Here is a 144,179-nt window from a genome sequence, read left to right as displayed (position 1 = left end):
TGTCCCTTTCCGAGAGGTCCCCACCAGGAGGTGCCTTACACTTATGGCCAGCTTTTGGGGCTCACCGGTTGTGCTTTGGCACAACCCTGTTTGGCTGGGCATTTCCCTGTGAGGGGGTGGGTAACTTTGGGTGCTTGATTTGAAAATGATTTTTTTAAAAGATTTATTTTATTTATCTCTGTATATAAGAGCTGGGGTGCAGGCCAAAGGTGCGGGGGGTGAGAGGATTCACCAGAGACAGTGGGGAGCAAAACAGGCAGATCTACTGAAATACACTGCTGAGGGGAGCAATGGGCGAGACAGGAGAGGTCTGCTGTGCCATGTGGGCAGCTCCCTGGCTGGGGATTGAACTCGTGCTGCAGTGGCTGCAGATAGCTTCATAGTGCCAAGACTTTAACCCCTATGCCACCAGGGAGGCCCAGATTTGGAAACTATTTTATCTGTTCTTTCCATTCTCTTGTCTTTATTGCATACCAATTTATTAAAGCTCCTTTCCATTAAAGGTTTCACGCAGTAGAGCATGTTTTGTCTTCATGCAGCAGATGGTAACCCATTTAGAGTGGGCAGGTTTGGGGGTCCTGGGTTATCCCTCATCCTGCCCGATAACAGCATCAACACCAAGAGCTGTGGCTTACTGAGCACTGTGACCTGTTAGGGCATCACTGACTCAGTCCACCACTACTGTCAATCAAACACTAAGCTTGTTCATGGAGCAGGTGCTCCATACTATACACAGGTGGTTGTTAAAGCATCTGTGTTCTGATGAAGCATTTCTCCATCACCTGGGAAAAGGTACAAACACTCAGATATATGGGTCTCACCTCAAAGTTACGGAATCAAAATGCCCATGGTTTATTTTTTTTTTTATTTTTTATTTTTTTTTAATAAATTTTATTGTTATATTCCCCATACAATTGCAGCCCCCCCATTCTGACCCCAATCCCTCCCCTCCCACCCCCGCCCCCCTAAAAGTGTCTCTGGTTCATAGTTTTTTGTTGATTTTGATTTTCACTTTCTTATAGTTATTCATTTTCCTGGTCCCTTATTTAAGTTTTCTAGATTCCTGCTATGAGTGAGACCATCCGGTATTTTTCTTTTTCTTTTTGGCTTATTTCGCTGAGCATGATCCCTTCCAGCGCCATCCATGTTGCTGCAAATTGCATGTGTTTATCTTTTTTGAATGCTGAGTAATATTCCATGGTATATATGTACCACATCTTCTTGATCCAGTCATCTATTTTTGGGCATTTGGGTTGTTTCCAAAGCTTAGCTATTGTAAACAGTGCTGCTATAAACATAGGGGTGCAGGTGTTCTTTGGAATTGATGTTTCTGTGTCCTTTGGGTAAATACCTAGGAGTGGAATTGCTGGATCATATGGAAGCTCTATGTTTAGTAGGTCCAGAAATCTCCATACAGCTTTCCACAGTGGTTGGACCAGTTTGCACTCCCACCAACAGTGCAGAAGAGTTCCTTTTTCTCCACACCCTCGCCAACATTTGTTGTTGCTAGTTTTTTTAATATGTGCCATTCTCACTGGTGTAAGATGGTATCTCATGGTAGTTTTGATTTGCATTTCCCTGATGACAAGTGATGTTGAACATTTTTCATATGCCTGTTGGCCATTTGCATTTCCTCTTCAGAGAAGTTTCTTTTAAGCTCTTCTGCCCATTTTTTGACTGGATTATTTTCTTTGTTGTTGTTGAGTCTCATCAGCTCTTTGCAGATTTTTGTGATCAGTCCTTTATCATTAGTGTTGGGTGCAAAAATGTTCTCCCAGTTGGTGGGGTTTCTCTTTGTTTTTGTTATTGTCTCTTTTGCTGTGCAAAAGCTCTTTAATTTGATGTAGTCCCAGCTGTTTATCTTTGCCTTCACTATCACTGCTTTGGGTGATGTGTCTGTAAAGATGTCTTTGATGTGCAAATCACGTAGTGTTTCGCCTATATTTCCTTCTATATATTTTATGGTTTCAGGTCTTATGTCTAGTTCTTTAATCCATTTTGAGTTGATTTTTGTGTATGGTGTGAGGTGGTGGTCAAGCTTCATTCTTTTGCATGTAGCGACCCAGTTTTCCCAGCACCATTTATTGAACAAACTTTCTTTGCTCCAATGCATATTCTTTGCTCCTTTGTCAAAGATTAGTTGACCATAAATCTGTGGGTTTATTTCTGGATTTTCTATTCGATTCCATTGGTCTGTATGTCTGTTCTTGTTCCAATACCATGCAGTTTTGATGATTATGGCTTTGTAGTATAGTTTGAAGTCTGGGAGTCTGATGCCTCCATTCCCTTCTTTTTTTTTTCAGGAGAGCTTTGGCTATTCGGGTTTTTTGGTGATTCCATATGAATTTCATCAATAATTGTTCTATTTCTTTGAAGAATGACATTGAAATTTTGATTGGAATAGCATTGAATCTGTATATTGCTTTTGGTAGGATGGCCATTTTAATAATGTTTATTCTTCCAATCCATGAGCAGGGGATGTCTCTCCATTTCTTTGTGTCTTCTTCTATTTCTTTTAACAGTGTTTTATAGTTTTCTTTGTATAGGTCCTTTACCTCTTTTGTTAGATTTATTCCCAAATATTTGATTTTTTTTGTTTCAATAACAAAAGGGATGGTCTTTTTGATTTCTTCTTCTTCAGATTTATTGTTTGTGTATAGGAAGGCTACTGACTTTTGCGTGTTGATTTTGTATCCTGCCACTTTACTGAACTGATTGATGAGTTGAATTAGCTTTTCTGTGGAGTTTTTGGGGTTCTCTATGTACAATATCATATCGTCTGCAAATAGTGATAGTTTGACTTCTTCTTTTCCTATTTGGATTCCTTGGATGTCTTTCTCTTGTCTTATTGCCCTGGCTAGGACTTCCAGCATTATATTGAAAAGCAATGGTGAGAGTGGACATCCTTGTCTTGTTCCAGATCTTAATGGAATTGCTTTCAGCTTTTCACCATTGAGAATGATACTGGCTGTTGGCTTGTCATAGATGGCCTTTATGATGTTGAGGTATGTTCCTTGTATCCCCAGAATTTCAAGGGCTTTTATCATGAATGGGTGTTGTACTTTGTCGAAAGCTTTCTCAGCATCTATTGATATTATCATATGGTTTTTATATTTCTTTTTGTTGATGTGTTGGATAACGTTGATTGATTTTCGGATGTTAAACCATCCTTGTGCCCCTGGAATGAATCCAACTTGGTCGTGGTGAATTATCTTATGGATACATTGTTGGATTCTGATAGCTAAAATTTTATTGAGGATTTTTGCATCAGTGTTCATTAGGGAGATTGGCCTGTAGTTTTCCTTTTTTGTGTTGTCCTTGTTCGGTTTTGGTATTAGTGTAATGTTGGCTTCATAAAACGTGTTTGGTATTGTCCCTTCCTTCTCAATTTTTTGGAAGAGTTTGTGAAGGATAGGCACTAATTCGTCTCTGAATGTTTGGTAGAATTCATTTGTAAATCCATCAGGTCCTGGGCTTTTGTTTTGGGGAGGTTTTTTATTACCATTTCAATTTCGCTAATTGTAATTGGTCTGTTTAGGTGTTCTATTTCTTCTTTATCTAGCTTTGGGTGATTGTAGAGTTGTAGGAATTTGTCCATCTCCTCTAGATTGTTAAACTTGTTTCCATATAACTGTTCATAGTAGTTACTGATTATTCTTTTGATTTCTGCTGTGTCCGTTGTGATTTCTCCTCTTTCATTGATGATCCTGTTTATTTGTGCTTTCTCCCTTTTTTCCTTTGTGAGCCTGGCTAGGGGTTTGTCTATTTTATTGATTTTTTCAAAAAACCAGCTCTTGGTTTCATTGATCTTTTGGATTGTTTTTTTAGTTTCAATTTCATTTATTTCTGCTTTGGTTTTTATTATTTCTTTTCTTCTACTGGTTTTGGGGTTTTTTTGTTGTTCTTTTTCTAGATCTTTGAGCTTCGAGATGAGGTTGTTTCTTTGCGTTCTTTCTTGTTTCTTGATGTGAGCTTCTATTGCTATATATTTTCCTCTTATTACTGCTTTTGCTGCATCCCATACATTTAGGATATTAGTGTCCTCCTTGTCGTTCAATTCAAAAAATTTTTTAATTTCTTCTTTGATCTCCTCATTAGTCCAATGGTCTTCCAGTAGTGTGGTTTTTAATCTCCATGAGGTAGGAAAGTTCCTTGCCTTCTTTTTATGGTTTATTTCTAGTTTGATGCCTTCATGGTCAGAAAAGATGGTTGATATGATTTCAATCTTGGTGTATCTGTTGATGTTTGTCTTGTGCCCCAGTATGTGATCGATCCTGGAGAATGATCCGTGTGTGCTTGAGAAAAATGTGTACTCCGTTTTTTTGGGGTTTAGTGTTCTATAGATGTCTGTTAAGCCTAATTGCTCTAGGTCCTTATTTAGAGCTTTGGTTTCTTTACTTATTTTTTGTCTTGTTGATCTATCCATTGTTGATAGTGGTGTGTTGAAGTCTGCCACTACGTATGTGTTTTCTCTGATGTCTGTTTTCAGAGAGGATAACAGTTGTCTGATATATTTTGGTGCTCCTTCGTTTGGTGAGTATATGTTAATGAGTGTTATTTCTTCTTGAAGTATTGTCCCCTTGATCATAATGTAGTGACCATTGGGGTCTCTTTTTATCTTTTTGAGTTTGAAATCTGTTTTATCTGATATAAGTATAGCTGTTCCTGCTTTCTTTTTTGGTCCATTTGCTTGTAGGATTGTTTTCCATCCTTTAACTTTGAGCCTATTTTTATCTTTTGTAGCTAAATGTGTTTCCTGGAGACAGCAAAAGGTTGGGTTTTGTTTCTTAATCCAGGCTGCCACTCTGTGTCTTTTTATTGAAGAGTTTAGTCCATTTACATTTAGAGTTAATATTGATATGTTAACATCTGTATTTAAAATGCCCATGGTTTAAACCTGGAAATCTTTACTCTCTAATTTAATTTCCCAGGTGACTCATCTATATGCTGCACTATTATGATGGATTCCAGAGGTGCGCTACAATTCTGTTACTACTAACAATTTCTTAGTGGCAGGGTAAAAAGGAAATCATATCTTACCCCTCTGGGTTCTCCTAGACTGGGAAATAAACAAGTATCAGACAGATTGAAAGAAAAAAAGTCAAAAAGAAACTTAATAATAACACGTATACCTCTGGTATACATGGGAAATATCTGGCATGTCTAAATAACTTCAGAATTCATCTGAAATAGCTTAGCTAAGCCAAGGAAGGTTGGGGAGATGACAGGGGAAGATTTGTTAGGGAGTTTACCAAAGAAGACACAGTGAACAAAGGTATGCAGATTTAAGTTCTGCCTTCTCTACTGAAAAGAGGTAAGGAGATTAAATCTTCCCAGTACAATGAGGGAGATGCCCTCAGAGAAGTTTACATAGAAATGTCTTTTTCTTTTAAAGATTTATTTTTATTTATTTATGCATACAAGATCTGGGGTATAGGGCGGAGGCGCCAGAGGTAAGAGGATTCACCAGAGACAGAGTGGTGAACAGAACAGGTGGATCTACTGAAATACACTGCTGAGGGGAGCAGCAGGCGAGACAGGAGGGGTCTGCTGCACCACGCGGGTCCCTCCCTGGCCGGAAATTGAATTCCTGCTAAAATGGCTGTGGACAGCTTCATAGCACTGAGACTTAAATCCCTGTGCCACCAGGGAGGCCCAAAAACGTCTTTTTCAAAAGCAACTCTACCCAGACCTCAGAGGCCCTCTTATGAAACCAACCTTTTGCCAAAAAGACACATTTTAGGGTGACAGATTTTGCTCCCCATACATTAGGAATGCTACTAATATATTCATCAATTATAAGCCTAGAAAGTTCTCCCTTCAAACCTAATTCATTTCATTTACAAACAGCATATTTTAACCCATCTGTTTCTTAAAGTTCTCTCTTTATTTTCCTGGCTCCTCTGATAACAACACTGAAGAATGTCTACAAAGCATATGTTCAAAGTCATACTAGTCTCTCATCTAAAACCACACAGAAAATAAAAAGGGTAAGCAAAATGATTTATTTTGATTTCTGATAAAACAACTTCCCCCAATTTTGAAATTTTTAATAGAAAATTAATTTTATCCACTTCTTATTCTAAAAGGAAAAACTTGGGGCTCGCTGGTGGCCTAGGAATTAAGTCTCAGCACTGCCTCGAGACAGACCACCTAGGCAGCCTGAGTTTGATTCCCGGCCAGGGAGCTGACCCACATGGCGCAGCAGACTTCTCCTGTCTTGCCCGCTGCTCCCCCACACCTCTGGCCTATACCCCAGTTCTTCTACGCAAAAATAAATGAATGAAATCTTTTTTTTTTTTTAAAAGGAAAAGTTTAGCTCATTCAAATAGGGCACTGAGGATTACCACCCGCCCGCTGTTTAGCCTAAACGAAGAATCAAGTCCCAAGTTAAACATACAGGCAAAAAATTAATAAAGAGATTTAGGAAGCACAGACTGTGTGATGGAACTTAACTACACCACGACACCGACCTAGAGGGCAGCATTATTGTAACTGTTTTTAAGAATTACAACACACAGCTCCTTATGTGTCAGTCACATTCCAATTTACAAAACAGCTAACAATGGATTTAGCATTAACTTTATAATAAATGTAATCATCATCCCTACAGATAAGGATCTAATTTGACTGCATATGAAAAGGAAAATATATGTTGCTCTTCTCCTAAAGACCTAATGAATGATGAGACTTAAATTTAAATTATTTTTTGCAAATCATCTCTCATTGCTCAGCCGAAGAGAATAGCTAATTATTACCCTGAGAGACAGACATAGACACATAGTCGCTTCTGCCTCCTTCTCCTCTGCCAGCCCTCTCATCTCTGGTGTTTTCTATCAGGATCAAAGCATCAGCATTGTGGCAATGCCATCAACCCTTCAAGGTTCACCTCCAAGGCTACCTTGTCCACACCTCTCAAAGTGAGTTCTTTGAAATGGTTAAATTGATGGTTAAATTGTTGGCATTCTTCATTCTATGCTGTGTGTTGAGCTGTCTTTTATTTCACCTCAGGTCCTGCCCCACCTTCTCTACCACCTCCAGTGCCTTGTCAAAAAGAGACAATTATGATTATTTAATATTTTATTTCTGCCATTAGTGATCCTTTAAGGAAATGCATCGATTCATCAAATCTTCTTGGTTTTCCTACACAAATATAATTTTTACTTCTTCAGTAGATGCTTCCTTGTTAAAAGGGTAAAGAGTCAGTTAAGAGAATACATTTGATTTTTTAAAATCTAAAAGTATGCACAATAATCATCTAAACTGTTAGAGAAATGAATGCACAGCCCAAATCTGTGCTGCTCCAATTACATGCACATCGAATCTCAGGGTCATCTTCCTGTACCTGCCAGTGGCCCTGAGCAGCCCCTTAGGTGTGAAGAAGGAAAGACACACAGACACACCAGGCTTTCTGGGGGGCAGGGGGAGCCAATATCTGAGCATTTACATGACAGAGAAACAAAGAACAATTAAAAATCAAGACTGCAGCATTTAACAAGTGACCACAACTTAGGTCAAGAGAACATCAAACAAAAACCAAGATATTTGAAAAGAAAGCAGAAATAAGGAATAATGAAACAGGCGAGAGTAAAACACTAAGAGCAAAATAAATTTATACATAAGACAACTATTTTTCAAAATTCTTGCTCGGCTTGGATGTTCTGTTTGCCTCCCAGCTACAAACACATTCTTCACACATGCTGGGGAATGCTGTGGAGAACTAGTCAGCATTCAGAGGCTTAATCCACAGTCCCCGCACTGCGCCCCCAGGCATAATAGTCAGACAGCCATTTGTCCTCAGGAGAGGCTAGGGGTTGAAATGCAAATATGCAAACAACCAGGTTCTTTCCCTAAAATCGCTGGAAAAAGCACCGTTCCTATTGCTATTTTTTTAAAAAGGAAAAAGGATGGGAAGATTTCAATCTTTGGGGTTTACATACCTCACTACAATACAATTTTGAGGGAGAAAACAATGGAAAGGAACAAACACACTTGTCATGGGTAAAATCTATACTCTGGAGAACATGTTGACATATGTGTGACAGTTGATTTACCAGACTCACTAAAGATTTATTGATTTATCAATCAGTGCCTTGGGCACTTGATTCTCCCTGGGGAGGGAAAATTAACAATTCCAACTAAACTAACATATTCTATTATGAGCTAAAATGAATGCAGGAATCAATCCTGTCACTTTGTACAACATCCAATTACCAAAAAAGTATGCCTATTCTTTTGGGGATACCTAAAATTAAAAGTTATTTAACAAAAGAAATAAAATATTAAATAATCATAATTAAAGCCAATAGATATTTTTCAAGAGATGGTTTTAACAGACTCTGGAGAAGATAAAGGCATCTGAGACATGTAATTGCATAACTGGGTTAAGAACCTGATCTTCTGGCCTCCCTGGTGGCGCCAGGGGTTAAGCACAGCTCTGTGAAGCTATCCGCAGCCTCTGTAACGCGAGTTTGATCCCCGGCCAGGGAGATATCCACATGGCACAGCAGACTTCTCCTGTCTCGCCTGCTGCTCCTCTTGGCATTGTATTTCATTAGCTCCACCTGTTCTGCTCCCCACTCTGTCTCTGGTGAATCCTTTCACCCCTGCACCTCTTGCATATACCCCAGCTTTTGTATGCATAAATAAATAAATCTTTAAAAAAAAAAAAGAAAATTGAAGATGGATGTTTCAAAAGACCAGAAACCAGAGGTGGGGACAGAAGTGATTATGGAATCACTAAACAGCTACAGAATATCCACAAGGATGTTAATTGAAGGTGGAAGTGTGGAGACTTGTTGGTCATCACAAAGAAATGCACATCCTTGCAGATGAACCCTACCAGAACTTAGAAGGGACCTATTCCATAGAAAACATTCCACAAAGGAATGAAACCCCCCTCCCCAAAGAGCACTGTATACAGACTTACAGATCTTGCCTTTAAGATTGCCGGCCCGTGTCTATGCAAGCATCTCTTTCTCTTAATAAATCTGCTCCTTTTAAAGTGCAGCTCTTTGCCTGCATGTATCTATACATTTGTCTCTTTTTCCTAATAAGCCTGCCCTTTTAAAAATGCAGCCTTTGCCGATGTAAAGGTATTTCACCTGTCTTTTTCCTTAATACACTTGCCATGTGCCGCTGAATGGAGATTCTGCTGAAATTCTCAGAATCCCAACAACATCTGAGTTGAAATCATTTAGAGGACAACAAAGTACCTTTAAAGCTTTTGCAAAGAACCTTCAGGGTCAAGTGACATCTTGGAGATTCAACAGTTAACTAATATATATTAAACTTTCTTGTTGCCTACTAATCAGAAAAATCACCATCTATGAGGATGTTCTAAAGGAGAAGTCAGCAAAATATAGCTCATGCCCCAAATCTAGCCCATGGCCCATTTTTCCTACATATGGGAGAAAATATCTGTTATAGCATGTCACATGCAAAATGAATTACAGGTTGTTTTTTTTAAGGGAGAACCAAAATATGTGAATATTTATAGATATCTTAGGTCAATGCCAAGATCAGGAACTTAAATTATAGCAAACATATATGCTTCAAACATCATAAATAAGAAAAATTAAATGCAAATTATAAACTAGGAAGGTCACTTCATATATATATATGTATATGTTTCTGATATATTACCTAAGAACTCTTAAACATCAATATCAAATGTGTATATATTCTCTAGCAATGTCCCCTGAAAGCAAGACACCCCATAACAATGAGTACCCACAGTGTCCGTATCTCCATTGCTAATACCATTCTACATTAAAAAGAATCATGAATTCTTGGCAAAATGAATGAATTCTAGGGCCTGGGCAGCAAAGGTGTATGATGAGCCCGGAAGATTTTGTCAGACCAGAAAGTAAGAAATGCTTTCCAAAAGTGATGAGTCCCACAGACACAGGAACCAGATAGAAGGGGCGACCATGGTCCAAATCTGGGACAATTTGAATATCAAAACAATAAACAGGAATGAATTATAAGTGACTGAGTAACAGAAATCCATGAGAATACATGGCAGATGGCTCAAGAGAAAAGGATGGATGGATGGATGGGTGAGGGTGTTAGGAACCCGTTCAATATCGGGGCTGCTCTATAACAAGGGGATGAGGGAGAGACAGAAAGAGAAGGGAAGACATTTGCCTACAGAAGGTGCCAAGCAGTACTAACTATTGTAGAAAAGATGGCAGAGATTGCTACAGTTGGAAAATCACCATTTTCCAAATAGTAAAGATTGGCTAGGCAAGGATCATCAATCTATGCTAAATCTGGGGGAAATTTTGGTGAAAATCAAGTTATTTGCATAGTTCTAAAATGTCCTGTCAAAGATACCTTATTAGTTTTAAGGGAGAGGGGATAATTACTCTCCAGTGCAGAAAGAGGACAACTTGATTGGATGATCAAAATTGACTTCACCATTGTTGGGCAGGTAAGTATCAAGTGCCTCCAGAAGGGTCTGCTCAGGACAGAAAGTAGCATGTAAGGGGTATTTCAGCCACGAATATATGTCCACTTAGTTATGAAGAAACATCAGATGCCCGAAATGAGGAGTAAGTATTCTATTTTTTTTTAATGAGGGCTCATATTTGCTATCTGAATGTTTGTGTCTCCCCCAAACTCCTGGCTTGGAAACTTCAGAGGTGGGGGCCTTTGAAAGGTGATTAGGTCATGAGGACAGAGACCTCACAGATGAATTAGTGCCCTTATAAAAGAGGATGAACTACTTATAATAGGTAAAACCTGGAACCAACCCAAATGCCAAAAAATAGATGACTGGATCAAGAAGATGTGGTATATAACACAATGGAATATTACTCAGCAACCAAAAAAGATAAACACATGTAGTTTGCAGCAACATGGATGGAGCTGGAAGGGATCATGCTCAATGAAATAAGCCAGAAAGAAAAAGAAAAATACCGGATGGTCTCACTCATAGCAGGAATTTAGAAAACCTAAATAAGGGTCCAGGAAAAAGATTAATTAATATAAAGTAAAAATGAAAATCAACAAGCAACTATAAACCAGAGACACACCACAGGGGTGGGGGGAGAGTAGGGGAGAGAAAGGACTAGGGTCAAAATAAGGGGGGGTGCAATTGTATGGGGAATATAACCAAAATGAAAATGCATACATTGTGCAAAAATGAAAAATGATGTAAGAATTATATAAAATAAAATATTAATTAAAAAAAGAAGATGTGGTATATATACACAATGGAATACTATTCAGCAATCAAAAGGATAAACTAATGCCATTCACAGCAACATGGATGGAGCTAGAAGGATTATGCTCAGTGAAATAAGTAAGAAGGAAAAAGAAAAATATCGGATGGTTTCACTTATAGGAGGAATAAAGGGAAACCAAATAAAACATCAGGGGAAAAATAATAATAATAAAAAACAAAACAAAAGCAAATAGACAATTATAAATCAGAGACATCCTGCAGGGGAGGAGGAGGGAGAGGGATCAGAGGGAGGGAGGGAGGAGCACAGGGGACTGAGGTGATGGTGCACGGGTGCATTGGTGAAGGAAATTCTATGGGGACTACACCTGAGAGGGTGGGGGAAGCAAACATTGTTTATAAATGAACTATGATATAAAATTATATAAATTAAAAAAAATAAAAGAGGGCTGACAGAGCTCCCTTAGCCCTTCCACTGTGCAGCCAGCAGCAAAGCAGCCAGCAGTCTGCAACCCCAGAAGAGGGCCTTTCCCAGAACCCACCATGCTGACACCCTGGTCTTGGCTTTCTAGCCTTCAGAACAGTGAGAAATAAATCTGTTGTTTATAAGCCACCAGTCTACAGTATTTTGTTAGAACAGCCCAACTGAAATAAGGCAATATTGTTTTAAAATGTCAATGTCATAAAAGACAAAAGCTGTGGAAATGCTCCAGATTTAAGAAGCCATGACAACTAAATGCAATATCTGATTCTAGATTGACTCTTGATTTGGGGGAGAAACAATATTACCAAGGATATTATTGGATCAATTGACAAAACTGAAATGCTCATAGTAGATTGGATGAAAGTATTATTCAAAGTAAGGAACACTGCTCATTGGACTTTGGTGATCTATAAGAACATTCATATTCTCAATTAATATGCAAGAAAATACTTAGGGCCTCCCCTGGTGGTACGGTGGTTGAGCATTGGGCTGCGAAGCTGCCTGCAGCCTCTGCAGCGCCGGTTCGATCCCTGGCCACCGGTGAGGGTCCCACATGGTGCAACAGACCTCTCCTGCCGCGCCTGCTGCTCCCCTCAGCAGTGTATTTCGTCAGTCTGCCTGTTCTGTTCCCGGCTCTGTCTCTGGTGAATTCTCTCACCCTCCCATGCTTCTGACTGTACCCAGTGCTTGTATGAATAAATAAATAAATAAATAAATAAATAAATAAATAAACAAGAAAATACTTAGACATAAAGAGCCATAATGTATGCAACTTTACTCTCAAATGGTTCAGGGGGAAAAATCACATATGCAGATAATTGATAAGGAAAAATAGGCAAAATGTTAATATGTGAATCTGGGTAAAGTGTATACATGTGTTCTTTCTACTGGGTCTAGATTTCAACTCTTCTATAAGTATGATATTATTTCCAATAAGAATTAAAAAAATAAAAATAACATTTCAATTAGAAAAATGGACAAAAGACATGAACATAAAAATAAACATGTGCTGGGAAAATTGGACAGCTACATGGAAAGAATGAAACTAGACCACTATCTCACACCATACATGAAAATCAACTTGGAATGGATAAAAGACTTGGATGTAACAATTGAAACCATAAAATACATAGAAGAAAACATAGGCAAAACACTCCATGACATAAGCTCTTCAGAGATACCTTTGTGGATTCATCCCCAGCAGCAAAGAACACACAAAAGCATATAAACAATTGGGACTACATCAAACTAAAAAGCTTCTGTGCAGTGTAAGAGACTAAATAAAATGAAGAGACACCCTACGGAATGTTCCATACATCTGACAAGGGGCTGATAACAAAGACTACAAAGAGTTTATACAATTCAACAAAATGAAAACAAGTAACCCAATTAAAAAATGGGCAGAAGAGCTAAATAGACAGTTCTCAAAAGAAGACACACAGATGGCCAACAGGTATGTGAATAAATGTTCATCATCATTTATCATGAGGGAAATTAGGGAAATGCAAATCAAAACCACATGAGATGCCACCTCATACCAGTGAGAATGGCTCATATTAAAAAGACCAGAAACAACAGTGCTGACGAGGGTCTAGAGAAAAAGGAACCCTCTCATACTGTTGTTCAGAACATAGACTGGTCCAGGACTTATGGAAAACAGTGTGGAGGTTCCTGAAAAGACTAAAAAAGGATCTGCCATACAACTCAGCAATTCCACTCCTAGGTATCTACCCAAAGGACGCGAAAACAGTAATCTGAAAGGAAACCTGCACTCTTGTGTTTACTGCAGCACTATTTACAATAGCCAAGATAAGGGAACAACCTAAATGCTATAAAAGAGGTAGACTGGATCAAGAAGATGTGGTCTAGATACACAATGGAATACTACTCAGCAATCAAAAAGGATAAACTCATTCGATCAAAAAGATTAACTCATGCCATCTGAGGCAACATGGGTGGAGGTGGAAGGGATTATGCTAAATGAAAAAAGCCAGAAGGAAAAAGAGAAATAATGGACGGTGTCACTTAGATGTGGAATACAGAGAAATCAAACAAAGGGTCACAAAGAGAAACATTAAAATCAACCTTCGAAAGCTGACCATAGATTTCAGGCATCCAGAAAAGGAGGAAGAAAAAGGAGAAGGAGAACACAATGGATTGTGGTGGATGATGATGGGTGCTTCCAATGGGTGCTTTGGTGGAGGGAGAGAAATGGTGACCACAGCTGAGGGGAGAAATCCTGTACTGTCAGATATTAACAAGGATGTAAAACAGTGGTACTTCACTTAAAAAATTATTTAAAAATAAATGTATATATGAGGGGGTGAGTGGAAGTAAATATTGTTTAAAAATGAACAATATTGAGCGCTGGGTTGCGAAGCTGCCCGCAGCCTCTGCAGCGCCGGTTCGATCCCTGGCCACTGGCGAGGGTCCCACATGGCGCGCAGACCTCTCCTGCCGCCCGCTGCTCCCCTCAGCAGTGTATTTTGTCAGTCTGCCTGTTCTGTTCCCCACTCTGGCTCTGGTGAATTCTCTCACCCTCCCGTGCTTCTGACTGTACCCAGTGCTTGTATAAATAAATAATAAATTTTTTAAAAAAAATTAAAATGAACAATGATGTAAAAAATAAAAAATTAATTATTAAAAAAGAAAATACATGCAATTTGGATTTTAAACATAAAAATATATAAATGTATATAATTTGAACCTACTGGAAAAAAATTTTAATTTATAAAAATAGCTCATTTAACAGATAAGTAATCTCATAGTCTTTTTTTTAAGATAATCAAATCATTTTTGTAAAGGTTAAGAGAAAAAAATGAAAACTTCCAAAATATACAAAAAATGAACAAACACATAAAAGAATGCTTAGCTTTAGTAAGAATAAAAATGCACACTGAAATAGCTGTCACTTAAATCAAGCCTTGCAATGCCATTTTCTCAATTAGACTGACCTTGATTTCTCCAATTAAAACTGTATCCTCTTCACTCCTTATCGTGCTGTTTTTTTTCCATAAAATTTAAATTACTTAAATAGTAAATGACTTACTTGATTGTTGTACTTACAAGTATGTAACTATAATGAGATCAGCGATTTTTCTTTTATACTAATGTATCTTAAGCACTTCATAATTTCTGGGAGGTGGTTAACAATCAGTATATACCTGTTGAGGGGCCTCCCCTGGTGGCGCAGCAGTTGAGCGCTGGGCTGCAAAGCTGCCCACAGCTTCTGCAGCACCGGTTTGATCCCTGGCCACCAGGAGAGGGTCCCACATGGCCGAAGACCTCTTCTGCCGCTCGCTGCTCCCCTCAACAGTGTACTTCGTCTGTCTGCCTGCTCTGTTCCCCGGTCTGGCTCTGGTGAAATCTCTCACCCTCCCGTGCTTCTGACTGTACCCAATGCTTGTATAAATAAATAAATTTTTTAAAATATATATATACATATACCTGTTGAATGAATGCAGCAATTCACAACCTAAATGCCCATCTACAGGGCCTCCCTGGTGGCACAGGGGTTAAAGACAGTGCTATCAAGCTATTGCCAGCCACTGTAGCACCGGCTTAATCCCCTGCAGGCCAGGAGCAACCCACATGACACAGCAGATCTCTCCTGTCTTGCCCACTGCTCCCTTCAGCAGAACATTTCAATCAATCTGCCGGTTCTGCTCCCCAATCTATCTTAGGTGAATCCTCTCACACCCCACACCTCTAGTCTGCACCCCAATTTTTGTATGCATAAACAAATAAATCTTTAAAAAAATAAAGTCATCTTCTAAAAAAAAAAATTAAGAAAAATAAATAAATGCCCATCCACAAGACAATGGCTTCAGAAGACATGGCATGTGCACACATGGGGAATACCACTCAGCTATCAAAAAAAAGATGAACTCTTGCATTTGTGATAACATGGATGAACTGGAGGGAGTCATGCAAAGTGAAATAAGTCAGAAAGAGAATGATAAACACCAGGTGACATTACTCATATGTGGAATATAGAGAAAAAAATCAAGGAATTGGTTAAACTACACCAAAACAAACTCTAGAAACATGACTTCAGAATTGAGGCTGCTAGAGGAGGAAGGAATGTGGGAATGGGGTTCATGAGGAGAGGAGGTCCAACGGCTTATGGTAAAGGTCTTTGGGTGCTTTGATGGTGGGGGTGGGGTGGTAATAGACACCCCAGGATGTGTGAACCTATTCGCCTAAATAACATGTGGTGTGAGTCAATGTTACCTCAATAAAGAAAAAATGAAAAAACAATGCCCACAGTGGACAAGAGTGTGATAGCACATGATTAAGTGGACTGATAGTGAACCTTGTACCTTCATACTATAAAACACTAAACCATCGTTAAAAGTGATGATGTAGGGTCTTCCCCTGGTGGCGCAGTGGTTGAGCACTGGGCTGCAAAGCTGCCTGCAGCTTCTGCAGCGCTGGTTCCATCCCCAGCCACTGGCGAGGGTCCCACATGGCGTGCAGACCTCTCCTGCTGCGCCCGCTGCTCCCTTCAGTAGTGTAATTTCGTCAGTCTGCCTGTTCTTGTTCCCTGCTGTGGCTCTGGTGAATTCTCTCACCCTCCCACGCTTCTGACTCTACCCAGTGCTTGTATAAATAAATAAATAAATGAATAAATAAATAAATAAATAAATAAATAAATAAACAAACCTTTTTTAAAAAAACAAGTGATGATGCAGGGGCCTCCCTGGTGGTGCAAGGGGTAAAGCTGTCCACAGCCTCTGCTGCACAAGTTGGATGGCCAGCCAGCGAGGGAGCTACCCACAAGGTGCAGCAGACCTCGCCTGTCTCGCCTGCTGCTCCCCTCAGCAGTGTATTTCAGTCAGTCTGCCTGTTCTGCTTCCCACTCTCTCTGGTGAATCTTTTCAGCTCCCACACCTCTGGCCTGTACCCCAGTTCTTGTGTGCATAAATAAATAAATATTAAAAAAAAAAAGTGATGTGGCAAGATGCTTATTACATCACATGGAAAATACAAACTACAAAATAGCCTGTACAGTATGATCTCAATGTATTTTTAAACATGAAAAAAGCAGAGTATGTATAACAAAATATTATTTATGGGGTGAGATGACAGGTGGTTTTTTGCTTTCTTTTGCTATATTTATTTTCTGCAATGAATATGTATTAAATGTGTAGCAAGCAGGATAAACCTTTTTCAAAGGGAGAAAAAGGGTTATTAGCAGCCGATATAAATACAATTTCCTGTTCTAATTGGGATACTACAAGAGTAAGAAAATAATACAAATGGTTCAATAAACAATTATACTGAATTGAAACTAGCAAAGAGCTGGGGAGCATTCTCACTGCTGTCTGTTTTTAAACTGCAAAAAGTATAGTGTGCATTAAACACATTTTACAGAAGTTTCTAGATAAAAGCCCATACTCTTCTCAGTAAAACTGGAAACAAATTCCGATCATCCCAGAAACCTGACTGTTACCCTCAAATAGGGCAGGGCTTCTTTGAGGCAGGGTCTGGGGTAGTGCTGTGTGGAACCCCTTGTTCTGCTAACCAGGCTAACCTCTGAATCCACATGGCTTAGTGTGAAATTCATTCAAGTGGCTAACTCCACAAAACAGATTATGAGGCCCAGACAGATGCATATCAAGGTAACACTAAACATACATAAAAACATCTTTTTAATTGATCAGATAATTTACAGACAGAAGACATTTTGGCAACTACTATAATATACCGCCCTCTGGTGTTGAGGTCATTCCATGTTTATTAACAGGGCGCGCGCGCGCGCACACACACACACACACACACACACACACACACACACACGCGCCTTTCTGGAGTATAAGAACCACTCCTTGGAGGGACTTGGGTTTCTGGCTTGGAAAAGTCTTAACACCAAATCCCACAGGAGTTCACTGGAATATATGGAATATATATACTTCCCTGCTGTGCCTGAAAAATACAAAGGAATGTTATTGCATGTTGTCTTGGTCAATTTATTAATATATCAGGAATCCTCTCTCCAGGAATTATCAATTGTCTCCTTCATTTTTTAAAAAAGTATTTTTAAGAATTTCTGCTGGGAAGAAATTTCTGGGAAAAAAAACAGAAAATTTCTAATATTTTTGTGAAGAAAAACAGGCAATACTAGATATCAGTGTTACAGAAATCTTAAAATATGAGGCAATTTTTATGAATAACAAATAGTAACATTAACAAGGAAGCTGACAATAACTGTCCATATATGATCATCTTGTCCCTACTAAAAAAAATAATTTGGGAAGGAGATTTTGATGCTTACACATGGAGGAATCATGCTTGTAAACTCAGCACAAAAATTTGCAGGAGTAATTAAATCTAAGAAACATTAATACTATTGAGGGGGAAAAAACTCTGAAAGAGGTTATTATAAAGGCAGGGAAATAATTTTTAAGTTTTCTCTCATAAATAGAGGTCAGAATTTCTAATTCTCTGTCTGGAGATGTATACACATCTATACTTAACAAGCTCAAATAGCTATGATGTTAAAATTTGTCAGATCTGAGATTTGGAATTTGTAGGTACCATACTAGTAGGAAAAAATATGTACCTATTTTTTTTTTTTTTTAAGATTATTTATTTATTTAATTTTTTTTAATTTATACAATAGCTGGGGTACAGGCCAGAGGTGTGGGAGGGTGAGAGCATTCACCAGAGACAGAGCGGGGAGCAGAACAAGCAGACGGACCGAAGACACTGCTGAGGGGAGCAGTGGGCGAGACAGGAGAGGTCTGCCACGCCATGTGGGTTTCCCCCTTGCCAGCTGGGGATTGAACCCGCACTGCAGAGGCTGCAGACTGCTTCACAGCGCTGCGCTCAACCCGCTGAGCCACTGGGGAGGCCCCCTATTTTTTTTTTTTTTTTTTAATATTAAATTTTATTTTTATATTCCCCCATACAATTGCAAACGCCCCATTCTGACCCCAATCCTTCCCCTCCCGCCCCCCACCCCCCAAAAAGTGTCTCTGGTTCATAGTTTTTTGTTGATTTTGATTTTCACTTTCTTATATTCATTTTCCTGGTCCCTTATTTAAGTTTTCTAGATTCCTGCTATGAGTGAGACCATCCGGTATTTTTCTTTTTCTTTTTGGCTTATTTCGCTGAGCATGATCCCTTCCAGCGCCATCCATGTTGCTGCAAATGGCATGTGTTTATCTTTTTTGAATGCTGAGTAATATTCCATGGTATATATGTACCACATCTTCTTGATCCAGTCATCTATTTTTGGGCATTTGGGTTGTTTCCAAAGCTTAGCTATTGTAAACAGTGCTGCTATAAACATAGGGGTGCAGGTGCTCTTTGGAATGGATGTTTCTGTGTCCTTTGGGTAAATACCTAGGAGTGGAATTGCTGGATCATATGGAAGCTCTATGTTTAGTAGGTCCAGAAATCTCCACACAGCTCTCCATAGTGGTTGGACCAGTTTGCACTCCCACCAACAGTGCAGAAGAGTTCCTTTTTCTCCACACCCTCGCCAACATTTGTTGTTGCTAGTTTTTTTAATATGTGCCATTCTCACTGGTGTGAGATGGTAGTTTTGATTTGCATTTCCCTGATTACAAGTGATGTTGAACATTTTTTCATATGCCTGTTGGCCATTTGCATTTCCTCTTCAGAGAAGTTTCTTTTTAGCTCTTCTGCCCATTTTTTGACTGGATTATTTTCTTTGTTGTTGCTGAGTCTCATCAGCTCTTTGCAGATTTTTGTGATCAGTCCTTTATCATTAGTGTTGGGTGCAAAAATGTTCTCCCAGTTGGTGGGGTTTCTCTTTGTTTTTGTTATTGTCTCTTTTGCTGTGCAGAAGCTCTTTAATTTGATGTAGTCCCAGCTGTTTATCTTTGTCTTCACTATCACTGCTTTGGGTGATGTGTCTGTAAAGATGTCTTTGATGTGCAAATCCCGTAGTGTTTCGCCTATATTTCCTTCTATGTATTTTATGGTTTCAGGTCTTATGTCTAGTTCTTTAATCCATTTTGAGTTGATTTTTGTGTATGGTGTGAGGTAGTGGTGTACCTATTTTTGAAGGAACTATTGTTTAAGTGAATTGTTCCTGTGTTGTACTCGCTTTATATGTGGAAAATCTTAATACATGTTGACTGAACAAAACGCTTACTGACATTAATAAAAACAATATCTACTAAAGGAATTTTTGACATAAATTTGTGAATATTAGTAAATTATAATCAGTAAATTTTAGTAAATTTACTATAATTAGTAAATTATAATTATAAATTTAATTAGTAAATTATAGGCAATCATTATTTAATACCTAATATGTATCAGACACCAACAAGTACTTTACGAGATTTATTCCTTTCAATCATCCCTATTTTATAGAAGGAAAAAATGCACACAGAGAGGTTAATAGTTTTCACAGGATCATAGAGCTAGTATGATGTAAAATTCATAGAATCCCACTCTAGAAGTTACAATCTTAATGCTTTGCTACACTGATCACTATGGAAGAGTATATTGTACAAACTGGTTACCCAAGTTTGGACACAATGTAAAATGAGCTAAGTATGTACCCTTACTTACAAGAGAAGATTAATATCCAGAATTTATAAACAAATAAGAAACACAATCTAGTAGAAAAAGGCCTGGCGGGGGGTGGGGTGGGGGTGGAGACATGAGTTATCAAAGGTATATCACTCACCCTGACCATTTCCCTGAATTCCAAGGTTATCTATCTCATAGCCAACTTAACTCCATTTGAATGTCTTTGGCTCAGTCACCAAGAACTTTCATAAAGTGACTCTGTTAATTTCTGAGGGCTGCTGTATCAAAGTATCACAAACTGGGTAGATTAAGTCTACAGAAGTTTATTCTCTCATGGTTCTGAGAGCTAGAATTTCAAAGTCAAGGTGTCAATAGGGTCATACTCCTGCCTGAGACTATAAGAGAAGAATCCTCCTCTGCCTTTTCTAGTTTCTGCTAGTTATAGGCAGTCCCTGGGGGTCTATGCCTGACAGAAGAGTAACCCCACTCTCTGCTCCCATCCTCATAAGGCCATCTTCCCTGTTTCTGAAGTCCTAGTGAGTTAGATGACTCGATTTAAAAATGGACAAATAATTTGAATAGTGATTTATCAAAAAAAAATACATATATTGTAACAGCGTGGTCCCCAGGAAAGGGGGAGGTTCCAGGTTTCCTGCCCCACCCAAATGGAGGGTGGAGCTGAGCAGGGAGAGGAGAAGCTGCAGAGGAGACTGAGGAAGGAAGCAGGATGGAGCCAGAAGGAGACCTGGAGGAGGCGCATGGAGTCTACAGACATGTGAAGAAACTGCACTTGTCTTTTGGTCGTGGACGGGGAGACACAGATGTGGGTGAGACCCGTGGGGATGTGCCAATGGCAGCTTTTATCTTGATTTTGATTTTGCTCTTTTCCTTCCAGGCTTGTCTGGTTGTTTCTGACCCTTTTCTGTGGGTCCCCACTGGAAGATGCTTTAGACTTGTGGCAGGCTTTGGGGCCTTGCTCTGGGCCAATCCCTTTTGGATGGAGTTTTACCCACGAGGGGACGGGTAACTTTGGGTGCTTGATTTAGAAACTAGATTCTTTGCCTTTCCTGTATTGTTTCCTAGTTGTATTAAAGTTCCTTTCCATTAAAGTCTCATGTTTTGTGTTGATGTGGCGGATGGCAGACCATTTAGAATAGGCAGGTTTGCCCGGTTTGGGCTGCCCCTCCCCCTGCCCTGTAACAATATGACCAATAAACACATGGAAAGATGTTCAACATCATTATCAATCAGAGAAATGTAAATGAAAACCACAATGAGATACACTTAACACCCACCAGAATGACTAGAATTACAAAGACAGGTAATAACATGCATTTGTGAAGATGTAGAGACATTAGTACCCTTACACATGACAGCTGAGAAAAAAGTTTGATAGCTTCTTAAAATATGTAGAGTTACTACCTGACCTAGCAAGTCCTAGGTATACTCAAGAGCAATGAAAATATATCTCACAAAAAAGCTTGTCCATGAAAGCTTATGGCAACATTATTTATAGGAATTCATAGAAATCCAAACGGAAGAGACAAGCCAAATTCCCATCAGTTGATAAATGGGTAAGCATAATGTGGTATATCCACACAATGGAATATTATTCAAGCATGAAAAGGAATGAAGTACTGATATGTGCTACAGCATGGATGAACCCTACAAACATTATGCTGAGTGAACAGAGCCAGTCACAAAGACCACATATGATATGATTCCATTCATGTGAAATGTCCAGAACAGGAAAATTTATAGGCAGGAAGTAGATTAGGGGTAGTTTAGGACTAGAGGTGGAGGCAGGGGGTGTACAGGATTTCTTTTCGAGATGATGAAATGTTTTAAAACTGATGGTGGTGATGGTTTCACATAACCATGAATAAACTGAAGACAACAAATTATGCACTTTAAATAACTGCATTGTGTGGTATGTAAATTATATGTCAATGAAGCTAAAAAAAAACCCCATAAAATTAAAAGGTTAAATAAAAAATACTATCCTGTTTGAGCACATATCTGAGTAATAACTAGAACAAAGATATCAACCTTCTTAAATATCTAAATATAAATGAATCAAATATTAAGTAGAGAAAGCTATGTAGCAGATATAACACATAGAGTAGTAAAACAAAATTATATAACAGAGTTGGGGGCCATTAACTAAAGCCAACCGGCTTATGTCCATTTACTGTTAACTAGTTTAATAAAGTGGGGCTCAGTAAAGGGGGGTTTCTGGGGTAAAGATGGAGGTCTTCAAAGAAGGGAGGGCTTGGCATTCAAGCCAGAAGATCTGCACCCTTTCAGTCTTTTTTCATGTCGATTTCTGGTTTACAAATATACACACAGAGTCAGTTACATAAATACTGACAAATACTTGGACAAGGTACCATGTATTTGCATTTTCTATTTCCTCTTTTTTTTAAAAAATGCAAGTCATCAACTTTTTCACTGATTTTATGATCCACCAAAAGGTGACAGGCTGAAATTTGAAAAACCCTGCATTCAATGATAATTGTTTGCTTTTTCTCTTTCTTGATTATTTCCTCGAATTTAGGGTGAAAATGGGAACACTATGATTTTTCACATATTCATCCTCTATTTTTCCATATTGCTCCTCAGCTCCAGTTTTTCTAGGAAGCTGGCAGTTTGACTTGCTGGGGCTTCTGAATGCTCAATTAAAGGAGTGACCAGAATTTCCTAAACCAGAGGGAGAGAGAGAGCTGGTGTTCCCTCTGGCATTCCAGAGCTCAGCAGGGATCCCACACCTTGGAAAGGGCACAGCAAGGAAGCTGCCTCAGGGAACCCTCAGCCACTTATTCCTCTCTCCTGTGGTTCCTCTCAAATTATAGCCACACTTTTTGGGGAGTCTATTATAAGTTGAATTTAGGAATAAGAAAAACTGCTTTTAAAAAAGAAAGCGGTCTGAGATACATTTATTCTTTTGTGTGGATATAAGAGAACACTAAAGGCATACATGTAAGAAATATGTAAACCTTCTCTAGTTAATAAGAATCTCAATACTGAATGAATTAGTGTTACTGAGGACAGAATAAACAAGGACCCAGGTGCTCAAAACTCTCCCTATACTTGTTCTTTGAATTCAAATACCACATAGAAAAAGAATAGTCTGTAAATAAAGAACATCTGAACCATCTTTTGACTCCTCTGCAGTTTACAGGATCTGTCCACAGAGCCACTTTCTGAACACAATGTATTTTATGAATAAACTTCTGCACTTTTAAAATTGAGTTTTCTCTTTTTGAAGTACAGCTTCAAGCAACTACAAGTCTCCATCCTGCTAACCCCAGGCAGCAGTTGCTTTTAACTTCTATCTTTTATTTAAAAAACTTAATTGGAAGTTTTTGTAGCCAGAAGGAGCACTTCAAAGAAAGGGGAAAAAATGCCAAAAATTAATACTTTATGTCAGAGGTTAGGAAGGAAAGAAACAAAGATGATAGGAACAAGGGGTTAATCGTATATCAGAAAGCCGTGGAAGAAAAGGAAGAAGGCGGGGAATGAACTGAAGAAAGCAGCGAAAGGAGAAGCCCCTAGCGATACAAACAAGATTTGGAGCAACTGTCCTTATGGGTGAGACACAGGTCTCGCAGCAGTGTTTATAATTTCCCAGAGCCCAGCAGCCGGTGCCAGGCCGGTGCCAGGCCGGTGCCAGACCTGCCCCCTCTCCAGTCCACAGTTACACATGAAGCCACCACGGCTCTTCCAACATGCTCCTTTCGAGACATTCCTGTCACTGCAGATTCTAAATCAACTTGGACAAAACAATTTGCAACTTCAAACATGATTGAGTGCTCTGCCTTTGCGGGGGCTGTGATAAGAGGAAGACAGTCCTGGACTGGGAGGGTCCTTGTCCCATCTCTGCCACCAGCTGATGGGAGACTTGGGGCTGGCCCCTTCCCTCTCCGCAGCTCAGGTGTGTCATGGTGAAGTCTGAGGGTGGGGGGGGGACTCCTGAAATGCCTTCCACTCTAGGATTTTTTTTTTTTAAGATCTATTTATTTATTTATACAAGCACTGGGTAAAGTCAGAAGCGCGGGAGGGTGAGAGAATTCACCAGAGCCAGAGCGGGGAGCAGAACAGGCAGACTGATGAAATATACTGCTGAGGGAAGCAGTGGGTGTGGCAGGAGAGGTCTGAGCGCCATGTGGGACCCTTGCTGGTGGCCGGGGATCAAACTGGCGCTGCAGAGGCTGAAGGCAGATTCACAGCCCAGTGCTCAACCACTGCACCACCAGAAGGGGCCCCCACTCTGGGATTTAAGGTTAGTGAATCTCCCAATTCATCCCCCAAGGGTGCCGTGAACAGGTAAATGAAATAAACAGTCATGACTTGATCACAGAGGTTCTTAGAGTCGATGTAAATAATAGATTCTATTATTTCAAATGGGGGCGGACATTACTCCTCTTGGACAGGTCCTCAAGGATCAGGATAGTATTGAAAGATCTCACTGGTCCCAGCCAGGCAAGATTTCTCTTACATAAAAAATCATGAGCCTGTTTTCCTTGCTCTGCTTTATAAGACTGCTCAGCTGCCAATTTCAGAGCCATTTTCCAACATGAGCCAGTAGGCTCCATCTATGATAAAAGGATCCTTGGGACAGGTGTGTGAGTGACGGGCGAGGTCTGACTGTGGGCACTGAGCTGGCTGAGCAGGCAAGGACACTGATCAGCACCCCTGAGAGGTGATCTCAGCCATCCCAGAGCCTAGCGAAAGGCCCTGGCTCCCAGACGCAGACAGTGCAGATGCAACGAGGTGCCCTGCTACACTGCAATGCAGTGCCAGTGTCTGGACAGGACATGCCTTACTGAGGCTGACAATCAAGCAAGGACCAGTTCACAGAGGAAGAGCCGGATTTTCCAGTTTGCCATCCCACAGCCCTCCCTATGTGAAATTGCTCAGCACACAGGCAGAGCCAGTTGGATTAGGGATGGGCATGGGTCCCATGGGCAACTGGCTGGTAGAGAGGCCAGGTCTCTTGTGGTGGGATCACACTCCTGGGGGAATGTGAATGAGGATGTAAAAACTAAGCAGTTAGTGATGGGCAAGGAAGGTTCCAGGTCATGAAGAGAGAGGCTCTGATAGGCTGTGGGGCCAGAGGAAACAGACCCCATGCAGCAAGGCCTCAGCAACCACCCCCACCCCACTACCCCACACTGACATTCTAGACAAAATGGGAGCTGGGAACTCTAAGTATAATAGAGTTCAACAGAAAAGGAAATTCCTACATATCAGAAAGAAAACCTGAGTGAGTAATGTCAGGGCTCAAAGTCAGGCCTCCCCACCTGCCAAATTATGCCAAAGAGGCACACCGATTATGTTAAATTAAAGATGCTTCAGAAAATTGTGGAAACTGGAGTTCTCCTCTGGCCCCTTCTGTCTCATTAAACGCAGCAAATAGATTTCCCTGTGACAGGCACTCGCCAGTGCCAGGCAGGAAAGAGACACCTTATCTCTACTGACAAAGTTTTCAAGGCCTGTTTCTTCAAAATTAATGCCTGAACCTGAAAATTTCTTTGTTCTGTCAATTCTCCCTAGATTTATTGCCTCTTTGTCTAAAAGATATAAAAGTAGTGTCAACTATGGTCAGTATTTTGGAACATCCTGGTTAGGAGATTCGAATGTACGAATTAAATTGTACAAATTAAATTGGCCTTTTTTCCCCTCCTGTTAGTCTGTCCTTTATTTACAGTATTATCTCAGCAAATAAGTCAGATGGAACAGAATTTTTTTTTTTTTTTCTAACAGGAGCATATGCTAAAGCTGAACAATCTTGGAGGCAAAAGTAGAGATAAGAAGAGTCACCACATAATAAGTGCAACTTTAAAGCTATACAAACCTAATTATGTGGCTTATGGTATATAATCAAATATTAAAGAATTACAAGAAGGAATAGATGAATCTGCAATTATGGTGGGAAATTTTAACGTGACTCAGCAATTCACAATAAAGCAATTGCAATTAATAAAGCTATAGAAAGAAGATTTAAACAACAAGCTTGACCTAATGAACCAACAACTGAAGAATAAAACCTCTTGACTCCATTTATGACATCTGATCATTCAAAGATAGATGGCAAATAATAACAAATACTAAACACTCCAAAGCATACAAGCCTTGATCTCATCAAAGAATAATTGTTTAGGAATCAATACAATTTTTAAATCTGTACATTTGAAATCTTAAAAATAAAAATACATAGAAGCCAGAGGAAAAAATCAACATATAATATTTCTGCCGCCATAGAGCAGGATTTCTCTGTTGTCTTGAAACAAACATGCGCCATGCGCTTGAAAAAATGTCGTGCACTTTTCTGACTTCATAAGCAAATCCTGCTGACATCTTCACAAACTGGTTCAAGACCACCAAACAGGACTGCTACCTGCCTTTAACCTTCCAGACTGTTCTTTCTTTCACAGGTAAACGTTGCTTGAATTCAAACAGAATCCTCAAACTAACTTTTCCTGTTACACAAGTCACTTTGTTACAAGGTCTTACCTATCACTGAGACTCCCCTTAAAATAATTTCTAAAGAAAACTTGTCATTTAAGTTGAAAACTCTTGAATTGTTTTTAGTACCAAGTCAAAATGTTCGAGTAGGTTGTTATAAACAGGCCTAGAAATGTCATTTTTCACTGAGTATGGGATCAATGTCGATGTTGTTATTCATTGAATAATAAAGGCATCACGCTGTCTTTCGAAAATTCCAACACAGAGTAATGATACCAATTATGGGTAAGCTCAGCTCGGAGGAGAACAGGGCAGGTATTCTCGGCTGCTGTCCAAGTCCGAGTGTGCAGATACACTGAAACTGCTGATGAAGCAAACCTCAGCCAGGAGGCTCAACGTGTGAGGGGTCTCTTGGAAGGAGGATAAGGTGTTCAACTTAAAAATAAATAAATAAAAGAAAGGAAGTGGGGGAGGCATAGATTTAAAGTATTTTCCAAATACAAAGCAATTTCAAACCCTTCAATAACTCCGCAAGGCTTTAACTTGCAATAAATATTTATTGGGCATTATTTCCGCTCTGGAGATACAGTGGGGTAGAGCTCGCATCTTAGTGAGAAAGAAAGACACTAAACTAATAGTCACGGTAATAATTACAAGGTCATGACAAATACTTTAGCGGCAAAGTTCAGGGCTCAACAAGGATGTTGGTCTGGAGGATCAGGGACAAAGGATGTGAAAACTTTGGGTTTTTAAATTATTGGGTTGTCGGGAAAGTCATGATGTACAGAAAAAATGTCTCGTGACTTTTCTGACAACCCAATAAATGCTTTATTTTGAGGTACAGAGTTGCATGTAGTTATAAAAAAATAATAGAGGGCCTCCCCGATGGTGCAGCGGTTGAGCGCTGGGTTGTGAAGCTGCCCGTAGCCTCTGCAGCGCCAGTTTGATCCCCGGTTGCTGGCGAGGGTCCCACATGGCACGACAGACCTCTTCTGCCGCCCGCTGCTCCCCTCAGCATTGTACTTGGTCAGTCTGCCTATTCTGCTCTCCGCTCTGGCTCTGGTAAATCCTTTTACCATCCTGCGCTTCTGACTGTACCCAGTGCTTGTATGAATAAATAAATCTTTAAAAAAAAAAAATAGAGATCCTGCACACTCACTATCCTCTTTTCCTCAGTGGTAACATCTTGCAAAACTATAGCAATGTCACAATCCAGACTGACACAATAAATGGATAAAACAGTTCTTTCACCACTGGGGTACCTCATGTCCATCACTCCTCACCCCACTTCTGACCCCCAAACACTAACATGCCCTCCATTTTTTTACAACTGTGAATTATATCATTTCAGGAATGTTACACAAATGGGATCATAAGAGCAGAAGGGAAAATGTTCTGGCAAAAGAATCACCATGTATGCAAAACAAGGGAAGAGGATTAGCATCTCTCAGGAGCTAAAAGAACAGTGTGGAAAAGAAAGTCACAGGAAGTGAGGCAGAGGGGAAGAAAACCACCACTGGAGCTTTCTGGTCACACCGGAGATTTGGGATGTCAGATAAAAGCTACCCCCTTCTCAAAATTTAATCCACTCCCAAAACTGTGCTTTCTACCATCCGCCCACAAATAATAAACATTTGAAAACTGAGAAGGTCCACTTGTCTGTACCTCTCCATGGTCAAAGCAGTGCACTGCACAGACAACTGTACCGTTCAGACCAATACAGTAGGTTCCTATCTTCAAATAGCCCTTCCTGTGTTCTGGAACAGCTTTAGGTTACATTAAAGACTAAGCGTCAACTAATTAAAATAATGTGAAATCAACAATGTTTAACCAACAAGCCACAAAGGAAAACTTCCCTTCATCCTATATGCTGACCTCTGTTTAGTGTTCCAGAAAGTTTCTCCAGAAAATTCATTGCAAATACCAACAAAGACAATAGTCAAATATATAAATCTAGAAGGCAGCATTTGTTGCCTTATCAGACACAAACAGAAGTCTCATGACTGCTATCTTTCAAGTGTCAAAGAGAATCAGGAATCAAAAGAAAATTCTGTGCATTGATCAAGTTTAATTTTTTAAAATTCTAAAGAGTGAAAACACGTTTTTTTCAAACTCAGTTTGCCTAAAATGATGTATGAGTTCTCAACCATAGCAATTCATATTTAGAAGCACAAGTTGATTGTGACTACTCAGCTCCCACCTTGAACAACCACCAAGGCTGGCCCCTGCCTCCAGGCAGCCAGCCAGGCAACCTCCTTTGCAGGAACAGAGTCCCAGTGCTTTCCTGAGAAAGCCTGGGGTCCAGAAGCCCATGTGACCCAGGTCTCTGCTTCGAGCTCCTGCAAAAGGAGCTGAGCTGATTCATGATCATCATCACAGGAAATCCAAGCAGTCATTCACAAGACACAGGAACCGCACTCTACACTTCTTTTCAGTTACCAAACATTCCTTTTCATATGCATCATCTCATTTAATGTTCACAATGAGGCAAGTATCAGTTGTCCCATCTCACAAAGGAAATGTTCAGAAACACTGAGTGTCTATAAGAGGTCACCGTGGCATAGCTGGAGAGAGTCCAGGTTTTCTTGGCTCTAAATTCAAGGGATTCTTCAGCTCACAATATTTGACAAAAGTAGTCCATCATGCAATCTGTAGCTACCCAGCCACCACCCCCACTCCACCCACCCAGCTGCTATCTCATCACCCTTTTATTTCCTTCCAAAAAGATTTTATATATTGTGTGTCTCCTTTCTCCTCCCTCAATAGCTAACAAAATGAACATGTGTTCATTTTGAACTTACTTTCTAGAACAGACGATCCACTAGGGTAGGGGCTTTGTCTTGCTCACCACTAAATTCCCAACATCTATAGCAGTGCACCCAAGAAACATGAAGTGAAATGAATCAATCAATCAAATTTTTCTGGGGCACAATGTTCAAAGATCTCTAACCCTACAGCATCCCTTGCATTCATTGCCATATTAGGCATTAAAAAGTAATATACTTTCGAGAGTACCAGTTGAAGGCAGAAATCAGTTCAATATTACTCTCTCCCAATAAGACAGTTCTTTCAGAAAACATGGCACCCCTGATTTTGTGCATAATCTCATTACTTCTGGCTCCAGAAAAATTTAGTTCTATTATTCTCATGAAAATCTTCTGGTATATAGTTTTAGTTATCTTCATTTTTACTGCCAAATTAAAATATACATATTCACACATACACACACACACACACACACACACACACACACATACCCTTATTAAAGTCCTATTTCTTGTATGTAAGTTATTAGCCTGATATAGAGAGACATAAAACGTAACTTGATTTTTTGTTTTAAGTAACATTTTTTCTTTTTTTAAATATATTTTTTACATCATTCTTCATTTTTGTACAATGTATGCATTTTCACCTTGGTTATAGTCCCCATAAAATTCCCACCACCCTTGTTTTGATCCTACTTCCTTCTCCACCCTCCCCCCCAGTGTGTCTCTGGTTTATAGTTGCCTGTTGATTTTGATTTTTACCTTATTATTGTTGTAAGTAACTTTTTAAAAACTAACTTGACAACAAGGACTATGGCTTAATGAGTTCACAGATTGGAGAAAAGAAAAATGAAGAGTTAAACAGAGACAAAAAGATACAAGTAATATCAAATATCAAAAAATATCACAAGATGGCACTAGATTAGTTGCTCATTAAGTATGAGCAAACATTTGCTATAGAAATTCACGGGCAGGAAAACACTTGCAGCTGGACCGGAAAAGACAAACTTCAGGTGAAACAGAAAATGAATTTGAATCAGCCCTTGAAGAGTGAGTAGGGTCTACTGAGGCACAAAGAATGAAAACTCAGATCAAGTAGTTTTGCCAAATAAGAGAGTGTGGTTTAGAGACTCATCAGAAAGAGGCTGGCGGAGGAGGAGGCCAGCTCGGAGAGGACCATTAACGGAAGTCTAGAATTGATTTTCCAGGCAATGGAGCCACTTAAGGGTTTAATGTAGCACTTTCCCATGATCGATGTGGTGTTTTAGGAAGATTGGTGTGAGACTGAAGGATGAAAAGAAGCTGTTGCTAATCTACTCAGCCTCCCTGTGGGTGCTGCTATCTTTCTCACTTAAGCTTGGGGAAGAGTTACCCGCAATACCAGCTTCTGTATGAACATCTCCAGGATGTTCTCTCCGGAACATCGACTTTAATGGAGGGGGTCACAGATAACGCCCTCTGCTCTGCTCCCTCCTCCCTGATTCCAGACCAAACACTAGCCTCTCCAGCCCACCTCCTTTTGTTCCATTCAGGCCCAGTTGCTATTTTTTTTTTAAAGATTTATTTATTTACGCATACAAGAGCTGGGGTGCAGGCCAGAGGTTGGGGATGTGAGAGGATTCACCAGAGACATAGTGGGGAGCAGAACAGGCAGACTGACTGAAATACACTGGTGAGGGGAGCAGCGGGCGAGTCAGGAGAGGTCTGCTGTGCCATGTGGGTAGCTCCCTAACTGGGGATCGAACTCATGCTGCAGTGGCTGTGGACAGCTTCATAGTGCAGCGACTTAATGCCCTGCACCACCAGGGAGGTCCCTATTTTTTTTTTCAATGAGATCTGTGAGCAAAATGTAAAGATCCCTATGCGCCCCCTACTTCCCTTTGCACCTGACATCAGTATTCATTCTCTCTATAGGGTCCAAGGACTCGTGGGCTACCCATCCCTTTGCCTCACCTGTCTTTGGTGGTGACAGCAATATCTTTACAGGGAAACAAACACCAGTTATTTCCATCTGGTCTTTACATGTTAGGGCTTCATCCTCTAGGGCAGATGCCACAGAACAAAGTGCTGAGACACTGTCACTACGTGGGGGTGAGAAGTTGATTCCACCCTTCAAAACACTGTGAACACTGGGTCTCCCTGGTGGCCCAGAGGTTAAGTCTCAGCATCATCACTGCTATGGCCTGAGTTCGATCCCTGGCCAGGGAGCTGACCCACATATGGCATTGCAGACCTCTCCTGTCTTGCCAGCTGCTCCCCTCAGCAGTATAGGTCAGTGGATCTGCCTGTTCTGCTTCCCACTCTGTCTCTGGTGAGTCCTCTTACCCCCTGTACCTCTGGCTTATACCCCAGTTGTTCTTTAAGAAAAAAGAATACAAAACAAAACAAAACACTGTCAACATGGTGGGGAGTCTGTGCAGGCTTATGCGCCCCACCAAAACATCCTGCAAAATAGCACCTAGGGGAAGAACCCTAAAACATACTCTCTCCATTCTGTGTTGGGCACAAAATAAACCCACCAGCTGAAAACTAGGAGGCTGCAACTCTAAGACCCCCTCTCAGACATAGCTTTGTTTTATAATCACATTAAAAGACAGAACAGCCAGCGATATGATCTGATCACATTCCTAATATCTCCAGATAAAATTCTTTGGGAGGAAAAAAACCAAAAATTTTTGGAGATGACTTATGTACCAGGCCCTCTTGTAAGCAGTATTCACAGACTAATCATTTACTCTTCAAAATAACACTTTTAGCTGGGTACCATCCCTATTTTACAATGAGGTTGCAAAAGGATTAGTCACTTGGCCCAGGTACCATACAATGTAAGCAGTGGATCTACGATTCAATGTGTCCCAGCTCCCTTGCAATGCCTTCATGTGCCATGCAGGCTGTGTGATCACAGAGGCCACAAACTGCCTCTCTGATCAAGTGCACATTTTCCTTACCTTCCATTTTGTTAAATATAATCCAAGTCATTTCTCTAATCTAATTTCATTATTTCAAAAAAAGCAACATCATAGAAAACCAACTGGCAGGAGTTGCAAACACACCTTACAATCTAGAAATTCTAGCGATTTCACCCCTAGCTAAATACCCAGCAGAATTATGTACGGTGTTCGTGTCCACCAAGGGACAAGCATGGTGCCCCCAGCAGCACCATGCTCAGACCCGCCCCAAACAAAAATGGGTGTGACCCAAGTGTCCATCTACAACAGCGGGAGTAGACCTTTATACAAGAAAACTGTAAACCACGAGAAATAGCAAACTGCAGCCACACACATGTGAATCTCACAATTACCATGCGGAGTGAGAGAAGCTGAGTACTTTATGCTTTCATTTCTATGAAGTTCAAAAATAGGCAAAACGTTATCTATCCTATTAGAAGTTAGGACAGTGAAGTTAGTACCCAGTGGAGGGGTACAGATATGACTAGAAGGGAGTGGATGTTTTAGCACAAATCAGGACAGGTACACCAACTGTCACTGTGGTCTTCACAGTGACCTCACATTGAGGGGGAAAAAAAAAAAAAACCTTTGGAAAAAAAGGCAGTTTCACTGAAGAACACTCCTTTTTTTTTTTTAAAGATTTATTTATTTATTTGTAGAAGAACTGCGGTGTAGGTCAGTGGTGCGTGTGTGTGCGTGCATGCGAGTGAGCAAGCGAGCGAGAGAGAGAGAAAGACAGAGGATTCACCAGAGACAGAATGGAGGGGGGTGCGGGGGTGCGGGGAGAAGAACAGGTGGATCTACTGAAATACACTGCTGACAGGAACAGCAGGCGAGACAGGCGAGCTCTGCTGCGCCATATGGATCAGCTCCCTGGCCAGGGACTGAACTCACGCCTTAGAGGTGATAGCATGACAGCGCTGAGACTTAACCCCTGTGCCACCAGCGAGGGCCCCTGGAGCACATTCTTGATGAAGCAGTAAATACTACCAATTTTGTTAGATCTTGCCCTTGAAGACACATCCTTTTAGTATTTTAATTTGTCATGTAATCTATGAAAACATGGGGTACATGCAGGGTACCCTCCTTTCTGGGAAAACAATAATTCTCTCCAGGAAGCACGTCTGCAACTCGACTGGAGTGTCAGCCATGGCAGCACCTTTGTGGATGGAGTGTCATTTTTATTTCAAAGAAAGACTGACGCACTGAAGGCTTGGGCATCTGATACACATTTTCTTGAAGATGAATTAAGTGAGCCTATTACTTAAGGAAAACAACTGACAGTATTTTCTGGCAATGATAAAATTCAAGCTTTCAGCAAAGACAGCTTGACAGCTTCCCCACTACTTAAGACCCTCTTGAGAGGCCAGTGGTATATTAGTCATTGTTGAGGGCTGGACTTTGCTTTGTTTGGGATTTTTATAATGAAATGTGCCCATGGGGGGAGAATCTGGAGGATTCCATGAGCAGCCCTTGGGTGAACCTTTATGGAGGAGTGGTTGTATGCCCATTTCCCCCCACCCCCACTCCATCCCTGCCCAAGTGGTAGAGGAATGAGGTCTGACTGCTAATGTGCTTAGGGTACCATTTTGGGGTACTGAAAATGTTCTAAAATTAAGTTGTGCCTATTGGTTGTACTATTTTGTCAATATACTAAAATACCACTGCACGGGATGCTTTAAATGGGTGAATTCTACCATATGGGAAACAGATCTCCAAAAAGTTGTAAAAGAAAAACTCTACCTCTAAAATAAAATCATAACAAAAGCAAAGTCCAGGCCCCCACAATGACTAATACTACAACTGGCCTCTCAGGAGGGTGTTAAGTAGTGGGAAGCTGTCAAGCTGTCTTTGCTGAAAGCTTGAATTTTATCATTGCCAGCAAATACTGTCAGTTGTTTTCCTTAAGTAATAGGCTCACTTATTTAAAACAAAAAACAGGTGGTCAACCCACAGGCCCTGATTTGCTGAACTCTATTATTCATGTATGTACATGATTCTCATTCTAGAACTTCTTTGGAGTCCAATATTTCAAGTCTACTTTTTTTTTTTTTTAATCATTCTTTCAATGTTTCCTCCTTTTAGTTTCACATCAAAAAAAATTTTGCTTAAAGTTAGAATTGCTGGGCCTCCCTGCTGGCGCAAGGGGTTAAGACACAACCTATGAAGCTATCCCCAGCCACTGCAGCACGAGTTCGAGCCCCGGCCAGGGAGTTACCCACAAGGCAAGGCAGACCTCACTGCTGCGGCCTGAGTTTGATCCCTGGCCAGGGCCACATATGGTGCAGCAGACCTCTCCTGTCTCGACCGCTACTCCTGTCAGCAGTGTATTTCAGTAGATCCACCTGTTCTGCTCCCCACTCTGTCTCTGGTGAATCCTCTCTCACACACACGCCCCCCCCACCTCTGGCTTGTTCCTCAGTTCTTATATGCATAAATAAATAAATCTTAAAAAAAGTAAAGTTAGAATTGCCTGTGTGAGTAAAATGACCTTACTTCTAAACTCTCTCTCTCTCTCCCCGACCCCCAAAAAAACATGCTTTCATTGGGCCAATGTAATGGAACTGCCGCTGAGAACACTTATTTCCAGAAGGGCCTAGGGAATTTGTTTTCATTTTAAAGGAGGTTATCTGTCACAAACCCGGGAAAAAACAACTGTACTTAAACCGAAAACTCCTCACCCGGCATCTGCATTTGCAGCTGCATCTGTATTTGCATTTGGGGGGCTGCATCTGCATTTGCAGCTGAAGTTGCTGCAGGCATCGCCAGGGCATTTGCCCGGCTGGCGGGACTCCTGGGCTCGGCCCCAAGCGAGCGGCCGGGGGAGCTCGCCAGCGGCCATCCCCAGCCCTTCTTCCAGAAAGCCAGCCGGGGCGCAGGACCCGGAGCAAGTAACTCGCGGACTCACCGGCCGACGCACCTCAGCTGAGAACCCAGAAGCTGCGCGGTCCCTCCGAAGCTACCGGCAGGAGGCGGGGCGTGGAGGCGTGGTCGGGGCGGGGCTAGATCAGGAAGCCACGCCCATCGAGCGTCGGGGCCCCGCCCTGTCCCTGCCCGCCCGCGCCTGCGCCTGCGCCAGCGCCCGAAGGCGCGGAGCAGGCTGGGAGGTGGCCGTGGGGAGGCTGGAGGTAGGTGGCCTCCTAGACTCACCTGTTGCGCAGCGTCCGCGTTTTTCGAGGCTTCTGCGCGCCGCCCTGGCCACTGCTGAGACTCCCCGTCTCGCCCGCTCCCACCCTGGGCACCCCTGCCCTGCCCCTCCGCCGGACCTCCCCAACCGGATGGGATCCCCGCCCCGGGGCGGTCAGCCTACCTGTCCTGCTGGTTCTTCTGGAGTTTTCCGAAAACGGCACAGAGGACTCCGCTCCTCCCCCGCGCTCTATCTGCTTACTTGTGTTGTGCAGTAAAACCACTGTGCAGGGCCTCCCTGGTGGCGCAGACCGTTGAGCGCAGCGCTGTGAAGCTGTCCGCAGCCTCTGCAGCGCGGGTTCGATCCCCACTGGCCGTGGAGCAACCCATGTGGTGCGGCAGACCTCTCCTGTCTTGCCCACTGCTCCCCTCAGCAGTGTATTCCAGTCAGTCTGCCTGTTCTGTTCCCCACTCTGTCTCTGGTGAATCCTCTCACCCCCCCCCCGCACATCTGGCCTGTACCCTGGCTCTTGTATAAATAAAATAAATCTTAAAAAAATAAATAAATAAATAAAACCACTGTGCAACTGAGACAGTGAAACAAAGTTAAAGAACTTGCTTAAAATCATCCACCATACGCTAGAGCTTGAAGTTGATTGCAGGCAACCTGGCACCCTCCCTCCTCACGCGTCACACCAAAATGGAATGCTTAGCCAGGTGCCTGGTGGAGTTTTCACTATTTCATAGGCCCTCCTGACCATCTACAACCAAGGCTCCTAAGTGACATGCCCAAGGATATCAGCCCAACTTTGATTGGAAAACTAGGACTTTCAGGCCACCACATGTGACTTCCGTCTCGCCTTCCTTTTTTAAAAGCTTTATTGAGGTGACATTTTTGAAAACTGCACATGTTGAAAGTATTCGCTTTGATTATTACACCTGAAACCGCCAAAATCAAGAAAATGAACATATCCATCACCCCCACAAGTTTCCTTCTGAACATTTGTAGTTCCTCCTCCCAGTCTCAATCACCCCAGCTACTCCTCAGTTAACCATAGACTTGCTTTGAGTCACTGTAGAGTAATTTTCATTTTCTATAAATAGAACCAGAGGCTCTACGCTTTGAATCTGGGGAGCCACGCTTAATTATGTTGAAATTCGTCATTGTTTCTTTTTTTTTATTATTATTGGATAGTGGTCCATTATGTGGCTATACCACAGCTGGTTTATCCACTCAACACATTGCTGGGCTGTAGGGTTTCAGTTGCTTGCTATTAAAAAGCCACCAAGGTCAAGGTACAAGTCCTTTGTGGGTATATGTTTTTATTTGCATTAATACCTGGGAGTGAAATGGTTGTATCATATGGCAAGAGTATGTTTAACTCTTCAAGAAACTGCCAGACTACTTTTCCAAAGCTGCTGTTTATTTTACATTCACACCAGCAATCAATGAGTGTTCTAGATCGTCCATGTTCTTAAATACTTGTTAGATAGTCTAAAAGATGTGTAATAGTATCTCATTATAGGCTTGATTTGCCTTTCTCTAACGACTAATGGTGTTGAGCAAACATTCATGAGCTTATTTGGCATTCATCTCTTTTCTGATGAAGTGGCAATTCAAATTTTTTTGCCCATCTTTTTCAATTAGGTTCTTCATTCCTTTACTATTTAGTTTTGAAAGTTCTTTACATAATCAGGATATGTGTTTTCAGATTTGTGATTCATGATATTTTCTCCCAATATGGGGCTTGTCCTTTTGTTCTCTTAAAAGCTTTTTCATAGGGCCTCCCTGGTGGCGCAGCAGTTGAGCGCTGGGTTGCGAAGCTGCCCGCAGCCTCTGCAGCACAGGTTCGATCCCCATCTGTTCCCCGGCCACAAGAGGAGGGTCCCACATGGCGCGCAGACCTCTCCTGCCGCCCGCTGCTCCCCTTAGCAGTGTGCTTCGGTCCTTCTGCCTGCTCTGCTCCCCGCTCTGGCTCTGGTGAGTTCTCTCACCCTCCCGCGGCTCTGACTGTACCCAGTGCTTGTATAAATAAATAAATAAATAAATAAATCTTTAAAAAAAAAAAAAGATTCATGTACTGGGCAGTATTTCTTTATTTAAAAAAAAGTTTTTTCATAAGCAGATATTTCACATTTTGATAAAGTTTAATAATATCAAATTTTACTTGTAGATTATGCTTTTGGTGTCATGTCTTGCCTAATTCAAGTTCCCTAAGATTTTGTATATTTATTCTCTAGCAATTTTTGCCGCGGACCAGCCCAGCGGCGGTGGGAGATCGAGACAATCTCAGGGACTGAGAGAGAGCGAGCACGAGGTGGTCAAAGGATTCTGGCGAAAAGAAATGACACTCAGACACAGGTGGCGCCCCACGTTGGGCGCCACCTGCCCCCGACCGGGGCGCAGCGGTAGATTAGCAAGGGTGACCCAGGGATGAGAGACTGAGCAGGGTGGTCAAGGATTCGGTGCAGAAATGACATTCAGATCTTCACTCTTTTTTTTTTTTATTTATTTGTTTGTTTGTTTTGTTTATACAAGCACTGGATACAGTCAGAAGCGCGGGAGGGTGACAGAATTCACCAGAGCCAGAGCGGGGAGCAGAGCAGGCAGAAGGACCGAAGTACACTGCTGAGGGGAGCAGCGGGCGGCAGGAGAGGTCTGCGCGCCCAGATCTTCACTCTTGAAGTGAGTCTTTCTGTCATTTCTGCACCGAATCCTTGATCACCCTGCTCAGTCTCTCATCCCTGGGTCACCCTTGCTAATCTACCGCTGCGCCGGTCGGCAGCAAATTTTATAGTGCTGGATTTTAAAATTACATCCATGATTTTTGTTACATTAATGAGATATATATTGAGATTTGAGATATGGATTGAAGTTTTTTTTTTTTTGCACATAGGTATCTAATTGTTGCAACCATTTGTTGAAAAGATTATCCTTCCCCGCCCTCCCAACTCTTTTCGTTATCTTGTTGAAAATGAACCAGCCATATAAATGTGGACTTATTTATGGAATCTCTATTCTCGGTCAGTCTTCCCATTTCTTTTAACAATCTATGGATTTTGTTCCTATGTAAGTCCAGCAAGCCTTATCTCTCCTGTATCACACCCAATGTGCTGTAGAACCCTACCATCATTTAGAATATCACATCTTTTCCCCACAGATTAACATTATTCACTGCTGTTTTCTCTTTTCCTTAGACCAGTATTGCAGCACATTCTAGTCAAGGACCTTTTTTCCAGACTGTGCTTCTAGCCTTTGGATAGTCTACGCAACTTCCTAACTCTGCTACCTCTCCAGGGTTCCTGTTCTTATCTCAGGTAGGAAGCATGACACTAAGGTCAATTTCCAGGGCTCAGAGGTACAAGTACAAGGGCTCATTTTTTGATAGTCCTGGCAGGAATTCAGGACATCCTAGGAACAAAGGATATTAGGTGTTTCCTGGCAAAGTTCCCATCCAGGTCAAAGAACTGTCCTCCCCACCCAGCCATATCCTTGGTTTAATATTCCTCAAATATCCCAAGAAATAGAAGCTAATGGAGATTGCTGGCAGACATAATCATCAAAAACCATCAGGAAAAGCATACCAAATGTTATTGTTGAACAACTTTCACCCAGACAGTTCTAGATGGAAAATTTCCGTAAGCCCAGGTGCCATAAATTTACATTTAATTCTGAAACACCATTAATTTTAGTATGTGTTGAGCTTACAATAATGACAGAAAGCGCTGGCGAGTCTTTTGACATCTTGATCCCAGATACACTGAAATATGATGGAAACGTATCTTAAAGTTGGGGAATTATATTCATATCTAACAGGAGCCGAAGAATCAGATCACAAAAGTAGGTTTAGTTGGAGGTCAGTGGTATGTAAAAATAGAAGTGACTGGTGGTTATAAATAGTAATCCCTTAGCATCTCTTGGCTACTCCATTGCCATTTGGTATAAATTGTCCCTCCCATACCACACTAGCATCGGTCTGTGTGAACAACATGTGGGGGAAGTGGTGGTGTGTCACTTCCAAGATTACGTCATAAAGGACACAGTTGGTTCCACCCCAGGGGCTTTCTCCCTTGCTTACTCTAAGGAAGCCACAGGCCACTTTGAGAACTGTCCTAAGAAGCACGCTCTGCAGAGCGGAACTGAAGCTCCCAGCAGCAGCCAGTGAGGAGCGGAGCCCCAACAGGCGTGTAAGCGAGCGTGGAAGTGGATCTCAGCCCAGCCGAGCCTTGTGATGGCAGAAACCCTTAACCATAGCCTCATGAGAGACCTTGAACTGGAACCACCCAGCAAAGCTGCCCCCAGCTTCCTAATCCTCAGAACCACTGTTTGTTGTTTTTATTTTTTTTTACTATATGTTTATTTATGCATGCAAGAGCTGGGGTACAGGCTAGAGATGTGGGGAGGGGGGTGAGAGGGCTCACCAGAGACAGAGTGGGGAACAGAACAGGGGAAGTGACTGAAATACACTGCCTAGGGGAGCAGCGGGGAGAGAGGCGAGGTCTGCTGTGCCTGTGGGTAGCTCCCTGGCTGGCCGGCTGGGGATCCAACTCATGCTGTAGATGAGGCAGATAGCTTCATAGTGATGTGCTTAACCCCTTGCGCTATCAGGGAGGCCCTGTTCATTGTTTTTAAACTTCTAAGTTTTGACATAATTTGTTAGGCAGCAAAAGAGAATTAGAGCATTTAGCTTCTAGCATTTATTTCACGTATGTGTCAATTTTGATGATGTGCCAAGCAGGATGGGTGTCCCTGTCATTAAGATCGGCTATGTAGATAAGGAACTATGATGGACATGCTCTTCGTGAACTTTCCTTACAACACCGTGAGGCCAATAAGCTGATTTCGATTTTATGAATGAGAGATTAAACATCATACGCCAAGATGTCAGTTATCAGTTATGCTAAAATAACTGATAAAAATTAATTTGGTTGCCGGCATCTTGTTGCAAAGTCTCTTTGATGGTTAGCTATGCAAGAGAGAAGCCAAGACTTACACACATTCCATCGGGAACACAGATGTAGTAAAGTTTTATTGCTACAGGCTCTGGAGTGAGGGTGTGGCATGCAGCCCTTGCCAGGACCAGGGTGCCAGGACAGGGTTCGCATGTGTCCTAGGATGGCCTCTGGGGAATCGTGGTCTTACCCTTGCTTCATGAGTTCATGTATCTAAAAGCCTCAGGTCCATGCCATACTGGCTGGATGTGGGCAGCCACTTGTGATGTAGGATGTGTTGTGTTTTGGGGCACTCCCATTTAAAGATAGACGTGGCAACTGGCAGGGGTTGAATTGCCACATGTCTGGAGTAGATCAAGTGGATATGAAGTAAAATGGATACAAGGAAAAGTGGATAGCTGTGACTCAGCATAGTTCAGACCCATCACATCATCTTACTAGTGCTTATCTCTTGGCTACTGAGCTTGCTTTGTTTGTTCTTGGTTTTTAGTGAATATCAATATAGAAACCATACACTTATTTATTTTCAGAGAAAAGGATTTTATGTAAAAACAGAGTTAAATGGTGGTTATCAGGGACTTCGAGGTGGGGAAATACTGGGGATTGTGTTTAAGGGTACAAACTCGCAAGTAGTAGACAAATATTAGTGATCTAATGCACAGCATGGTGGATATAGACAATATCGTCTTATAACTAAGAGACAGGATCCTCATTATTCCCATCACCAAAAAATAAGTCATTATGTGATATGATAAACGGTCTCTCACTACAATGATGACCATACTACAATATATAAAAATATTAAATCAACATGGTGTACATCTCAAAATTACAGTGTCATATGTCTAATATATACAAACCACACATTTAAATATAGAAAATTTTAAATGCCATCAAGTGTATGGGACTTTTGGGGGCCATGACAGAGGTATCATATCCATGTATTAGCATAATAATTGAATGATATATCTATTCTTCATTAATTTTGACCTTTCTTGGATGGCACAAAGTCTACAGTCCACCCCAATACCCTAAATTAGAAATTTTATCTTCACCAAAATTTCAGAAAATACTGTACATTAAGAGATTCTTTTCTATCCACTGAATTATAAATGCATTTAAGAATGTTCGAAAGTTGAAGAAATTTAAATCTTTCCACTGATGGTTACATCAGGTTTGATCATCCATATTTTTGCTATGAATACATTTACTTATGAATAAATAGGTTGTATCAATTAACAGTATAACAGCTGGAACAATAAAAGTGAAAATTAATGTCTTTGCATATGATTTCTGGGCCCAGTTGGAATTTTCATGTTTCTTGGATTTTTATTTCAAATTGGGCTTGTTTTGGTTATCATGGAGAATGAAATGAAGTTGGCAGACAATTCTGTGTTGTAGGAGAGGAAGGAAGGACAATTCTCTATAGCCAGTATGAGGGATGATTAATGCTACTGCCTAGATTAGATTCAGGTCAACTCTAGCACAAATCAATCATGTTTATAAAAAGGGCAGAATCTCCTCTTACTTCCCCAATTCTACCCTATCCCCCACAACAATTCTTTCTTCATTTTGCTCTGTTCAGTGAGACCAGACCTGCCGTGTGTTGTTTTTCTATGCAAGTCAGAAATGGCCATCCTGGGCTGCTCAAAATTTTTATATGAAAGATGCAAACCTGTGAAAACAAGCTTTCTTCAGTTTTTTTTTTATTGTTTTAAGATTTATTTTTTTAAATTTATGCATAAAAGAACTGGGGTGTAAACCAGAGGTATGGGGGTGGTGAGAGGATTCACCAGAGACAGAGTGGGGAGCAGAACAGGCAGATCTACCAAAATACACTGCTGAAGGGAGAAGCGGGTGAGACAGGAGAGGTCTGCTGCGCCATATGGGTAGCTCCCTGGATGGGGATCGAACTCAGGCTGCAATGGCTGCCAATAGCTTGATAGCACTGAGTTTAACTGCTGAGGTTTTTCTGCAGAAAATGTTTGGAACATCTGACTTGTGAGAAATTTTTAGACTGAACATTTTGGAAAATTATATTGGATAAAGGTTATTGGAATCTTTTAAAATATTATGAAGTATTCTAGCTCAATCTCCTAACCTTTATGAAATCTTACTCCATTTTAACACTCAGTAATCTTTGAACCATGGTGATGCCAGCTTGTTCATTTATTTATTTAAGAAATACTCTTTTTTTTTTTTATAGATATTAAGTTTTTTTTTTTTTTTAAGATTTATTTATTTATTTATCATTTATACAAGCACTGGGTACAGTCAGAAGCGCAGGAGGGTGAGAGAATTCACCAGAGCCAGAGCGGGGAGCAGAGCAGGCAGAAGGACCGAAGTACACTGCTGAGGGGAGCAGCGGGCGGCAGGAGAGGTCTGCGCGCCATGTGGGACCCTCCTCCGGTGGCCGGGGAGCAGCCGGGGATCGAGCCGGCGCTGCAGAGGCTGCAGGCAGCTTTGCAACCCAGTGCTCAACTGCTGCGCCACCAGGGAGGCCCTAAGAAATACTCTTTTAAGGGCCTCCTTGGTGGCACAGGTGGTTGAGCGCAGCACTGTGAAGCTATCCGCAGCCTCTGCAGTATGGGTTCGATCCCAGCAGGCCTGGGAGATTCCCACATGGCACGGTAGACCTCTCCTGTCTCGCCCTCTGCTCCCCTCAGCAGTGTATTTCAGTCAATCTGCCTGTTCTGTTCCCCACTCTGTGTCTGGTGAATCCTCTCACCCTCCTGCACATCTGGCCTGTACCCAGTTCTTGTATGCACAAATGAATCTAAAAAAAGAAAAGAATTATTCATTTAAGACCAATTACAGACTGCAGCCTGTGCTAGAAGAATCTCTTCTGGGTTTCTGCAGGACTGACCTAGCTGCATGTGATCTACAGTACAGGAAGGTGAGCACTGGAGTGGTTGTGAACAGCCCAAGAGAGCATAAGCTCAGATGGAGCTGTGGGTGACTTTTTGGAAAGGGATGACTAAGTTGGGCTAGAGAAGAAATTATCCACAAAAGGCAGAGAGGTGAAGATGCTGTGCAAGCAGCGAGCCTACATCAAAAGTCCCTGACATCTATCAAAGAAGTTTCTATGTGGTTGTGAAAGCAGTGGAGAGCCACCGAAGATGTTCAAGGGGTAAAATGGAACCATGTGGGTGGTTGGCTGGATGAAGGAATGATTACTCAAAGTTCAAGTAGGTTTGGAACAATGAGAAGCCTAGAGGGGCTGCAATGGGGTGTAATGTGCAGCCCCCAACCAAAGGCATCTCGTATATATTTGCATCAAGTACAAAGGTGGGGCAAGGTGTAAGCTAGGGTAGAATGACCAGGGACGATTGCCTAAGGCTCCACTGTTTCTGCTAATCAAAGCATATTATATCTGCCTGCTGTTTTCAGCAGATACTGGCTTCCCAATATAGTCCTCATACCAGGACTATTGTCCTTGGTGAGAGGCCCCCTGCTTGACTGTACATTTAGCTTGACCAGCAAGAACTCTGGGTGCCAAGACAATAGTCCTGAGAAAAAGGAGAGCTGGGGATCCTACATATGGCATTTCAGAAGCATCTCCTAGGGGATGTCTGTTACCAGCATGAGTTAGGCACCCAGGCCAACCTTCCAAGGAGAACAAATAGACACACTGGATAAAAAAGACTTTCAAAATAAATTATTCAATGAATCAATGAGCTGATGAGACAGTAGGAAGCACTCAAACTTAAAACAACGTGAGGAGAGCCCACTTCTCCTTTAGCCTTGAGGACATTTGCTAAATACTATGAACGTGAAGCTTGAATTTTATTTCCCATTTGGCTGTGGAGTGTGGACATAATTTGGGGTCAATCCAAAAATAGACAGTCCTGGGCCTCCCTGGTGGCACAGTGGTTAAAGTCTCACTGTCAAGCTATGGCCAGCCACTGCAGCACGAGTTCGATCCCCAGCCAGGGAGCTACCCACATGGCACAACAGGCCTCTCCTATCTTACCCACTGCTCCCCTCCCCTCAGCAGTGTATTTCAGTAGATCCACCTGTTCTGCTCCCCACTCTGTCTCTGGTGAATGCTCTCACTCCTCGCACCTCTGGCCTATACCCCAGTTTTTGTATGCATAAATAAAATAAATCTTAAAAAAACAAACAAATAAAACCTAAAACCAAAATTAGACAGTCTAATAGGAGACCCACCATAAGGTGGAGGCCCCAGAGACTATGCCCTTAAAGCAATGACAGACTAGAAATAAACCTACCCTGCTCATGGATGGAATTTCATGGAAAATTATCAATCTTGAAACGTGGTGCTAATAAAGGATGGAGAGCAGCCTCTCCAGAATTTATAGCGAAAAACAAGCCTCAAGCAATATTCCAGTGTTGGCCCTGGAACTGGGTGGAGGGTGAGGGAAGCATGTGCACCTACAGAGGTGTGAAGCTGTGCTCCCTACATTACATTGTTATGTAAACAATCACAGATTAATAAAAGTTGAGAGAAAAAACAAAACAAGATAAAAACAAGTTTGCACCAAAAATTCATACTGCCAATGCGGTCTGAAAAAAATCTCTGATGTTTCAAAGCATTCCCACTCTGGTAGTACCCCAGGACATCAGACAGAAAAAACTGCAAATCCTTTCCTGTAATCTCAAAGAATTTACCTAGGTGAAGCTCTAAATAAGGCAAGTGCACAGTAAAAATGAACAAAACATTCATAAAATAGACAAAGAAAGAAGACATAAGAGCCAGCAGAAAAATTAACAGAATGAGACAGGCAAAGATTGCAAAGTAATAAAAATTTGCATTTAATACATAACAGCGACACCAAAAAGGTCTTGAGGGCGAGATGGGCATATATTCTTGCAAACTTTTTTTTTTTAGTTCAGTAATATACATTTAATTCTTTTATTACTATTATTTTTAAATTTTATAAATTTTTTACATCATTTTTCACTTTTGCACAATGTATGTATTTTCATCTTGGTTATAGTCCCCAGAAAATTCCCACCCCCCTTGTTTTGATCCTACTCCTTCCTCCCCTCCACCCCACGTAGTGTGTCTCTGGTTTATAGTTGGTTGTTGATTTTTATTTTTACTTTATTATAATTAGTCTTTTTCTTTGTCCCTTATTTAGGTTTTCTAGATTCCTGCTATGAGTGAGACCATCCGGTATTTTTCTTTTTCTTTCTGGCTTATTTCACTGAACATGGTCCCTTCCAGCTCCATCCATGTTGCTGCAAATTGCGTGAGTTTATCTTTTTTGATTGTTGAGTAATATTCCATTGTGTCTAAGTAGCACATCTTGATCCAGTCATCTATTTTTGGGCATTTGGCTTGTTTCCAAAGCTTAGCTATTGCAAATAGTGCTGCTATAAACATAGGGGTACAGGTGCCCTTTTGAATTAATGTTTCTGTGTCCTTTGGGTAAATACCTAGGAGTGGAATTGCTGTATCATTTGGAAGCTCCATCTTTAGCAGGCTGAGGAATCTCCACACAGCTTTCCATGGTGGTTGGACCACTTTCTTGCAAACTTCTTATGCTGTCATTTGAAGGTAGTATGTGATAACTTAAACAGGTATTATTAACTGTAGAGCAAACACTAATAAAACAAAACTCATGTCTCATAAGCCAAGAAAGAAGAAAAATGTACCCTAAAAACATTCAATTCAAAGAGGACAGAAAAAGAGGAAAAGGGGAACGAAGAATAGAAGGAACAAGTAGAAAGGGCCTCCCTGGTGGCACAAGGGACTATGAAGCTATCAGCAGCCTCTGCAGCAAAAATTTGATCCCGGGCCAGGGAGCTACCCACATGGTGCAGCAGACCTATCCTGCCTCACCCGCTGGTCCCTTCAGCAGTGTATTTCAGTCAATTTGCCTGTTCTGTTTCCCACTCTGTCTCTGGTGAATCCTCTCACCCCCCACACCTCTGGCCTGTACCCTAGCTCTTGTATGCATAAATAAATATTTTTTTTAAAAAAGAAGGAACAAGTAGAAAACAAGTAGCAAGATAACAGACTTAAATCTAATCATATCAATCACATGAAATGGCCTAAACTCTTCAATGAAAAGGCAGACTCTCAGAGTAGATTAAAAAAGCAAAACCCAGCTTTATGAAAAACACACTTTAACTATAAAGACACAAATGGGTTATAAGCAAAATAATTTAAAATAAAACCATACTAATGCTAGTTGAAAGAAAATTGGGGTGGCTATATTAATATCAGACAAAGATTTCAGAAAAAATCAACAATAGGGATTACTGCTAATGATAATGATGTTATTTAAACCAGAAGAAATGGCCAAATATATATGAGCCCAGTAACAAATCTTCAAAATATATGCAGGGGCCTCTTTGGGGGTATGGGGGGGTTAAGACACAGCACTGTGAAACTGTTTGCAGCCTCTGCAGCATGAGTTTGATCCCTGGACAGGGAGATACCCACATGGCACAGCAGACTTCTCCTGTCTCGCCCGCTGCTCCCCTCAGCAGTGTATTTCAGTAGATTTGCCTGTTCTGCTCCCCACTCTGTCCCTGGTGAATCCTCTCACCCCCTACACCTCTGGCCTGTACCCTAGTTCTTGGATGCATAAATAAATAAATCTTTTTTAAAAAGACAAAATATATGCATCATGGGAGAAAATTGAGAGCCAAAAAATAAACCACACTGTGTATGGACAGTTCATTTACAACAAAGGAGCCAAGAGTATAGTAAGGGAAAAAGGAAAATCTCTTCCACAAATGGTGCTGGGAAACATGGATAGTCACGTGGAAAAGAATGAAGCCAGACCACTCTTTCACACCTTACACAAAAATGCACTCAAAATGGACCAGAGGCTTGGATGTAAGACATGAAACATAAAATACATAAAAGAAAACATAAGCAAAACTCTTCACAACACTGACTTCAGGGAGGTCTTTGGGGATTTGACTCCAACAGCAAGGGAAACAAAAGCGAAAATAAACAAACGGGATTACATCAAACTAAAAAGCTTCTGCACAGTAAAAGAAACTATCATTAAAAGAAGAAGAAACCCTACGAAAGGGAGAGACTATTTGAACTTCATGCATGTGACAAGGGGCTAATATCCAAGATCTACAAAGATCCCTTACAACTCAATAGCACCTCCAAAATCCCCCTTCCCAAATGGGCAGAAGAGCTAAATAGATACTTCTCCAAAGAAGACATACAAATGACCAACAGGTACATGAAAAAATGCTGATCATTACTTATCAGGGAAATAAATGCAAGTCAAAATTACAGTGAAGTACCATCTCATACCTGTGAGAATGGCCCATATCAAAAAGACCAGGAACAAGAGCTGATGAGGATGTGGTTAAAATAAAAAAGGAAACCTCATACACTGCTGGTGGGAATGTAGACTAGTCCAGGTGGGGAGGTTTCTCAAAATATTAGAAATGATCTACCATATGATCCAGCAATTCCACTCCTAGGTATTTACCTGAAGAATGAAAAACCACTAGTTCTAAGAGGTCTATGCACTCCTGTGTTCATTGTAGCATTGTCTACAATAGCCAAGTTATGGAAACAACCTAAGTGCTCAAGGACAGATGAGTGGATTGAAAAGGTGTGATATACATACACAATGGAATACTACTCAGCGATAAAAAAGAAAAAAATGAAATTTTGTCATTTGAGACAACATGGATCAAATGGGAGGGGACTGTTAAAATAAATAGGAAGGATAAAGACAAATACTGGATTTCACTCATATATGGAATATAGAGAAACAAAACAACCCGAAAAATTTGTTGAAACCAAGACAAATTCTAGAAATCTGATTACAGAATTGAGGATACCAGAGGTGAAAGGAGCAAAGGAGGAGGAGTTCCAAAGGACTATGGGATCCAAAGTTTTAACTATGGGTGCCTTGTGGTATGGTGACACCTGATGAGGTGTGATCCTATACCTTTGAATGGTATGCAGGGCTGTAAAGCAATGTGCCTCAGTTAAAAAAAAAAAAAAGAAAAGGTAGGAAATATATCAAGGAAAACTTGACAGAAGGAAGAAACAGACAAATCTGCAATCATTGGCGGGGGTTTCTTTCCTCCTCTTCAGTGATTCAGTAGGCATTGGCTGAGATCCTGTGTCTCAAACAGATGTCATTGTTGCAACTGAGTTGCAAAATGCTAGAAGATAAACCAGGAAGAAGTATCTAGAATGAACTACAGAAAGAAGATAAGGGGCTAACACATGTCATTAATTTCTATGCTTTCGCATTTCTCTTTGTTTTTCTTGGTTTAGTTTTTTCTAATTTGAGGGAGATGCTTATTTCATTGTATTTAAGTCTTTTTCTTTAATCTATGCATGTAAAACAAAATTTTTCTTTGAGGCTTATGTGTACCTCACTAAATTAGTATACATATTTTCACTAATTAAGCAAAATATTTTCTAATTTCCATTGCACTTTGTTCCAGGATTGGGATTATTAACCGTCAGACATGCAGGAATTTTCTAGTTGCCTTATTTTTTTTTTAAAGATTTATTTATGCATACAAGAGCTGGGGTATAGGCCAGAGGTTTAGGGGGTGAGAGTATTCAACAGAGACAGAGTGGGGAGCAGAACAGGCAGACTGACCGAAGCACACTGCTAAGGGGAGCAGCGGGCGGGATAGGAGAGGTCTGCTGCGCCATGTGGGTTGCTCTCTGGCTGGCCAGGGATTGAGCTCATGCTGCAGTGGCTGCGGACAGCTTCATAGGTTGCGTCTTAATTCCTTGCACCACCAGGGAGGCCCTTAGTTGTTTTATTATTATTGATTTTTCAGCTGATTACTTTATGATAAAAAATGCTCTGATTTCAGGTTTGTGAGGATGTCTGTTGAAACTTGCTTTAAACATAAATATCTAGCTGTTGAATGCATGCACATTAAGCCAAATTTGCTATTGTGTTGCTCAGATGAATGATTTCACTGGTTATTTTTGTCTGCTTACTCGGATACTGAGATGTATCTTAAAATCTACCATAATCATTGATTTATCTAAAAATTAATTCCAGGCCTCCCTGATGGCCTAGGGCTTAAGTTTCAGTGCTATCATGCTTTGGCCTGAGTTCGATCCCCAGCCAGACTGCTGACCCATAGGGCGCAGCAGACCTCTCCTGTCTCTCCTGCTGCTCCCCTCAGCAGTGTATCTCAGTAGATCTACCTGGTCTGCTCCCTACTCTGTCTTTGGTGAATCCTCTCACCCCACACCTCTAGTCTACACCCCTATTCTTCTATGCAAAAAAAAAATAATTATAGTGAAAGTGGGGAAATATGTCTTGGCATACTTAGAAAGCTCATTGGAAGAAGCATAAAGTTAGAGATGAAAAATCTGAGGCCTTACTGAGTGATGTCAGGCTTTTGGGGACTACAGGAGAATCACCCTTGCTTGGCATCTTTATCCATAATCTGGAGGTCACAGAACCCAGGGCTCAGAAAGGCTACAAAGACATTCCCAGGTATGAGATTTCAATGAGCTATGAGTAGACCAAGAATGGTTAAGCAAAACGGGGTCATCTGAACTCTCCCAAGTAGGTGTGGTCTGATCTGACTTGCAGGGACGTAGGTGCAGCTATCACCAGCTGTCTTGGGCCATCAGGCCATTAGGTCCAAGTTGACAGCGCTAGCTGGGAGGTGGCTTGCATTTGGCAGATAGCCATGGAGGACAGTGTGTATGGCAGGCCCAGGATAGGCAAGGCCAGGATGGAAGGGGATGTGATCAGGGTTCCTGAATTTGTTGTGCAAATGTTCTTTCTTGTTCACTGAACCCTAGAATGTAGACTCTGAATATAGACAAGAGGAAAATACAGTAAAAAGGAAAAGAAATTCCACTTTGTACAAGACCTTTCTAACTTCTATTTTTTTTAAAGATTTATTTATGCATACAAGAGCTGGGGTATAGGCCAGAGGTGTGGGGGGTGAGAGGATTCACCAGAGACAGAGTGGGGAGCAGAGCACAAGGATCTACTGAAATATACTTTGAGGGGAGCAGCAGATGAGACAGGAGAGGTCTGCTGTGCCATGTGGGTAACTCCCTGGCCAGAGATCAAACTCGTTACACAAAGGCTGCTGATAGCTTGATAGTGCTGAGACTTAACCTCTGCACCCCAGGGGGGCCCATAGCTTCTATTCTTAAGTGGGTGGTATCCACTGAAAGATAAAAATTGGTCAAAAAGATTTTGTTTAAATTGAGAATTTTTGGAGCAAGCCTTGATGTCTGCTCTTGTTTGGACAAACCACATCTCGATAAAACTGGGGACCTGGTTTGGATGTTCCTTGAGCCCTGAGGTTCCCTCTGTTCTGTTCCTTCCAGCAAACTCACTTCTGGGGTACTGTTTTCTACTCCAGTAACCAAAGCCTCTGAGAGATGTAAAAGCTCCCATTTTTGGGCCTCCCTGGTGATGCAAGGGGTTAAGTCACAACCTATGAAGCTATTAGCAGCCACTGCAGCATGAGTTCGATCCCTGGCCAGGGAGATTCCTACATGGCACAACAGACCTCTCCTGACTTACCCATTGCTCCCCTCAGCAGTGTATTTCAGTCAATCTGTCTGTTCTGCTCCCCACTCTGTCTCTGGTGAATCCTCTCACCCCCCACATCTCTGACCTGTACCCCAGTTCTTGTATGCATAAATAAATAAATCTTTTTTTTAAAAAAAGCTCCCATTTTCCCCAAGTATTAGAAGACATGAGCAAAATATGGTCATAAGTTAAATTATGCAGTGTATCACTAATTGGTGTCTCGATGACTAAAGAAGACTTGTTTGAAGATCTATTTTTAATTTATTTATGTGGGAAATACCTTTTCTCCCAGCCTGTAAAAGAGCTTTCTGATTTATAAGGATATCATCATAATTGAATAATGAGATGCTGCTTAGCAAATTGTTGTTAAAAAATGTTCTCCCCCCTCCAGTTACATTTTTTTTAAGTAAATAAGTGCCATCATTTCCATTCTTTTTTTTTTTTTAAGATTTATTTATACAAGCACTGGGTACAGTCAGAAGCGTGAGAGGGTGAGAAGATTCATCAGAGACAGAGTGGGGAACAGAATAGGCAGACTGACAAAATACACTGCTGAGGGGAGCAGCAGGCTCGGCAGGAGAGGTCTGCGCGCCATGTGGGACCCTTGCTGGTGGCCGGGGATAGAACTGGCGCTGCAGAGGCTACAGCCAGCTTCGCAGCCCAGCGCTCAACTGCTGTGCCACCAGGGGAGGCCCATCATTTCCATTCTTAATGTAAACAGCATGGTCAATTTTTTCCTAAATTTGTCTCATAGTGAGTGAGTTTGTAATTTAAGAGAGTTGGAAGGGAACTTAAAAATATATTTTGTTTCTTACTATAATATATATAGAGAGAGTTCTGCTGCACTAAGTTGGGACTTTTCTCTGATACGTATAAAAGGGGTAAAAATATGATAAATCTTTCTATTGACCAGATAATGGATGGGTGCCCATCCATTAAAATGGATACAGTTTGATATCTTTGTTGAATATTCATCAGAAAGTCACTGTTACACACTGTTTATCTTGACTCTGGACAAATATAATTATTTTTATTTATTTATTTATTTATTTATTTATTTATTTATTATATTTGTTTGTTCTGTTTATACATGCACTGGGTACAGTCAGAAGCGCGGGAGGGTGAGAGAATTCACCAGAGCCAGAGCGGGGAGCAGAGCAGGCAGAAGGGCTGAAGTACACTGCTGAGGGGAGCAGCGGGCGGCAGGAGAGGTCTGCGCACCATGTGGGATCCTCCTCCGGTGGCCGGGGAGCAGCCGGGGATCGAACCGGCGCCGCAGAGGCCGCGGGCAGCCTCGCAACCCAGCGCTCAACCGCTGCGCCACCGGGGAGGCCCACAAATATAATTATTAACAAATATCTATTCATTGTATTTTCCTGATTCTTTTTTATTCTTCCCATTGTACATATTCTGTATCATCTTTTTTATTTTAAACTTATTATTTTGTGTAAAAGAACTGGGGGGGAGGCCAGAGGTGTGGGGATGAGGGAATTCACCAGAGACAGAGTGGGGAGCAGAATAGCTGGATCTACTGAAATACACTGCTGAGGGGAACAGCGGGTGAGACAGGAGAGGTCTGCTGTGCCACATGTGGCCCTGGCCAGGGATTGAACTCAGGCCGCAGCAGCGACAGCATTAAAATTTAACCCCTAGGCCACCAGGGAGACCCCTATTTTCTTGATTCTTTATAAATGTCAAGAATAAATGGCTTGGTAGTCAGTGTAATGGAGATTTATTCTAGTACCCAAAGGGGGTTGACATCAAAAGGAAAAAGACTGCTCTACCCCTATCTCGAAAGTCTTTGGCCCAGTGGAAAAAGAGGGTTCATGGAATCTTTAAATCTTAGAGATGATAGTAACAAAAAGTGTTCACCCTGCAAGAAAGAATCACGTGAAAATCACAACTGACCATTCATCAAATCTCTGGCAAAGGGAGGACTTTCTAAGCTAAGAAATAGTGCGAGGTTTAATGGAAAATTTTTGTGAGATTTGACTGCCTACTTTTTCCCCCTTTTCTGTTTCATCTCCCTTGTCTATCCACTTCTCTCTATTCCCACCACTGCCATGCAATGCAGGCCACTGTTCTCTCTTAAAATCACATTAGGGAACTAAAAAAACAAAAGCTAGGAACATAAACAATCTGATTCCAAAGTCAAGAGATTTTACTCTGGGTAAGATGGGGAACCCCTGGGAGGTTCACAAATGTCATAGCACCACTCAGGCTGCTTGCTGAGAATAGACTGGGAGGATTTTGGGTGGGGTGGGAGGCAGGCTGGCGGCCCCTGCCGTGGTGGTCCTGAGAGAAGATGGTGCCCTGCACCAGGGTGGCAGTGGTCGAGGGAGGGAGAGGAGTGGCTGGATCCTGGATATTTTTGAAGATTGACCTACAAATTTGGACCAATTTGTTGCTGAACTGGACATGGAGCTTGACATAAAAAGAGTTAAGAGTGATTCTAAGCTTTTTCACTTGAGCACCTTTAACTGAGATGGGGGTTCGTGGGCAGGGCAGATTCAGAGTAGAGTTTCAGGGGCTTGGATTAGACATGTTCATTTTTGCTTGATAATTTGATATGCAAATGGAAATATGGAGTGGGCATACAGTCAGACAGGGTTTATAGATCAGGAAGAAGGAATGTGGGAAAAGTCAGGGAGATAGTAAAGAGAAAAAGGAGCTCTATTATGCTGTTGGTGGGAATGTAGGCTGCTTCAGCTCTGATAGAAAGCTGTGTGGAGATTCCTCAAAAGACTAAAAATGGATCTACCATGTGATCCAGTGATTCCACTCCTAGGTATCTATCCACAGAACACAAAAACTCTAATTCAAAAGGAAAACTGCACCCCTGTGTTTACTGCAGCATTATTTACAATAGTTAAGCAATGGAAACAACCTCAATGTCCACAACAGATGAGTGGATCAAGAAGATGTGGTCCATCTACACAATGGAATACTACTCAGCGATCAAAAAGATCAACTCATGCCAGTTGTTAATGCAACATGGATGGAGCTGGAAGGGATTATTCCAAGTAAACTGAGCCAGAAGGAGAACAAGAAATACTAGATGGTTTTACTTACATATGGAATGTAGAGAAACCAAACTGAGGATCAGACAAACTGTAGGAATGATGCTTGAAGCAGACAGTAGTACATCTGAGACATTCAGAAGGGGAAGACAAGGGAAGGAGGTGAGAGAGAGTAGAAAACAGGGGTGGGTGGGTAGAGCGCAATGGACTGTGATAGGGAACTAGGGATAATTTGGTGGTGGGAAAGCTATGGTGACCACAATTGAGGGGAGAAATCCTGTACTGTGAAAACATAAACAAGGATGATTAAAAATAATACTATTAAAAAAATAAAACATTCATACAGAGACAACCCCCTAATGGCCTGAGACTTGGGTTCCATACTCACAGCATAGTACCAAGGCCAGTGTCCCCTACCTGAATCAGGCAGAAGTACGCACTGTGTTCCCTGGCCAGACAGGGTCACTGGCTGGGTTCTCTGTTCAGGGTCTGCTGCAAGTGAAGCGACAAGATGGGTCACATAGTAGGCCATGTGCTCCAACCAGCCCACTTAGAAGACAGGACGAGGGACTGTACCCAATGGCACATGAGCCTTCAGGTCTACTGCCCCGCCCAGCCAGGTTGCAGAGGGGCTCCGTGGCTTGTATGGTTTGAGGACCCGAATCATGCAGACCTGCCCCCTGAGCTACCTGGGCAGACAGTTGCTGGTTTGGCCTTGTGCGTGCATAGATCCTCCGGTTGGGCTAAGGATTTGGCCATTTTGTTGGGTACCAAAACATTCTACACAGCTCTCTGGAAGCACTGCCTCATTGAATTTTTTTAACAACACTATAGTTAGTTCTATTTTGCAGATGAGATATCTAAAGTTGAGAGTAATTAGGATACAGGAATGAAGCTGGGGAGATGGGGGCAAACTGGGATTCAAACCTGGGCCTACACGGTTCAAAAATGCCATGATCTGCACCTCGAACCTTTCTGTTTGTTATTTCATAGTCTTTTGTTGCTCTTGGTACAGGTGAGGTTGTCATATTCTTAGTTTGAATTGCCGTGGTTTCTCTTAGCTCTGTCTCCTTTGACTTGACCATAGAATTTGCCATTTCTATGGGGTAGGACTGAAGGGCGCCTGATTTGCTATGCAGTTTCTGCTGTTATGCCTAGATATACTTTTTTGGGCAATCTTTTTTTTTTTTTTAAAGATTTATTTATTTATTTATACAAGCACTGGGTACAGTCAGAAGCACGGGAGGGTGAGAGAATTCACCAAAGCGGGGAGCAGAACAGGCAGACTGATGAAATACACTGCTGAGAGGAGTGGCGGGTGTGGCAGGAGAGGTCTGCACGCCATGTGGGACCCTCACCGGCAGCCCGGGATCGAACCGGCACTGCAGAGACTGCGGGCAGCTTCGCAGCCCAGTGCTCAATCGCTGCATCATAGGAGAGGCCCTTTTTTGGGTAATCTTGAAATGGACTGATATCTGGGGGATCTTCCTTAACATTTCTGTTTCTGAAACTAGCAATAATTCTATTTTGGTGACTTTTTCATCCCCTCACCTTTTGTTTTTTGGCCAAAGATTCTGTCCACATGTCTAGTTTCACAAAAACCTATTCATGTTCCAAAAGGCAAGGTTAAGAAATCTGTCCTGTGCAGAGTCCCCCTAATATCTTGCAAATGTGTCAGACAAGTCAAGTAGGTTGTAGAGAGGTGTCAGAGCTAGAAGTGGGAAATTAGTCTGAACTTAAAAGCAGGAATCAGGTGCTAATTGTATTCAGCAAGATGGGAATGATTGAAATGTTTACGCCAAGATTTGGATGAGATAGAAACTAGGTTAAAAGGATCACTTTATTTTCCATGATCTCAACTCCTCATTTTGAATGCTGATTTTAAAGTGGTTGTCTTTTAATAGCAATGTATATTACTAATCTTGGAATGAGACTAGTTTTTTTATTGTGTGTCTAGTTGTCATTTGGAAAAATCAATGATCTATTTGAGTTTGGTGGTTTTTTTTTTTAATATCTCAAGTTTGTCTTTATTTTCTCCAGCTTTGTGGAGGTATAATTACCTTGGTGATGTAATTAAACCTTTTGTGTAGCCCAAGGAGAATGATCTGCTTTGAGACATTTTCTCAGAAGCTACAACTCTCCTGGTAGGGGTTGGGGAAGAGAAAGAGAGAGAGAAGAGAGAGAGAGAGAGAGAGAGAGAGAGAGAGAGAGAGAGAGAGAGAGAGAGAATTCTTACAGTCCTTCCTTGCTTCTTAGCCACGTCCTCCACCCTCCAACCTTAATCCACAGCCCCCTGAAAACCCTCTCCTCAGCCACCCACATCCACTGCTGGCTGGCTGCCTGGTTCTTGGGGGGCTTGTCTGTGGGCCTCCTGTTTGCAAGGGAGGAAGATCAGACCTTGTCCGGGTGGGGCACTGACTATACCACCACTTATGTTCAGGAGAGAATACAAATGAAGGCGACGATGTTCCTAATTAGCCAGGCTGTGGGTGTGTTGCTGAGGGCCTGAGTGGGGCACCCCAAGAACCTGGAAGTGAGAGAGGAGTGGACGACCCAGAGCTCAGTGATACAATCTGCAGGGATTGGATGCTAGGTGCTCCAGAGTTGGCTTGTCATCAGGAGGGTTCCTGGGCACATCTTAAAAAAGATAGGTCTCTTGGGCCTCCCCTGGTGGTGCAGCAGTTGAGCGCTGGGTTGCGAGGCTGACTGCAGCCTCTGCAGCGCCAGTTCAAACCCTGGCCACTGGCGAGGGTCCCCCCCCCAAAAAAAAAAAAAAAAAAAAAGCTAGGTTAGAAGCACGACTGTCCACTCAAGGTCAACAGGGCACACCCCCTCCAGGGAAGCCTGGTGCACCTTACCCTATGAGTCCGGCAGCCCCTGCTCTCCCCCCCTACTGTGGAGGCAGAGACAGACCAGGCTGCCCCCAAACAGGTAAACCCACACTTGCCCCCAGTGGCACATCCACATGGAGGGGGAAGAAATGTGGTTGTATAAAGCAAGCACGGGCCTCCTTGTGCCCCATAAATGTTTTTTTTCTATCAATCCTGAGAGCAGGCCCTGTGGAAGCCAACCTTTGAGGGGTGGTGGCAGCACCTGGCTTCCCAGCCTGGGGGCCACGGGCCAGGTGCCTGGGATGTCTTGAGGTGTGGGGTAGTCTGGCCAGGTGTGCTGGGATGTCTTGGAGGGTAGGAGTCTGGCCAGGTGTGCTGGGACGTCTTGGAGGGTAGGAGTCTGGCCAGGTGTGCTGGGACGTCTTGGAGGGTAGGAGTCTGGACAGGTGCGCTGGGATGTCTTGAGTCCCCTGTCTGGCTGCAGGCTTCGAGAACTGACTTTAAACCGGTGACTCGTGACACTTTGCCATGTTATGGGTCCAATTGTGTCCCCCAAAGATGTTGAAGTCCTAACCGCCAGTACCTGTGAATGTGACCCTGTTTGGAGATAGGGTCTCTGCAGGTGATCGGGTTAAGTGGGGGGCATTGAGGTGGCCCCATCCAGTTTGACTGGTGTCTTTTTAAAATGGGGACGTTTCAACACAGAGATAGATACCCACAGAGGAAGATGACGTGAAGACACAACGAGAGAACATCACATGGGACCCAAGGAGGGCCTGAGGTCCACCAGCATCCAGGAAAGACCAGAGACAGGCTCACAGTTCCCCTAAGAAACCAATCCTGCCAACACCTTGACTTCAAGCTTCTAACCTCCGAATTGGGTGACGCTATATTTCTGTTCTTTAAGCCACCCAGTTTATGGACTGTCTTAATGGCAGTGCAAGGAAACTAATACATCCTGTGCCAGACTTATCACCAGGGAGCTTGGAATTAAAATTATTGATTGTGCTCGACCACTGAACCAGGTTCCTGGCATTTCCTGTTGGTAGGAAGGCAACAATCTGTGAATATGGACTCTCCTTGGGCAAAATTGTGTGACTCTCTTAGAAGCTCTGGCCACAGGGAATTTCTACAGATGTCCTATAAGTCTGAATGAGTATCATCTAAGTGTTTTTTAAAAGCTACTTTTCAGATAAAATCAATATTTCAGGGTATGTATATGGAGGACATTAGCCCTGAAAGATATTCCTAAAGACAAATTAAAATTGACCTAATGGACATTTACCGCTCTGCCCTGAACATAAGTGAACTTTGTTTATTTCAGTGCTTTGCAAATCCCTAAAAATGTGTTTATTTGGAATTGTTGACCATATACTCACTTTTCAGTGAGAGAGTTTAGACAATTTAAACATGAGACTTAGCAAGAAGTGCAGGGTGGGGTACAAACCCAGAGGTCACCCTCTGCGTCCAGGGGCTTTTTCTAGCTGAGGCGCCCTGGGCACACTTAAAACCCTCCTGTTGGCCTGGCTATTAAATTGCAGCTACATCAGTGCCAGAGAGTGTGGTGCTTGGCCCAGAGCTGGTATTCCACCTGTGTGCACTGTATCCCAGACCGAGTCAGTACATTCTTCATTCACTAGACTGTTTCGAACACCTCTATGATGCTAAAGAAACTGCCTTGCCAGCTATCATGTGCCAGGATGGAAAGGTCACGGTGAAGTCAGACCACCAGGCTGCAACATTGCAGACACCTCCTCTGGTGGAGCCGTGTCCCCCAGAACTATCGAATAATGGGGTTCCTGCCGACCCTCACTTGTGCTATGGGTGATTGCAGGCTGCACCCACGAAGTTGGGCAGATGTCTGGCATGGAGGGAGGAGCTTGTCAGGCCGCTGCGCCAGGATGCCCTCCATCCCTAGGCTGCTGGGCACACTCAGGCAGACTAGCAAACCATCATGGAAAGAAAACCTTACGGAAAGAAAAAATCTGCAGAGACCCCACATTTCTAGACCTGCCGTGATTATTTCTTTCCAGACAGAGCAGGACGACTAGCCTTTGCAAAGATGAGCCGAGATGGAAAGCAGGCAAAAGGCCTTGGGGCCACAATGTTGCAGGGTCGGGAGGAGGCTGCCTGTCAAAGGGTCCCCAGTTGCAAGCTAGGTTCACCCTGAGGCCAGGCTGGGGACTGGTGTGGCCTGCTGGGCACTGCCCTGCCTGGGAGAGGGGAGGTGGGAGGTGGGCTCCAGCCCCCAGAAAGCTCCCCAAAGAGGGGTTCACATCAGACACTGATTTTAAAAGAAATTACGAATATAGGTAAATGACAGGTACTGCTTCCTGGCCTAAAACACACACGAATAGATCATAAATCCCAAATGAAGATGTTGATTCTTATTTCAAACAAAAATGCCTGTGTTTTCAGAGATGCCTATACAAAGAGCTGGGGCCAACTCTGTCTTACCAAGGAGCTAGTTCCCCCCGAGACTGAATGAAGACTACATATGAAACGTGAGAAGGAAAACGAGGTGTTCTTTCTACGCCGATCTTTTTACTTTGAATGGTTATTTAGAAGAAACCTGCATTTTGCACTCAGAGTGCACCATGCCTTTGTTGGCTAGCCCTGTGTACCAGTCTGCCCGCCTGTTTCCGCTGGCTTGTCATGCTCACTAATTAGAGAGCTGCCGCCTGATTCACCTTGTTAATTAGAGGGACTTGCACACGAGCCCTTCGGGCAGTGTGGGAGAGAGCCTCGCACCAGTGCCCCGAGAACGATGCAGTCTGTGAAGTCATTCTTCTCATCTACCTTGTATTTTTCATTTGAAATGAATAAATCATTGAGATTTTCCTTGTGGAGTGAGAATGCAAGAATTCACATCTTTGTAAGATGTAAATTACATGTGATCAATAGGAAGGGATGACTCGTGCATTGTACTTACATGATTTCCTAATTTACTTCTTGTCAGTGTACGAAAAATGGCCCGAAATATGTGTCTCTTCTCCATGAATCAGTGTCCTTCATCTGCTACGAGAGGGTGTTGAGAGAGAAATACAGCTGCTTCTTTGGAGCTGCTGGAGTCTGGTCTGGGGCTTGGTGGTTCGACTGCATGCAGGGACGGCAAGCCTCTGAACTCCAGGCCTCAGAGGAGGGGGTGCAACTGGCTCCTTCTCCCCAGCACCCCTCCAATTTCCTCCGCTTAGGAAGAAACAGGGTGCAACGGGCGATTTTGATTGATGTGTTTGGAATAGAGACCTCCGTGTATTCGATTTGAGATTTGAGATGAATCGTGTCTTTAAATCAAAACATTTTAAATAATATTTGACTTGCTCAGACCCAAGTACAGAAGCTCTTGAACCTTCTTGCCTCGTTCTCCTACCTGCATGGACACTTTGGAAATTAGTATCAGTGTGAATGTTCTCTCCACCTGGTGTTTAAAATGGAGAGTTATAGTTGAATGAGAGAGGATAAGGTAATAATGTCTCATTGGTGAAAGAAGGGTGATAGATAATGGTGTAACTTTCCCATAAAGAAAGAGCAGGATGGGTCTGGGTGTCTCTGTTGAGGACTTGATTAATCCTGTTATCAGTCTTCATGATTGATTAGTTCCTTCTAAACATGGCTAACCTTTTGGCTCACCCATAGCACTTGCAGAGATTGAGTCCAAAGATTGTACGTGCCTGCTTGCAGAGATTTAGTCCAAAGATTTGCAAGTATTTCTTTAGGAAAAGAATTTTTTCCTAAACAACTTTTTTTCTAAAAATGTTATTCCTGCAGGCCAGCTGTCTTTTAGAACGCTCTTCCCACCATTCCAGACACCTGGTTCTGTGCCCATAGACACACATAAGCACTTGTTGCTCCAGAAACTCTGTCCCAGCCCAGGGAAGCCTGGCACAGCTGCTGTCAGTATCCTCAGGACTATGTACGTGGATGGAAGAATCTGAGAAAATTCTTTGCACAGAGTGGCTGGTGCTCAGGAGCTTGCGCAGAGAGGGGTGTAGGGACTGTGGTCACAGCCATGGAGGGAGAGGTGATTGTGCGGGCTGCTGGGGAGTGAGAGGGGCTTGCCCTGCGGAGAGGGCCTTGCAGACAGAGAAGAAGGCTTATGGCCACTGCAGCGTGCATAGCTCAGGAAGGCTGGAGAATTGGGGGAGGGACAGTTGCAGCAAGGTGCCCAGGTCCTGAGGACTAACACGCCATCCCGGACGTGACCTGGGCACTTCTCACTCTCGTATTCCTGTTTGCTCTGCCACAGCCTCCAGCCTGGCTGGGCTGACGGAGGCTTCTCTCCATGCGCGGCTGCCCCAGATGCGTGATCTTGCTCAGTAGGGCCCATGCAGGTCTGCAGGCCCACAGAGGGGGCAGGAGTGCGCTTGGCTTCTGGCACATTTGCCTCCACACTGCTCAGCCCTGGGTGCAGGGACCATAGGCACAGGGAGTAGCCAGGGAGCTGGAATGGAGACTGGCCTGGCAGGGATCTCACCTACAAAAGAAACGGCCTCTTCTTTGACCTTGAGAATTTCAGGCTGCAGTGTGGGCCTCCAGCAGCCCTGCCCAAACCCTAGTCCACTTCCTTATGTGTGATTCGAGCACCTGCACTTTGCCAGGGTTGATGCAAATCATCAGGGAGACAGAAATGAAAAAACCCCATGTCCTGCCTTTAAGAAGCTCACAAGAGCCGGGCAGAAGCTGTGTCTGTTTGCAGAGATGGAGAGAATGCAGCGCTAAGTACCAAAGCGGCAGCCAGCCAGGATTGGAGGTGTCACGGGGGAGGTGACACTGGCACTGAGCTTGACAGGATGATAGGATTTGTTAGACTGAAGCTGCGGGGAAGAGCTTTCTAGACAAGGGGTGGCAAGCGCGGAGCAAGGAGATGCGGATGTGCAGGCCACACTGGGAGCCGCAGGGATAGAGTCAGGTTCTGACCGGGGGAATGAGCCAGAGGGTTTACAGTGGGGCCGGGGCAGAGCTGATGGATACCGGGCAGAGGGAAAAAGGACTGGATTTGAATTTCCAAAGGAGGCTTTTGCCAGCTGCTCCCTGCTCAGTTGTCCAACACCAGGAGTGCTGTAGGAGTTATTGGATAGGTACCAGGTACTGTGCAAGGCCCAGTAGAGGATTTTTACCACTCAGGCAAGAGCGACCAGGGCCTGCTCGGCGTGCACGAGAGGAGTGAGCACGAGCAGTCAGGGCTAGGGGGTGAGAAGGCAAGGGCTGATCGGAGGGACTCAGCTTGGGGACCGAGCATCATAGCGAGTTAATGGCCTTCTATTTGTAGAGTTGCTCAGGAGCAAGGTGAGACTTCCTGCTTCACAGCTCCCTGCTTTCCAGCCTTGGAAATGGAAAATCCAGCCCACTGGCACCTGCCTTCCGAGGGGTGTTGGTTACAGTGCTGAGGTCATCACCAGAATACATGGCTGCTTCTAAATTGGTTGTAAAATGACCATGGCCGCCAGCAGTACCATCGCATTAACACTGTGGTTCCCTCTTTCTTCTTGTTTTGTTAAAGTTCTTTTCTATGGTGAGTGCAGGCCTGCGCCAGGCAGCTGGCAAGTCAGAGTAGCTTGAGCCAGACCCTCTTCTAGCTCAGTATCTCAGGGCACTGCCTCGCCTCCAAGGGGTGAAGCCTTGTTCTTCTCAGACAAGTGCTGTCTGTGTAGGAGCGTTCAGATCATGCAGAAGTCTCATGGTGCTGTCCATGTGGACTTAGTAGAGTCCAGCAGCCCCCCAACCTGTTTAGTGCCTCTTCCCAGGGAAGGCCAAGAGTGAGGGCTCTGTCTCCAGGATGCTCACAGTTGCCATTGGGGTTAAGAAGTGCCTGGGGGCCTCCCTGGTGGCGCAAGGGGTTAAGCACCGCACTATGAAGCGATCCGCAGCCTCTGCAGCATGAGTTCGATCCCCGACTGGCCAGAGAGAAACCCACATGGCGCAGCAGACCTCTCCTGTCTCGCCTGCTGCTCCCTCAGCAGTGTATTTCAGTCAGTCCGCCTGTTCTGTTCCCCGCTTTGTCTCTGGTGAATCCTCTCACTCCCCTGCACCTCTGGCCTACACCCCAGCTCTTGTATGCATAAATAAATAAATCTTAAAAAAAAAAGTGCCTGGATATGATCTGTAGTCCTTTAAGACTCATTTGGCCATCACTTGTGTGTGCCAGGCTGGGGCTGGGCACTGAGATGGTCCCTCACAGAGGTGGCAGCTGGGAAGCCCTTTGGGAAGGCCTGGTGTGGCCTCATTGGCAAGCCATTTGCTCCAGCAGTGCGAGTGATCAAAATGAAAAGGTGGGAAAACGCCCGCTACACCGCAGTGAAATGGTAGCATTAAAATAGCAACTGAAGGCCTCATACGGTTTTCTCCTGGGACCTGAGACCCTTTCAGGCATCCCTGACTCCCTCCACCATCAGGGGGCCTCGCCCCACAGGCTGCTGACCCCTACCTCCTGCCGGCGTGTAGGGTGAATGGTTGTCAGGCTTTTCTGCCCTCCCGCCATTAGCATGGATGATGGATCCCTGTGGTCCGGAATGCATGCCTGATGGCGGGCACCTGGAGTGAGGTGTGGGCATAAGTAGGTGGGCTCACCTGGCCTGAGAGACTGGGCTCCTAAGGGTGGCATCATGGGATGCCAGAGGAGCAGAACCAGCAGCAGAGAAGTAAAGGCCACGAGAGATCACTTCAGAACCCAGAGAGAGTGAAGACTCGCCGGGTCTAGGAGGCCTGCCAGGCTCCCGGCCCTCTGGCACCCCTGCCTGCCATGTGCTTGGTAGATCCCAATAAAAGCCTGCAAAAGCCACCGAGGGCTCTAGCACTCCTCCTTTACCCATCTGCTTGGGTCATAGAGATCCTGCTCTGTCCCTTCCTGCCACTACACTGCATCCTCCCAGCCCAGCCCCAATGCTCTGACTTCCCCAGTCAGCAACTAGGCCTCAGAAGGCAAAGACTTAACCTGCCTCCCGCTATCTCCCCTATCCCCCGAGGCAGGTGGCACTGTGGGCTCTTGGGAAACCTCTGCTAATAGATGAACAGTTCCTCCGCATACTTAAAAATTTCATCCTTTGCTTGGTTCTAAAGCTAATGTTGATGGAGGCAACTGGGAAAAACCAACCCTGTCAAGGGTGATTGGTCCAGCTTGTTCAGGCCAAATACATCCCCGCCCCCTCCCAGGCCCACCTGTATGATGCTCTGTATCATCGACTTAATTTTACACTTTAATTTCTGAACTTTAGCTTCATTACTTTGTATTGGTTATTGCAAAGTTAACTCATTTAAGGAACTTCTTTTGGATGAGGGAAGCAGTCTAACCTCAGTGGTCGCCACGCAGATAAGTGTCTCTGACACTCATAATAATGATGAACTTTTCCTACAACTGCACTGACAACCTTGGCTGAAGGGGTGCAGGTGTGTGTGGCTGGATGTGGGTACCCCAGCTGCCCAGGTGGGACGAGCTGTGGGTGCTCACAGCAACCAGGTGCAAATCAGAGACTAGCAGCTTGGCCCATCAAGTGCACATGGCATCTATTTTTCCCTCTGGTCCCTGCTGCAGCAGAGCGGACAATCCGTAAGTCTAAAGTTAAGGATCCATTTTGAAATAACTCAAACCCGAAATAGAGGGATGCTTCTGGTATGTGGGGTCTCACCCATGTGCTCACAATTGCAAGGCATGGCTCCACGTCAGGGTGCAACAACAACAGGGTTAGTTCCCAAGACAGGGAGACCGGGGTAAGTGGCCTTGGGGCCTGAAATGTTGCAGCAGTAGGGAGGAGGCTGCCCGTGAAGGGTTCCCCGCTGCAACCTAGTTCACCCTGAGGCCAGGCGGGGGGTGACTGGGATAAGGAAAGTGTTTCTAAGGCCACCAGTGGCCGCTGTCCTACCTCAGATGGTGTCCAGTCTCCACACTGAAAGCCGTTGGTGCAGGATGGCGCCGTCCCTCCTCTGAGAGCCTGGACCTGGTGGCATTGGTGAGTGGGGGACCAGGATCCCACTAATCCGTGGTGACTGGGGGCCATCTGGGGTGGCAATGGGAAGCCATGTGGGGCTGGGCTGGTGTAGGGTAAAGAAAATATCAGGCTTTTCTGCCCTTCCGCCATCAGGATAGATGATGGATCCTTGTCCTGAATGCATGCCTGATGGTGGGCATCTGGAATAGGGTGTGGGCATAGGTAGATGGGATTCAGCTGAGCTAAGACTGTGCTTTTAAGGGCGGCGTCACGGGGGGACGCCAGCAGCACCAGCACCAGCAGCAGCAGCCGCCGCAGCCGAAGCCGAAGCCGAAGCCGAAGCCGAGAAGCAGCAGAACGAACGCTAGAGAGCCCAGATAGAGTGAGGACTTGCTGGGGGCTGGGAGGCCTGCCAGCCTCCCAGCCCCCAGCCAGCACCCCTGCCTGCCATATGCCTGGTGAACCCCAAATAAAAAACCTGCAAAACTACTGAGGACTCTGACTCCTCCTTTACCCGGTCTGCATGGGATCAGAAAACCTGCATTGTGTCCGGTCCTGCCCCTTACAATTGGCGTATGTCGGCAAGATCCATGCAGACGGGTATTGGAGCCCTCCAAAGACCTGGAGGGACTAAGGAGTAAAAGACTGCCTGTGACGACGCTGGAGGCGCCATGGCGGTAGAAGATGGATACGTCCACGAACTACAGGATGAGACCTGGCGTGAAGGAGACGCCCGAAAGGACCAGCCAACGACACCGGATAGGACCAGCCAACGACACCGGATAGGACCAGCCAACGACACCGGAAAGGACCAGCCAATGACCCCTGAGGCAGCAGGCCATTGCTGAAGCAGGGAGAGGCCAATGGACTGATAGACTGATGAACTGATGATTTTGGACTGACAATCCCGCCAGAAGGCGGAGGACCTTAGCAGGTTATGTTTATTTTTTGAGAATCTGGGGGTGGCCAGTGGGCCTAGATGGCCAAAAGCAGCCTGTGTATGCCCAGTGGCCAGGTGGAGGAGAAAAGCCAACTAAGGTGGCAAAAGCTGGTACTGATGCTAAGTTGAGAAGCCCTAAAGCGGCTGTTAAGCAGCCTGGGTATGCTGAAGCCCTGTGAGTCTCGTAAAATCACCTGTGGGTGATGCCCTGCTCATTCTTGAGTGAGGGTGAGGAGCTGAGGAGCCCGTCCTTTGGGGACGGGTGGGGAATGTGGCTTGGGGTGGAGCCCAAGCCAAATGCAAAGTTTGGATCCCCAACCCATGTGCTTGTGCAGTGGGTTGGCTTGAGAGCAGGGGTCTGTGAGTCGCATGGGTGCCATGAAGCCGAGTGTTGGAGTGACTGCAGACAGAAACCCTGAGGGTTGGCGATTACCCCCAACAGAATAAAATTGCCAATCCCAGAGCTAGTGCATCCTGGGGTGGATGCTGTGTGTGCCTTGTAGCCGAGACGACAGCCAGAGAAGGCCAGGAAGCCTGACGGCTCCTGGTGTGTTATAGCAGATGCCGTGTGTGATTTCCCCTCCCTCGTATGAGCAGTGCCTTCGGCAGCAGATTTGGTGGCTCATCTGCTGGTACCAATAATTGTCTTTTGCACTTGGTTGGTGCCCTGCCTGGACTTATTTGTGTTCTGTTGTATTTTGTTATGTTGTATTTTGTTATTTGATGTATTTGCTTTTGTGGGCCATGGCTGCATTGTTTGTTTGCTTAGAAAATTGTGTATATATGTATAGACTGTATGGCAGAAAACCCTGAGGGGGTGGACTGTAGGGTAAAGAAAATATCAGGCTTTTCTGCCTTCCGCCATCAGGATAGATGATGGATCCTTGTCCTGAATGCATGCCTGATGGTGGGCATCTGGAATAGGGTGTGGGCATAGGTAGATGGGATTCAGCTGAGCTAAGACTGTGCTTTTAAGGGCGGCGTCACGGGGGACGCCAGCAGCACCAGCACCAGCAGCAGCAGCCGCCGCAGCCGAAGCCGAAGCCGAAGCCGAAGCCGAGAAGCAGCAGAACGAACGCTAGAGAGCCCAGATAGAGTGAGGACTTGCTGGGGGCTGGGAGGCCTGCCAGCCTCCCAGCCCCCCAGCCAGCACCCCTGCCTGCCATATGCCTGGTGAACCCCAAATAAAAAACCTGCAAAACTACTGAGGACTCTGACTCCTCCTTTACCCGGTCTGCATGGGATCAGAAAACCTGCATTGTGTCCGGTCCTGCCCCTTACAGCTGGGCAGGACCAGATGCGGTGGGACAGTGCTTTAGAGATGCCAGCACAGCCAGCAGCACCCCGGTGAGCGTGGCTGAAGCACAGGCCTCCGCAGCCTCTCCTGAGCCGTCTCTCTCTCTGAAGTGTCTCCCAGGCTGAGTCAGGCCTCCCTGGACGAGTCTCCGTGAAGCTCTTGAAGTCCCTCCTGAAGCCTAGTGGAGCCTCTGTCAACAAGTCTCCCTGAAGTTTTTCTCCAGCCTCCCCCCAAAGCCTTGCCTCTGCTTCTGACCCCCTGCAGGGCACCAGCCTTTCAAAGCTGACCATCCATTTTCCCAAGCAGCTGTGTGCAAGCCTTGATTGGTGCTGGTGCTTGACCCTGACTGGTGCCGGTGGGAGCTCAGACCTGCTCTGTTTTCAACCCAGCTGGGGTTCAAACCTGAACATCCCTGATGAGCAGCACAGGGGTCTGAGTGGCGCCAGCCAGGTGAAACCTGACCCACGTACTTCCAAAAATGGCCACAATCTGTCTCTTTTCTTCCTTAAAATCCAACCCTGGCTGCTCTAAGGTTGCATCATTAAACCCTCTGCTGTGCTGTAGCCAGGCTGATGCCACTCAGCTGGGGCCCTGGCATCTTCAGAGAACCAGGAGCTGCAAGGGTGACTCCTACAAACATATTCATACTTCCAAATGTGGGACTTGGTGGCCATGCGCTGAAAGTAAAATGTCTGACATCTTCTTAAGGACAGACTCACAAATCTACATGCATCGTGGTGCCTCCCTTGGCTCCCCAGACCCCAAAGGTCTGCCCTTATCCCTGAGGCGCTCTCAGTCTGGTGGCGGGAGCATCACCCCTGCAGTGGCAGGCGAGCTGGGACTGCACTGGTGCCCATATGACCTGAGAACAAAGCAGAGCAGGGTGTAGTCACAGGGAGCCCAAGTGGGGTGTGCCAGGGGGTATGTTTCCAGCAAGGGGGCTGGAGCAGCCTAGGGACAGGTGGGAGCAAGTGTTACAGCTTCTGGGCAGAGGTGGCCAGGATGCTCGCAGACCGCCTTGTGTGTCCTGCACTGGGTTACATGCTCTTTTCTTTCCTTTTAAAAAAAGATTTATTTATTAATGCATACAAGAACTGGGGTACAGGCCAGAGGTGTGTGTGTGGGTGAGAGGACTCACCAGAGATAGAGTGGGTAACAGAACAGGCTGATTGACTGAAATTCACTGCTGAGAGGAACAGCGGGCGAGACAGGAGAGGTCTGCTGCACCATGTGGGTATCCCTGGCCGGGGGGTGACCCACATGGTGCAGCAGACCTCTCCTGTCTCGCCTGCTGCTCCCCTCAGCAGTGTGTTTCAGTCACTTTGCCTGTTCTGCTCCCCACTCTGTCTCTGGTGAATCCTCTCACCCCCACACCTCTGGACTGCACCCCAGTTCTTGTATGTATAAATAAGTATTAAAAAAAATTCAGTGCTTTGTGATAGGGGGTTTATTCTGGATTATCCAGATGGACCCTAAATGCCATCAGAAGAGGCAGGGGGTAATTTTACACAGAGAGGAGATAACAACATGACCATGGAAGCAAAGAGAGGGCTGTCCGGCCATAAGCCAAGGAATGCTGGCAGCCTCTAGAAACTGGAAGGGTGTGATTCTCCCCTGGAGCTCTGGGAAGACTGAGGCCCTGCTGACACCATAATTTCAACCCAGGGACCCTAATTTCTTTTTTTTTTTTTTAAGATTTATTTATTTATACAAGAACTGGGGTGTAGGCCAGAGGTGGGGGCGGGTGGTGGTGAGTGGATTCACCAGAGACAGAGTGGGGAACAGAACAGACAGACTGATGAAATACACTGCTGAGGGGAGCAGTGGGCGAGACAGGAGAGGTCTGCTCGCCATGTGGGTATCTCCATGGCTGGCGGGGATCGAACTGGCATTGCAGAGACTGCGGACAGCTTCACAGCACTGTGCTCAACTGCCTACACCACCAGGGAGGCCCCCAGGGACCCTAATTTCTAACCTCTTGCCTCTTAGCTATGAAAGGATACATTTCTATTGTTTTAAGTCACTGAGTTTGTGGTATTTGCTTACAACAGCCACAGGAAACAAACATAGAAATGCCAGAGAGTCTTAGGGGGAAATTCACCAGGTTAGGACTGAGCAGATGTGTTTGTTGCGGGGATAGGAGGTGCCTAGGCCGGGCCATTCTGAAAGCAAGCCTGGGACTCAGTGATGGTACAGCAGTAAGCTCAGGAGGCAGAGTCAGGGAAATGGGAGGAAGAGATTCCTAGAATGGGGTGTGATCGCCCTGCTGGCTGCAATGGGTGGCAGAGTTGAGTGGGGCACATATCTGAGCTGTTCCCCAGAAGGACAGGAAGCTGGGGCATTTGTCCACTCCCTTCTGTCCCTCAGTGGTTGACAGTACCTGTATTTAGGTTTCTCCAGAGAAACAGAACCAATTGTGTGTGTGTGTGTGTGTGTGTGTGTGTGATTTATTATAAGGAATTGGCACGCCTGTTTATGGCAGCTGATAAGTCTCCAGATCTGCAGGCACTGAGCTGAAGACCCAGAAAGAAGTGATGTGTCAGTTCAAGTCTCAGAACAGGAACAAAACTGATGTCTAAACTCTACAGCCAGGGAGCAAGTGTTCCTCTTTTTGTTCTTTTCAAACCTTCCACTGATTAGACGAGGCACACCCACTCTGGGGAGGGCAATCTGCTTTACTCAGCTCATGGATTCAAGTGTTAATCTCATCCAGAAACACCCTCACAAACACATACTCAGAATAATGTTTTGTTTTTTTTAAAGGAGTGTTTTTTTTTTTTTTAAAGATTTATTTATTTATTTATACAAGCACTGGGTACAGTCAGAAGCACGGGAGGGTGAGAGAATTCACCAGAGCCAGAGTGGGGAGCAGAGCAGGCAGAAGGACCGAAGTACACTGCTGAGGGGAGCAGTGGGCGGCAGGAGAGGTCTGCGCACCATGTGGGACCCTCGCTGATGGCCGGGGATCGAACCGGCACTGCAGAGGCTGTGGGCAGCTTCGCAGCCCAGCGCTCAACCGCTGCGCCACCAGGGGAGGCCCCAGAATACTGTTTTATCAAATACCCAGGCACCCTATGACGTACTCAAGTCAGCACATAGAATTGCTATCACACAAACCCAGGGATATTATCCTTCCACCCCTGTAGAATGACCTCCTATGGCTACTTCATAGTCTGATGGGTGCTGAGGGGTGCATTTGAGGCGGGACCCGGGCTGAGTGCATGCCTGCTGTGTGGAAATCAAGTGCGCCCCAAGGATGTGGGTTGAACTCAGGAGGCATCTGTGCTAGGCTCCGAGTTTCTGGTTTGGGCAAGTATGTAAGTGGCTTGTCCAGTAAGAGGAGGCAGGTAGGAGGGACGACCCAAGTCTGGTGAGCAATGGGTTGGGTTTGCTTGTCCCCAGGAGGCCAGGCAGGTTAACCTGCATCTGGTGGAGGCTCTGGAAGCCACTGGTATGGATGAGGTAGCACTCGTGATCTGGTTAGGGAAGCTATAGTGCAAAAGAGGCAGAGTCTAACCTCATGGGTGGCAGGCAGAAGTGACGTGGTGAAGGAGAACTGATAAGTGATGACAGCTCCTTCCAGGAGGAACCACAGGACAGAGGCTGAGGGAGACCTGGAGCAAAAGATTATTCCATCAGTCAGTCAACAAACACTATTGAGTGCCTAATTTGTGATGGTCCCCGAGGACACAGCAGTTATCAACACACACAAAGCGTCTGTCTTCGGAGATTAAACACGTAATAAGAAGCAAGTAATTTCAGATGCTGTAAACATAGTTACAAAAGTCAAATAATCTGAGATACTGTTAAGAAGCACAAAGAAATAAATCAGGGTGATGTGATAGAGTTATAAGTCTACATCAGGTGGACGAGCTGGGAAGGCTTCTCTCAGGAGGTGACCACTGCCTTGACTTGAGAAGAAGAGCATCTGGGCAGAGAACTGGGTGGGGGTTGCAGTGCAAAGGCCCTGGGGTAGGTATTCCAGGAGAGGTAGGAGGCTGCATGAGAAACAGGGGGAACAGAGCAAGAGGCCAGCATTCTTCTGGGTCACATCACACAGGGCACCCTAAGCCATGGAGAGGGTTTGAGGTGAGTCTAGTTGCCACGGGAAGCCATGGTGGCTTTCGAAGTGGGAAGGGCATAATTTGATCTACATTTTCGAAAGTTCTTTCTGGCTTTCATGGGGAGAATGTACTCCAAGAGTCCAGGGCAAAGGCAAGGGGGCCGGTGAAGAGGCTCCGTGGTCGTCCAAGCCGGGGTGATGGAGACACTTGAGTAAAGACAGATGTGGCGCTAACGGCCTGTGTTTTGGCTTGTAATCAACCTGTCGTTAAAATGATTCACAGAAGGACGAACTTACCACTTGTGAGGTTATTGTGCCACCATCGTGATGCAACGTGTTACATTAAATAGAGGAGAAGCTTGATAATTGCCTGGCAGCAGTTGTAGGTAATGTATTCTCTCAGGTGTGTTGTTTACAGGTGTTGTACTTGTTTAAGAGGACGCCGTCAATTACCCAGCTGTTGTGATTGGCTCGTGGAAAAAGGAGCTTTAAGAGCAGTGTGCTCCTTGCAGGTCCCGATGACTGAGATGGAGCATTTGTATGGGAGGGCTTCCCAGGCTGGGGGGAGAAGGCAGGGTTGGGAGGAGACTTGTTCCTGGGGGCCATGAGCACCTACACCCCAGTCTCAGCCCTGACCTCACCGATCCCACCAGAACCCTGATTTGAAGGAGACTCTAAGGCTCTTAGAAGTGACATTTGTGGGGCCTCCCTGTGGTGCAGCAAGTTGAGCACAGCGCTGTAAAGCTATCCACAGCCTCTGCAGCACAGGTTTGATTCCTGGCCAGCCAGGGAGATACCCACATGGTGCGGCAGACCTCTCCTATCTCGCCCACTGCTCCCCTCAGCAGTGTTTTCAGTCTCCGTCTGCCTGTTCTGCTCCCCGCTCTGTCTCTGGCGAATCCTCTCACCCTCCTGTGTCCCAGTTCTTGTATAAATAAATAAATCTTTAAAAAAAAAAAGAAGTGACATTTGTGGGTGTTGACATTGAGCCCCCCTGTGGCAGGTGACTCCCAGAAAGTCTGTCCCTTTGGCACCCTTGTCTGGCTGACAGGTGTGTCCTCCCTCAGCACCCAGGCTGCCACCTTCGTCCTGGCACTGCTGATTCCATAGGCAGAAAAGGTCATCTTGATTTAGTGCAAATCACTCCTGCAAGAAGGGCTGCTGATTCATGGAGTTCCCCGATACCAAGGACCCCCCACTGCGCCAGGAAGGTGGGCCTGCTGAGATGGAAGGCAGAGCGGATGCCCCAGGTAACCCTCCAGCAGAGCCCGAGAGAGCTTTCCAGCCCCCATGAGGGCCTTGCATATTCCGAAGGAGGCAAAGGGACAAAGACCCTGGGGGGTGGAAAAGAGGCCAGCGTCTGCCCTCAGCTCCCAGAGCCTCCTCGCCTGGAGCACCCACCCAGGACCACCTGCCTCACCGCCTCCTGGCTCAGTGCTCTGTTTCTGCATCTCCCTGTTCCTCTGTTTCCCCATCAGGAAAGGGGGCTAATAATACTCATTTCTGGAGGACGAGGGGTGTGAGGGTTAAGTTCAAAGATGTCAAAGAGCCGGGCCCAGCCCTGTGTGGCTCAGCAGCACAGAATGTGGGGCCACTTGCTCTCCCTGCACCATTGGGACAAGCAGACCTTCCTTTCCCAGGGGCTTTCCCCAGCAGATGTGGGGAAACCTCACATGTCCCCCCTGGTCATCAGCAGGTGGGCACGGACATGATGTTGCTGCGCCCATCTCAGACACGAGAACTCTGGCTGCTCCTATGTCCCCCCAGCAAAAGGCTCAGACACCCCCACTCCAGAGGCGCCCCACCATCGCCGTGTTCCCAGCCCCTGGAACCCACCCAACCCCCAAATGTCAGCTCTCCAGAGTGCCTGCTGCGGCTGAGGTGTTTGAGGCCTTTGCTTTCCTGGTGATCATTTTTTAGCCAGTGCATCCTCATCTTAATATATTCAGCAGACATCTGATAATTGTGATAACCCTGATGGGTGGTGAGCAGGGCAAATTAGCTAAAAGATGATTGATTTTTTTTATGCGCAGTTTTATCTTCAACCTTTCCTAGCAACGTGCTCTACCAGAGTAATAATTTCTTCTCGCAGGTATTTGCCAGTATCGAGATTGCACATCTATTTACGGCTGCCTGGAAGCCTCATAATTACAATACAGTCCAAGTGCCCATTTTCTTTCCCTGACTACAAATAGGGATCAATCGAATTTTAAATGACTGCTCCGGGGCTGGCTCCCGATCGTGACCTTTGTAAATGATTAGAGCTCACCACTGCTGCTGTCTGCCCGGAAGAGCACATGGTAGCGCTTTCTGACTGGCATTTCATCTGGACATGGGCCAAAGATGTTCAGGGGAGGACCGGCCATGAGCCAGTGGAGAAGGGGCTGTGGACTTTGCTCCCTGAGGACACGTCCCCGTGTGTCCCCACACCCCCTTCCTGCCTCTCAGTCCTGGGTTCCATGGATGTCTGTTTGCTCCCATCTGGCAGACCTGCCCTGAGCACCTTTTAGGTTGCTTTCTAGAAAGCCCATGAATTCAAGACCTGCATTTAAACACCATTATTTGCCAGAAAGAAGTTTCTTTTTCTTTTTTTTAAAAAAGATTTTTTTATTTACACAAGCACTGGGGTACAGGCCAGAGGTGCGGGAGGGTGAGAGGATTCACCAGAGACAGAGCGGGGAGCAGAGCAGGCAGAGGGACTGAAAGCACTGTTGAGGGGAGCAGCAGACGAGACAGGAGAGGTCTGCCACGCCATGTGGGTTTCTCCCTGGCCGGCCAGGAATCGAACCCGCACTGCAGAGGCTATGGACATCTTCACAGCGCTGCGCTCAACCTGCTGCGCCACCGGGGAGGCCCGAAGTTTCCTTTTTTAAATCACTGAATTGGTCTTTAATGTTAAGCTGGAGATTGTGAAACCCAGGAGAGCTGCAGGGTGAGCCATTCTGACATTCTGATGGAGGAAGCGGTGGCCAGGCCCTTCCGGAATGCTCCTTCAGTGCTCCCTGGAGGCCTCCTCAGGGTGGGGCTGCAGATTCAGGCTAGAACCAGCTGTGTGGGTGGGGCGGGGGGTGGGTGGTCTCAGCCACTCTGGGTGCTGCTGGGGCCCCTGCAACAGGGGCTGCCTTCATTTCAGGGGTGAGCAGTGGGGGAGGCTGTTTCCTATCCACCCCTCCCAGACTCACACACCTCGCCTCCTAGATGGCGACCAAGTGGGGGTTGGGTGGTGGTGTAGGGTCCTGTGTTTGGCTCCTCAGTTCCTTGAACCTCTGCTCACAGGGATGAACTTTGTGCTCTGCGTGTTGACTGTGTCTTTGACTCTGATCATCTTGCCTTTCCAGAGAATGTTTCACCCGGGCAGTGTCTGGGTGTCTTTGAGAATCCCAAAGCCCAGCCGTAGGCCCACTGTTTCTCTCTATACCCCCCACTCTGCTCTCCAGAATGCCCATCTCACTGGGCCTGACCCCCCAGAGCCTACACCTCAGCTGCTAACCCGTGATGCCCCCAACACCCTGTGTCACTTGCTGTGCAGCTCTGTCCACCGCTGTCCAGCCCCACCTCCGTGCTGGCTTTTCCTGACCTAATGGGATTCTTATAAAGACAAAGCAGTCTCTTAGTGTGTAAGATATTTAGTAGAATTGTTGTGCTTAGAGAGGCAAGAAGAGAATGGATGAAGTTTTCCAGTGAAACCCCCAGGATTACCCATTGCTTTGTGGGTAAATGTCCAGCCAAACAGGCTAGGCCCAAAGTAGGACCCACTGAGGCCTGAAAACTTGCCTTCTGTCTAAGGCACCTTCTGGTGGGGAACCATAGAAAAGAGACAAAAGAGGCCAGGCATGTCTGGGATGAAAGAAGAAAATTCAAAGAACAAATCAAGGTAGAGCCTGCCATGGTCAGTCTCCCACTGGCCCCTCACCTTCGTGTCCCTGTCAGGTGTCGCTACCTGTTTCAGCCCCACGTGTCTCTTCCCTGCGTCTCAGGTGTTAAGTCCAAAGCTGAGAAGCAAGCAGGTCCTTCTTCTCCTTGTGCCTCTCACCAAGCCTCTCCTTCTCGTATCTCTTCTGTGTCTCAAGCTTCTCCTCACCCGCTCAGCTCAGCCCCTCGTCAGGTGGGGTAGGGAACATGGGACCCCCCCTTTTTTTTTTATAAATGATGATTCCTCTGTTACGAAAGCACTAACATTCTCAGAAACAAAAGCCACCACCTGCTGTTAAGATGGAAAACCATTCACCATCCTGAACAAGCTGCAGTCTTGGCTGTGAAGACTCCAGAAGGCGTGTGCTGAGGCTGTGCCCCGGGGTCACGGTCATGCGTGGTTACAGGGAGGACGGTTTCTCGCTTTGCCTCACGGGCAGAAACCAGAACTGACTCAGGTGAGGCAAAGGCAAAGAAGGGAACAGCACAGGTGGCCCCAGCTCTGGAAGAGCCCGGGACTCTTCTGAGTTCTTGCTGCAGGTGGGGAGGCCGGCACCGAGGTTCATACCCAGGTTCCTCTATATTTGGGCCTTAACTTCTCCTTCTGTTTGGCTTTTGAAGTGCAGGGAACGCCAAGTAGCCCGTGTTTCCTTTGTCCCCTCTATTTATAGAACAAGAAAAGTGAAATTTCACAGGTTAGGGCTGAAGTTGACAGCCTCTTCAGTTGTCATAGTTGGGTTTTAATGTATAAATTCTGGGCCTCCCTGGTGGCGCAGGGGTTAAGTCTCAGCACTATGAAGCTGTCCACAGCCACTGTGGCATGAGTTCGATCCCCGGCCAGGGAGCTACCCACATGGTGCAGCAGGCCTCTCTTGTCTCGCCCACTGCTCCCCTCAGCAGTGTATTTTTGTAGATCTGCCTGTTTTGCTCCCCACTCTGTCTCTAGTAAATCCTCTCACCCCCTGCACCTCTGGCCTACACTTAGTTCTTCTGTGCAAAAATAAATTAAAAAAAATAACAACAATGTATAAATGGCCAGCATGGTGTCTTTTGAGATATTTCTGTGATGGGACATCACAGAATTACAGTTGGATTACAGTTGGAAGCAATTGATCTCATTTCCAAAGACCATGGAATGAGATGTGTTCTGCGCGCTGTGGGGAGGGGCTCTGAAAGGGCTCTGGGGCTCAGCAGCAGACCTGAACCTGGAGGCAGAAACAGTCATCCCAGTGTCCTTGACACCCCCCAAACCCCCCCAGGCTTCAGCCTCAGGCACAATCTGGGAGGGTGAACCATCACAAGGGTGCAAGATGCCTCTTCATTTACAGTTAGCTTTTGTTTCCTTCCTGAAGAACAGCGACTTTGCTGATTTCAGGTTAGTTTATTTTCCCACTATTAACATGTGTACATGTAAGTGTTTTCGAAGATGCTTACATTAGTGTCATGTTTTGCAGATGATGTATAACAGGAGGATTTAGGTGAGAATCTTTAGTGCAAAATCTGTTGCTCCCGGTAATGAAGGAAGTGCACGGTAGTCACAGTGAGGGATGGTAATTGATCCCACCACAGGCAAATTGTATCTCGAATTTCACCTTTGTCTTGGCACATAGAGTATTAGTAGTGATTTCCAGGAGAATAATAGCCTGCATTTTAAAAGTGTATCATTTGCACTTAAAGTCACTGTTTAACCTTGGTGGCCATGTCATGTTTGCACCGGGCTGCTGTCCTACAGCTCTCCTGAGGACCCCAGGGAAGGAACCAGCGGTGCTCATGGGCAGAAGGTGTCTCTGCATCTGTAAAGGCTATATGTTTGAGTGGGGGATTGCTTAGTTTTTTAAATTCTTTTCTGAAAAAAAAAAAAAAAAAAAAAAAAAAAGCAGTGCGTAAGTGCCCCAAGATCCTGGAAAAATTGACTTGTGTACTATGTTCTCGTGTCCAGACCTCTGGCAAACTAGCAAAGCAGGTAGTTTCTTCTCTCTTTTAAAAAAAGATTTATTTATGCATACAAGAATTGGGGTTCAGCCCAAAATCTCCACAGAAAAACTAATTCAACTCATCAATCAATTCAGTAAAGTGGCAGGATACAAAATCGACACGCAAAAGTCAGTAGCCTTCCTATACACAAACAACAAATCTGAAGAAGAAGAAATCAAAAAAACCATCCCTTTTATTATCGAAACAAAAAAAATCAAATATTTGGGAATAAATCTAACAAAAGAGGTAAAGGACCTATACAAAGAAAACTATAAAACACTGTTAAAAGAAATAGAAGAAGACACAAAGAAATGGAAAGACATCCCCTGATCATGGATTGGAAGAATAAACATTATTAAAATGGCCATCCTACCAAAAGCAATATACAGATTCAATGCTATTCCAATCAAAATTTCAATGTCATTCTTCAAAGAAATAGAACAATTATTGATGAAATTCATATGGAATCACCAAAAACCCCGAATAGCCAAAGCTCTACTGAAAAAAAAAGAAGGAAATGGAGGCATTACACTCCCAGACTTCAAACTATACTACAAAGCCATAATCATCAAAACTGCATGGTATTGGAACAAGAACAGACATACAGACCAATGGAATCGAATAGAAAATCCAGAAATAAACCCAAAGATTTATGGTCAACTAATCTTTGACAAAGGAGCAAAGACTATGCATTGGAGCAAAGAAAGTTTGTTCAATAAATGGTGCTGGGAAAACTGGGTCGCTACATGCAAAAGAATGAAGCTTGACCACTACCTCACACCATACACAAAAATCAACTCAAAATGGATTAAAGAACTAGACATAAGACCTGAAACCATAAAATACATAGAAGGAAATATAGGCGAAACACTACGGGATTTGCACATCAAAGACATCTTTACAGACACATCACCCAAAGCAGTGATAGTGAAGGCAAAGATAAACAGCCGGGACTACATCAAATTAAAGAGCTTCTGCACAGCAAAAGAGACAATAACAAAAACAAAGAGAAACCCCACCAACTGGGAGAACATTTTTGCACCCAACACTAATGATAAAGGACTGATCACAAAAATCTGCAAAGAGCTGATGAGACTCAACAACAACAAAGATAATAATCCAGTCAAAAAATGGGCAGAAGAGCTAAAAAGAAACTTCTCTGAAGAGGAAATGCAAATGGCCAACAGGCATATGAAAAAATGTTCAACATCACTTGCAATCAGGGAAATGCAAATCAAAACTACCATGAGATACCATCTTACACCAGTGAGAATGGCACATATTAAAAAAACTAGCAACAACAAATGTTGGCGAGGGTGTGGAGAAAAAGGAACTCTCCTGCACTGTTGGTGGGAGTGCAAACTGGTCCAACCACTGTGGAGAGCTGTGTGGAGATTTCTGGACCTACTAAACATAGAGCTTCCATATGATCCAGCAATTCCACTCCTAGGTATTTACCCAAAGGACACAGAAACATCAACTCCAAAGAGCACCTGCACCCCTATGTTTATAGCAGCACTGTTTACAATAGCTAAGCTTTGGAAACAACCCAGATGCCCAAAAATAGATGACTGGATCAAGAAGATGTGGTACATATATACCATGGAATATTACTCAGCATTCAAAAAAGATAAACACATGCAATTTGCAGCAACATGGATGGCGCTGGAAGGGATCATGCTCAGCGAAATAAGCCAAAAAGAAAAAGAAAAATACCGGATGGTCTCACTCATAGCAGGAATCTAGAAAACTTAAATAAGGGACCAGGAAAATGAATATAAGAAAGTGAAAATCAAAATCAACAAAAAACTATGAACCAGAGACACTTTTTGGGGGGTGGGGGGCGGGAGGGGAAGGATTGGGGTCAGAATGGGGCGTTTGCAATTGTATGGGGGAATATAAAAATAAAATTTATTATAAAAAAAAATAAAAAAAAATAAAGGGAAAAAAAAAAAAAGAATTGGGGTTCAGGCGGTGAGAGGATTCCCCAGAGACAGAGTTGGGAGCAGAACAGGCAGATCGACTGAAATACACTGCTGAGGGGAGCAGCGGGTGAGACAGGAGAGGTCTGCCGTGCCATGTGGGTCAGCTCCCTGGTGGGTGACGGAATTCTTGCTGCAGAGGCTGCCCATAGCTTCAGTGTTGTGCTTTAACCCCTTGTGCCACCAGAGAGGCCCACAGGTGGTTTCTTGAAGTAGAATTTAGCTGCAGAGGGTGGAGCAGGTGGTCCTGTTTCCTAGCTTGGGTTCCATGCGACATACTTGCTGCAGGAAGAGGTGAAAGGGGGCCACGTTATAGCAGGTTTCCACCTCAGGGAAGTTGGGGAAGTCCTGGCTTGAGCCACGGGAAACAGGCTTCTTTACTAACCTGCCTTGTGTATTTCCAAGCTGGGATGTGACCTCTCCCTGCGTCCCAGCTCAGGCCTCTGTCCCCTCTCACCTGGATGGTTGCAACAGAGACCCACCGGGCTGTGCCTTTGTCCTGGGTGACACATGTGCCACTTACAGCCAGAGGGGCCTTTTTCAAAGACGATTTGGCCTGTCACTCTCCAGCTTCCAACCGCAGCGGTTTCCCATTGCACTCAGAATAGATCCGCGATAATCATGGCCCAGGGCCTGCCTCTCCTCGCCTCTGCCCTGCTCCTCTCCCCTCCTTTCCAAAAGCTCTGGCCACCCTGGCCTCTTCCCGTCCTTGGAACTCTCCCTCAGGCCCTTTGCCTCCTTTGCACTTGCTGTTTCTCTGCCTGGAAACTCTTCCCTCTGATCTTCCAGGCTGCCTTATCATTCAAATCACAGCTCCAAACCACCTTGTAAGAGGCGCTCTTCCCTCTCACCAACTCTCCTGCCTCCCACTCCTGGTCACTTTGCATGCCATTAACATTTATTATTTTCTTTAAGCATTCACTGGTCTCTGAAATTAGGTTGTTGTTTTTATTATCTCTCCCTGCCTGGACAGCTCGGTGGCCTGAATCTGCTCAATCACACTGGCCCTCTGCATTTAGAACCATGCCCGAGACTTGGACAAACACATCCCAGTTAAGGCAGCTGGGTGCAGCCGAAGACAAGCCTCGGTCTCTGCTGTGCAATCACCACGAGCAGCCCCTGGCCCATGTGCAGACCCCACAACGTGGATGTGGTCAGTATTAGGGAAATTGTTGAGAATCAGAAGACTTAGCTGGAGGGCATCTGGAGAGCCGCCTCCCCACATCTGGGTATCTCAGGTGGGTATGCACGTCAGGTGCCTGGTCCTGCTTTACAGATGCCCTGTCCTGCTGGTGGTACTGCAGGTAGAGCCCTTTTGGGGTGTCTTATGCAGCTGTCACCCCACCCTCACCACTGTTCCTGCCTCTAGGATTTTGCTACATCTCTCCTCTCCGACCCCAGCCCTGTGTCTTGAGCTCTCATTTTAACCCAATGGCTGGGAGATTTAGGAACATCCAGGCCCTGGAGTGGGGTGGGGTGTGGGCTGGTTGTTTCACTTTGACCGTGACGCCGGCTTCCCGAGTGGCTGTTTCACTTGCTTGGACACACCTACCAGCTCGAGACCCACCCCCCCCACCAACAGATAAGCTGTGTCAGTGGGGTGGAGAGGGATGCACCAGTGGTGTTGGTCCACTGTGAAGGGGACCAGGGTGCTGTTATCTGCTCTGGCAAAGCCACGCCCTTGGCCTTGTCAGAAGGTGGGGCCTGGAGAGGTTGTTCTCCTACCTCATGGGAGGACAACAGCCTCCGCCCAGGCTCCCATCCACACACCTGCCCAGAACCCCCACCCATGTTCTGCCCTCTCCCCGTCTGTCCTGCTCTTGGATGCCCTGGTTCCTCCTCTCCCAACTTCGAGTCCTCGCTCATGAGGCAGGGCTGGCTGATCTCGTGCGTTGCCTCCCAGGCCAAGTGCTGGGTTTCTGGCGGGCCTTCCCTCATCCCTCTCTCTGCATCTTCCTCTTGGGCCTGGCTCATCCGAGTCCCCCACAGAGTACTCAGTAAAACTGGTGTGTCCTGGCTCACCCCCGCAGTCCTGCCCTGGCACAACTGGGAAGACAGATCAGCACAGTAAAAGCCTCCTTTCTAGTCCACTCTGTAGGAGGCATGGTTTTCTAAAAGTTTACAACCGCCAGGCTGTGAAACAGGAACATGAAGCCAGAAATCCACGAAGAAGGGCCTGTTTGTCCCTACGGTGTGGGCGCCATTTCTTTAGCCTGTGAGGACTGCTGACATGAAAGTGCTGACTGACCACAAGCCCCGGCAGGAGGTAGCAGATGTGAAGTGTGACTGTCCTCATTCATGGAGGAGTGTCTTTCAGGACAGGCACCAGTGCTCCGTGAAGGAGAAATCACTTCCAGAACACACGTGGTGACCTAAGGGTGTTTGCTCCTTGGGTGTGGGCTGAGAGGCTGAGCTCTGGCCTCGAGGCCCTTCATTGTGCCCTTGGCAGATGTGGAGAGAGGCCGGAAATGAGATCTGGGATTCTTAGAGGAACCGGGGCCTTGGGGGGGGGGAAGGGTCACCCCCCTAGCAGGGGGTCCAGTTGCTTTTGCACCTCAAGGTATATGAGACTCCCAGACAAAGCAACTGACACTCAAGTTGAGTTCACAATAATAAATCACTACAAGGAGAGTCTGCTGTAACACACGAAATGGGTGTTCCAGACCTGGAAATGATAGAACCACCTGAAAGATACTCTAACATATTCTCAAGTATGTTATAAATCTTTAGAGGTGATTGCATATAGATCACTTTACTTTTCTGTATGTTTGAAATAGATTATAAATTAAAAAAATGAAGAGGAAAGGTAGGAAGTCAGCAGCTTAAATGAGAAAAAAATGACAGATATTTTCATTAGAATTTACAGCCTATACCTACCAACACCCACCCTTCCATGCTTCCCTCCTTTTCTCTCAGTAATCCATACCCAGCTTGCAATCCAGGCCAGCAATCATAAAGATCATATTTTGATCTTTATTTAAAACTCCTGAAGTGATATGGCTTCTGGCTTGTCAAACAAAAATGCAAGAATTTCTTATGAGGAGGTAGAACAGGTATGAATTTTCTGTTTGTTGAGAGGCAGTAAATGGCTAGGTACGACTTCACATTCTCTTCCACTCTCTGGCAGCCAGACACTTAATTTCCCTGGGATGCTATCCACAAACAGAAGTTGCTGGTTGCCATGGATTTCTGCTCTCAAGTTTTTTTTCCTTACCTTTTCCAAGACTTCAGCAGAGCCAGTGTAGCTGAGAAATAAGTGAGTTATTTTTAAGTCCTTGAATGGCTTTTCATGACCTCTTTCCTTTCTTTGGCCCAAGGCCCACGGACCATCAAAGGGATTTTAAGGGGGTGTCCAAGGGAGAAGGGTTTTTGCTGGCTAACTTAGCTCCTTACCAGCTAAAACCTTGGGCATCCCCTGGGGAAAAAAATCAAATCCTCGTTTCATTGATTGGATTCCTTATAAGGAACATGTTACTTTTCAGATGTCCCAAAGGTACTTCAGACTTAGCACATTTCAGCAGAGACCTCTGGAGAGGGCAGCAGGGCCTCTCTGGATCCTCCTCCAAGCAGTCCTCCCTGATTCATTCTCCATCCATCCTTCCCCCGCCACTCACTCACCCTTTTATTTCTACTTCTTGGTATATGCCAAATGGAAGGTGTTTTTATCCTTCAGTAAGGTTGGGACTGACTCAGAGACTGGAAGACCCAGTCCCAGCTCCTAAATGTCTTTACTCAAGTTTTACATACACAAGAAAAACTGATATGGACCCACAGGAACTCTCATGTGCTGGTGAAAATGCAAAATTCCACTCTGGAAGACAATTTGGCAATTTCTTACAAAACTAAATATACTCTTAGCATATGATTCAGCAATTGCTCTCTTTTGATATTTATCCAAAGAGTTAAAAACTTGTGTCCTCACAAAATCTAGCACACAAATATTTAAAACTGTTTTATTTGTAATAGCCAAGATTTGGAAGTTATCAAGATATACCTCTATAGGGACTGGATGAACAGACTGAGTTATAGCCAGACCGGTGGAATATTATACAGCACTAAAAAGAAGTGAGCTACCAAGTCATGGAAAGACATGGAGGAACCTTAAAGTCCTAGCTCTAAGTGGAAGAAGATAATCTAAAAAGGTTACATGCTGTATGATTCTAATCCTATGGCATTTTGGAAAAGGTAAAACTGTGGAGAAAGTGAAAAGATCAGTGGTTTCAGGGGTTCAGGGACAGGGAGCAGAGTGGAGGAATATGCAGGTGGAACTTGTGGGGAGGGCACAGGAGGCTAAAGCAATGAGACTAAATAATATTATAATGGTGGGTACATGTGAAAGCCCATAGAATGTGCAGCCCAGAGTGAACCTAACACTGTGTAACTAGCATTAGTTAATAATAATGTATCAACATTGGCTCATCAATTGTAATAAATGTACCACCCAATGCAAGGCCTTAATCATGGGGAAACTGTGTAGTGCAGGAATATATGGAAACACTGTACTTTCATCAATTTTTCCATAAACTAAAAACTGATTTCTAAAAAATGAAGTGATCAATATTTAATAAAGGGTCAAGAGCTTTCCAGACTTCTCATTGTAGGTGAGGTTCAAAGCAGTCTAAGGATATTTTAAATGGACTCCCAGCATTAACCAAAAAAACAAGTGTATTGGGTGTTCTGGAATCGCCAATGCTTTAAACTCTAGCGTAAAGAATGTAAACATTCTATCAACCCATCTCTCTGGCAGTACACTTGGCCAGTCTAAAAACCTAGATGGGGCCCTCCCTGGTGGCACAAGGGGTTAAGCACAGCACTGTGAAGCTGTCTGCAAGTACTGCAGCACAAGTTTGATCCCCAGCCAGAGAGCTACCCACATGGCTCAGCAGACCTCTCCGTCTTGCACGCTGCTCTCCTCAGCAGTGTATTTCAGTAGATCTGCCTGCTCTGCTCCCCACTCTGTCTCTGGTGAATCCTCTCCCCTCCCCTCCCCCACACCTCTGGCCTACACCCCAGTTCTTGCATGCATAAATAAATCAATCTTTAAAAAAAAAAACCTAGATAGAAGATAATTCACCTTTCCTGAAGACTCAATAGCGACGAACTTGATACTCCAGCTGAATGTTGCTCTCACCTTGTCCATGACCTCAACAGGGCTGATCTTGAGGCATGGATGTCTTTGCCAGATGTCCCCTCGTCTCCCAGGCAGGTACAGTTATCTAGGGCCCATGACAGGTGTCCAGTGCAGAACGCCTGCTTGTCAGCCAGTGGCCAAGTTGTCTGCTTCCTGAACTCAACCAGCAACTCTGTAAAGAGAGGGTGGCATTAGCCTTGACCAATTCCCAGGAGAATTGCTATGAGAGTAAAGTGACCTTGCTCAGTGACCTTGAAACCATTGTAAGTGTCCTACTAAAGCCAACAGGTGACCTTCCACTTTAACTGAGTGCACCTGGAGGTTTGGGTTTGCTTAGATCCTCTCCATGAGATGCCCAGTCTCCTGGACTGGGCCAGAGGACACGGCATTTCTCTTTTCTTTTGTAATTTCCTCCCAGAACTTTCCCCAGTGACAATCCATGGCACCCAAGCTGTGCTGGGAACAGGCAGGAGCTCAGATCTGAGAGGGGCATGAATGTTGTGGTTGCCTTTCTCAAGGAAAACATAGATTGGCCACTTACTCTATTTCATTTCTTGTTTTAATTCCGAGATTATTCTGAGTTAATTCAGAATTTAATTCAGAGATACTGCTTTCTTTTTTATTTGTTTTATTTTTATGTATTTTTTTAAAATTTTATTTTTATATTCCCCATACAATTGCAACCCCCTTATTTTGTCCCCATCCCTCCTCCCCCCACCCCCATAGTGTGTCTCTGGTTCATAGTTGTTTGTTGATTTTGATTTTTTCTTTCTTATAGTTATTCTTTTTCCTGGTCCCTTATTTAGGTTTTCTAGATTCCTGCTATGAGTGAGACCATCGGGAGATTTATTTACCATCTGGGTTTTTTTATTTTTTAAAGAGAATTCTCATTTTGCATGTATACAAGACACTCGGGGTACAGGCCAGATGTGCAGGAGGGTGAGAGGATTCACCAGAGACAGAGCGGGGAACAGAACAGGCAGACTGATGAAATACACTGCTGAGGGGAGCAGCGTGCGAGACAGGAGAGGTCTGCTTCGCCATGTGGGATCCTCGCTGGCCGGCTGGGATCGAACCGGCGCTGCAGAGGCTGCAGACAGCTTCACAGCGCTGCGCTCAACCGCCTGCGCCACCAGGGAGGCCTTGCTTTCTTTTTTAACATTGAGGTTATTTTATTACTTGGAAAGCCAGTGACAACAATCCATTGCCACATTTTTAAATCTAAGTGGGTTTTTTTGTTTTGTTTTGTTTTTTTTGCATAGAAGAACTGGGGTATAAGCTGGAAGTGCAAGGGGTAAGAGGATTCACCAGAGACAGATTGGGGTGCAGAACAGGTGAATCTACTGAAATACATTGCTGAGAGGAGCAGCAGGCAAGACAGGAGAGGACTGCTGCACCATGTGGGTCAGCTCTCTGGCCGGGGATCAAATCCAGGCCTTAGTGGTGACAACCCTGAGACTTAACCCCAAGGCCACAAGGGAGTTTTAAAGGACAAGCTTTTCAGATGATTATGTGAGGCAGCCAGTATGTGAAGGTGGCAATCTTAAAGTCTATGTTGGAAGCACACATACAGCCATTATGAACAAATCTACTATAAATGTTCACTTGCAGACTTATGTGGTTGTATGTTTTCAAATCAGTTGGATAAACACCTAGGAGCATGCCTGCTGGGCTGTATGGTAAGATTACTTAGCTTTGTAAGGAGGTGCCAAACTGTCTTCCAAAGCGAAGGCACCATTCTGTACTCCCACCAGCAATTTATGAGTTCCTGTTATCGTCTTGTTAGCAATCAGTATTGTCAGCTTTTTGAATTTTAGTCACACTAATGTGCGTATTGGTTTTACATTGTTGTTTTCATTTGTTTTTCCCTAATGACAAATGATACTGAACATCTTTTCATATGCTTATTTGCCATCCACATATCTTCTACAGATAATTTAAAAAAAATTAATTTCAAACCTGCTGAAAAGTTGTATGTACAGTACAAAGACCTTCATTCTTCCTGAACAGGAAAAGAACAAGTTGTTGACTTGATTCCCTACAACTCGAATGTTTACATTCCCTACAACTTGTCCCTCCCTGCAACTCGAATGTGTACTTCCTAAGAACATGCTCACAACACACAGGTAGACTTGGGAAATTAACATTGATACATTACTAACAGGGACGCCTCAGAACTCATCGCAGTTTCACCAATGTTGTGATAATATTTTATAGCAAAGGGAGTGAGTCCAGAATCAAGTGATGCATTTAATCGATTAGTCAAGTCTCCTGGCCTCCTTCAATATGTAACTATTTCTCAGTTTGACTTTCATAACCCTGAAGGACACGGGCCAGGTATTCTGTAGACTTCCCTTCAGTTTGGTTTGACTGCTATGTCCTTACAGGTAGATCCAATTTACGCATCTGGGCAGTGATATCACAGCAACGACACTACGCTCTTTCAATGATCTTATCTGGGGGCACTGACTTCAATCTGTCCTGTTACTGATGATGTTAACTTGATTAAGGTATATTGATAACAGCCACGCTGCTTTACAATAAAATCACTCATTGTACTTTTGTGATTAATAAACATTTGGTGTGGAGATGTTTTGAGACTAAGCAAGTATTTTGTTCCTTATCAAACCTCCATCCAATTGTTCTAGCATCCGCTGATGATTCTTGGGTGAATTAATTACCATGGTGGTTGTGAGATGATTTTCTCACATTCCTCCACACACTTGGCTTTCTCCTTTAGGAAAGCATTCTACTATTTTCCCCATAACTTATTTTACCATGAATTTCTGTTTTAGTCGATGGATTAGACTTGCCCTGGATTTGGCCAGGGGGATCTCCTTCTGTTTCTTTTGACACAGAAAAAAATAGAGCACTCCCTATATTCTGGCACAAGGTGCTCGAGGCTTATCTGTATTTTCCCTGCCCAGCCCTTTTTTGTAGAGTGATATTTATAAAGCAAGCACCCGGACACTAGGGGGGCTCATGGCTTTTTCGGCTCTCACTGCCCCAGGGACTCTCGGTGAACAGAGATAGGAAATGCACAAATGTATCTATATACACACAAACATGCATACATTTATATAGACACAGAGTTATACCTACATTTATTTTTAGATATATTTATTTTTAGATATATTAAAAGCCACTGATAACTCCAATTTTCATCTAATCCTAAAGAGTTCCATTATATATGATACATATGTATAATACATATCATATAATACATATATAATAGTATATATTATAATATAACACATATGTAATATTATTATATGCATTGTACATATGTATTATATATATGTGACATTTGGTTATAACAAAATACCACAAGGTGAATGATATAAACAACAAAACCCTAATTTTCAGCGTGAAGTCCAAGACCTAGGTGCGGGCTAGGCTGGTGTCCTCCGAGGCCTCTCTCCCTGGCTGGCAGGTGGCTGCTCTCTTGCTGCCTCTTCACATGCTCAACCCTCAGTGTACAGTGGCCCCCCCATCACCCTGTGTCCTACTCTCCTCTTTTTACAAGGACACCTGTCAGATTGGATTACAGCCCACTCTGAGAGCCTCGTTTTAACCTAATTACCTCTTTAAAGGTCCTCTATATGTCTCCAAATAGAGTCATATTTTTATGGGGGAACAAGACCCTACCAATGGTGAGAGCTGATTAAACAGTCTACATAAAACTGTTGGTTTTGTTTAGGTGATGGGCTTGAAATCAGTAGGACTGGCTGACAGGAAGGAAATGTTATAGAAAGTCTGGCCTTTTACCCACGCAGAGGAAGAACAAGCGGTACTTGCAGAATGGTGAGGTCAGGAAAAGCCTTATTACATACTCATGCGTGAGGTCTCAGACCTGGGTAGCCCCGTGTGGTCTGAGCGGTGGTTTCAAGACGAAAGGTTTCTTTTATACATAACTGTCTTCATATTTGTTACATTGATAGCATCGTTTCTCAGCAGGCACAACCACTTGCTGCAAAGTCCCCAGACAAGGGCAGGGGACAGGCAAAGGGGGAAAGATGCAGGCATTCGGAGATGGCCTTGGAGAGACAGGCCAGCTTGGCCGGACCTGACCCTGTTAAAATTAAGTGCCAAAACTTGCTCATCAAGCCCGCTAAGGAAAGATTTGTTAAGTGAGCAAACTTGTTAATTACAATTGCATTGGAATGTTAACTGCACCAGGCCTAAGACCCTTTAGCAGGGAGCTTTCAGAATTGTTTGCTTAGCGGCTCCCTTTCAGAAAAAGGGGTGTGAGCAGGAGAAAGCCAGGATGAAATGGAATGTGCATCTGTCTCTCATCACTGATAACCTGTGATAAGGGTGCTCTACAGTCAGTGACGAGGATGTCCGACAGAAAAAGCTGAGGCCCTTTACCAGGGAGCCTGGCTCAGGACTCAGAGATGTGGAAGGGGATGATCTGGTGGAGATGGAGGAACTGCGTGCCTGGCCGCTGCCCAGCACCAACAAGGAGAGCCAGCAGGTAAGTGGCAATGCGCCTGGCCCTATATGGGTCACTGGAGATTAGTGATGGCACTTCCTTCATGCCTACCATCCAAGCATGGCTCAAATTTCTCTTGTGTTCACCCCTAACCTAGAACCATGAAGTGAAGGGAAATGTAGTTCTTGCTTAGCAAACTGACCCAGGAAAAAGTCTCACACTACACTAAGGAATTTATTCAACATGGTTCATAGACCCAAAATATGGATGCTAACATTATTGCCAATCGGCTGGGTTCTTGTGTTCTAACGATTGAGGAATAATTGCTGACACACCGGACTGAAGATTAGCACACTCAGGTTTATTGCAAGAAAGATTCCTGACAGCAGGAGGCAGTCCAAGGGAGGAACCTGGTATTGTTGGGGGTAGGTTTACTTTTATAATCTCTCATGGGGACTTTTCCTGTGCTGATGGCTTTTCCACTACCCTCTTTGCTCATTGCCCCACTTTGCCACCCAGAGGTGTGAAGCCACTACAAGCTACTGTGTGCCTCTATATGCCTTTTGTGGTTACCAGCCTCTGTCTGCTAGCTCTGTGGCCAGCAGCCTTTGTCTGTCAGATTTCTGCCCCCCAAGCACCCTACTGCAGTCTGCTATCTTACGACCAGCTCTTGCCAGCCAACTTGCAGCCAGCTCTTGCAGGCCAACTCCCTAGCCAGCTAGTCCTTCACCTCCTCAACATCATAAAGCTTCTAAAGAAAAATAGGTGAATATCTTCGTCACTTGGAGTCAGTAGATACCTAATGTATGACACAAACAGCAGTAACAGTGAAAGAAAAAACTCATAAGGAAGATGTCATCAAAATTAAAATCCTCTGTTCATCAAAAGATGCAATTAGAAAATGGTACGTGCCAGACTGAGAAAACATTCATAAAGCATAATCTTTATGAACTCCATAAAAAACATTCACAAAAAATGAGCAACAGCTTTGAAAAGACATCTCAAAAGGAAGATGTAGTTAATAAGGACATGAAAGTACTCAACATAATTAATTATCATCACTCAGCATCAGAGAATAAGTACTCAACCTCATTAGTCATTAATACAAGTTAAAAGTATAATGAGATGCTACTAGTCACCAAACAGCATGGTTAAAATATAAAGACTGACAATTCTAAATGTTGACAAGGATGTGGGACAACTTTGCATTTTTGTAGGAAAGTATATTGATGTTTGTGATGTGCTTCGAAATGCATGAAAATATGGATAGTGAGGCATGGTTTTTCTTTCCCCCCAAAAGTGATCACAGCAGCATCTCCTTTCCCTCTAGTTCTTACACAATGCAATGGTGCCACTCTCCTCTCTAGACATGTGTGCATTTTCCTTCTCCTTAAATCTGGTGAGCTTATGACTGCTTCAACCAACAAAGTTCAGTAAACATAATCCTTACCAACTCAATAAAAAAAATTGGCAAAAAATGAGCAAAAGATTTTTAAAAGACACCTTACAAAGGAAGATATAGTTGATACTGTCTAATTTACAGGTCTGGGTCAGAAAAGACATGCCCTTCCACTTTGTTCACAGGAGCACTTGGAGGTTGAGCCATCAGGTAAGAAGTTCAGTTATCATGGAGTCACCATGCTGGAGTGCCATCATCTCATTGGGAGACCACCTGTGGTTACTCCACTAGGTTGTCTCAACCTTCAGTTCATCCAGATGCCAAAGATGTGAATGAAAGAGCCTCCTGTTATTTCAGCTCTCAGCCCTCAAATCACCCCCAGCAAAAGGAGATGTCCAAGCAGAAGACTAGAAGTATCAACTGGTTTCTGTTAGCTGTATTCCATGCATTACGGGTAAAGAGAGGAAAACTAAAGAAGGAAATGCTCAGTTTCAAGCAAATTTAGAAATCAGAACTAACTGGGTTCAAAATGATTTTTTCATTCCAAATTTCTCAAGCAGATTCTCAAAGTAAAAAAGAGCTTCAGGGCAAAGATCATTTCCAAGATACAGTTAGGAAAACATCTCAGTGTAAAGGAGAAGTCAAATGCTGAACTATAAAACTTTTTATTAAGACATTAGGGATTTATAGGTGGTACCCTGTTGACACTTTCAACCAGACAGAAGGTCTTTTAAGGATGTGAATAGCATGCCTTGCAGACCTCCTTTTAGATAGGACTTCTAAGATTCTTAAGGACATTGTCCTACAGTAACCTCATGGAGAGTCCAAAGTAGAGAAGGGTTTATTTATTTATTTTTTTAATGAATTTTATTTTTATATTCCCCATACAATTGCAACCCCCTTATTTTGACCCCAATCCCTCCCCTCCCCCCCCCACCCACCCCCTCCTTAGAGTGTCTCTGGTTCATAGTTTTTTGTTGATTTTGATTTTCACTTTCTTATAGTTATTCATTTTCCTGGTCCCTTATTTAAGTTTTCTAGATTCCTGCTATGAGTGAGACCATCCGGTATTTTTCTTTTTCTTTCTGGCTTATTTCGCTGAGCATGATCCAGAATGGTTTATTTTGAAAAGATTTGTGAATATGGCTTTTGTTTAATGGAGTGGGTTACAAACTGATATAGGAGAAATTAAAAAAGATTTTAAAATGAAAATTTTTCATTTTGAAAATGAAAAAGACTGTGGACTCCCATACTTTTATGGACAGGAAGCAGAGGCAGGAGGCTAGCTAGTAGCAATGCAGGGGATTTCTTTTGAAAAGGAAGGATGACTCAGAGGGTAAAAGTCACTTTTCCAGAGGGCAGAGCCAGGAGGCATGGAAAACAATTCCTAAGGAATCAACAACTTGTATCCAGTTAGATCTCAAAATTGTTATGTTCCAATGCCTCTTGTGTAGCTCCCTTTTTGAATAGGGGTATCTGTAGTGGTTATTTTATTCCTGACCTGCTCTTCTGCATAAGGCTGAATGAGGAGTATAGCTAATGTGTCTGTGTAGTTCACAGGTCTTCAGATGGAGAAGAATATGCAAGGAATCATACCTGAGGAGCTTTTTCACACCTGGACCTGCCCCACATGAAGTAGTCTTGGACTTTGATCCTGAGTCTGATGTTTAAGGAAATGAAACTTTTGAGAGCTCTTAGGGCAAACTAAGAGCTCTTAGGGCATTAGAATTATGACCAGTAAGGCAAATGTGGCATCTCCAAAGACCAAAGCAACAAGAGCTCCCCTCCCACAGGATCTTCTACAAAGTAACCTTGCCACTTCATCACCAAGAGTCTAATTCTCCTCTATTTAAGGAATGATAGAAAGTAATTTCCAAAGATCTTGTTGGCCAGAACTCAAACTTGAACTGCCATGTAAGGAGCTAGACTACCTTGAGGCTACCAGGCTCAGAGGAAATCCAGGCTATAGGTAGAGACCAGATGCGGGCTGTCTGCTGGCAACCCCCAGGCATAGGAGTGAAGGTGCTTCCAGAGTATTCCAGTCCCCAGCCATCAATTCCTCTGAGCTGAAGGCCCAGACATTATAGAGTAGCCAACCCTATTATGCCCTAAATTCCTAACTCAGAATCCATGAGCACAAGAAAATGTCTGTTGTTTTAAGTCACTAAGCTTTTTTTGGGGAGGGGGGAGTTTGTTGTACAATAATAGTATGGGGAACAGGTGGCTTGTTAATGGATAGAGGGTTAGAGAGATGAAAAGATAGGTGATAGAACAAGAATAGTATGGGGCCTCCCTGGTGGCCCAGGGGTTAAAGACACAGTGCTAGCAAGCTATCGCCAGCCACTGCAACATGAGTTCTCTCCCTGGCTAGGGAGCTTACCCACATGGTACAGCAGACCTCTCCTGTCATACCTGCTGCTCCCCTAGGCAGTGTATTTCAGTAGATCTGCCTGTTCTGCTCCCTCACTCTGTCTTTGGTGAATCTTTTCACCACCTGCACTTCTGGCCTACATTCCAGTTCTCGTATGCATAAATAAATAAATCTTTAAAAAAAAATAACAAGTATAGTAAATTGGAGATTGCAGAATCCATTTGTCTCTATATTTGAAAATATAATAAAATGTCGCTAGGGAGGGAAGAACAGGCACCACTGTAAATAACAGAAATAGCAGTAGATGGCCTTTGTTGTGTATTACAACATTCTGGGCCCTGTGCCAAACACTTTTATATTCACTCTCTCATTTATCCTTCTCAGCAGTCCCATAGGTTAGCAGTATTGTTTTCTCCATTTTACAGATGAGAAAACTGAGACTCAGAGAGGAAGGCAGTTAGCTAAGTAACAAAAGGTAACAGAGCCTGTCACTTGCAGAGGCAAGACTCAGCTCAGGGATGTCTGATTCCATAACTGAAGCTCTTAATCCTGTGGACCTAGATCAACCCTCTCCACCCTCCATTCATGTCTTGGACAGAAAAAGAAAGTTAAAACCAAACAAAATGCTTCCAAGGACTCCTTGATTTTTACACTTTGCCAGCACTGGATTGTATTTGTATACAAGGAAAACAATCCATATTTAAGTTCTCTTCCTCAGGACAGCACTGTCTCCTTCCCAGCATTCTCAGATGCTGCACATCATTTTTCAGGTGGAAGAAAACTTGTCTCCTGTATGGGGCTCCAAAGGTGGCAACCAGCCCTCACCTTGTCTCCCTTGTTCTAGTTCTACCTGGGCAGGGTTTTTCATGAACAAGAACATTGGAGTTTTCAGGGACGCTCAACAAGGTGACCAAGGTCACACACCAGAGGTAGGGGCAGATTTCACATTTCCTTCCAGATGCACGCAGGTGCTTTGGGGGTGCGTTTCTCTTCACAGGAAGCCAGGGTGGTTTCTGGCTAAACCGAACCTGGCTGTTAAGCTGCACTTGCTCTCAGATGCCCGAGGTTTCTGGAGATATTTTCCAGGCTGTCTTACTTCCAATCAGCTTTCCTTGAGTGACACGATCCTGAAGACCTTTTGAACACCAGAGCCAGACTGTGCTCTTGGACACTTGGGGAAAGAGCTGTTTGGCTGCAGACTTTCATTTTAACCTAAGGCTTCTAAGACACCTGCTATCCCATCCAGGGAGACCGGCAGAGACCTGGGGGCGCCCAACTTCTCCAGCAGGAAAAGGCTCCTATTCTGCGCAGAGGTGGCCCCGACAGGAGAGCCTCGTTTGAGCTGGGCAGGTCTGCAGCTGGCAGGGGCTGGCCTCACTTGAGCCCTGGAACCCCCCGGGACTGAGTGCCCCAAGCTGAGTTGGCGGCCCGGGCCCTCGGGACAGGCCTCGCCAAGGCCTGAGGTGGGGTGGCTGGGCGGCGGGGCCAGCTGGGGTGCAGGGCTGCGGCGCTCTCAGCCGCACCGGGCGGGCGCAGCGGGGCGGGGCGTGGGGGCGCCGTCTGGCCTGCCCGAGGGCTTTTTCCAAAGGAGCCGCCGCCCAAGGTTCGTGTCTCCGCCTGGGGTCGCCTGAGCACTGCAGCTCCGGAAGGTTTTTCTGGGCAACGTGGGAGGAAGAGGGGGTGAGGCAGCTGCGCCGCGGCGGTTTTGGGCCAGAGCCCCAGGGGTGTCCGGTGTCTTGGCAACGGGTCGCTCTACCCGGGTCGGACCCTGCCCCCTCTAGTGGGTTCTTTCTCTCCACGCCCATTAAGGCTCCGCAGAGTCAGAGCCCCGGGGCCGCAGGCGGGGCCCTGGGGTGACCTGGGGGGCGCGACCTGTGGGCGGGGCTCGCGTGGGAGGGGGTGACCCAGGGGCTGCCCCCCCCCGACTTTTCTCCGACCCCAGGCGGGCTGCGCAGCGGGTGGGGGAGACGCGGGGGGCCGGGGAGGGGGCGCAAGGTCTGTTTCCGCCCAGCCTCCTGCAGCGCAGGCAGAAACGAGTCTTTCCGGCGGGCTGCCCGTCCGGTTAGCCCCGCCCGGCCTCCCGGAACCCGCGGGGAGGCGAGCCCCGCCGCGCCCAGGCCCGAGGCGCGCTCCGAGGCCCCGCCCGTGGGCGTTGGGGTGCTCTGTGGGGCGGGGAGCGAGGTGGGGACGCGGGGCAAGGAGGAGGGGGGCCGCTGCAGAGGCGGGAGAGCCGGGGCCTGGGTTCCAGAACCTCCGCGCAGCCCCGTGCACCCCACCCCGAGAGTTTGGATCCGGGGCGGTTTTGGAAAAGCTGCTTGGGTGATTCAGGGAATCAAGGCTCCAGCTCAATAATATTCCCCTACAGCTGGAGAAACTGAGGCTCAGACAGATTGCCCGAAGGCCGCAGCTTGCATGCTGCAAGCAGAAGGGCGCCAAGGGGCAGCCACGAGGCACGGCCGGCCGGGCCCTGGCTGGAATTTTCCCACGGCCTGCGCCCTAGGGTCTGGGGCAGACGAGGGGCGAGGCCGGACAGACCCAGCCGCAGGGCCGCGAGGATGGAGGAGATGCCTTTCTCTCCCGGAGGAGCAGCGGCTGCGTTTAACTACATAGACAGCAAGACAGGGACCCCTGTCGCCGTGGCCTGGCGCCAGCCTTGGACCCGAGGGCTGGGAACAGGAGCCAGCAAAGAAGGCGAAGCGCCCTTCCCTTCCTCGGCGGTGGAACAAGTGGGGTCTCTGATTGCCAGTGTCTGGCAATCAGTGCGATTTTTTTCAAAATCGCTGTGTGCTAAGACCCGAAGGGGGAGTCCCCTGGAGTATTCTTTTATCTGCTCAACCTTGAGTCAGACTTGAAATCAGCATTTGATCAAGAAACTTGGTCAGTTTTTCAAAATGCAAAATCAATCGCCCATTTTACTTTTTTGCTTGGCATTTCCTTGGGATATTCTGGGTTCTGGGAATGAAAGATTATAAACTATTGTCTTAAATTCTGTCCTGATTAGCATCCTTCCTCAATTCAGGATTTCCCTGGAGCCAGATCTTGCAGCTTCAGGATTATGACTTTAAAAAAATATAATTTTGATGAATTTTTATCTGTTCCCTAAATTAGAAAATCCCTTAATTATAGGAGAAAACCGTTTTCAAAGAAAAAGGACAGACCTTTTAGAGCAAGCCCTGGGGCAATGCTTCTTAAGGAAATCTGAGGGCTGGCAGGTCCTCAGCCCACCGGTGGGGGAAGAACCCAGCAAGATGGTCTTTTCTGCAGCTGTCAGGCTCACCACCTTCCACTTCATTCTTGGCTAGAAAATGAGTAAATGATGATTTGCTTAAAGTTGTTCATCCTCCCGCAGAGGATTCTAACCTGAGGGAAAGCCTAGTCCTGGTTATGTTGTTTTAAAATTGGGCTTGGGTGACCAAATGGTAGATGAAGGGCAAGTTCTCTTTATGAAGGCATTTCCAGCTAAGAAAGAATTTGATGACTATTTTGCATCACTGATGAATCAATAGATCTAGGTAGGGTCAACTATTAATTTTCTCACGAAAAGAAAATCTGTGTTGATATGCCTTTTTTTTTTTTTTGGTGCAGAAGAGCTGAGGTGTAGGCCAGAGGTACCAGAGGTGAGAGGATTCACCAGAGACAGAGTGGGGAGCAAAACAGGCAGATCTACTGAAATGCACTGCTGAGGGGAGCAGCGGGTGAGACAGGAGAGGTCTAACATGTGATGTGGGTTAGCTCCCTGGCCAGGATGAAACTTAGGTTGTAGGTGTGATAGTGCTGAGATTTAAGCCCTATGCCACCAGGGAGACCCTGATATACCTTCTAGTGGAAAAACTCAGCACCAACTATCAGGTGGTCTTGACTTTCATAATATCCCTGAACCCTCTCCCCATCAAACCTGAATGTGATTGAGTCTCATCTATATCAACTAAGTGTCTACATAGTATAGGGGATATGCCGGGGACATTCCCAGACCTTGTGAAACTACAGGACAAACAACACAGTTCTTCAATAATTAATTGCAAGGAAAAGCGCTGCATTTGTATTCTAAATCAAACAAATGGCAAGATGAAAAAAGTGACTTTCATAGGACATATGAACACTGAAAAGATATTTGATATTAAAAAATATTACCTTATCTGGGAATGATGGTATTATTTATGGGTATATTTTTAAGTGTTTAAATGTTTTTAAGTGTTTTAGGAATACATGCTAAATATAGAGTCTTTGATACGATAACCTAGAATTTATTTCTAAATTGTTTTATATTGAAGTAAGGAAAGTAGGTGATAATATAGATGGAAACAAGATTAGACTTTAGCAAGTTGTCCATTATATATTTCTGTATTCTATTTATTTTTCGTGTGTCATTAAAAGCAGTTTTTATTCTTTCTATGTTTTCTCTTGTTTGCATCCATTATTTTTTACATCATTGTTCATTTTTATACAATATTTGCTTCTCCCCACCCCCTCATATTTCTCTATTTTAAAATTTATTTGAATTATTTAGTTTTTCAGGTTCCTCTTAAACTTGGAAATTGACATGGAAGATGGATGTAGTCTTCCATGTAGCTCAGGATGACTGCCCTGTGTCTTATTCTGTGCTTGCATGTCAGTTCTCACCTCTCTGTTCAGAAACATTATTGACGACCTTCTGTTCACTTGAGCTTCTGAAATTATGAAACTCAAATTCTACATTAGAAAAATTGACCACAAAAGAAGCCACCAAATGGAAGCATGGATGACTATGCAGAATTAATGTTTGCTGTGAGTCCTGACACATGAAAAAGACCTCTTTGGGTGTTATCAGTTCATCTTTTATAAGACGGTTAGACAAGATCTATAAGGAGGACCCATTTAGTCCTAATTGAGTCTGTAGTTAAAACCTGCCTATAACCAGTTTTTCTTTCTGTGTGAGTCCCAGGGAGTTGATAGACAGCCCCCCCCCCCATCTCTACTCCATGGTCTTCCTGTCTTCATCCTTTATTTTGTTAGTTAAAGCCCTCCAGCTTGAGCTGTTGGTCTTGAATCTCCCAAATGTGGTTGGAGGCCAAAGAATTCTAATGTTAACCAATCCATAACCTTCTTAGGCAATAGTCTCTTGGACTCACAGATTTATTTCCATCCATCTCGTTCCCAAGGCATTTTCCTTGGCAGCCTTAGCTCTATATTAATATTTGCTGGTGGTCATGCCCATCTTTGATAATAAAGCTCATTTGCTCATCAAAAGGTGAATAGCTGTAGTAGATACCTTCAGCTTTCCCAAGTGCTCTTGTCTCCTCTTCCTGTAGGACAGGTTCGAGACACAGCGTGCAGCTGGCCTTTGTAAATAGGTCATCCTGATACTCTGCTGTAACAGGTCAGGCTCTGTGCTTTGATGGCTCTTTTGCTCATGTAACATGAACCATCTGCTAAGGGAAAGTTTGAAACAGCAGTAGTCATTTGACAAATACTTGACTGCTCATCTCTCTACTCTGTTAAATTATTTTTGTTTTTCTGTTTATTTTCATCTTAGTTCCTATGGATGTCTGCACTTAAAAAGAACAATTTATGAAACTTTTGGAGAAGACAAGAATCCTTAAATCTGGTTGCTGTATGTCTGCAGAATGAGTTTGCCCTGGTTGTGATGCAGAACATGTTGTCTTCTTAGGGACCTGGTATACATCTTGTAGTGTGATCCAGAGCCTGGTATAGGGTTCGGAATGCTAGCAGTTCCCCTAATTCTCACTTCTACAAACCAAAGGTATACTTCACAGTAGGGAAAAATAGCGGGGCATTAGCTGTGATGTATATTTCCAGCGACTGCTCCAAACTAATTTCTCAAACTAATTTAATTAGAATAATTTACCTTAATAGAAAACTATAATTTTCTACTCTTTCCAATCAGTTGAACCAATTTGTACTTTTTAAAAACTCATCCAGATGGAATTTATTATTCCAGAGCCAACACTCTAAACCTTAATTTTTGTGCTAACCATCATTATAGCTGAGGAATTATAGTAAAGGAATAGTTGAGACCTCTGCTTCTGGCTCTGGAACACCAGCCTGGATCAAACCAAACCTCCTACCTCAAAAAACAAGAACAGCTGGATAATTTAAAAAATATGTCTAAAAGCAAGAGAGAGCTGTCAAGGCAGTGAGAACTTAAAAAGGCAAGGGCCTGGAGAGAAGGGAAACACTGAAAGGTGAACTTGACATTTGATGCTTGTCTTTGTCATCCTGGGCTCCTATAACATATTACTATAGACTAAGTGACTCCAGTAAGTCATTTGTTAAATCTCACAGTTCTGGATGAAGGAAGTTCAAGGTTAAAGTTTTGGTGAGGGTCCTCTTCCTTTTGGTAGATAGCTGCCTTCACTTTGTCTTCACGTGGTAGGGAGAGGAAGCTCTGATGTCGCTTTCTTTTCTTGTAACAGCACTAGATCCTATAATGGAACTCCCCCTACCTTCATGATTTCATGTTCTAACCCTAATTCCTTTCAAAGGTGTTACTTCCTTATACCGTGACATTGTAGTTCAAGGATTATACACATGGAATTTTGTGGAGGAGGGCATAAACATTCAGTCCATAACTGCACTATTATTTCCTTCAACACATTTACTTCTAGAAAGAGTGGCTTAAAGACTAAAAAAGCTGAGCAAGGCTTTGGAAATTTCAGGGAGACCCTGGTAATATCCTAGGCTTTTGGTGAGGACCTCTGAAAGGCTACATTAGTAGTAAGGACAAATCAAAAAATGACCAATTCTCATAAAGATACAACTTTGCCTCAAGCCAGGTTAAGATGACCTGCCTCTATACTAACTGCTGTACAAAAGCAAAATAAAATCTCTGGAGAAAAAAATCATGCACAGTATCACAGTGGTTCTATAATTTTTCACAAATAACATGTGATACTGGATCAAAATTTACTAGGCATACCAAGAGACTCTTTTTTTTTTTAAAGTTTTTTTTTTTTTTAGAGAAATAATCTTATCTCTCTCTCTTTTTTTTTTTTTAAAGATTTATTTATTTATTTATTTATACAAGCACTGCGTACAGTCAGAAGCGCGGGAGGGTGAGAGAATTCACCAGAGCCAGAGCGAGGAGCAGAGCAGGCAGAAGGACCGAAGGACACTGCTGAGGGGAGCAGCGGGCAGCAGGTGAGGTCTGCGCACCATGTGGGACCCTCCTCCGGTGGCCGGGGAGCAGCCGGGGATCGAACCGTCGCTGCAGAGGCTGCGGGCAGCTTCGCAACCCAGCGCTCAACCGCTGCGCCACTGGGGAGGCCCCCAAGAGACTCTTGTTTGACCCCAAACAACAAGAAAAAACAAAATAGAAATTGATCCACAGGAAACTCAGTTATTATACATTGGAGTTATATACACTGGAGTTGATATACATTGGTTAGAATAACCTCTAATTGATATACTTAAGAAGATAAAAGACAAATTCTACCAGAGAATAGAAAAAAGAGTCAATGAAATTGTATAACTAAAAAAAATCTAAAATTAAGAACATATTAAATGAGTTCAAAACCAGTTAGACACAGATGAAGAGAGGATTGATGCACTGGAAGATGTATCAGAAGAACATATCTGGACAGAAGCACAAAGAGACAAAAGGTCAGAAAATACAAAAAGTGTGCCATATTTTGAACATAGAATAAGTGTAATTGAAGTACCAGGAGAGTGTTTGTGTGCATGTGTGCGTATGCATGTCTGTAAGATCCATAGTTGCTCCAAACCACTATGACATCTTAAAAAAGGGGGGGCAGGGGAGATTTTCCTCTCCAGTCCATGAATTGGGCGGCTTAAACAACAACAAAAATTCTTTTACTCAAAATACTGGAGGCTGGAAGACTGAGATCAGGGTGCCAGTATAGTTGGTTCTGGTAGGGGCTCTCTTCCTGGTTTGCAGGTAGCCACCTTCTTACTATGTACTCATAGGGCAGAGAGAAATGGAGCAAGCTGAGGTGTCTCCTCTGATAAGGGTACCAATCCCATCACAAGGAACCCATCCTTATAACCTCATTTAATTACCTCTCAAAGACCCATCTGCAAGTACCATCAACTAATTAGGGGTTAGGGCTTCAATATGAATTTTGTGAGGACACAATTCAGTCCATAGTGTTTGGATATTTACCTTCAGGCCGCCTTCTTTTTTAAAAAGATTTATTTATTTATGCATATAAGAACTGGGGTACATGCCAGAGGTGCAGGGGGTAAGAGGATTCACCAGAGACAGAGTGGGGAGCAGAAGAGGCAGATCTACTGAAATCCACTGCTGAGGGGAGCAGTGGGGAGACAGGAGAGGTCTGCTGCACCGTGTGGGTAGCTCCCTGGCTGGGGATGGAACTAGTGCTGCTGTGGCTATGGATAGCTTCATAGGTTGTGTCTTAACCCCTTGTGCCACCAGGGAGACCCCAGACAGCCTCCTTAATATCTTATGGTATAGTGGGCATGTCATGATTCCAGAAGGGCAGCAAGCAAGAGCTCTTGCCCTACTCTCTCTGTCTTTTCTTTTTGTCTTTTCAGAGAAAAGAGAAAAATGACCCCAAGTAGGCTACATGATGTTACTCCAAGTGAGTTCAGGGGTGGGAGTGGGGTAGGGGACCAGATGCCCCAGGTGGCATTGAGCATGCATCTAGACACCTGAAATCCTAAGCAAGGGGCTGCTACACACCCCAAAGGTCAAGTCATTGATTAAATGGCCATCGTCTCTTTCATAGTTTTCCAAATAGTTTCTTTTCAAAATTCCAGAGTTTGAACTTGTAGGTTCAGCTGCTGATAACCAAGATGCTATAGTGGCTTTTGCCCCATTTTCCTTCCAATGTACTTAGCTCAGTTTCCCTGTTCCAGTCCCTTCCTTCTAGCCTCAAGAGAATCCAGGTACTAAATCTTTCTTCCTGGAACCCAGCCACCAGTCTCTGGTAGGACTCCAAATGGAGGCTCAGATGCCCTAGTCCTGCCTACCTTGGGTGTTGGGGTCTGAATGGGGGTGTCCAAACCTTAACACCTCTACAGGGCCAAAGATTCCTGGTGCTTGAGTTGTGACTGCTTCTGTGCGGCCTGCACCTAGGCTCCCCCGTTTCCTGGGCTCCATGCCTGGCTCCTGATTAGTGATGCCCCTGGGCCAGTCCCACTTCACTATTCCCTCTGCTATTGCCCCCTACCCCACACCCCAGGATGTGAACAACTTTTCTGATCTTCTTGGGAACTGAGAACCTCCTCTGCACTGGTGGGGGGTGTCCCCATAACCACACTTCCCAGGTGGCCTGTTAGGAGGCCAATGAAGCCTGCAGGGAGGGTAGCCTAGGTAGGGCACTTTGGCAAAGCTGACGGGTAGGGTGTGGATTGCTCTGTTATGGCCTAGAAACAAGGTTTTACAAAATTGCCCTGTAATGCACGCTCTCCCAGTCCCTGGAGCTTCACGGTGGGATGGTGGAGTCACATGCTGCTTAGTAGTAAAACCAGCACTTTCCATTTTGACTGCTCAGCTTTGAAAGTGGCACAGAAACACCTGAATCAAGCTGTCCCACGTCAGGAGGTACTCTGAGGCTAAACCGAGACCTTCATGTATATTTTCTTATTTAACTCTCACAACCACCCTGTGAGGCACAGAGGGTTCTCTCCCTGAAAATTAGGTTCAGAGAGGTTAGGCAACTTGGCCACCATCACAGCATATCCATAGCAGGTTTCAAAATCAGACCTGTGGAGACACACGGACTGGCACAAGCCCTTTTTATGTCTCCACGCCGAGCAGTCTTAGGCCAGGGGTAGGGAACCGATATTTAAAATATAGTCTTTTTTCTTCTTTGAAAAGATACATCACTCTGCAACTTTTCAAGTGTGACTGACTTTCACAACTTTGTAGAACCTGGGCGCAGGCGTAACACACAGGACAAAGGGTGGTGGCGGGAGCACCCTGGCAGGTTAACAAACCAGCAAGTCAGTCAGAGGAGGCGGGTCCCACCCAGGCTCAGTGCCTGGAGCTGCCCCAGCGCCCACCCCAGATGCCCGCTCTCTGGGTTAATTCCTCCAGGGCTATGCCCGTGGTGGGCTCGGGTCTCAGTTGCTGGAAAGTAAGCCTCTGCCCTCTCTGGGAGCAAGGGGTACCCTTGCTCCAAATAGCACCTTCTGAGACCCAATGCCTCCTTCCGAAGGGATGACACCCCATTCCAGAGACCCCAAAGGAGACCTTCCTCCTCAGATCTCTCCTGGGACCCAGCAGAAAGCTCCCCTCTAGCCTCTGGACCTCCCTCAGCCCTCCCATCCTCCCTGGACTGCCCAAATGCCCTTTTTTGCAGAAAGGGCCTCAAATCCCAGGCCCTCTAACTGCTGGCAGCCACATCTAACCAGCCACCACTCCCAGCGTCCGGCCTCCCCCTCATCGGGCGCCGGGCCAGGCTCTCTGACAGTGGCTGGCCTGATGAGGCAGCCGGGGGATGGGGATGGCGGCCACGGCTGATTGAAGTCCCGGTTTCCCTCGTACAAAGGCAGCATAATTAATCAGGCAGTAATGAATTCAGGTACCACCAGCTTGTCACCTCGAGAGATAGGCTATCTAGAGAGGGCTGGAATTCAAAAGAGGGAATCAGGTCACCATTACTATTTTTCAGTATTAGATGTTAATATGAAGTGGAAGATTTATTGGAATTTGACCAAAATCTCTCTCTGTCTCTCTGTCTCTCTGTCTCTCTCTGTCTCTCAGCTCAAAGCGAAGGGTGACCTATGTCCTGAGCCCCTGTCCTGTGCTCAAGCAGGGAGGCGAGTGATGGTGTGGACACAGAGTACTCCTGTTTTTTTTTAAAAAAGATTTATTTTATTTGTGCATACAAGAACTGGGGTACAGGCCAGAGGTTTGTGGGGTGAGAGGATTTACCAGAGAGAGTGGGGAACAGAACAGGCAGACTGACTGAAATACACTGCTGAGGGGAGCAGCGAGCGAGCCAGGAGAGGTCTGCTGAGCCATGTGGGTTGCTCCCTGACTGAGGATCGAACTTGTGCTGCAGTGGCTGCCAATTGCTTGATAGCACTGTCTTTAACCCCTGCGCCACCAGAGAGGCCCTACTCTTTTTTTTTTTTTTTTTAATGGGCAAATATAAACAGGCAATTCACAGAGGGGACATGGCAAATGGCTTATAAATTCATTATTAAAGAAAAGATGCTTAATCTTGCTAAATCTTAAGAAATTGCAATTAAATAAAGTAGCATTTGTCACCCATCAAGTGGGCGAAAATACACAAGGGATGTTTGGATTCTGCTCTGCCATGTTGGGGACCATGTATTGGTATAATACAACCAGACATGTGTACCCTGCAGCCCAGAATTTTCCTTCTGCCTGAGCTACCCTCAAGAAATACTTATGTCCACAGACTATGGAGAGCTGTGTGGAGGTTCCTCAAAACACTAAAAATGGATCTTCCATATAATCCAACAATTCCACTACTAGGAATCTACCCAAAGAACACAAGAACACTAATTTGAAAGGAAACCTGCACTCCTATGTTTATTGCAGCACTATTCACAATGGCCAAGACATGGAAACAACCTAAATGTCCCAAAGGCAGATGACTGGATCAAGAAGATATGGTCTAGATACACAATGGAATACTACTCAGCGATGAAAAAAGATAAACTTATGCTATTTGCAACAACATGGATGGAGCTGGAAGGGATTATGTTCAGGGAAATAAGTCAGTGAACATTGGATGGTTTCTCTTATATGTGGAATATAGAGAAACTGAACAAAAGGCCAGGAAAAAGACAAAACTTGCAGGATGACCATAGATCTGAGGCATCTAGTAGGGGAGGAGAAGGGAGAGGGATCAACATGGAAGGGAAGAGCAGAAGGAATTGGGGAGATGGATCACGGGTGCTTTGGTGGTGGGAGAACTACAGGGACTACACCTGAGGGGAGAAATCAAATACTGTCAAAAATAAACAACAATATAATAAATATATAACTTTAATTATTAAAAAATAAAGAAACATAGGGGCCTCCCTGGTGGTGCCAGGGTTTAAGGCACGGCACTATGAAGCAATCTGCAGCCACTGCAGCACAAGTTTAATCCCCAGCCAGGGAGCTACCCACATGGCACCACAGACCTCTCCTGACTTGCCTGCTGCTTCCTTCAGCAGTGTATTTCAGTCAGTCAGCTTGTTCTGCTCCCCACTCTGTCTCTGGTGAATCCTTTCACCCCCTGCATCTCTGGCCTGCACCCCAGCTCTTGTATGCATGAATAAATAAACCTTTAAAAAATGTAAAGAAACAGGGGCCTCCCCAGTGGTGCAGTGGGCTGAGTACAGCGCTGTGAAGCTGTCCACAGCCTCTGCAGCGCGGGTTCGATTCCTGGCCAGCCAGGGAGATACTCACATGGCTCATCAGAACCTCTCTGTCCCACCCACTGTTCCCCTCAGCAGTGTGTTTCAGTAGATCTGCCTGTTCTGCTCCCCGCTCTGTCTCTCTGTTGAATTCTCTCACCCTCCCATGCCTCTGGCCTGTACCCTGGTTCTTGTATAAATAAATAAATCTAAAAAAAAAAAAAAGAAAGAAAAATATGTTCACAGAGAGAGAATCATTACAGCAACCTTCGAAATAGCAGGAACCTAAATGTCTCTCAATATTGGGAGGCCTGGATGGATTGAAGCATCTTCTCAGCATAGAGGTTTACACAGCAATTTAAAAAAACTGTGTTGGATCTACATGTACGCAAATTGATCCCTAAGATGGATTGTTGAGTAAAAAAAAAAAAAAAAAAAAAAACCAATCTACTGAGTAATACACGTATAGTTTACATAACATCAAGTCAACAACCATGAATAACAACAATGAATACTACTTAAGTTGAATAGAGTGTGATGTATGTTACAGAAGCATCGAGAAAAGTCAGTAGGAAGGCATCAGACTCAGGGGAACTTGAGAAGGTTAAGGGAGTAGCCATGATTGAAGGAACCCTTGGGCCCTTGAGACGTCTCTATAATGCTATAGGTTTTGGGGAGCAAATGGATTAATGTACCCCATGGATAATGGAGGTTAGCTTATAAAAAGAGGTTGGCTGCTGGGGGAATCAGTGCATGGAGGGGCGCTCAGCATCATACAAAGTACAGAGTGGAGAGAATGGTTAAGCAGGAATGGAAGAGAGCAGATTATGAGCGAACTCCCTCCATGTTCAAGGAAAAGGGAGGGAACAGGGAAGCCTGGTCATGCAGACGGGACTGGTGTTAATGGCTGACTTGCTCAAGTGCTGGGGGCAGGACACACACAGATCCAGTTCCAGCCGGACAATCCATACCCCCCTCCCCGCCCCTTTCTGCTGGAGATGTTTATTCTGCCGTCAGTCAGGAAGCTTGTTCCTTTTGCATAAGAACTCGGATTTAAAAATCAGGGATACTGCCGATCCCTTTGAATACACCATTTAGAGGGCGTGGACTTTGGCCTGGACACGTATGTGCTGTCCAGAGCTGACCGAAGCCATCCCCAGGACTCCTGGCAGGCAGGCTGTGGAGTCTCACTTGACTTTCCACCCCAGCTCCGGGCTATGGCTGGTGTGTGTAACTTTGTGGGACCTCATATTTGTCATCTGGATCGCTGGAAACTAAGCAAAAGAAAATGTATAGAGCCTGGGATCACGAATAGCACCGGTGAGTGACGGTGGTGCAGGCTGATGATAATGATGCCATTAATACGTCTGCCTGCTTTTCAAAACTCACGGAACCACAAACCCTTTCACAGAAATTTGGTTTCTGTTGGTATTTAGAATAATTGACTCCGGTGTGATATCCAAGAAAAGTTATATTTTAATTCCCATTCTAGGTTTCTGAAAGCTAGAGTTTCATCGTTTCAGAAATCATTTTGCAGGGGTGAAGCCTAAAAGGGAGACCCCAGGTAGAATGGCAGCCAGGTTGTGGGGCATCCCCTTTGCAAGGCCAGGCCCAAGGAGAGGTAAGCGAGGCACTTTATCAAGGGTACAGCTTAAGGAGGGGTCAAAAAAGCTCAATAATCAAGATAAATATTTTAATACAATTACAAAAATGAAGAATTAATGCCCCCAAAAGTCAATCAATGAACGTCTCACCAGTTTGCACCCTCACTCACAGCCCAATTTACTGATCCAGCCAGTGTTCTCAGCTCCCCTGGGCTCTCTTGGGCAAATCTAGTTCCTGGGAAGAGGGAGCTCCGAGGGGGCTCTGGACAGGCCTCCTGGCAGCATAGGGAGGAACAAGGAAATCTTTCTGGACAACGATCTTTAAGTTTGTATATGATTTTAAAAAATTATTTTTTGGTGACCCTGTTGAGAAGATTAGATTTAGACAAAACAAAAGATGGAAATAAGAAGCAAGGACATGTGAGTTTAGAGTTGATAAAGCAGATTTGAAAACTGTTTAGAGAAACCCTTCAACTTTTTGTCTGATCTTCCAGAAAATACCCAAGGGTTGGCAAAACCAGGAAGACTTTTTTCAGTTTCAAGGGCCTTCACCCTCTTCAACGCTGCTGTCAATTACAGGTTCCAGTACAGAGCACTTCTGCCCCTGTAGTATCTGAGCACCCTGCTCCCCAGCCTGGAGAGTCAGCTGATTCGATGCACCCATCTCAATCTGAGGCATGTCCCTGCCTCCCTGGCTGATGGGGCATGAGGAACTTTCCACCAGGAAGAGATGAGAAACAACTGCAGCCTAGAAGATGCTGGTTTGAGGAGACCATCCGCTAGTTGGTTTGGCCCCCTCCCCAAAGAAATGAGATTCAAAAGGCAAACTACTCCTGAAAGTCCAAAGTCAGGGGCCTAGAACCATTTTTGTGACAATAAAATCTATTTCAATAAAAGTGAATGAATGATAATACTGAATCATAAGCATGTATCCCACCAGCTGTCTCTCTCTCTCTATTTGTAATTATTTTGAGAATATCTGGAAATAAGATAAATTACGGCTAATTATTTGAGGTGCATGTCTAAACGGGTGGCTGAGAGGTCCCAGTTCTATCCACAAGGACATGGGGGGTTGGGTCAGGGGAAGTGGGGGAGGTCCAGGGAGGAGAAGCACCTCACTTCCAAAAGAAATGATAGTGAAGGCTGGCAGGTGGGTTTTGTTCCAAGTTTTCTGACAAACACTGCTTTTGAAAAACGGATTCTGTAATTTGTTATTATTGATATTCTTTAAATTATTACTAAAAATGCCATAGTAGTGAACAATAAGGTAGAATCCTCTTTGTCCTTCCCTTCATCTGTGGGTTCATTTCAGAATCACTCTATTTTCAGCACTTTGGCTTTTGTTGTTTTGCCAGAAAGTAACTTTTCTGTTCAACAGTATATTAATGCAGAATAGAAATAAAGATGCTTTAAAAAATTCTTTCAAGCACAAAAGAAGATGGTTTTCAACAGATAATTTTACATATTTACATATTTTACCTTAAGCATTTTGTAGTCTCTGCCTACTGGTGAATGGATCAGATTTTTACACTCTTTCAAAATGAACCAGTTTGGCTTCTAAGCCATTTTGCAAAGGACGGAAATGAATTCTAACTTTTTTTTTCACTTCATTTTCGCATCTTCGCATTTCCTTATTTCACATGGTTTAAAATAAAACGCCTCTAGCATTATTTTTCCTTTCTCAAGAGCAAAGTGAATGTGACTTTTCTGAGGGGTCACAGGATGCCCGGGGGGCCTGTGGGTGTAGCTGGACGGCTGCCTGCTTTCAGCTTGACTGAAGGGCTTGTCAGGGTTTTCATCTCCTAAGAAACAAGCCCCCGGCGCTGGCCAGAAGCAGGGGACGGCTGCAGTATGAGTCCCACGCTGGTTCTTTCCCACTGACATCAAATCCTGAGGTTTTAAAATTAATCCCACACAAAGACAGCCCTTCATTGTGGTGCCTGTTTGAAATTAGACTAGCAATAATGACCTTTCTAAGATGTCTCGTTGTTAAGATAGCTCCCTGTTGAAACTGAAAGCCAGCAGGGGGGGGTTCTGAGGGGGTGCCCCAGAAGCCTGTCAAGGTGATGGCCTGGCCTGGCCTGGCCTGGGTGGGGGCTGCCGGGCAGCAGGAAGTGGCCGCTAGCCCAGATGGCCAGGTTGCCTCAGGCCCTGCCAGCCTGAGCCTGAGTCGCCAGGTCTGAGCTGACAACCCTCTGCACCTCTAGGTCAAACAGACTCCTTGAGGTCTAACCAGTATTTTTGTTATAGGGAACTGGAAACATAAAGGAACTAAGCAAAACAACATTAGCAAGGAAAGCAGGCATCCTCTAAGGATGAGAACCCCTCCAGGGCAGAGAATGGGAATCAGGTGGTCCCCCTTAGAAACCCTGGGGATCTTGCTCATTTTTGCACAGCGAGTTTTCTCCCCCATAGCACTGGGGTGCAGCAGAGTGGGCCGGCCTGAGCTCCGGCAGCTAGCTCTGCCCTCTGGAACAGTGGGCAGTCTGGTCACCTCCAGGGGGTGGGGGTGGGGGGCACTGGATTCTCCTCTTGGTCTCTGCGGCCCCTGTGGGCTCTTCATGGGGTGACTAAGAAAACACTTCTGGGGGAGAACAAACATCAGCAGCAACACCCCCTCATGTTAATAGCAACTGAGGTGTATTTAGAGCTTATGTGGTTTGAATGTGACCTTCTTACCAGACTAGACCGGAATAACAATTTCGTTATTTCTCGATAACTGCTATGCTTCTAAATAATTAGATATTGTAATCATTTCCATCAGGGACTCCATTCGAAGCCTTGTTTCAGCTAAAACGGTCAGTCTTGTCACCTTAGCCTGCATGTGGGTCTTCGTCTTTAGGAACAGTAAGTGTGTGTTGAGCATTCTATTAATTTGAGTCTCACACCCAAGTGGCTGCTGTATTTTCCTGATGCTCTTATTTGGAAAAGGAGTCTGGGATGTTGGATTTTGAGATTTCCAAGGGCAGCATCCTCTGCAAAGGCTCGATCTCAATTCGAGTTGCTTCTTTCAACCCTTGGCAGTGGTTTTGAAAACAAGAGCCACAATAAGACCGTACCTTTATTTATTTATTTTTTAAAAATAGCCTGATGCTCTCTGTCAAACTCCTTTCTCTACTCAGGGTGCTGGAGAATGTGCTGGGTCTGGTGTCTGCGTTTGGAAAGTTAGGATGACGCCTCCCTCTCTGTTTTAATGTATTTCACCTCTCTGAGGCAAAAGGATCAGAAGCTCACAAGGAAAACCAATGCCCTTTCCTGCAGCGAAATTAACCAGAATCACGTGGAAAACAATCCAAGCCTTGTAGGAAAGGGGAGCCATTAAAATGTGCCCTGAGCGATGGGCTGCACCCAATCTTGCAGCCTGGCGCTCAGCAGCGGCAGACAGGAGGCTGCTCCCCGGGACGGAGGGAGGTGCCACAATTAAAATCAGCTCCTCTGCCAAAAAATAAAAGGGAGGAGGGAAGAAGGAGAACATCAAAGACAGATTGAAATGTGTAGTTAGTAATAAGAGTGGTCTCCTCTTGAACCAAAGCCTGCAGCGATTCACGGCCCCCTTGTTAATGAGAAATTTTGACCTCTGGTTTGTAAGTTAAACTTGTAATCCCAGCTAATGAAGTAAATCACTTCCAACTTGAGTCTGTTGTTCCCTGACTGCTTTGCACACTGGGTCTGAGAGCGAGGATCCAGGTCCACACACGGATCGAGGGGAAACACAATTATTCGGTGACTGCATAGCCCCGGGCGTGTGGAGGAAGGCTCCCGGGGATGCTGCCGGCCTTCTTGTGCCTGTGCCTTATTTCATTGTAACCTGTGTGTTGATAAGAGAGCCTGCCAGAGACTGGGGTGAACAGCAGGGTTGCCTAACACCGTGCGGGGTGGTAAGCGGGGTCCCCTCCACGCTGCATTTCTTCATTTCTTGAGCAAATAGAAGGTGTCTTCGCTTCCACACCGACGACAGAGCATCCAGTCAATCCGGTGCTTTGCAGCTGGTAGAAGTCGGTGCATATTTGCTGAGGAAATGCTGGTGAATGAAAAAAAGGCTGGGTGGTTTGGGGCTTGGAGGGAGGAAGCTCGGCTGAGGAATTTGAGTCCGAAAGAGGCAGGCTGAGGAGTCTGTGAGCTGACGACTTGGCTTTGCTGAGAACTGGTCTGTGAAACTGGATACAGCTGGGACGCTGAGGGGCTTTCTTCTAGTGACAGATTATTGCCCAGAGAAAGCGGATAAATATTTCCCTGTTTTAATTGCATGAGGGCCAAAGTAGTTGTTGGGTTATTGTTTCATCTAAAAGGGCTTGCCTTCACACGGCGCCTGACATTCTGCTTAACACTCAGAGGGCTTTTCGATTTGATTCTATGGGCACATGACTTCCTATTTTTCCCAGCTAGTCAGGACGGCTCAGTATTTTCCAGATTACTTTGTAAATTATCTTAGCTTCTGACTGGGCAACAGTATGATTTGATTTTCTTGCCAGGAGGTAATTCTGCCACCCAGTCTGGTGCCGTCCTTGTTCTAGTTGCCTTGGGCTATTTTTGAGGTGGATCTCCTGAACTTTGGGGGATATTATTCCTCTCCACAATGGAAGATGCCTTTTCTGGAGCCCAGGCCACCACCCTCCAACCGAGGCTGACTCTGCCCCTGGGAGGAAGTGGCAGCCCCTGGAACCTGCTGGGACCATATGGAGTCAGTGGGGGTCCCCAGGGTTGAGGTGGGGGGGCAGGGACAGGCGCCGAGCACCCCTGTGGCAGATATCTTTGTGACAAAACTCCACAATGGAAAATGACTCTTGTTCAGGAAATGTGAGGAAAAGGCCCCTCTTTTCCTTTTCTCTTATACTGGACAACCTTGTCCTGCCCATAGGTAGCACCTGAAAAGACTTCTGGAAACTTCTTCAAGCTCTCTCAGTGTAAGGAGGGAGCTTGGGACGGTTTTTTTTTGTTTTGTTTTAGTTTTTTTTTTTTTTTTTTCTTTAGAGGGGATGTTTTAAAACCACTGGCTGCTGTTATTTCTGTTGAAGGGCACTCAGACATAATCTCCTTGTGTCGCTCTGGGTTTTTATTGGACAAAGCAAAGCATTTGGGCACTTGCCCTGTTTGTGTGACCTGCCGAGAGCTCGAGGGTGACACCCCAGGCAGGAAAAGTCACTGACCGGTGTCTGAAATCGGAGGACGTCTGAGGCCCGAGGCTGGGCATTGAAATCTACTACAAACAACAGCACATTATACGTAAAGTGATTTGAATAATCTAATTTTTCCTCTAAATCCGAGCATGTATAAAACGTTAATTTTGTCAACAAGTGGAGAAAATGCCACAGCGAATCTGTTCTCAGATGGCAGACCTGGTATGTGGAGAAGCCTTTCGAGATGGGCCCAAAACATAATCATGGTTTATTAGCTACACAGGCTTCTGCCTTTGTTTCTATTCATTTAATTCAAAGTGAAACAACTCAGCATGCAAAACTAAAATTAGCTGGAAAAAAAGGTGTAAGTGAATAAACAGGCAGATCCATTAGGCTCGATGGGTTATCGGATCCCTTGCCACTCCTCAGACAGCGGCCTATTAAAAGTGGTAATGTCCGCTGCCAGCGATGCCCCCGGCAAAGAAAGAAGGCCGAGGCAGGCCTATTTCACATGCATCAGACACAAGAATTAAATAGACCAATGTTCCCTAAAAGACTGAAGTACATCTCTTTCTGACGTTCATCTCAGGCAAAAATTCATTGATCTCAGTATGTCCCTTGGCAATTATAAAATATTAAACCCAAGTCACACTTTTCTAGTTGGCTTAATTTTTTTCTCTTTTCACTGCTTTCTATTTGATCAATTTAACAAGTTAGGAATAGCATCTAATAATAAAAAGTGCAGAGTTTAAAAGTTTGTTCTTTTGACAGCCTTTCCCTTTTATTTTGTTTTGGGTTCGCAGTAACTTTGTGTTCTATAAAGAGACTTGAATGCTATTTTAACAAACAGAAAGAACATTACTGAACCAGAGGTACTTTATTGAGAATCATATTCATTAGAAGGCATTCAATGATAAGGACAGCCTGATTTAAAGTGGTTTATTTATTTATTTATTTTTTTTAGCACATGCCCAAAGAGCCTTCTTATTGTCTTGGAGTCATTAATGCTCCCCTATTCCAAAATTACCCCGTGGTTTGAGCTGGGAGTATCTAGTAGGGCTAGAGGTTTGAGTGTGCTCCACTGAGATTTACAGAAGATGCATATCCCTTTCCCATTTTTATGCATATGTAATTTTTTAGCTTTTGATGTTTGTTAATTCAGAATATAACATAAATGCTAACATAGACACGCAGGATAAAAATGCAGAATTTGGGGAGCCCATTTTCATTCGATGATCGGTATGGGATTTATTTGGGGAAAACGTTACTTAATCGTAACTTTACTGTCCATGAATGATGAGAACATTCCCATACATTAAAAAAAATTTAAATAATATATAGAACTGTTTTATGTGAAATGATAAATTCTTCTGAATAAAATCTGTAATGACTTTCTGCTTATATTTAGCTTTTCATATGGGAAAAGTTATTCATTAATTGTCCACCATGTGTCAATTCCTCTCTTAAAGGCTTTATTTATAGCATTTCACTTAATTCTTACCACGAATCTATGAGGTCAGGGTATTATCTCCATTTTTCAGATAAGGGGTATAAGAGGCCCTTGATTATACAGCAGCTATCCTCTTGGCTGGCCCGTCCAGTTCTTTTGGGGTTTCATGCAGCAGATTCAGAAAAAAAGAGACAGAGAGGGAAGGTCAGGGTCAAGCAGAGAGGCCTGGGGGGGATGGTGTTGAGGAGTGTTGACAAAATCAAGCTACGGCAGTGTGCCAGGGAGAAGCAGGAGAGAAGGGACAGGTTTCAGAAGGCGAGCTGTGATCTATGTATCTCCTTCAGACTGAGAAATGTCAGGATTGAACTGGTTTCCTTTGAAATTACATTTAGATCGGTGGATTGTGTTACTTTGTCTGCGCCTCTGCCCTGAGACCGGACCACATGGGTGATGACTTTATAAGCGCAACAGTGGTTTTGCAAGGCCAATTACAAATAATGTTTCAAAGAGAATTTAAAATAGAGTTGGAGCATGGGGATGAGAAGGCTCTAAGCTTCATGGCTTCTGGGCTCCTAATAGGTCTTGCCTGGGTCTCTAAAGAGGACTCAAATAAATTTTTGCAAATTCTCTTTGTGGCTGCCATTGCCATTGTCCTCCTGCTCCTGTTTTCTTTCATACCCGTACCTCTTCTGGTCTCTCATCATGCAATGATCATAAGTGACATTTTCTCTCTGACAGGGCAAGGACTTGACCCTGGATGACATGACCAGTGTCCTAGGGGCCGACACTGCTGTGAGACATCCCTCGTAGTGGTTCAGTCAATCATGGCCTCTGGACCCAGGCCGGTATGTATATGACCGTGGGGCCCCTACAGTGGTATTCCTTCTCTGAACCATCAGCCCCCTTCACGCTCTGTTCCCTCATGGGTACACTGGGACCTCTTATCACTCAGCATCTAGAACATGACTTGATACAGAGAGGTATCTGGGAAGGATTTGTTGAGCTGTCAGATGTGTGGATTAGACAGCTGAACGGATAGACAGATGGGTACATGGGCGGATAGATGGATGAAAGAATAGGCCAGCGGACAATTGAGAGTATCTCATAAACTCATGTCAGAAATTGAAAATGCTACTGTTACGGGGAAAGGATGTCCCCAGCAAACTCCATACAGGCTTTGTGGACTCCACCCCCATGACACTGGGAACTACAAATCCCATGATCACCAAAGGGAAGGTTGCAAGGACCTGAGGGTGGAGTAAGCAACTAGACTCTCTGTTTGAGTATTGAACTGGCCATGTGATTGGGTCGCCCTCTTGGCCACGTGACGTGCTAGATTTTTCACCAGCTCCGCAGGTCATTGGGATTCCAGGTCAGCGGAACGGATGGGATGCATTTACGAACTAATCACCTTTTTCTCCCAGAGTTATTCATATCCCCTTCCCTTGTAAATAAACCTTTTATCAACCTTTTGAGTATGTCTGCAGTTTAGCATTAACAAGTCCCCTTTAAATGCGTGGGTGAGGCCCCACAGTCAGGGAACCCCATTTTATATTGGGGTTTGCCCTGTAGCACTACCTCTCTAAGAGGCATCGGCGTTTTGGAAAGACCTAAAAAGGATGCTAACTCCAGGAAATGGAGCTCAACATTGAGGTTTCTCAAGGTGTGCTTCTAAGGCCACCTGTTATGAGACTCACCGAGCAGCCTGTTCAGGTAGGTCCCTGGCTCTTCTCAGTCAGAGATGTGTCTTTCAATAGTTACTCCAGAGGATTCTTGTGCACTCCAGCGCTTGAAGACTTCTGGTGTCCTAAAGGCAGGATTTCAGGAGTCAGGATGCTGATCTTATAGAAGTGAAGCAGAAACCCTTACCTGCTCTCAGCAGTTGAAACTTTCTTTCTGCACCACCTGCTATTGGTGTTGTTCTCCTCCTGCCTGCCCCCCACCAAGTTCATTGGGTCCCAGGGACCTTACGTGGTGTGAGTTCCCAGCAACTCTGGGGCTCTGGATGGTGCATCTGGATTAACTGCAAGTCCATCCAATTCCCCCAAAGGAGGGCACCTAGACCCTCTTTGCTTTTCATCCTCCCTGGGAGGGGTTCCTGAAAGGCAGCAGTGGTCTGGTGTGGGCTAAGAAAATGGTTTCTTCTCATGTGGTGCCTCAGTGGTTTCTTCTGTAAACAGGGGGTAAAAACACTACCCTTCTTGCCTCACTCAGAGGTCTTGTTGGTTGCAACAGGCACCTCATGAAAGTGAGAGCTGTTTGCAAGCCCGACAATGTGCAAGTGTCAGATCTCCGTGCACATTTTAACCTTGAGTCCAGAACTAGATCTGCGGTGATTTCCTTCCATTGCTAGAGCTGGGATGAGGTTTTCCTCCACCCCAGATCTGACCATGGTCGCCTTGGAGAAACAAAAATAGGATAGGAGAGAGGTGTCCCTTGGAGTTCAGCGTGCAATGAAATGTTGCGTAGGCTTTGTAAGTTGCCACCTCTCCCTACAGCTCTGCTCTCCAGTTTAAATGTCTGAGTCTCTTATAACAAGATTTTGACCTGGTTTGAGATCATTATACCCAAATACCTGTAAAATACAACAGCGGCCGGTGCCTACTAATTGTCTGTTTTTGGTGTGCATGCATGCATGCCTGCATGTGTATGTGTGTGCATGTGTGTAATGTGTATTTGAGGTAAGCAAAGCGATTTACATATTTCCAACCCATTAATGTGATATTCTTTCCCAAACATGCCACACTTCTGAAAATCCTCAAATTTTTCACTCTGAAACATAATAGTATTGTTATTAAAATGGTTCTGTTTAAAGAACACTTTGGTGAACTTTATTTCCTTTTAACGACACACTCATTTCAAAGGTCATGGTGTTGAGTTGCCAGAGCTATGACCTAAGAATAACCTTTCCGCGCTACCTGCATTTCTGATCCATGGTGCTCGCGTTCAGAAATGCTCTTTCCCTTCGAGTTTCAGCAGCTAAATAAGTTGCAGCCCCTTCAGCTATACTCATAAAAATTTGCTTCCAGACAACATGGTCTGTTTATTGTGTAATAATCGAAATGGCACTAAATTGCAGTGATTGCCGAACACTTAGGAATTGTATTAACCTCTTAAGTGCTAAGCAGTTTTCTATGGTCTCCTGACTCAGACAGTCAGCTCAGACGGTTTCTACCACTAAGTCACTGCCACAGGGGACTGAAATAGCCTCACCAGCCAAATCCTGCCCTGGTAGCAGGCTAGGCTGCTTGCACGGGCTAGCCGGAAGAATGCCCTGCCTTGGCCTGGGGCAGACCTACAAGCTGTCCCTACCCGGGATCCTCAGAGGGGATTGGCCACTTTGAAGCCACGAGGCCCCACTGCTGTCAAGCTGCGGGCTCCAGGACAACTGCTTTTTAAGCTGGGCTTAAGAATAAACACTCCAAAGAGCAAAGGGGGCAGCTGGCCCTTTTGTGGGGGCCGCCACCTTTGAGAAGCCGCCCCTAGAGGTGCCAGCCCTGGCTGCACTGGTGTCCACGGGCCCTGTCTGGCGCCAGCCCTGTCCGCACTGCTCCTGCGAGCGCAGACCCGGGAAGGAAGAGTTAACTAGAAATGGAGCGGCGCTGCTTCGGGGCAAGCAGCCTCGCTGCAGAACAGAGCAGCGTTCGTGCAAAGGCAAGTCATTTCCCGAAACACTGCAGACACACGGCCTCGGGCAGCCTAAAACCTTTGGAGACCAAAATGGCTCGCAGGGGTTGGAAGTAATAAGGTGTTTTTCCCTTCTTTCTCCTTCACTGAAATTCTGCGAGGTTGCTCTGCATTGCTGGGGAACAATAGTGCTGTTTTTGTGTTTTCTATGGGTATTAAGATCCATTACGTTGTGACATTTTTAAGATTGGTTATCCTGTAGTTTGGTGTTAAATTGAAGTTGTTTGTTTTGAATTTAATTCTTTCATTTTTCAAATGGAAAAAGGCAGCTCGGCAGAGCGGTGAGGCTGGCTCACTGGAGTGTGCCCCGGCCGCTCCCCAGCAAATCTCTGCCATCGCCGGACCTCGGCAGAATTAGCCATGAAAGAACATGACCTATTTCTCCATTGCAAAGTCTGTCAGAATCCTCGGAGACGACTTTCAAAGCTCGGGACTAGGGGTTGTCTCCATTGTATCTCGAGAGAAACAGGATCTGAGCTGGTTTTTAACAGAATGTTATATATCCAATCTGTTATGCCTAATGCAGCTCGCATATAATTATTACTACTCTGTTTACAACAGCAGCAAAATCAGCTTCCATCTAACAAATGACCCAGCAGCAGTGGGCCAGCCGCCTCTGAAATGACATCTGTTAACTCTTTGTCAAATGCCCTCCTCTTGTCCCTTTCTCCCAAACAGCTCTGTGGTTAATTACAACCTGAGCATATGACAGTCTTTTGAGGGGAGGGGACTGCTTACGGGCAGGGAGAAATCTAGCTGCAAGAAATTCTTTCCCTAAAAAAATAAATAAATAAATAAATAAACAAATAAATAAATAAATAAATAAAATTTAAAAAAATCCATAGCAAATTGTCTTAAAATAAACATTCATTTGTAGCACCAGAATAGGATGTTGGAATATGCTTTGATTAAGTCCCAAGATTACAGGGTTACTATATAGTGTTGGGTCTAGAAGCCCAGTCCTTCATGGAAAAAAACAATCACATCAAATTTTGTCAAACCATCAAAAAGTTTCCATCAGAGGATCATGGGCAACCTTCGTTCCTGTCACTGCTGTCAGCCAGGGCCCCGCACACATCTGGGGGGCCCTTACCAACTGGGTGCGTGGGGCGAGGCATCTCATCTTAATTGGTCAAGGGAACTTGTAAAGACCAGTCTGATAAATCATAATCTAGACTCAACTACGGAAGTAAAGAGACGCCTGTCTGGCTGCCGACCCTGCGTAAGGGTGGGATTTCCTCCAGGGGACCCAGTGTTGTGTAGCTGGTTTTCGGCTGCAATACCTGGGGTTGTGTCCCGGGCTTTCTTTGCTTTCGCCTCTCACGAGGGAAGGTCGAGGTTGCCGAGGCCTAGGTCTTCACTTTGCGATCTATAGGTCAGCGCAGGAATGAACTTGAGGGGATTAGGGTTCTGGGGTGCGCTACTTGTTGGGGTTTGGGTTCTGGCCAAGTTTCTGTCTGGTAGGATTGCTGCTAGCCTCACTGTGTGGGTTCATCACAGGACTGGTCAGAAATTGGGCAGAGGCACCCCCTCGGAATGGGCAGCGCTCAAGCCTGGCCTGAACATCCATCCGTGCAAAATCTAGACCAGCTCCTTCTTGCCCATCTGCTGAAGGCCTTAAAGGGGGTGTCCCTGGCCCTTCCAGCTGGAAGAAGCTCCTGACAGCTGCATCCTGGCAGTTGTGTTGAGATTGAGGGCGTTCCTGCAGCCCCGGGGGTTCTGAAGCTTTAACACAAGACCCCAAAGGACCCCGCTGTGCCTTCACTGGAGGGACCCTAGGAGGCTGCCCAGTCACAGACATGAACAGGGACTGTTCTCCAGTCTGAGGCCAGTAAATGGAAACCCTTTGCCACGCCAACATTCTTAGATGCTATTATCATTTCCTTTAGCTATTTCTGAGAAAAATACATTTTAGCACAATGAAACTCCCCCCCCCGCCACCATCTGCCCAAATCCCTTCTTTCCTGCAGCATCCTTTGGGGCGCCATTCAGAGAGGCTCTGAGGGCTGCTCTGGCCCCTGGCAGCAGGAGGGTCTGAGAGTGAGGGGGCTCCCTGAGGGTCCCAAATGTAAGCTGCTTGTGTGAATGCCCTTGCTCCGCTTCGGACATCGATGTCTTCATACACAGGGCATTTAGATGTGCCTGGGCCTACACATCTGACAAGGTGCATGTTGAGCATTAGTGTAGGGAATGTCGGGGAAGGAGCACCATCATTTCTGCATGGATTAATCCACCACTATCCCGACTTGTAAGTCACCGAAAGGGTCCTTGACCTTGACTCAAAGTCTGACATTTCATCTCTGTCCTTCGATGCTGAGCTCCAGTCCAGTCCATGCATAACTATCCAGTTTTCTCATCTTTGACAATTAGTTCCTCCAAGCAACATAATTACGTCCAGCGTAAGTTAGGAGAGGGGAGCAGGATTTGAAGAGTATTGAAATGAGCACACTAAATTTGTCACCTGCTGGCTTCCTGCCTGTGAGGTGGGGCTGGGAGACGAGTTTCCAAAACCAAACCTCACGGGCAGCCTGATGTCGGGGCAGGAGAGGACGTGGCCTCACACCGCATCACAGAGCCCTGGCCTGGGGTCATCTCTGGTTCCCGTTCTGCAGGCAGCACCTCCTCCGTGTGATTGGATAAACTGCTTTGTGTGACCCCCACTTGCCTCAAAGCTTTGAGATCAAGGTCTCAAAGGGAATGGAGATTAGGAATCAACCCCTCATGCATCACGCCCGCTTGCTGGCTTCCTCTTTGCACCCTCCGCTGCAGGCAGCTGCAGGGAGTGGGCCACGGAAGCCTCCTTGCAAGCCTCCTTTTCCATGACACCCTCTCCTGCCTGCCCAGGACACAGGTGGGGTACGGATCCCTGCAGGCAAGACCCTGAGCGGTGGTCCAGGTCAGGCCGGAGGCCAGAGTCCTTCCCTGGCACTTGCGTAGGGTCTGGGTCTGGGATGCAGAACCTGAAATTTCCTTTTAGACTCTGTCCTGTGGATGCACATGTGGATTAAATTAGAGCAATATGTTTTTCTAACAGCATCTTGGCTGAAAAGTCAAGCAGATAAATGGAAACAAACCCTGCTTTATGTGAATGAAAAGGGGCTGGTGGGGGGTGAGGGGGCACACACAGCCTGAAGCACCACAGCCGGCAGGGCTGCCTTCCTGGGCTCCCTGCCCCCGCTCCAGTCCTGACCTCTCAGCCTGCGCCAGGAAGCCCTCATCATGGGGCGCCCTTGCTGCCCAGCACCCCTCTCCAGGCCTGTGCTCCAGCCTGACTTCCTGTCCCTCCCCAAGCCTGCTCTGGCCTCCCCTCGGCCGAGGCCATGGCCAAGCTATGCTCTGTCCAGGTCTCCTCTCAAGTCCATCTGGCCCGTGGCATGGAGTCGACATTGCAGAGTCACCGTGAGCAGGTCCCTTACCTGTTTCACCTTCCGTGGGAGTGTCTTTTGTTCTGCTGAGGTGGCATCCAGGGTGGGCTCCTGCATGGGGGCTGGCCATCAGAAAGACCAAGTCATAATTAGAAACTTGGGACTTCCCAGCCTTTTCTCTTGGGAAGGGAGAATGGCTAAAAATGGGGGTTAACGGTGGGTCATGCCTACGTGCTGAATCCTAGGGTTTGGGTTTCGAGTTCGTGAGCACATCCCTGTCCTGGGAGGGCGATGCACCCCCACGTCCCGGGGACAGAAACTCCGGTGTCCAGGGACCCTTCCAGATCTTGCTCTCTACCTCTTCATAGGCTGCTCACCCGGCTGCTCTACCCTTTATTCAACCGGCATGTGGTGTCTCCCTAAGTCCCATGAGCTGCTCTAATTAACTGAATCCAACTGGGGAGGAAGTGGCAGGAACTTCTGATCAGCCAGAAGTGCAGGTGAAAACCTGGCTTGCAATTGGCATCTGAGATGGGGTGTTCTTGTGAGGCTGAGCCCCCACCGGGTGGGGTGTGATGATGCTCTCCAGGTAGACAGCGTCAGAACCCAGTTAAGCCGCAGGACGCCCAGCTGGTGTCGCAGAATTGCTTGGGGTCAGAAGAGTGAGAAGCAAAGTGTTTTGTGTGGAAGGAGAAAGACATAGGGGGTGGCAGCGCTCTCTGAGTGTTTCCCTCAATGCAGAGAGATTGTTAAGAGATAGCAATGCGGGTGTATTTCACTTTTAGGATGTTGTCAGAAGAACTGGGTTGTGAGCATGAAAGAAAACAGGGTCAGGTGGTAGCCCCTCTGGGCAGTGACCCTCAGTGAGCCAGCCCGTTGGGAATAGATGCCCTCTCTCGCTCTCCTCTGCTCCAATCCTGAGCAGGAGAACCCCAGGGGCTGGATCCAACGAGCAGCCAGAGGCACAGGAAGCCATTAATGCAGTCCACATGGCCGCCTCAAGGGCAGAGGGCCAGGTGGTGAGGGGTCCAGAAGGGCAAATGGAATCCACTTGGCTCTCATGGGAAGATAGTGAAGTGGTCCCCACTTTCTCAGCAGTGTCTAATCGATACAAAAAGAACTTCATCCGCTTTGCTGATCCTTTCCAGCCCTAATACTGGTGCCTTTTAAATTCCCCACGGAAGACAGAGTAGGGGAGGGACCGGGTGTCTCTCAGATGGAGCCAGCTCCCTGCTTTCTACACCCCGGTTTCAAACAAGGGGGCTGAAATTCTGCGTTAAATCCGCAGCTGGGATCCACCCCCACGCTGGTGTGCAGTCAGCCAGGTTAGTGTGCCTGGGGAGGAGAAATCTGATTTCTCTTTTAGGAAAAGCGCTACAACTACTACGAGTTCATCTTATGGACGTGTCTGTTTTGGAGACAAAGAGCAGGTGGAAATGCAGGAAGTGATTGATTATTATTAGGATTAGATGCTCAGATTCTTAAGAATCTGAGTTTTTATTAAAAATGTGGAAATATCAAACCTCAACTTACTTAGTGGAGCCAAAGTGGCGTGATCATGAAAAAGGAAATCGGGAGAGGCTGTGATTTGGGGGGCAGCTGAACCCCCAGGGCTGGCTCATCTTGCATTCTGCAGCACTGGGGGGGGGTGAGGGTGGGGATCGGAACACTTTCCAGGGCATGTATCTTATGGCCCAGGGTGAACGGACAGACGGCAGCATCCCACTCACTGAAAACACTGCGCTGCTGATGGGGTGCCTGGATTGGGTCTCTGCTGGGAAGCCTCACAGTCTGAGATACACCTTCCCCAGGGGCCATTTCAGCTTTTCACCTGTCACTTCCCCAGCCCCGCTTCCTTCTACCCACAAAGTGTGTGTGTGGGCTTCTTGAGGTCCTGTCCCTTTCTGGACCACATATATGCTTTCGTACCTTGCTCCTTCATTCTCTCTGCCTGTCTGTGGTATATATTTTTAGATCTTGTCATGTTGAGGTCTATCGCTAAACAAAAGTATTCATTTAAATTACTGAGCAGTGTTCCTTTCTATGACTCTACTACATTTTATTTACCCATCACTCAATCAATGGAAATTTATGCTATTCCCACTTCGTGGCAAATCAAGGATGCTGTGCTAACACATGTTAATGTCTCCTTGTGCACCTAGCCTTGAGGTCTGTGGGGCTCAACGAGGAGCTTTCTGGTGACAGGGAGGCAACTTCTACTTCCCTAGCTCTTCCCAAATGCCTCTCCAAATTGTTCTAAGAAGACACTCCCATTGGGACCACAGAATTGTTCCCATCTCCCCACCTCCTTGCCAACTGTTGTTATCACACGATTTTGCCATTCTTATTTCTATTTCCTGGCTTAATAGCAACCTTGAAGTCTTTGCACATCTTTAAGGACTATCTAGTATTTTCTTTCCTATGATTGATTTGCCTGATGACCTCCTGGCCATTCTTTCTATGAGACAATTTGTATTTTTCTTGCTGATTTATAAAAATACTCTGGATACTTATTTTTTTTTTCTGTGGTTTAGAAAGATCTCCTCCTAATCTGGGTTGTTTTTTAAACATTGATGGTGTCTTTTGATATGCAGAAGTTTTGAATTTTAATGTGGTAGAATTCTCTTTTTCCTTTGTGGTTTACACTTTTATATCTTATTCAAAAAAAATCCCTTCTTACTCCCAATGACATAAAAATATTTCTCTGCCTTTTCTTCTTAAGTCAGATGTATCAAGGCATAACTTAGACACAATAAAATGCAACAATTTTAAGTGTAGAATCGGATGCATTTTGACAAATGTAAATGACCGTAAAACCTTATCTCACCCTCACCCCCACCCTGGGAGAATGTTCCCTTATCCTCTGGACAATCTGTCTTCCTGCCCCTGGCCCTGAACAACGATGAACCTGCTCTTTGTCACTAAAGATGAGTTTACTTATTAGCAATTTTGTATAAATGGAATGTGTTCTTCTGCCTTCTTTTGCCCAGCATAGTGATTTTGCAATTCATCCAACCTACCATGGTATCAGGAATTCCTCCTTTTCATTGCTGAATAGTATTCTATGGTGTGAATAAACCACCATTTGTTTTTCCACTTATCAGTTGTTAGACATTCGGGTTATTTCCAGTTTGGAGCTATGATGACTAAGCTGTTGTGAACACTTATTACAAGTCTTGATTGCATACGCTGTGCATTTTCTTTGGATAAATATCTAGATGCAGTATCTCTGATGAGCCACATGATGAGTATGTTTGGTATGAAAGCTTCTAAACTCTGCGAAGTTGTTGAATTTCTTTATACTTCTGAAACCTGTATCAATTTACTTGATCATTTGGGGGTTTTCCTTTAATCTCTTTTCTTGTGCTCCACCAAAATTTGACATAGTCAGTCTTTTGAATTGTAGCCCACTTAGAGGGGGTTCAATTATATCACAGTGGAGTTTTAATTCACATTTAGTTTACAAAACTGTGTTGAACTACTATTCATGTGCTACTTAGCAAGTGAAACGTCGGCTCGAATCGTTTGCCAATTTTAAGATTAACTTGTCTTACTAATATGGAGTCATTTGTAAGACTTTATATAAGTCCTTGGGAATTAAGAATATTTTATATAAGGTATGTGAATTAAGAATATTTCCCCCCAGTTTTTAGTTTTAATTTTCTTCACAGTGTCTTTCAGAGAGCAGGTTTTTTTATTTTGAAAAATCCATCTATCAAGTCTTTCTTTTATGAAAAGGAAATGTATTTTGTTGAAGATATTTTTGCCTAACCCAGATTCACACAGATTTTTTTCCCATATTTACTTTGAGAAGTTGTATAGTTTCATATCTTACATGAGGTCTGTTCTAAAGAACTTCTATTGCAGTTCTTTTATCCTAATTTTTACAATGAGTGCATACAGACTTTTATCAAATTTGTTTTCTTTATCAAATGCATCAATTAAGAAGATCATTTGGGGTTTTTCCTTTAATTTACTTTCCGATATTTGCATCAATATATATTTCTAATGATAAGCCATCCACGTGTTACTGAGTTAAACCCTACTTGGTATAGGCCTTTCAAAATGTTCTCTTATGCTTTTATTTTATAGTCCCTTTTTTTTTTTTTTTTTTTGTGGGACCCTCGCCGGCAGACGGAGAATGAACCGGCACTGCAGAGGCTGCGGTCAGCCTTGCAGCCCAGTGCTCAACAGTTGCGCCACCAGGGGAGGCCCTTATAGTCCTTTTTTAAAAATTTATTTATTTATGCATACAAGAACTGGGGTACAGGCCAGAGGTGCATAAGGGTGAGAGGATTCACCAGAGAGAGAGTGGGGAACAGAACAGGCAGACTGACTGAAATACCCTGCTGAGGGGAGCAGCGGGCGAGACAGGAGAGGTCTGCCAAGCCATGTGGGTAACTCCCTGGCGAGCTGGGAACCGAACCTGTGCCTCAGAGGCTGCAGACAGCTTCACAGTGCTGTGCTCAACCCCCTGCGCCACCAGGGAGGCCCCTATTTTATAGTCCTTTTCAATTTGTTCTTTAATCATGTATTATTGGGGCAATATTCCTCCTGTATTCTGTGTCTGCTGACTGATCTTCATGATGAATTACTTCTTCATACAAATACTTTTTAAAGTTGTGAGTTCATCTTCAGTGGAGATTATGTTTTCTATAGAAATGAGTTATGTATACAATGAGTTAAAGGCTATGTTACCACAGAACTATGTTTGAGTGCCAGAAAGCCCAGACAGAGATGTCATAAACCTGGACTAGTTTTTTTTTTTTTTTATTTTCTTGCCTTTAAGTTTGTATCATGAGCAGTGTAAATTTGAACCCAATACCTGTCTGTCTGGTTTTAAGATTTTTTTCATAGATTTTATTGTTGTTACTGCTTGTTTGTTTGGTAGATTGGTTGGCCTAGAGGTAGATTGATTGGCCTAAAGTCAGGCAGAGAGACTTTCTTGCTGCCTCCCTGTGCCCCTGGCCCTTTTCTAGTTCTCTTTTACATTCAGGGTCAGCCTTTCTAAGATCCCAGCTTTATACAAGAGTCTTGGTTCAAGTTCCCCACCCTGGGCTTCCCTAGGCCACATCATTTATTTCAGGTGGGTGTTATTCCTCAGGACAGCCCCCCTCTTTGACATGGGTTCTTGGTTGCTGCAGCTTCTGCTCTTCTCCTTTTTTCTTTTCTTTTTTTTTTTAAAGATGTATTTATTTATTTATACAAGAACCGGGGTACAGGCCAGATGCACGGGAGGGTGAAAGGATTCTCCAGAGACAGCGCGGAACAGAACAAGCAGGCTGACGAAATACACTGCTGAGGGGAGCCACGGGCGAGACAGAAAAGGTCTACTGCACCATGTGGAACCCTTGCCCGGTGGCCGGGGATCGAACTGGTGCTGCAGAGGCTGAGGACAGCTTCACAGCGCAGTGCTCAACCGCCTGCGCCATCAGGGGAGGCCCACCTCTCCTTTTTTCTCTGGTTTTGAGATACTGCTCCATTTCTGGTGCTCAGGAATGTCCTTTCATTCCTTCAGGTTCCACCTTGTATTTTAAATGCTTTGTTAATTACTATTATTAGTTGCTTATTTATATTTCATGCAGAGTTCTGTGTGTTTCCAGTAGGCAAGGGGTTCTGTTAGCTCAGCTGCCGTGTAGCCAGCATTGAAGGCTCTACACTGATGCTTTGAAGACCCCTTCCCTTGCAGCGATGCTGCCTTCTTTAGCTGAGCGTTAGTACGACTCTAGCTTCATATATATTGTATTATCTTTTGTCTGTCTTAGAATTTCCCTGGGAGAATTCCTTGAGCCTGTGTTCTCATTCACTGATTCAGTTTTCTCTTCTCATGATCTAATCTGCGATACACTGATGGCCTCCCTTGCATTGCAAAATTCAGCAATCAGCTTTTTCACCCCCAAGAATATGCCTACCCCAAGACCGTTCCAATTTCATGACTTCTTACTCTTACTTTTAGATGCAGTCACCTCTCAAAATGATGACTATGAATTAGACTACCATTTTTCCTGTTCTTACATATTTCTTTTGGACCACTGTGAGGGAAATCTTAAATCGAGGGTTCCAGAACCCAATATACTTATCAGAATCATTAATAACTGCCCCATAACTTAATCCCCATCTCTAGTCCTGAGAAGTATGAGAAGATATCACTAATGTTGTTCAGCTCAGTTCTGCCATCTGTCTACTCCACAGAAGAGATTTCCCTTTATGGGAAACGAGGCTGGTCTCACACCGATTCCTAAATCCTCACAGTGATGGGGACTAACCTATTATGTTATGCAGTCGGTGTGATCCTGGCAATTTACTTTACATCGTCTGTGGCTGGCTAGACTGGGGCCATGACTGTGTTAGGGCGGATAATCCTTTTATCGGTTAGTACCTCATATCTAAGGAAGAGAAAACCCAGTTCAAGCTAACCTGTGATTGAAAAGGAAGTAAGTCTGCTCACATCTCTGAAAAGCCCAGGGGCCTGGAGCAGGGTACTCCAGACACGGCTGGAGGCAGGGGAGACCCTCATCAGGTTCCAGTCTCCACCCTCCTATCCTCTTCCCTAGTCTACCACCACCAGCTCTCTCCAGGTTATCTGTTTCCTTCTAGGCTTTTCCAGAGGCAAGGAAGTGGCCAGGGGCTCCAGCAGCAACAGGAGCGCCCACGCCCATGCTGGAGCTGCTGTTGGAGCTGTTTGGGTAGCAATTCCATCCCTGAAACTGTCACGAGGGAGACAGGCCCACTCTGGGAGCAAAAGCAGAGATGCCAGGGTCCTCCAGAGCAGCCTGGTTTTCAGTTCAGGAGGTGGGGCTTGTAGGGTCCACCTAAGGGCAACCTCAGAGCAGACCCTCTACTCCCACCTCCTCAATATCTGCGCTGAAGCTTTTGTTTTATAACCAAGAGATGAGAAAGAAGCTGGGTGTGCCCTGATGAGTGGGAAAGAGGTGGCTCCTGCCAGTCCACAGACTGGGTGGAAGCCCTAGGTTTAGGAGATGGGAACTGGAAGCCAGAGGCTGTTCCCCGGGGGGTGTTGCCTACAGTCGGAAAGCTGAGAGCTGTGTGAGCCAGGGCCTCAGACACGTGCCCTTCTGCCGGGCCCCTGACCGCCCTCTTCTGCAACCTTCTCTCCGCAGGCATTTCTGTATCTTAGGCTTCGCCTGTTTCTGATGTGCCCCTCCAAGGACAGTCCTTCCTCCAAGCACCTCCGTGAAAGCTGGTAGCACGCCCCCCACCCCTGGTACTTAGCACTGGCTCCTCCTTCCTGCTGGTCCTCACAGGAAATGCAGAGAACAGACAGACTCCTGCGCACTGCCAGGTCCATGAGCTCTTTTCCCCCTATGCCCCCGCATAGGGGTGAACCCTGGGGCAGAAAAAGCATTGAGATTGCAGGTGGACCACGGCAGAAGCCAGAAGCGCAGGCACCTCCGGTCATTGCTTCCCTCGGGAATGCCAAGGATAAGCACCCAGAGGGAGTAGCCACATCTAGGTCAGAGCTGGGGAGTGAGGACCAGGTCTCAGCAGGACGGAGAGCCAGAAACCATGAGAAAGGAAGGAGAGACAGAGAACAGTAAGTCAGGAATGGTGACACCTCACTGGGCTGTCAGCGCTACCCTTGATGGTCTCCCAGGCTCCCCCACTGGCCTGGAAGGAAAGAACGTAATTCACTGTGGACACAGCTTGTTCAACAAGACCCGCCCAGGAACCCGGGACTGGGTAGGCAGTGGAAAGAGCCACACAGTCACCCCTGGAATGGTCTCTGGGCTCCCAGGCATGTCTGTGACTGCCCTAGGGAAACTGCAAGGACATTTACCCTCCCCTGGACCCACGTGGTTTGCACTGGGAAGTTCCAGGCAGCCACAGCAAGCTAGTTGGTGTGGTGGCTTGCTCAGGGCTGCAGCAGAACAGATAGACTTTTTTTTTTTTTTTTTCCATTTTTTTTTTTTATCTTTATTTTATTTTATTATTTTTAATATTTTATTTTATATAATTCTTACATCATTTTTCATTTTTGCACAATGTATGCATTTTCTTTTTTTTTTTTTTTTTTTTTAATAAATTTTATTGTTATATTCCCCATACAATTGCAGCCCCCCCATTCTGACCCCAATCCCTCCCCTCCCACCCCCGCCCCCCAGAACAGATAGACTTTTGACAATGGGATTCTACATCCCGGGCTTTCCAGAGACTGGAGTATGCCCACCCACACATGACCTCTGGACTGTGCGCGCTCAGAGTCTGCAAGCTAGGGACCCTGATTGGCCCCAGGAGGGGAGAGGGTACCACAGCCCCTGCCTTTCCAGCAGGGGGCTTCTGGACATCAGGCTTTGGAAAGGGCAGGGCACACCCACGAGGCCCTGCTGTGGGGCCTCTGGGCCTGTGCCCTGAGAGTATAGTAGAAACGACTGGCAACCACGGGGAATGAAGCCTGGTTGCCGCTAACCAGGGTGGGGTAGTGGGAGTGGTAAGCACCTTGCCCCCCAACATGCTCCCTTGGGGTTTCCATGAAGCCTCTGGTTTGCTACTGCTGGAGAGCACAGAATTCCAGGGGAGAGGATCTAATACCGTAAAATGGACAGACAGAAAACACAGCACAAGGCAACTTGAGACCTGAGGGAACATGTCACCAGGAGGAACAACTCACCAGAAGCCAACCACAAAGATATGGAAGATCTTATCTTCCTATCAGAGAGTTTCAAATTGCCTTGATAAAGAAATTTAAAGAACTGGAAGAAAAGATAGCAAATGCAGGGAGAAATGAATGACTTGCAAAATGCGACTAATGAATAGGAATTAGAAGTTGAAGAGTGAAACAAGAAAATAAAGGAGTTGCAGGATGTGAAAATATCAATCCAGGAACTGAAAAATTCTGCAAAAAGCAGACTAGCCCAAATAAACAACCTATCTCTCACCTCAAGATATTAGGAAAAGAACAAATGCAACCAAAGCCAATGGGAGGATGGAAATAATAAAAATTAGAACAGAAATAAGTGAAAAGGAAACAAAACAGTCCAGAGGATTAACAAAAACAAAAACTGGTTCTTTGAAAAAAAAAAAAAAAAAACAAAATAGATAAACCTCTAGCTAGACTCACTAAGAAAAAGAAAGGATCTAATAAATAGAATCAGAAATGAAAAAGGAGAAATTACAACAGACATTTCAGAAATACAGATGATCATAAGCAGTTACTATGAACACCTACATGCCAACAAATTGAATAACCTAGACGGAATGGAGAAATTCGTAGTAATCTTCAATCTGTAACCCTCCAAAGCTGAATTAGGAAGAAATAGAAAACCTGAACAGACCAATCACCAGCCAGGAAATTGAAAGAGTAATCAAGTCTCTCGAAAGAAATGTCTAGACCCAGATGGTTTCTACCAAACCTTCAAAGAACTGCTGCCTACCCTACTAAACTTCAAAAACAGAGAAAGAGGGAAAGCTTCCAAACACATTTCTGAGGCCAATATCATTGTGATACCAAAATGACAAGCACATCACACAAAAAAGAGAATTACAGATGAATTTCTCTGATGAACATAGATGCAAAAATCTTCAACAAAATCTTAGCAAAACCAAGCCAACAGTACACCAAAATGACCACATGGGAGTTATTCCAGGAACACAGAGATAGTTCAACATCCAAAAATCAGTGAAATTTATCACATTAACTAAAGGAAAGATAAAAATCATCTGATTATATCAATAGATGCAGAGAAAGCATTTGATAAGATTCAATATCCACTTATGATAAAAACCCTTAAAAATGGAGACAGAACATTCATCAACATAATAAAGTCCATCCATGACAAACCGATAGCCAACATCACACTCAATTCCTTTCAATGCTGAGAACATGGCACAGTTTAACTATTTACCCACCGAAGGATATTCTGGGTAGTTTCCAGATTGTGGCTATTACGAGGAAAACTTTAGTGAACATTTATGTGCAACTTTCTACATGAAAATAAGTTTTCATTTCTCTTAGCTCTATGCACTCTGAGTGTGCAATTGCTGGGTTGTATGGTAAGTCTACTTTATAGTTTTAAAAAGAACCGCTGGACTATTTCCCAGAGTGATTGACCATTTTTAATTCCCCCACCAGCAATGTATATGTGATTCAATTTCTCCACAGCCTCACCAGTGCTTTTATTTTGATAGGTGCATAATAGTATTTCAAGGTGGTTTTAATTTGCTTTTCTCTAATAGCTAATGATGTTTAGCATCCTTTCCTGTGCTTATTTGCCTTCTGATAACTTCTTCTTTTTTTTTTTTTTACTTTTTGTGGTCTATTTATACTTTTTTTTTTTTAAAATAATAAATTTTATTGTTATATTCCCCATACAAGTGCAGCCCCCCCATTCTGACCCCAATCCCTCCCCTCCCCTGATAACTTCTTTGGTGAAACGTCTGTGTAGAATTTTTTTTGCCCATTTTCAATTGGATTGTTTGAAGTTTTTTTTTTTTTAACTACTGAATTTTGAGGGTTCTTTATATAGTCTAGATACAAATCCTTTATCAGATTTGTAAATGTTTTCTCCCTATCTGAATTTTGCCTTTACATCCTGAGTCTGATGCAGAACAAAAGTTTTTCATTTTAGTTTTGATGAGGTTTAGTTTATCTAAGTTTCCTTTTATGGATCTTGCTTTTAATGTATAAGTCCAAAAATTCTTTGCTTAGCCCTAGATCCTAAATATTTCTTCCTTTGCTTTTTCTGGGCTTTCTTTTGTAAGTTTATTTTTTTACATTTACATTTAAGTTTCATACCTTATACAGAAATTCACTCAAAGTAGATCATGGACCTAAGTGTATTACTATGTAGTAATACAACAATGCTTAACAGTGGGGATGGGTTCTGACAATGGCATAGTGAGGCAAATTTGTCATTGCATGCCTGACATAGAATATAATTATGTGGGCCTCCCTGGTGGCACAGGGGTTAAAAACAGTGCTATCAAGCTATTGCCAGCCATTGCAGCATGAGTTCGATTCCCGACCTGGGAGCTGACCCACTTATGGCGCAGCAGACCTCTATTGTCTTGCCTGCTGCTCCCCTCAGCAGTGTATTTCAGTATATCTGCCTGTTCTGCTCCCCACTTTGTCTCTGGTGAATCCTCTCACCCCCACACCTCTGGCAAGTACCCCAGTTCATATATTCATAAATAAATAAATCTTTAAAAAATAATGTAGTTACGAAAACCTAGCTGTTATAACCTTCTGCACACATAGGCTGTGTGGTATGGTATAGCTTTTTGGAATCAATGTATGCCTGGTATCCACTGAAATGCCCTTAAGTGATATGTGACTGTATGTGTTGAGTAAGAGCAGTAAGAATGGAAATTCTTGTGTGTGATCGTCAGAAATTTCACTATTAAGCCTGATGTAATCTATAGGTTTTTTTGTTGATGTTCTTTATGATGTTGAAGAAGTTCCCTTGTATTCCTAGTGTGCCAAGGGTGGTCGTCAAAGTGGTTATCAAATTTTGTTAAATGTTAGATTTGTATACATGGAAATGATCACATGAATGCTGTTTTTTAATTTGTTGAGAGGGTTTCTCTGTTGATAAAATCATTGATTTTCTTATATTTAACCCACTTTACCTGCCTGGGATAGATCTTTAGTCATTTTGAATTGTTCTTTTTATATAGAACAATTTTTTTTTTGTAGGACCCTTTCTGGTGGCCGGGGATTGAACTGGCACTGCAGAGGCTGTAGGCAGCCTCGCAACCCAGCGCTCAACCACTGCACCACCAAGGGGAGGCCCTAAGATACTGTTTTATGGTTCCTTTTTTTTTTTTTTTTTTTGGTCAAGATTTGGTATTAAGGTAATGTTGCCCTCAATAAAATAAATTGGGAAATGTTCTCTTCTGTTTTCTGGTAATATGCAAAATGGGCATTTGTGAATGTTTGAAATATTCTTTTTTGAATGTTTGGTAAATCGTCTAATGAAAGTATCAGGTTCTGGATTTTTTTTTTTCAGGTATTTACAATTACACATTTCTTCAATAGTTATAGGCATATTCAAGTTACCTTTTTCATTTTGACTATTTTATAGCTTTCAAAGAAGCTGTCTTCTAAGTTGTTGAATTTAGGAATGCAAAATATGGGATGTAGGCAAGAGGTATGGAGGTAAGAGGATTCACCAGAGACAGAGTGGGGAACAGAACAGGCAGATCCACTGAAATACACTGCTGAGGGGAGCAGTGCAGGAGAGGTCTGCTGTGCCATATGTGGGTCAGCTCCCTGGAGGGCGATCAGACTGAGGCCTTAGAGGTGATACCGCTGAGACTTAACCACCAGGCCACCAGTGAGGCCCCATATTAACAGTTTAATACTTACAGGATCTATTAGCAATTCTTGTCTTCTCCCTTTTTGTCTGTCAGTCTTTCTAGAGGTTTGTTAATTTTACTGAGCTAGACATCAGTTTCATTTTCTCCATTGTTTTCCTATTTTCAGTTCTGTTGATATTTGCTCTGGTGTTATTTCCTTCTTGTTTTGGGTTTATTTTGCTTTTCTGTTATTAGGTTCTTAGATGATTGCTTTGTGAGTTTTCCTTTTTTCTAGTGTAAGCATTCAGTGCTATAGATTTCCCTCTTGTCATTTCTTTAGCTGCATTTCACTTATTTTGACATATGTTTCCAGTGAGATGCATTTTCTTTTCTTTTTTTTTTTTAGGATTTATTTTATTTTATTTTAATTTTATTTTTTAAGATTTATTTATTTATTTATTTATACAAGCACTGGGTACAGTCAGAAGCGAGGGAGGGTGAGAGAATTCACCAGAGCCAGAGCAGGGAGCAAAGCAGGCAAAAGGACCGAAGTACACTGCTGAGGGGAGCAGCGGGCGGCAGGAGAGGTCTGCGCGCCATGTGGGACCCTCCTCCGGTGGCCGGGGAGCAGCCAGGGATTGAACCGGTGATGCAGAGGCCACGGGCAGCTTCGCAACCCAGCGCTCAATCGCTGCGCCACCGGGGAGGCCTGTGATATGCATTTTCAAAAATTTCTTTCCAGGTCTCCTCTTTGCTGTGTGGATTATTTAGAAATGTCTTGTTTAATTTCAAAGGCTTTGGAGATTTTCTTGTTGGCTTTCTGTTACTGATTTCTAGTTTGATTCCATTGTGGTCAGAGAACATATATTGCATGATTTCAGTTTTTTTTTTTTTTTTTAAAACTATTTTTTTTTTTTAATAGAGGCATGTTTTATTTATTTATTTATTCATTTGTTTGTTTTTTTGTTTATACATGCACTGGGTACAGTCAGAAGCGCGGGAGGGTGAGAGAATTCACCAGAGCCAGAGCGGGGAGCAGAGCAGGCAGAAGGACCGAAGTACACTGCTGAGGGGAGCAGCGGGCGGCAGGAGAGGTCTGCGCGCCATGTGGGACCCTCCTCCGGTGGCTGGGGAGCAGCCGGGGATCGAACCGGCGCTGCAGAGGCTGCTGGCAGCTTCGCAACCCAGCGCTCAACCGCTGCGCCACCGGGGAGGCCCGCATGATTTCAGTTTTTAAGAATTTGTTATGGTTTATTTTATGACCCAAGATATGGTCTGTCTTGGTGAATGCTTCTTGGGCACTTGAAAATAATGTGTTCTGCTATCGTTGGGTAGGGTCTTCTGGAAATGTCAATGGATCTTACTGAGTTTTGTTCACTTCAATTTTTTTTTTTTTGTCAGTTTAGTACTTCAGTTAATTGCTGAGACTGGGATTTTGAAGTCCCCAACTATACTTGTGAACTTAGTTACTTCTCTTGTCAGCTCTATCAGTTTTTGCTTCATGCATTTGGAAAGCCTCTTGGTTGGTGCACACACATTTAGGAGTTGCCAGATCTTGGGGGATTGGCCCTTTTATCATTAAATAATGTCCCTCTTTGTGCCTAGTAATTTCCTTTGCTCTGATGTCTACTTTATCTGATATTAACATAATCACCCTTGCTTTAAAAAAAAATGTCTGCATGATATATCTTTTCCACTCTTTTAACTTTCCTGTGTCATTATGTTTGAGGTGAGTATCTCATAGACAGCTTATACTTGGCATATATACTCTGTCAATCTCTGACTTTCAATTTGTGAATTTAGAGCATTTATTTTTAAGGTACTTATTGATGTTAGATCTAAGTGTTTCATTACTTGTTTTCTGCCTGTTGCTTCTGATTCTCATTGTTGTTATTTTTTTTCTTTTGTTGAACATTGTAAAAGTTCTATTTTGATTTCTTCATGTTTTTATAGTATATTGCTTTGTGTAGTTTACTTAGTGCTTTTCTAGGTAATCTCCTATACACATGCACAGTTTATCATAGGCTGCTAGTGTTAACATATGATCACTTCAAATAAAGTGTGGAAATCATAGTGAGATATAAATTTTGCTTCAACAACAAAATGTGATGATAGTCTTTTTGCATTTATTTCTATTTTTTACCCATTTCATCATTTTTTTCTTTTCTGAATATCCTAGCCTTCTTCTGTTAGCATTTTCTTTCAGTTTGGAGAACGTTTTTGAAGAGTAGATCTGCTAGCACCACATTCTCTTAGTTTCCATCTCATCTGAGAATGATTTTTTTTCTTTATTCCTGAAGTATCATTTCACTGAATGGAGGATTTGCAGTTGACAGTTCTTTTCTTTGAGCATTTGCAAAAGTTGTGCCTGGTGGAAGACTGGGTGCTTTCATCATGGGAAAACTATGGTGACTACATCGAAAGTGAAAAATCCTATACTGTGGGGAAAAAGAAAAAGAAAAAAACCAAGGGTGCAAAATAATGGTACAGCATTAATAAAAGGGGAAAAAAAAGAAAGAAAGAAAAGTATTGTGCCACTTCCAACTGGCCTTGTGGTTTCTGATGAGAAATTCATTCAAACTGATATCCCTTTGTGGGCAATGCATTATTTCTTTTTGGCTGTTTTTTAAAGATTTGTATTATCTGTCTTTAGTTTTCAGGAGCTAACTATGGCATATGTTGGTACAATTTTCTTTTAGCATTTCTTAAAATACTTTTTCACTCTAACATACTTTCTCCTCTCTATCTATGACCCTGATTTTACAAATGCTATGTCGGGCCTCGTTGGTGGTGCAGGGGTTAAAGTCTCAGTGCTATCAAGCTATCAGCGGCATGTGTTCGAGTTCGATCCCTGCCAGGGAGCTGATCCACATGGCGCAGCAGACCTCTTCTGTCTCGCCACCCGCTGCTCCCCTCAGCAGTGTATTTCAGTAGATTCGCTTGTTCTGCTCCCCACTGTCTCTGGTGAATCCGCTCTTCCCCCCACACCTCTGGCCTACACCCCAGTTCTTGTATGTGTAAATAAATCTTTTATAGAATGCCCAAGTGTTATATCCCACAGAACTCCAAAATTTTGTCCTTTTGTTCTAGTCTATTTTCTGTTTATTCAGGTTGAGTAAATTCTATTCCTCTATTTTAATTTCATTGTTTATATCCTGTCACTGCCATTCTACAACTGAGACCATGTAGTCACTTATTTTTTTTAAAACTTCAGGGTTTTTCTTTCAGTTTTGAAACTTCCATTTGGTTCCTTTTAAATTATTATTTTTGCTAAGAGTTAAAAACTTCACTTGTTTCAAAAGAATTTGTGTTTGTTGAAGCTTTTTTATGACACTGATTTAAAATTCTTGTCAGGTAATTCTAATTCATATAGATTTTGGAGTCTATTGCCTTTTCTCATTCAATGATTTGTTGGAATAAGGAGTTATTTTCAATTGTGCACTGGCCATTCTGTTATTATGCTTTGACACTCTTGACCTATTTAAGTCCATTTTAGCAGGGAGTCTCTCTGTTTAGCTTTTATATATATATATATATATATATATATATATATATATATATATATATATATATATATAATGATTGGTTTTTGGCATACACTTGGAGGCATTAGTGCTAGAGACTGATTGGCTATCAGAACTCTTTCAGTGTGATTCTAGACTTCTAGCTCCATCCTGCTGGCAATGTAGGGGCTACTGCTGAAACTCTGTTGGTGTCATGGGCTGCATGGTGCTGTGGGGCCATTCTCTTTAGCTAGAAGCTTGGGGGTAGGGGATCCAAGCTGCTGGATTCAGCATTTTCATTCCAACAGGTAGAAGGCAGGTAGATAGTGTTCAGCTGATACTGGCCCTGCAGGAGACCAGTCTACCAATCTATACCCTGATTGTATAATGGCTGCAGGTGAATCAAACTACCTGCCAGTCCTTCTACTGTAGCAGAAGGACTTGTCCTTTTGTCCAGAGAGGCCAGGCTTTCCCTGGCTTTTAAAAAATGCCTGTTGGGTATAGGAATATTTGACATCAGCTCTCAGGTATATAGGAGATTTAAAAAAAATTGCAGAATTCACTATGAAACAGAGCTAGAGGGGGGCTTGAATGAACAGTACCCAACAGAGGACAGGTCACTCTCTGTGGGTGCTCACCTTTGCACACATTTGCAAGACCACTCAGGTTCAGGGACCAACCATATGGGATGTATTAACAAACAGGGAAAACAAAGAGTTTCTAAGGCCAAAGTGGCCAGCTATCTCACCTCATATATTGTCGACAGTGTCCAGAAGTCCCACACAAAAGGCCGCTCTTTCAAGATGGCGCTCTCCCGTCAATGAATGAGGCCCAGAGCTGTGGTGCAGCAGCAAGTAGTGGGCCGGGACCCAACTCAGGGTGGCAGCTGAAGGTACTCACAGGTGAGGTTGCAGCAACAGTCTGAAGGTCAAGATGGACAGCACCGGATGCTGGACTGGGCAGCAACAGAGACAGCAGCACCAAGAGGCAGTGCTGGACTATTAACAGCTCGCCAAAGTGACCCAGACACAGAGTACGGGTCACCTGTCAATGGTGCTGGGCAGTACTGGCTAGTAGTACTGGTCAGCACCCGTCACTAGGAGGCAGTGTCAGATACACCACTATCACCAGCTCTTGGCTAGTCGCTGGCCACACTGGCAACAAACATTTCTTTGTGACCCCAGGCTCCGGGCCTTTGGTGCTCCTTCCAGGAAATGTCAGAGGAAGGTCTAGGCAGGTGCAGCCAGCCTGACCTCTTAGGCTTCACTGCGAAGTAATTTGACTTCTCCTCTTTCTTTTGGAGGTCAGGAACAGAGTCCTCCTGTGAGAGTCTGAGAGTCCTTCTGAAGCACAGCGTAAGTCCCAAGTCGGCACTTACCCTGCCTCATCTCTTCTTTCATAACTCCCACCTACGAGTCTGATTGGACCATTTTTCAATCCTGTGGCTGATTGGACCATTCACCAGTCAGCTCATAGCTCACACCTGCTCCGTGCATTTCACAATCGTCACCAAATCCACTGGCCTCTCTACTACTTGCAGCTGGAGGAGTCCCCGTGCTGGAGCTGCCCCAATGGGGCTCCATGCTTCTCTCTGCAGCCCCAAAGTAGGGGCTGTGTGCCCTGGGGTGCATGGCAGGGGAACCACTGCCATCCCCTATCGCTGCCGGCCTCTGCCTGCAGCCTTAGCCCCAGAGGGGCCACCAGCGATGGGTGGTAAAATGCCCGCCACCTGCTGCCCTGGCACTGCCCACAGCCGCTTCTGGGACCCAGTGCAAAACCACCACCGCTTTTCCACTGGTTCCTGCCACTTAGCTGGTGGCAGAAAAGAGCCAGTCTTGCCCCACAGCTTGTGCTGCGTGTCCCTGGCTTCAGTTTAGTCATTGTTGAATAATTCCAGGATATTTAGTTGTGTTAAGAGGGCAGCGTGTTTATCACCTCTCCACCCTGTTGATGAGGCCAGGATTGTGGGGATGTTTGAATACACAACTTCCAGAACTGGACAAGTGAGACGGGCAGCATTTTAATTGTCACATGTACTCATGGTCCAGGCGAGGACGCCACACGCCACGTCGGGTGCATGAGGGTTGTACTTGAGAACAAGCAACACTGAGGCTCCGTGATTACATTGCCGTCAGCTCCACGACGCAAAAGAAAAAAAAAAATGTTCATCTAAACTTTCCTCGGAGACTTTCTTCTGCAGACACAGTAGAGTCTGGGGTCTCAATGCTAATTTTGCTTTTGTCTTTGAAAGTGGGGGTGCCTGTATACATAAGAGTGCAATTCTGGGTTATATAACCCCATCTAATGAGAAAATAGATGAACCGAAATAGAAGGATATTCTGCAAAACCACTGGCTTGTCATCATCAGAAATGCTAAACGGGCCTCCCTGGTAGTGCAAGGGGTTAAGTCTCAGCTCTGTGAAGCTATGGGCAGCCACTGCAGCACGAGTTCCAACCCCGGCAAGGGAGCTACACACATGGCGCAGCAGACCTCTCCTGACTCACCTGCTGCTCCTCTCAGCAGTGTATTTCAGTGGATCCACCTGTTCTGCTCCCCACTCTGTCTTTGGGGAGTCCTCTCACCCCCACAACTCTGGCCTGCACCCCAGCTCTTGTACACATAAATAAATAAATTTTTAAAAAAATGCTAAGGTCACAAAAATTAGGGACTGAGGAACTTTTCCAGATGGAGAAACTAAAGGGACAGGATTGCTAAATGTAACACACGACCCTGGACAGGGTGCCTTGCTGTGGAGGAAGCTACCAGAACAATTGGTCAAACCAGAATGGAGTGGGTAATAGATTCCTGTAATTTCCTGTTGCCGACACTGTGGTGGTTATACAGGAGAATGTTCTCGTTGGTAGAAAGCACACACTAAATTTTTGGGTGGTGGTTACCAAAAAAGGACTTTTGCAAGGCAAATTTGGTATTGCTTCAAAAAGAACATCACTTTAAAACAGTTCATCAATTTCCCCTCTAGAGCTGTCCATATTGGTTTTCAATTTTCTCCTCGTTTGAATGTTCTGCATGCAAGTTTTGCTCCCTCATTCTGTTTTTTTTTTTTAATGCATGTTTTATTTATTTATTTATTTATCTATTTATTTATTTATTTGTTTGTTTGTTTTGTTTATACAAGCACTGGGAACAGTCAGAAGCGCGGGAGGGTGAGAGGATTCACCAGAGCCAGAGCGGGGAGCAGAGCAGGCAGAAGGACCGAAGCACACTGCTGAGGGGAGCAGCGGGCGGCAGGAGAGGTCTGCGCGCCATGCGGGACCCTCCTCCGGTGGCCAGGGAGCAGCTGGGGATCGAACCGGCGCCGCAGAGGCCGCGGGCAGCTTCACAAGCCAGCGCTCAACCGCTGCGCCACCGGCTGGGATTACAGTCACTCAGGAGCTCCGGCTGCCGGAACCTCCTCCTGCAAGCTCCTCCCTCACCCTTCTGGCCCTCCTCCCCCGCTGGCTGCTCCTCTGGGACTCCCGAGCTGGGGCTTCCTTCATCTCTCCCGGCCTCTAGACAGTGGTGCTTGGGGCTCAATCCTGGGGCCTCCCTTTTCTTTCTACAAGCACCCCCTCAGAGACCTCACCCGGCCTGGGCTTTCACTATCCTATCTACTGTCGGCCTTCCAGCTCCTTCCTGCAGCCTGGAGTCCTCCCTGCGCCCCTCGTGCACTGGCCCTCTGCCTACTCAGCACCCACACTCAGGTCTCACCGAACTGTCAGCCAGCACGTCCAAAACACGAGCCCCAGCCACCCCTGGTTTTTTCCCCCCAACAATCTTCCTCATCCCAGTAAAAAGCGGCTTCATTCTTCCTCTGCTCGGGCCCCCTACCTCGAACTAGACCCTTCCTATCTCTGGCGCAGCATATCCAAGCAGGCAGCGAGCCACGCTGGTTCTCCCTTCAAAGTGTTTCCAGAACCTCCTCTGGCCACCGGCACTGCCAAGCTGCCTCTGCCTCTCCTCTGAGCAAGGGCATCGAACTGGTCTTTCTGGTTCTGCCCTTGTCCCCTCATCCCTGTCACTCTGCTCCCAGCTCTGCTTTAGCTGCTCAGTGCAAGTGCTGAAAAGGGCCCACGGGGTGCTAAGATGGGGTGCTCCAGGAGCTGAGGCTGAGATGAGGACCATTTGGGAGAAAGGCAGGGAGGCAGGACAGGGAAGGAAGCCACTACAGGGCGTGTTAATAAGCGAGTTACCACCCCAGAGCCACCGGAGCTCAACCCCTCAGGGGACCCTGGGAGCCCCCTAGAGCCTGCCTCACAATTGCCAATCACCAGTGGCAGAGTCCACAGTGGCTGAGGGCCACCTCAGGGTGCTATTCCCTGGCATGCCCTAGACAGAAAGCTGCAGGGGCAGTGGGGAGGGGCAGCTGTTGTACACATAACAGCTGGGGAGCCATAGGGCCCCTGTGCATCCAGAGGGAGTCCTGAGTGGATAATGGGGAGCAGACAGCACTGGCAGCATTCTTCAAAAGCTCTACATACCTGACTTTTGTCCTGTCCCAGGTACCCCTGCAACCTCAATTCATGCCTCACTGCCTCACTAACTCCAGTCACACAAGCCTCATTCTTGCTGTCTTTCAAACACATCACACATGCTCCAACCACAGGGTCTTTGCACTTGCAGCCACCTTGCCCCAAATGCTCTTCCACCAAGTACCTGCACACCTTCTGCCTTAACCTTCTCCGGGGCTTTATCTATGCTGCCAGCTCAGGAAGGCCATTCTGGAAAAACAAATGGCACCCTCCAGTTTGGACAATCTGAGAATTTACAAAGGTCTGGACAGGATACAGGGAAACTGGAAGGGGTAGTGAGTCTCCCCTGGGCTAGCAGAGACAGCCACAGTTACCATCCCAGGCTTGAAGGGGCGAGGAAAAGGAGGTGTCTTCAGAGCTGGCCCCTGAGCTGTGTGGGAAAAGCCTCCTGTGAGGGGTAAGGCTTTTGGGGAAAGGAGGAGGTTTACCTGCCTTCTGCCCTTCACTGTCTTCCACCAGTTATGCCCAGCAGGGAGGAGCCGGATGTCAGCCCCAGGCACAGGGCAGGAGCGAGGGGCAAATGGAAGCTGTCCAGCACATTGACCAAAATAGCAACACACACACAATGACTCGCCCCTTTCCTGCTTTCTTTCACCCCTTGCACTCCATGTGATCTAACCTATGGCACATTTTGCTTATTGTCTATCTCCCGCCACTGAAGCTTAAATGCTGCAAGAGTCTTTGTCTTCTTCACTCATTGCTGTAGCCCCAGCAGCACCTAAACTTGTGCCTGCCATAGTAAATATTTTTTTGAGTGGACTAAGTTGCTCCCCAGCTGGAGCAGGCACAAGAATACCCCCAAATATATCTACAGCCTCAACCTAGAAATCTGAATATGTCAGGTTATCTGGCAAAGGGGAATTAAGGTGGCTAATCAGTTGACCTTAAAATAGGGCAATTATCCTAGATTATCTGGGTGGGCCCGTGTAATCATGAGTCTAGAAGAGTAAGAGTCAGAGAGATTTAAAGATGCTGCTTTGAAGATGGAGGAAGCAGGCACAGGTCGAAGAATGTGGCAGCCTCTAGGAGCTGGAAAAGGCAAGGAAACAGATTCTCTCTGAGAATCACCGGAAGGGAATGTTGCTCTGTTGATGCCTTGATTGTATTCCAGTGAGAACCACCTCAGAGGTCCGCTGTTTAGAACAATGCAGTGATAACTCTGGGTCATTTTATGCCACTGCGTTTGGGTCAGGCGTTACAGCAGCGATCGGGCACTGGGACACTAGCTTTTGACTGTGGTGGCAGGAGCACCGGCTTGGGAGCCAGTTGGTCCTGCTCTTCTCACGCTCTTAAGTCAGCTGAGCGGCTGGCACCTTTGCTTCTCTCTGCAGATGACACTGTTGGCTCCTTCATCGTGGATGAGGTTGAAGGATTCGGTGAGCTGGTGCATGAAATGCACATGGCCCAGAACCTGGCTTCTCCCAGTAACCCTGTGCTAGACCACAGGGCCTCCGAGGGCATGGCAGATTGTCGCCAATGAGTGTTTGCGGAAGGACAGACACGTGTCATCAGATGCTGCTGCTCTTCTCTCTGCTTTGAAGACACTGGGGAGGGGGGAGTATTTCCCCCCAATTTCTCTTTGATGTTTGTAAATAAAACTGGAGCCTCTCCGAGCACACAACTTTTTGGGAAAGTGCTTTTCTGCTTCTTCAAAGTAGGAGCTGCTGCTGGCTGTGGGGCCGGTGTCCATGGCACCTCAACATTGCTTGGGCTGTGACTATCATCTCCGCAAGCAGAGGCACTGCCCAGGACAGCCAGTACCCCTGATGCCCACCCCCCAGCCAGCTGGAGGAGGGAGGTAGGGAGGGGGGAAGAGGGGATTCGAGGCTGTGTCTGAGGGTGCATAGATGAATTTCCTGGGTGGGTTCCTGCACCAGGGCCTGGACACTGGGGGAGGCCGAGGGGTGACAGAACCTAGAAAGCGACAGTGCGTGATCATCTGAACCACGGAACCAGAGAGGAGTCAGGGGCAGCCCAGCAGCTGCAGGGGGTGCCCGCCAGGGAGCCCCCCAAATCTGCGCTCCTGAAGCTGTACACCCACTGCCTGTGCAGGAAGCGGGGGCTTCCCCAGAGAGACTGCGCCAGGAGAGGGCAAAAGACAGAGGAAGCAAGAACTCAAGCACCACCTCCCGAAGATACTTCCCAGGGGCCATCCGTTTGCCTGCCTCAGTGCTGCTCGCAGTTGGTGCCCCCAAACCCACAGGACCTGAGTCTGCAACTCAGAGGGGAGGAAAGGGTTGTCAAGTGAAGACAGCACTAGAACAAAGGAGGCTTTGCCAGAGAGGGAGGCACCTTCAACCAAGGCCTCCAGGGCCTGGGGAAGTGACTCACTGGGCCTCAGGGGTGGATCCACCCATGGGGGCACCGTGAGACTGAGAATGCACCAGCGGCCCAGGCACAGGCTCCAGAGGGGAGGAGGGGCTGGCAGTCTCGGTCTTAGCTGGGTGGGGTCTCCCGTGCCCAACCTCCTCCCTTCCCTCGGGACCTGGTGTGCGTCCAGCCTGGGGGCCTGGGGGCGGCACTGCCAGGCGAGGCTGCTGTTTCAGGGGGTGGGGATTGCAGGCGTGGTCCCTTCCGCCCAGCCTCACTCCCATTAGGCCAGCAGGGACCCGAGTTCCCCAACTTTCGGCAGTGCCCTGCTCCCCCGCTGGAACCGGGCCATGAGTGCCACCCTAAGGTGGCAATGTTGGCGTCTGGCTCTGTCCCAAGGCTCCCGGACGCTGTGATGAGAACCTGGAGAGCCCTCGCAGCACGCCCCAGCTTCGCTGGCAGTTGCGCAACCTCCCCCAATTATGCTCCGTACACTGTGTGGCAACCGGGCGAGAATTCCAGAACCTTGTAGATACTCGTACAAATCCGCCTTCCTGCTGTTAGGCTGCAGGGCGAGGCGTGTCTCCGTGGGCCAGGGAAACGGGGGTGTGTGCGCGTCCAAGAGGGCGTGGCCCGCGTCCGGAGTGGGAGCAGCTGCCCGGCCCTGCTGGGGCAGACTGTTCACCCCAAACCGCAGCTTCCTCGGGAGCCCTGGCCCCGGTCCAGGACACAGGAGGACGCTCTGGTGACATCCTAGACAAGGACTCTGAACGACAGTCTTGGCCCAGAGCAGCCTCAGCCCTGGCCAGGTTGCCTGCGTCTATCTGGCCATGGATGTGGGGACCTGTGTGCTTTTGGGGGGCAGGGCAGGGAATCCCCTCCCAGGTTCGGCCCCTGCTCTTTAAACTTTGTCCTGGTTTGTGAGTTCTGTGGGGTGTCCACCGAGTGGGCTCCAGGCTGAACCCAGCTGTCATTCTGAGGGGGGAGCTCTGGGTCAAGGAGGCGCAAGCTCCTGCAGCCTGAGAGACAGCTGGAGGACTGACTGTTCTGCCAGGCGGAAATAAAGCCAAAAATCCAGTTGCAGCCAAACTCGGGCCCTCCCTTTTGAGCCTTACCTCTTCTCTCCCTGGGTCTCCTAGAATTTCAAAGCTTGGTTTGCTCTGGAGATGCCCGGGTTGAGGCTGAGACATTGACTCTACCAGTTGGTCAGGGAGTTTGGGGGGTCATCTCTGTTTGATGTCCTTGAAACCTATAATATGGCTTGAAACTTGAAACCTGTAATATGGCTTCTCTTCTAGAAATCTGTAGAGACTCAAGTAAATGATTCTGGGGAGAGACAAATGTCTTCTTAGCCTCTGGCCTGCTGTGTCTTCCCAGCACCTGCAGAGGCTGGCCGTCCATCAGTGGCGCCCAGGGGTGGCTGGGAAGGTAAGACCTTTGCAGTAGGCAGGACCTTTTTGTGAACCACTGTCCAAAGCCTGGCAGTAACATGAGCACACCCTTCCAGTCAAAGTTATGGCCATCTCCACGGTGGCGCAGCGGTTGAGCGCTGGGTTGTAAAGCTGCCCGCGGCCTCTGCGGCGCCGGTTCGATCCCTGGCTGCTCCCCGGCCACCGGAGGAGGGTCCCACATGGTGCGCAGACCTCTCCTGCCACCCGCTGCTCCCCTCAGCAGTGTACTTCGGTCCTTCTGCCTGCTCTGCTCCCCGCTCTGGCAATGGTGAATTCTCTCACCCTCCCGCGCTTCTGACTGTACCCAGTGCATGTATAAACAAGCAAACAAATAAATAAATAAATAAATAAATAAATAAAAACATGCCTCTATAAAAAAAAAAACCAAAGT

This window comes from Talpa occidentalis, unplaced genomic scaffold (assembly GCF_014898055.3).
Source record: "Talpa occidentalis isolate TD23 unplaced genomic scaffold, MPIMG_talOcc4v2.1 talOcc4.17, whole genome shotgun sequence".
In the NCBI taxonomy this organism is placed as follows: domain Eukaryota; kingdom Metazoa; phylum Chordata; class Mammalia; order Eulipotyphla; family Talpidae; genus Talpa; species Talpa occidentalis.
The sequence above is the reverse complement of the archived record's forward strand: the minus strand, read 5'-3'. Positions refer to the sequence as shown.